Source organism: Crassostrea angulata, chromosome 3, assembly GCF_025612915.1.
Source record: "Crassostrea angulata isolate pt1a10 chromosome 3, ASM2561291v2, whole genome shotgun sequence".
NCBI classification, from domain to species: domain Eukaryota; kingdom Metazoa; phylum Mollusca; class Bivalvia; order Ostreida; family Ostreidae; genus Magallana; species Magallana angulata.
In genome coordinates, this window is record NC_069113.1 from 25,885,418 (window position 1) to 26,029,596 (window position 144,179).

The 144,179-nt window shown below is 33.2% G+C and overlaps 8 protein-coding genes, 4 long non-coding RNA genes and 2 pseudogenes across 16 annotated transcripts; 10 read left to right on the forward strand and 4 right to left on the reverse strand.

Annotated features, from left to right (window-relative positions):
• Positions 1–2,989: 2,989 nt before the first annotated feature.
• LOC128176814 (uncharacterized) lies at positions 2,990–4,438 on the reverse strand. The gene is made up of 3 exons (XM_052843362.1): positions 4,186–4,438; positions 3,773–3,968; positions 2,990–3,021 (listed from the first exon to the last, which is right to left on the reverse strand). The coding sequence occupies exons 1-3, from the start codon at positions 4,423–4,425 to the stop codon at positions 2,990–2,992; spliced, it is 468 nt and encodes a 155-aa protein (XP_052699322.1). The 5' UTR covers positions 4,426–4,438.
• Positions 4,439–6,833: 2,395 nt separating this feature from the next.
• On the forward strand, positions 6,834–9,042 carry LOC128178759 (fucolectin-5-like). Its single transcript, XM_052846075.1, has 4 exons — positions 6,834–7,179; positions 7,362–7,398; positions 7,822–8,034; positions 8,707–9,042. The coding sequence occupies exons 1-4, from the start codon at positions 6,841–6,843 to the stop codon at positions 8,928–8,930; spliced, it is 813 nt and encodes a 270-aa protein (XP_052702035.1). The 5' UTR covers positions 6,834–6,840; the 3' UTR covers positions 8,931–9,042.
• A 4,304-nt stretch (positions 9,043–13,346) lies between these two features.
• On the reverse strand, positions 13,347–20,689 carry LOC128177128 (vesicular glutamate transporter 3-like). 3 transcript variants are annotated; one of them, XM_052843694.1, is made up of 13 exons: positions 20,520–20,688; positions 20,329–20,437; positions 19,492–19,694; positions 18,118–18,260; positions 16,431–16,545; positions 16,209–16,296; positions 15,987–16,073; positions 15,533–15,672; positions 15,286–15,435; positions 15,048–15,180; positions 14,806–14,916; positions 14,551–14,672; positions 13,347–14,457 (listed from the first exon to the last, which is right to left on the reverse strand). In XM_052843694.1, the coding sequence occupies exons 3-13, from the start codon at positions 19,633–19,635 to the stop codon at positions 14,224–14,226; spliced, it is 1,467 nt and encodes a 488-aa protein (XP_052699654.1). In that variant the 5' UTR covers positions 19,636–19,694; positions 20,329–20,437; positions 20,520–20,688; the 3' UTR covers positions 13,347–14,223. The 3 variants fall into 3 exon arrangements, with proteins under 3 accessions (XP_052699654.1, XP_052699655.1, XP_052699653.1); XM_052843695.1 differs by lacking the exon at positions 20,329–20,437 and having other exon boundaries at positions 19,492–19,668; positions 20,520–20,689; XM_052843693.1 differs by lacking the exon at positions 20,329–20,437 and having other exon boundaries at positions 13,348–14,457.
• A 6,199-nt stretch (positions 20,690–26,888) lies between these two features.
• Positions 26,889–29,572, forward strand: LOC128178086 (fucolectin-1-like). Of its 2 annotated transcripts, none has more exons than XM_052845097.1 (4): positions 26,889–27,406; positions 28,409–28,445; positions 28,914–29,126; positions 29,280–29,572. In XM_052845097.1, exons 1-4 carry the CDS (start codon positions 27,083–27,085, stop codon positions 29,492–29,494), a joined length of 789 nt encoding a protein of 262 aa, XP_052701057.1. In that variant the 5' UTR covers positions 26,889–27,082; the 3' UTR covers positions 29,495–29,572. The 2 variants fall into 2 exon arrangements, with proteins under 2 accessions (XP_052701057.1, XP_052701056.1); XM_052845096.1 differs by having other exon boundaries at positions 26,894–27,427; positions 29,280–29,571.
• A 7,798-nt stretch (positions 29,573–37,370) lies between these two features.
• LOC128178607 (uncharacterized) lies at positions 37,371–37,813 on the forward strand. Its single transcript, XR_008242974.1, has 3 exons — positions 37,371–37,496; positions 37,595–37,634; positions 37,733–37,813. It is a non-coding gene; the product is annotated as an uncharacterized LOC128178607 (long non-coding RNA).
• Positions 37,814–38,032: 219 nt separating this feature from the next.
• On the forward strand, positions 38,033–39,850 carry LOC128178608 (uncharacterized). The gene is made up of 3 exons (XR_008242975.1): positions 38,033–38,109; positions 38,212–38,424; positions 39,784–39,850. It is a non-coding gene; the product is annotated as an uncharacterized LOC128178608 (long non-coding RNA).
• Positions 39,851–44,684: 4,834 nt separating this feature from the next.
• LOC128178606 (uncharacterized) lies at positions 44,685–51,299 on the forward strand. The gene is made up of 4 exons (XR_008242973.1): positions 44,685–44,873; positions 46,181–46,330; positions 48,628–48,660; positions 51,247–51,299. It is a non-coding gene; the product is annotated as an uncharacterized LOC128178606 (long non-coding RNA).
• A 12,787-nt stretch (positions 51,300–64,086) lies between these two features.
• On the forward strand, positions 64,087–82,451 carry LOC128176815 (CD109 antigen-like). Its single transcript, XM_052843363.1, has 17 exons — positions 64,087–64,170; positions 64,305–64,355; positions 65,219–65,365; positions 66,102–66,243; positions 74,345–74,521; positions 76,978–77,059; positions 77,175–77,331; positions 77,455–77,538; positions 77,626–77,806; positions 77,936–78,150; positions 78,806–78,955; positions 79,085–79,147; positions 79,254–79,366; positions 79,970–80,114; positions 80,364–80,466; positions 82,198–82,289; positions 82,377–82,451. Exons 1-17 carry the CDS (start codon positions 64,087–64,089, stop codon positions 82,386–82,388), a joined length of 1,998 nt encoding a protein of 665 aa, XP_052699323.1. The 3' UTR covers positions 82,389–82,451.
• Positions 69,153–70,304, reverse strand: LOC128178605 (uncharacterized). Of its 2 annotated transcripts, XR_008242972.1 has the most exons (3): positions 69,973–70,304; positions 69,672–69,797; positions 69,153–69,250 (listed from the first exon to the last, which is right to left on the reverse strand). It is a non-coding gene; the product is annotated as an uncharacterized LOC128178605 (long non-coding RNA). The 2 variants fall into 2 exon arrangements; XR_008242971.1 differs by lacking the exon at positions 69,973–70,304 and having other exon boundaries at positions 69,672–69,964.
• A 1,864-nt stretch (positions 82,452–84,315) lies between the features above and the next one.
• On the forward strand, positions 84,316–95,142 carry LOC128178830 (uncharacterized; annotated as a pseudogene).
• Positions 95,143–96,172: 1,030 nt separating this feature from the next.
• LOC128178172 (putative nuclease HARBI1) lies at positions 96,173–103,057 on the reverse strand. The gene is made up of 4 exons (XM_052845212.1): positions 102,842–103,057; positions 96,893–97,227; positions 96,483–96,740; positions 96,173–96,389 (listed from the first exon to the last, which is right to left on the reverse strand). Exons 1-4 carry the CDS (start codon positions 103,055–103,057, stop codon positions 96,173–96,175), a joined length of 1,026 nt encoding a protein of 341 aa, XP_052701172.1.
• A 20,677-nt stretch (positions 103,058–123,734) lies between these two features.
• LOC128175293 (uncharacterized) lies at positions 123,735–126,140 on the forward strand. Its single transcript, XM_052840809.1, has 4 exons — positions 123,735–124,079; positions 125,059–125,095; positions 125,562–125,771; positions 125,923–126,140. The coding sequence occupies exons 1-4, from the start codon at positions 123,735–123,737 to the stop codon at positions 126,138–126,140; spliced, it is 810 nt and encodes a 269-aa protein (XP_052696769.1).
• A 4,836-nt stretch (positions 126,141–130,976) lies between these two features.
• LOC128176816 (uncharacterized) lies at positions 130,977–135,339 on the forward strand. The gene is made up of 2 exons (XM_052843364.1): positions 130,977–131,271; positions 134,705–135,339. Exons 1-2 carry the CDS (start codon positions 130,977–130,979, stop codon positions 135,337–135,339), a joined length of 930 nt encoding a protein of 309 aa, XP_052699324.1.
• Positions 135,340–141,058: 5,719 nt separating this feature from the next.
• Positions 141,059–144,179, forward strand: part of LOC128176817 (fucolectin-like) — a 3,190-nt pseudogene continuing 69 nt past the window's right edge.

The window sequence follows — 144,179 nt, forward strand, 5'->3', positions numbered from 1 at the left end:
ATCCATTTTAACGTGTATACATTGGCCTTTTTACATCTCCCTTTTGCGCCTTTAAAGATAAATATGCGCGTAAATTGCGCGGGTACGGTTCGCGATAGAATTTAACTCTTTCTTATGATATTATAAAAACAGTAAAGTTTTCTTTAAGATTAAGACGTTCAGTATAATAAGATAAATAGTGCCTGTTTGAGAGGGTAAGAGTTGAAATTGACACCCATCGACAACCATTGATTTTATCGGGGTATCAATTTCGACCCTTACCCTCCCAAACAGGCAATTTTTAGTCAGACCTTTCCACATAAAAATTTTGACGAAGTAATTTTATGCAAAGTCAAAGCACAATCAAAACTTATCCAAAAAAGCAAGCCATAATTTGCAATTCACTGAGTTTGCGAGGATACACTTGTAGCTAATAAAATGTGACCTTATATTATTAAGGTAAATCATCATTGTATTATCGCCGATAATTGTAGATTAAGTATATAAACGACACTAAATTCGACTGACATTTACATGTATTATTACTCTTGTTTGAGGCCATGGCTGTGGAAAATTTTTCCTTCATCACACAGAGATGCCGGATAGATAAGTATTCGTTCGCATAAAATTTAAAGTTACAACCCATATTGACCCAGTGTTTTTCATATTGTTCATCATACATAAAAATCAGTAATTCGTATAATTATATTTGTTATTAATAAACACCATCTCTTATGTTATTCAATCTTTTGTCCATGCACTTTTAGAGACAGAGTTTGCTGATTTATTGTTGGTTTTTATGGGTTTTCCCGATTCCTTATCAATGATAATTGCAGAAACCTGTCGGCTTTATCAATAAATTACACAGTGGTCAAATATTATTACTCGTTCCCTGGAATCGGACATTCCTTGGACGGTGTTTGCAGCATTTTGCGCTTTACTCTGCAAACACGGGTTGTGTATTTTTTTTGCAATGTCGCCACTTTCATATCCCGAATGAATCACCAAAGAAAGCATCTCATTGTTTAATGTTGTGTCCTTTAAAGGACAGTTGTTTAAGGTATGAAAATAATCGTCAATTGCAAAAGAGCTCTTATAAATTGTCATCGACACCAATACGCAGCTATTCTCATAAAATGCAGATGACAATGTATGATTATCATAGATTTCAGCTGTTTACAGTACAAATACATGTTTGTATGACTTCAAACAATTGTAAACAAACTTGCCGTGTTACCTCGTGCTTTATGCTGCTTTTCTGAATTACTATTCCCGCGCACATGCGCAAAATCATCTCAAACGTCAATCGTTTATGAATATGCATAGGTAAATTGCAGAAAATCATTTACTTATTATGGATGGTACCGCGTCGATACTTTTAAAATCAAAGTACTGAAGTACTGACGGGAGTTGATTTTATCGATTATAATTTATTTTAAAATCAGCGATATGTGATTTTGCATGGCAAGTAGTATCAGTAATCGAGATATTTCTGAGAAATTGTATGGATCCAGGCAAGATTGAACTTTAGTTTTGTTCAACCAAACGCTCGACTGTCTCCATATATCTCCGACAAGCAAGAGAGGCTCTCTGTTTTGTCGAATATTAACGGAGACAGCCGAGCGTCTGGTTGAACGAGACTAGTACATTGAAGTCTGGCGTGTGAATATATACGACTTCAAAAAATATCTAAACTGTTTGTACCATTTAAAATCTTACTATTTTCATGGTATTTATAAATAGGTTTTCTTGAAAAACAATGCTTCAGAATACATTGCATCTGAATTTATCGATTATTTTCAGGAACTAAGCGTTGTCACCGATATTGATTTGTGCTTCGGTCCAAACACTGTTTCACTTTCGGTTTGCCCGAGTAAGTGCATAGGAGAGTTGATTAAAATCAACTCCCAAAAATCGCAAAAACTGTACCTTTAAAATAAGACACACTTTAATTTTTTTCTTTAAAGCCTTAGAAGACTGCTTAAATACATTTTTGTACGTTTTAATTTTAGTACCTTTACTACTTTTATAATTTAACTCAGTGCCCTTATATAATTCAATTGTATTTTATTTACGTACCATATATAGCAAACAAATGTATGGTAAAGCGTGAGCGAATATTAAAGTTAACTTGAATTTAAATATAAATTTACTTATAAAAAGTTGATAAACTTGATTAATATACCCCTTCCCTAACCACTTTTTGGGAGGTATAAGTTTAAAGTTAAGCTGTCAAAGGCAGAAAATGAATAGTGAAAATGAAGTTATGATGGAAGGTACTCAGTATAGTACGCCACAACCCCCCGTACTGATTAGGATGTTCACGATTTTAAGAAGTTGTAATTTTCTTTTTAATATTTTTTTTGATTCGTCAAGATTTTTTGGATGAGGTCCCCCTCCGGACTTTAAAAAAAATGCCACCTGCCTGTATGGTAGAAATAAACGCGCTCGTCAAATATCCCTACTGTTTTTTGCAGTATTACAGCAGCTGTTTAATTGCACAATTGTCTTTTACATTGACAATTTACATAAAAAACCGATTAAACAAGACAAAAACGTCCATTTCAACCATTTGTTTATATTGGTTACATGGCGCTATACCCGGGCTGCGTTCAAGATAGTAGCATGTACTTAGGAGTACGTAGCAACTACGCTGTTGATCGGTAAGCTAACGTGGCCAACGTAGATATTCGAAGCCTAAACAGTTTAATATGCTAAGCACCAAAATGTGCATGATGAAAAATATATTTGATCATTTTTATGTAATGTATGTTCACAGACTTGAGCTTTGAACATAACTTTTTTTTTCATTGTTAATTGTTGCTATGGTAACCAACTGGATATCATTCTTGGATGAAAGAACAAACAAATGTGCAGGAAAATTACAATTTTACTGTATTTTCAACACAAAATCCATCAATCACTGCAAATGTCATAAAGAAATTTTTGTTATTTTCAAAAACTATAATAAAAAATGTATTTATTTCAACAATTCAATTTTGATTTTTTTTTATGTTTCTAAGCAATACTGATTCTTGAAATCTGTAAATAGCCCAGTTGAGCAATTCTCAAAAATGCCTAAATTTTAATTACTTTAAAGTGGAAATTCATGAAAAGCAATCAGTGTGTATAATTTCATTGATGAATTCAGAAACTGTAACCTTAAGATATGTAAATTATCAAATAAAAATTTTGCGTTTTCGGTTTTTTGATGAAACACACTTTGGGGGAAAATGGCGTTTTTAACGTATTTCGACAATTTCTAACATTAAACATTCTGAATATAATACTCTTTCCCCTTAACAAAATTATTTCATTAATTGATAGTTCCACTATAACTTATAACATGTGTGGAAAGCATTCTAAACACCATAACATGTACAGAAGGTCAAAAGGTTAAGATAAATTATGCTTTTATTTTGCAAGTTACTCAATTTGTTTGCAAACAGCATTACACTTATAATACTCCATCTTTCAAAAAATAACGATTCAATGTTTTTATATACATGAATGTATATACATTCTCAAAGGTTCTTTTAAAGGGCATAAGACTTTCATTTGCATAATTTCAAACAGATAATATATGACTACAAAAAAGAAATTTAAACATTTGAACCTTATTTTTAAGATTGATGAAATCATGATTACCAAAAAGCAAGGAAAAACACTCATTTCTTAAAAATAAACAACATCCAAAAAGCAATTCCAAAGCAACAACTATGTAAGATGCTTTCATTGTACAATATACATGTATTTGTATACTGTGCAGAAATTAAAACAAAAACCAAAATACCTGTTCTCTCCGACAATGATGGTATGGAGAGCCATATCTGCCCACAATGGTAGCACCCAGCGTTGTCTGACCTCAGGTAAGCTTCCGTAATGTTTGGCATATGTTGTTTAATGGTTACTAGTGTATGTTCTAGTAATGAAAGAACAGCAAAGAAGTCCTGTTTCACATAATCCATTATGTGAGTAAATGTCTTGTGCTACAAGTACAAAAGAGTAAAATTGTTTAAGGTACATGGACCTATAATGTAAGACAGTTTCATTTTTTTTTCTAAACATAAACAACAAAACTTTCAAATGCCATACATATTATATACACAAGTATATCTAACACTGTAGGCAAAAAAAAACTGACAATCAATTGACAGACCTTTGCTAATTACTTAGAATAAGAGTAGTATTAATACATTAGCTTACCACCAAACTTCCATTTTGATCCTTGAAAACTGCAACACATACATGCCAGTGTACACCTTTCTGACCAAAGAAGTCTTTCATTTTCTCCCGATACATCTGTGGCAAGTACTTCATTGCCCAGTCTAGGATCACTAGGACTTCGTTGTTCTTCAGGTCATGCAGAATGTCTATTCTTCCATCATCCTGATTCACGGTTCTTACAATATGAGATCTCCAGTCTTCTACTTGGGTAATGGACATTTCTAAATCTTGCAAAAATACCTCTTGCTCTTCTGATGGAGTCTTTATGATGACCTCACGGATTTCTGTAGGACTTTTAAAAAATCCTATAGGATTGTCAATATTTCCTGTAGGAGGATCAATTCTCCTATGGGAATTATCATTTTCCGATGGGATATTAATTTTTAAAGGTAAATATCTCACCTGTTAGGTGAAACACACTAAAAACAAAAGTGGTTATATACTCTCTAGACAATGGTCTATCATTTGGTATACATGGATTTTTCCGAAAATGCATCTTAAGCGGGTGCAAAAATGCCACCTTGGCACTGGCATAATTATCCAGCACAGTGTTAGTTAAATTATAAATTGAAATAAAACTTTTATTGAAGGAAAGGGCGATTAATCTGATTCCCAAATAAGTAATCAATCAGTTGTAAACAGATTAATCTTTTACAATTAACAGATTAGAAATTCCAACACCGTTTTGCAAAATAATGATGCAAACATAATAGTTTGGACAGGTTTGTTTGTTACTGTTTACAGATGCATTTTCTGTGTAGTGAGAGAACATTCAATTTTTAATCCTAAGTATTGCAAGCATGTTAGTGATGAGTAAATTTAATTAAAAAAACTAATATAGGTCTAAATCCATTTCTGTTTCTGCATACTATTAAAAATAATCATTTTTATTTTTTTTAAAAGTGTGCCTGAAACGATGTTGTTTGTGAAGATTGTAGGGAGTTTATTACGGATGTAAAAGATATTTGTATACAGTGTACATAATATATAAGTTTATAAGTTGTTTTTCCTCCTAAATCACGGAATGTTTATTAATTTGTTAAAGTTTTCTTGAAGTCGTGCGTGAAACCATTGGCAATAAAAACATATCATGAGGGACGGCTTTATATGTATGTTATTTTTGATGAGAACAAAAAATGGAGTTTTATTACCTGCTGTAAAAGAAATTCCAAAATACACTGTATTTTCTATGATTGATTGATGAAGCAAGCCCGTGACCTTTGCAGACTTTTTATCCTACGTCGCGTAAACTATTGCTGAATTGTTCAGTTTTCTATACCTTCATAAAATATGCATCGTTTTCATATGTCCATTGACCTTGTACATGGAACAAATTCAATGAGGATTGTTGGTTTTGGAATGAATTCACGACCTTGTTGTTTTTTTTCCTTTCCACTTCATTTTTCTTAATTCATTTTTAGACAAAATTTGCATTGTTATGTGAATGCACGTGATTTCTCATCGGAGTAAAAAATTCCCATGTTTTTGTGTTTGTTGATACCGGGTAATTCTTTGTATCGTACAATGTAAAAATACCGATGACATCATATCATACGATCACGTTCAAAGACAGATAGATGGTCGTCGTAGGAAATATCTACCTCCTTTAGAAGAAAACTTTATATAAATATATAAAAATTCATGTATAGGAAAAATGTTCTAATTTTGAAGCTAAAGAAATTAGACTTGACTTTTGTTATTTATAATTATTATAGTTCATGGAAAATATATATCTTGGATAAAACTTAAAAGCGGACCTGTTTTGAGAGGTGTCTGTATCAGAGTTTTAGAGAAAGGGTTTAAATAAATATGAACAAATTCTAAGATAAAAAATATTTGATTGATAAATCGTTATTGTTATATAACAAATGCATCGATTTAAAAATTAAAAAAAGGATGGGCAAACAAGCAATACTCTTTATCCAGAAAAATTAATTGCAGGTTGAGTCTTTGTTGCATAAAACGCGCAATCGATGTATCAGCCAAATACCTGCTCACCTAGTGGGTGGCAGGTCGGTTGTTAAAATTCTGTCCCCGAGTGCTGAATGTTTTTCTATCTTAATTGTGTTTCAATTAACCATTTTATTTTGAAAATGATGGATTTTACTTATTTCCGATTTAGTGTTATGAAAAATCTTAACAACAGCGCCTTTTTTACAGCATTAATATACGTGTTTTGGAATATTTTGAAAGGGTTATTTGAATTTGGAAATTGAAGAAGTGTTAAAAAATGATGGAAAAAACCCCCAAATATCCGTATAGCATTTTTAAGGTGCATTAAAACGAAAGACCCGGTTATCCCTATTATCTCCTCATAAAGAATAGTGTGGCCATTAATTTGAATAAAGTTGGTCCTCAATGTTAAGGGATCGTTGATGCCGCCAAGTTTGGTAGAAATGCAAAAAGTTTATTACGGCAACGACAAAACCACCCACAACGACACACGTTTGGACAAATTTTGACTAGAAAAGCTCAATTGCGCAAAAAAGTACTCTCTGATCAGGTCTATTTTTATTTTTAAGGAGGGGGAAAAACCCATTCAGTATCTATAATTGATAAAACTATACAGCCAAAGGTTTTAAATAGTCTGTCACTAGATAAACCACATCTTAATGTAGACTGAGTCGTTCAGACATGAGGTTTAACTTTTCTATGACACTTGTTTCCTATACGGTGTCTGTTTTTACAGTGACCAAGCTGCAAAAATGTACAACCGTTAACTTAAACATCAAATCCGGCAGAGAACTAACTGCAGATATGGCATCACCATTATGGACGATATATGCAGCAACGTATGGGTCTGCTTTGTACCATTGTTTTCCACGTTGTGAAGAGGACGAGAGGTGCGTTGGGATAGAGTTGTGCAGGATACGACCAGATTATTCTAGATGCAGGGGATGCTGCGAATGGTTTGTCAATTGGCACAAAGGAATAGCACTGACTACTTCTGATAAATGCAGATACATAGAGCTAGTATGTATATTAGCAGTTTTTTCAAAGATAAAATATTGTTTTTTTTAACAATTTTAAATTGGAATTTTCTTACCAAATTATTATATCTATACAAATGAAGATTATTATTATTTGATGTAAGACAGATAGAATATTTATTCATTTCACTGATTTGATATTAATTTTTTATCATTATTTATTAGGACAATAGAACAAATGTCAACGAAACTGGAACCAATGGTGAATATTGTTTTTCATTTGTTTGTTTCTCAGCCTCAGTAATATTCGATTACTAATGATTTGGGTAACATTTGTTTTTGTTTGTTGACTATTTGATAAAAAAAAATATGGAGTTTACTTGTATTTAACAAAAGTTTCTTTATTTATCTTTGAATAATTGTTAACTGAATGGTAAAACTTAATAAATTTCTTCTCCTTGTCCGCAGTAAATAAAACCAACTGTTTTATTGGGTTTTTTTAAAACAACGTTTTGAAGTAAAAACGGGAAACAGGCAATAGCAATTGATATAATTACGCTTTTAATTGTAAGTGAAAAGAAAAAAGGTTACACCCAATTACATATGATATTATTAAAAAAAATACAGTTTATTTTCGCATGTCTACAAATAAAACATAGTCTGAAATAATTTTCACGTTTTACAGTGGCTTTGCATTCTTCCACAACTGCAAGTTCTGTGGCAGTTTTTGGACCAAACGTTTTGTCGCACAGAAAAGCAGTGGATGGAATTGCACTTTGCCCGCATTCCTCGTATACTTTCCATACGTACGAGGAGGTTGACCCATGGGTTAAAATTAATCTTCAAAGAATAGTAATGATTTGGAGAATAATAGTTTACAACAGACAAGACTGCTGTGGTAAGCATTATGTTTTACATTTATGTTACGGTTTTTTCTCGATACAGTGCTTGATTTTTAAATTAATCCTCCACAGGTAAAACCGGAGAGAGGGGGTTGTATTTGTGATCGCTGTTTTCAAGTCATTCTGTAGCCCTTCGTTTCCAGACTTTTTTTTACGTTATGGTCTGGCAAATTACTTCCAAACACCCTGTCTAGCTTCATATTGATAACATACACTGTCAGATAAAATATGATTAATATTTTATGTATTGTACTTTTAATCGCTGGTTATTAACAAAATTAGTATTTAAATTGACTCTTATTCCGATCGGGTTAGATAAGTGTTCCAATAAATGACAGTGATAAAAAAGAACTTCAAGTCGGACTTCTTGGTGCAGATCCTACACTGCCATTCTATCCAAAACAGCAATTGTTACTTATAGAGTTCGACTTGTGTTACTTTTTATCCATTGGTTTTACATTTTTTAAAAATATCTTTAACAAAATTTTCTCCTGACTTAAAACTACAACTGTTTCAAAATTAGGGGGACTCCGGTAAGGGACATATATTGCTTATGCAATACTCAACGCATGCTTGTAAAACAAACACTCTGTTTCGCTAAGCTACATTGTACCAATATGTGCGTTTTAAGCATAAATAGTTTGCATTACACACTTTTCATTTTACAGGCAGTCGTTTGGTAAATCTGAACGTAACTTACAGTAATGGTGGTCAGACCAACAGCTGTGGATACTATCCTGGCTCGATGGCAAAAAGTGGTGACGTCATTCTGTTTCAATGCCCACCTGACGCCAGAGGAAGCTCTGTAAAGCTGATGGTCCAGTCTCCGCCAGGAATAAAAAACTACTTCAGTCTGTGTGAAGTTGAAGTTTATCAGAAAAAGTACGATTAAAACCATGAACAAGATTAACATGTTAACAGTGTTAACAAATAATCAGTTCAAATGTTGGTGTCTATGAGTTACTGTAGTAATGCAAATCATGTAAAACAATCGAACTAACAAAGTAAAATCAAAGTACTGAAAGCCGTACTCTTTTGATGTGTCTTGAGACATATTTTGTAGTAAAGACTGGCAAATTCTCTCTCTCTCTCTCTCTCTCTCTCTCTCTCTCTCTCTCTCTCTCATGCATTTAATGTTTACAAAGCGTCAAAGAACGACTAAATTTTGTACGCGGCAATTAACAAAAAATATGGGGTTTGGAAATTATTGAGACAACACAAATAAGTCCCTTTCTAAGTGAAAATTTCGATGAAAATTGGCATAAACATTGAAAAAAGCTAATCACATATTAATTGAACAAAGTAACATTAAATAATGTTTAATATTTTGTTTACGACGGTACGTACATTAACAAGTCGGTGGTCGGGGTACCTGGTGCAGGCATAAACACGGATTAAAAATCTTGAACAACTTCTACCTAAGTGTCGGTAGACCAGCAATTGATAATAAAGGAAATCATATGATTAATGTTCATTTTTCTATCTATTGCGACTAACATTTGTGCAAGTCTTAATAATGTTCGAGTTGAAATACGGAAATAGTACGAATATATTTTAAAAGCAATTGACGAGGGTTTATTGAATTTTGACGCCAAAGTGGCGCAGTGAATGTACATTAAAATGTGAATCTTGGAAGGAAGACCTTTTCAGGCCAAACAATAATATAATATTGCTTAAACAAAAACTATAATTATAATACAATGTAAAAGGATCAAGAGTTTCATTTGATCGTTTCATGTTCCTTTTGTTTAACTATAATTTAAAAAAAGGACTAAAAGGACTACAACTTTTTACACAAAAATTGATGTCAACAGTTGTAAAATATTTGCCGAATGACTAAAAGAGGCGTTTTAAGAAAGTTGAGTTTTGGGTAGAAACAACTCGATTGTTTTTCCACAAAAAATCAGAAATGGATAGAATATGATGTCAACAGTTCAAAAATGGATAGAATTTGTAAATTTTGGTATTTTGAAAAGAAAATGAAAGTGAAAATTAGAGAATATTTCATATTTCCGTTTGTTTGCAAGGCGTTTAAAACATAGGAGCAAAGAAACGCGTGAGTTTAGGATTGATTCGGGTCCTTGGTCGTTGTCTAGTTTGCCAGCATACCAGGAATGATCTAATGATGTCATTATTTGGAAAATTTTCAAATTAATAAACGGTATTCTGGTTTACTTTTTGGTGAAACTTAAATGGTTTATCTTTTAACCTAAGGGAGGAAGAGTGAGAGTCTCAATAATTTCCAAACAGCCCTCTTTATTTGTCTATTAGAAAAAAAATCAACAGTACATTGATTTTCGAAACAAGCGTTATAAAATCAATCCCCTATTTCTTCGACGAGCAGCAAAATACCAATGCCTTTTTAGGTACTTAACGGAAATCCATGCACATTGTATGAGTTCGAAATGCATAGTTTTGTTTTTAAAACATGTTATTAATACAAGAAAACACAAAAAACCGCTCCTTAAAATAAAAAAAAGAACCAAAAAACTCATTTGACAAAACATGGCTTTGTTCAACTACTTGGTATAGCGGAAGCTTTTAATAATTTGAAACTGTTTTTCCACTTTTGAAATTGTGCTATTTATCGTAACATTGGCGATTTGCCCGCAAGCCCGGCTAAAAATGATAATTTTATCCATTCTGATTATTCACTATTAAACAAATGATTAAATGTAAAGCTAAGAGCTTTGAAGTAAATTTAGTTAACTTTATTGTTTACTAAGTATTTGAAGAAAGTAATTACATTGTATACTTATCAAATAACATTCAGATACACTACTCTAACAAGGTGAAACACTGGTAAATTAAACGATACCTATTTAGACTTTAACAAATACATATAAAACAATTTAAAAGAGCAGGTAAGCACTACTAGAAAGCCGAAATATCAGCTGCCAGACAGCCGTTCTTTATTTCTCGGCCATATAACAGATGTCCTTTATTTATTAAAATTTATTTGAAATTATAGTTAATTTTTTCATGGATTGTTTTGTGTAAAATTAAAAAAAAATTCAATCAGAATTTCTTTCAAATTCTCTTCCTCTTTTACCAATTTTGAAATGATTATATTTGTATAGATAAATGACTGTTTTCTTAATTTAGGAAATAGTGTGTAGGTTTCCCCCTCCATTTGTCTATTTAGATACTTTTTATGGGTAATGTTTGCGCCAAGTATATCTTGAATCTTTAGAAAGAATCTGCTTCGCGGATTATAAAGCGTAAATTGTCCCAATCCATGTTATACTCGTATAAGTTGGGAAGACATTGAGTTCATTTCTTAAATAACCGATTTTTATAGATAAACAATCAATGACATATGAATTTAACGATATAATAATGTTTTAATATTGAGAGTTTTGTATACAATTGTAATTTACTAAAAACATCCAGAGGATAGAGAAAGTATTTGTCAATAGACAACTAAATTACATGTTATTAAAAATACATGAAGAATAAACGAAATGGAAGTGCACTCAATTGAAGGTAACAGAATCAATTTAGTTGCACTTAATTTAATTTCTAATTTTTCAGTTTTAAATAGCGTTACTTGTCATTCATTGTTTCAAAATGCGTAATTCTTCATCCGCGGAGCACATACAAAGTATTGTGCAGGTACTCATGACAAAGAAAACACATTAACATAATAAACTGGTAATTTAAAAATGTATAATTTAACAAGAGGCCCATGGGCCACAAATCGCTCACCTGAACAATAGTCCTTGTATCATTTTATTTCGAAAGGGTTTATTATAAAGTGAACTCTGAATAAATATTGTAAAACTCATATATTTCAAGATTTTGCCATATATTAAACAATACATAAAAAAGAAGAAACAATTTTATCTTTGGCATGTTTTTATTCATAGTTATTTTACAAATCAAATGAGATTGAATTTTAAGCTCTAAAATACCCATTTGCAGTAAAAAAATACCTTTTCACTGAAAAAATTGAAAAATATCCCTTAAATAATTAAAAGATGATATTGGCATCTGTTTTGTATTTCAATCATTAAAAGCTTCTTTATCGATTCATCAAATAAAAATATTGCAGGTGTGATGAGGACATTAGGCATGTTAGATTTTGCATTCTCATCGATCATCTGTCTTATAGACTAAACTAAACTAGAGGTACTGTGAGCAAGCTCACAATTGATTCCCCCCGCTAAGAAAAAAATCATAACCCGTGTATTTTTGCTATTATAGAAAATATTGGGTGAATCAATTTCACTGTCCATCTTCTATAAATAACAACTGCTTTATTTTTGAAAACTGTTAATTTTTAGCTTCTAATATTTCCATAAATACAAGACATGACACAAACAGAATTTAGCTTTTTTGAAACAATGACCTTGAACTTTCATAATTGACCTTGGGCCAAGGTCATGACACACCCTTTAATCGTAAGCAATCTTTGTGTGAAGTAAAGACTTCCAATGTTTCCCAATAAGAAAGATATGAACCGGACACGAATTTTGCACTTTTTCTGCCAGTGACCTTGACCTTGCCCAAATGACCTTGGGTCAAGGTCATGACACACCCTAAGGTCATAAGCAATCTTTGTGTGAAGTAAGAACTTCCAATGTTTCCCCATAAGAAAGATATGGACCGGACACGAATTTTGCACTTTTTCTGTCAGTGACCTTGACCTTGCCCGAATGACCTTGGGTCAAGGTCATGACACACCCTTATGTCATAAGCAATCTTTGTGTGAAGTAAGAACTTCCAATGTTTCTCCATAAGAAAGATATGGACTGGACACGATTGCACAGACAGACGGACAGACAGACGGACAGACAGACAGACAGACAGACAGACGGACGGACAGACAAGGTGATTCCTATATACCCCCCCAAACTTTGTTAGCGGGGGGTATAAAAAAAACATGACAAGTCTATATATAGTTGATAAAGGCTATCAATGATTCCTACTTTTTTTCCATAACTATTTTTTATCTTTTGTTCCTTTATCTTCCCTAACTTTATGTTTGTGAATCAAAACTTCGTAAAAACTAAGATCCACACCTTTTTGAAGTTGTTTGAATTTATGATATTTGATCCCGATCACTTGGATCCCGATATGTGAGTAATTGATGTCGGGATCGAAATTCCAAAAAACCCAAAAAACTAATCGATAAACATACACATGTATTTCCAGATAATTTTCTATGATAAACTTATCATGGAAATTTCTATTTTCTTTATTTTTTTTGAATACTTCTTTTAATAAAAAATGATTTAAACAATTTAGAATCTGCACTATCTTAGAATGTTTGCATAGTAATCTCACAAACTGTAGCATTGTAATTCTTAAAAAGAAGAGTTTAAAAACATTTTCCCATTTTATAACTTTATGTTAAACTTTGAACATATTTTGGAGCCGTACGTAGTATTAGTCCGGGGATCACAGTTTTCACAATTTAGAATCTACACTATCTTAGGGTACTTGTATAGTAATCTCACTAATTTTAGCACTGTAGTCCTTGAGAATACATTTTTAAAAACATTCCCCCCCCCCATATATTTCTATGTTAAATTTGACTTTTTAAATCAACTTTGAACCCCTCTTGGGACCCCAATATTGACTAGGAGATAGCGATTTTTACAATTTAGAATTTTCACTATATTAACAAGCTTTGGTGTAAATATTGGCATATATGGTGCAGTGGTTCTTAAGAAGAAGATTTTTAAGACACCCACTCAATTTTCGCCGTTTCGCAATTATCTCCCTTTTAAAAAGGGTTGTGCCCTTTATTGTAACAATTTAGAATCCCCTTTCCATAAGGATGCTTTGTACCAAGTGTGGTTAAATTTGGTTCAGTGGTTCTAGAGAAGAAGTCAAAAATGTGAAAAGTTTACAGACGGACGGACGGAAGGACGACGGACAACAGGTGATCAGGAAAGCTCACTTGAACCTTTGGTTCAGGTGAGCTAAAATTGAATTCTCTCTTTCTGAAGATAATACTGAATGCCGTCAAATAACCAATATATCTGCTGTATAAAAATTTATTACAGAAATTGATATGTCCAACACATGAAAGCTGATCAAAGGGCAAATTGTGATCATTTGACCGGTACACCTGTTCCTAATCCGACATAAAAGATGTAATGAAAATTAAAATTCATCCGATAAATTTTTTGGTTAATTTAGCCCTTTTCATTGTTTTTGCTGGCATTAATTATCTATTATTTGAATATATGCAGACCGACACGCCCATTCTGTGACGATGTGTCGGGAAACGGTTCATTGGTAGATTCATAAGTTGTTTGTTTGCGTTCACTCTTTGCAGTCACTAGTTTCTCATAAGCCGGTTGAGCCCATTCCTGCTGTTTTCCCGATCCAAAAATGGCGTATATTATAACAGCAAATAGATGTACTGAGCCGGTGATAACCAAAATCTTTTGCCAAGATTCAGCATTCTGAAAATGTTTCAGTTAAAAAGAAGTCGATACCTGTTCATGAAAATCAAAAGCACAAATGGATGCATTCTTACACGACGTTGTCCCTTGTACCTTCTGTCTGAGGGCCCCTGCTATTGCAGTACTGACGATAGCCCCAAACACACCGGACGTTACCAGCCCCGCAAGAACGCTTGCGTACTGGGGAGCTAAGTCCACGGGATTTACTTTGTATCCTGTCAAGTATATAAGGAATTAATCATAGTTTATATTTTTTTCATCATTAATTTCAAAGAGAAAATTATAAATATTAGATAAAGGAATCATTTTCAAGCATCTTTCAATGAATGCATCTGTGGATACACATACCTGCAATTCCAAAACCCGCAAAACCTTCTCCTATGACCAACAAAATAGATGCTACGGTGTAACTTTTGACAAAGCCCAGAACTATGATGATTGCAGCCTCTGATCCAAACCCTTCAGAATATTTTGAAAGTATTTATTGAATGTGTGTTTTTGAGTTACTAGTAGTGTTTTTTTAAAAGATCAAATATTATACTTTAAACTTCGATCCATCAACCACTTAGATTTATATGTATCAAATTTACCAATGCAAATGGAGAGTTTCCGACCAACAGTGGTGGATATTTTCTCCTTTTTTATCAGTTCATCCATAAGGACCCCGCCAAATATAATAAACACAGCCATCAAAACTGGTGGGAAAGATGTCAAGAATCCTATCTAAAATTGCGGACGAAATTATCTTTCCTAAAGATACTAGTATGTATTTTATACAGAATCCTCTAAATGTAATACAGAAAATTCCAGCAAATAAAAAAATCAAACCGTTGCAACATTAAGTCCGAAAACGTCTGCTAAATACTGAGGTATCTCCATCACCATAGTAGCAAAAACCCAAGACCTTGTTACATTGGCTAGAAGTAATGCCCACACAGGAAGTGACGTCAATATACTCTTCCATGGTATATTTTTGGCCTGTATAGAAAATTGGTGGACAAATGTCATGAAAGAAATGAATGGAGACGAAAGAACGTACCCTTTTTAGTTGGTCATTTCATCGCGTGAAACTTACTACATCTGCAGAGGCTATTTTAATCTTTGAACCTTCCCTTTCGAAGATGGTTTGTTCCTTCTCGCTAAGATGAGGGTTTTTTTCGGGACTATCATAGACTACAGCGAACCAAACCAGGGACAATATAATTCCGAGAATGCCTGTAATTATACGGGTGTCTTAAGATGTTTGCAAAGCTAAATCGAAATATATTTGTTTATTAAGTACTTCCTAATTGGCTATTTTTAACAGTAATAATGTTGTTGTTTTTGCTTTGTTTTTTGTTTTTGTTTTTTGTTTTTGTTTTTTTTTTTTGGATAAGTGGGAATTGTATATGAATTAAAGCCTGTGTAAGACGTATATTTTATTTAAACTAAGTGGAAAAATACGTTTATCGAGGTAGATTAAGAAAAAAATATAGTGATTATGAGAATCATGGAAGTTACGGATCACGATTGAAGTTCGCAACAATTACCGTAAATGAAGAGTCCGGCGTGCCAGCTGACGTAACAGGTGGCGGCCCCCGTCACTACCGACGCCAGAGAGGTGCTCAGGTAAAGTCCTGTGAATAAAGACACAAGTGGTGCAGGTGCAGGTCATTTTAAAATCTGAAATATGTGCAAATGAAATTTTAAATCTTACTAATTATTTTGTTAACAATACTACGATATTACATTTGCATATCAAATATACGTACCTGAATATGACAATCCAACAATTCTGGCTCGCTCAGATTTCGGGGCCCAAGCCGACACAATAGAACTCATTGCTGGCTGACATACGCCCTGCAGTTGAAATAGAGGTCAATATAGCACAGAATTAAAAAGGTGATGTAATGTGGGAAAAAATTCAAATAAATATACAAATCGTTGGAGTTTTACTGGCAATACTAAAAAATGTAAATTCCATTTATACCTACCTCTACAAATCCTTGGATAAATCTGATCACAAAGACGATGATTCGGCTGTACTTCATTGTAAACGCCAAGATCACGAAACACGACCCGCTTATGAATATGGATCCGCCAAAAATTCTAAACGAAAACGAAAATCAGACTTTGAATGATGAGCAATAGTAAGACACAAACAACGACAACTACATAGAGTCAAATTAACATTTAACGACAGTTCTAAGTTTTTACCCTGATAAATGAAATAATTTGAAAATCACGATATAAAATGTTTTGAAATTTTGAAAATTTTATAACCGATGTGTCTTCTCAACAATGGCACTGATAAATTGAGACAATACCAATAAAAATCAGTTTCCCATGACGAAACTTAGAAACAAGAAATTGATATTCTGCAGCACGTGCTTCGTTTTAAAGACTACCTTTTGCAATTTATATCAGTTTGTGTTGACAATCGCAGATGTAAAGTACTTATAATAGACAGAATGGCCCCTGAGAAAGAAATCAGAGCGTTGGATTTTAAATTAAGTTTTATGAATTGCACTGATTCCTTGATCTTGCGTCAGTCAGATATACTTCAAGTTGACTGCTTAAGAGGTTCTTTCCTCTGTTTTGGGGTAACAATTTTGGATCACCTCTAGTTTATAATTCTGCATCATATATTAATTCCACCAGTAAAATATTTTACAATGCCAAATAATTTATATTGAATAGAAAATTGTATATTTACAGAGTTTAGTAAGGAACTATATTTTTGGCAAAAGGTTTTGAAGAAGAAAATGATTTTTTTAAACTCAATAATTTTAGAGCACTGTTTTTTAAGCTTCCTAATTTTCAGTGCAGATCAAACTTCCAGATAGTTCGTGCATTACGATATCTTCATGTTGTTCCAAAATAAGGTTGTTTTTGAACATTTTGTTAATATTTCTATCGCCATATTTTGGCATATTTAGCTTATAAACATAAAAGTCCAGAAAATATTGTCTCCGATTTTTTGCCTTGATTAGCTTAATATATCATGCCATATCTCAAATTTTTGAAATGTGACCCCTACTTTTTTTTTAAATTTTTACATGAAACATTAGAGTTTTGGCTATTTATATGCAGAGTTTTGGAAGTGTCTTTTATTAATTTTCAATCTAAAGTTGAAAATGATTACATGACAAATTAATTTGTCATGTAATCATTTTCAACTTTAGATTGAAAATTAATAAAAGACAGAAGTATGATATTTCTTATAATAATTTTATTTGCATTAATGTCTACTCTTGTGTTTATTATGTACATTGTAATGGCATTAGTAAAGCAAAGTTTTTTTCGATGTTGAAACACAAGACTAGTATCGTCAGTCATCCGGAAACCAATAAGGCCGAGGGCCGTGGGCAACAGTTTGCGAACCGGTCCGACAGATCAACTGTTGCCCGAGACAAAGTTAACAACAATTTTTTATACCCTAACTGATTTAATCACTCGTTTTCGCGGAATATGACGTCACCGGTCAACAGTCTTTTTTAACAGTCGGTTATAACAGTTCAAGTCCAACAGTCAAAATGCTGGACTTTCTTGTATAGATTTATATAGTAACTGTTGACAGACAGGGGTAGTACAATAGAGATATATCATTATACATGTATATGTTGAACGCAGAATCTTCTGCCATTTGTCTTGTTCAGTGGTTTTATGAACAATGCTTACTTTGTAGCAGAGAACCTGACGGCTAGGAATCCCCCTGGTAACTGTGTGATGACGTAGCCTACAAAGTAGGCCGTGTTGAAGTACTGTGATGTAGACACGCTCCAATCCAACTGTAGGTCGTAATCTGTGCCGTTTATTGTGCACTTCAACACAAAAAATAAATTTGATCATGGATTAAAACTATTTTCATCTAGATAATGGATGATTTAAGAAATGAATTTCATAACTTTCCTATTGATCGACGTATCAAATAAAAATTGACCGGAAAACTTCATCAATGCGCTACGGTCAATTTTTCCTTTGATACGTTGATCAAAAATAAAAAAATAATTTCTTAGCATTTAATAAAACATTTTCAAATCATAAAATGTGAAGTGTCATTGATCAAAAATGTAAGTGATGTAAATGAATACAAAACAACAACAGCAACAATTATATTCAAAATGGACGCGCCTTCGGCTGATGCAGAGCTATTGAGCTGAATTAATGGATTAAACACAAATAGAGAGTTAAAATCTGAACCGGATGAATAGAAAACGAAAAAGAAATACATGCGATGGCTTGTAATGTTATTCACTGTGCCGCAAGATTCGTTAAAACTGCTTTTAATGTGAGTTAGAGCGCTGGAATATGCAACTGGGCATATTAACCCATGCAAAGAGACGCGGTCGTGAACGAAAATAGTTGATATGACGACAAATAATAGACAAAGTATGTATGTGCAACTTTTGTAAATGTTGTGGTAACTAGATAGCCAGTGAGGTATTAAATGATTATATGCCGCTTGGAATATGTCGAAGGAGTTGATGCACTAACTAAACATAGCTTTGCATTACGATGCGTATTCTGATGACCGATCATGTACGTGTGTTAATTTAAAACTTATCGTAACAAAATTTTAAACAGCAGTGTTACCGTGAACGTGTACATGTATATGTATATGCCTATATGTTCATGGAATTAAAACAGCCAGCCTCTCCGTAAATGTTGATCGCCATCTAAAGCAGACGATATCGTAAGAAGACGCTTAATTTTCTGTTTAGTGAATTAAATAATGTGACTGTATTATTTTTTTTTAAGGTAAAACTTTAAATATTTTTATATTTATAAAGTTGTATTTTGTTTGCTAACAATTAAACAGATACAACTCTACATATTGTTGACAGTATTTATTTAGGAAATCCCCGTTCTATAAATAGTGTTAAATCAGAACAGATGAAAAAAGAAGATCTGGCAAAAATTTTAATGATACAGGTATCAAAGAAATTTTTCGACCAATCATAAGCGCCAATATATCATCAAATTAATTAATATTAAATGATTCTTATATCAAAATCAAGTGGCTGATTTTAAAAAAAATTTGTTGGTTCTTACCTCTTTGAACAACGTCACACCGTCGTTGTCGTTATCTTTGATGACGTAAACCATCACCATGGTGAAGACCGTCCGGAAGCCAAAAAGGACGAGGAAACCCAGGAACGACAATAAAACGACGATTGCTCTCTTTGGACATCCCATAATGCAGTGCAATGCAGTGGAGTTTCCTTTTATCTCTATCAACTGAAAATTATGATTCCCTAAAACAGATTTAGTTAAAGATGTTAAGTTTTTTTTTATTACAGAAGACATGCTGGTTATCATAACAGCCATGGAATAAAATGACAATATAATAACTAAACTGTGATTTGATAAAAAAAAAAAAAAAAATGCAACGACTAGAAAACCACAATCGCAACTTTTTCGGGCCTTTCCAGCAAGCTCGGAAAAACACCTCGAATGTATTAGCTAGGCGTCCATGACAACCCCCCTTTTTATAAAACTTGATATAAATACAACACATTTTACGATCTGTTGAGATGTGAGCTATACTTCATTAAAGTAAACGATATCCATTAAAATATAACACAGAAGCGACATACAAGACTGTCTAGCCGATACTTATTTTAATGGGAAGCGACTCCATTTTGTATAAAATTCTAACATCCGGTGATGTTAATACATTCGAGGTGTTTTTCCGAGCCTGCTGGAAAGGCCCGACATATTGCGATTTTAGAAAACCAGTCGAAAACCACCGTGAAAATCCCGTTATGACTCGACGAAGTGATTCTGTATTAGTAGGAAAGAAAGTGTGTCCAAATTTAAGGCCCTGCTCACTCTTATCTAATTTTTATTTTTGCCAATAAGTCTTCAAGAAAGGTCAGACCCACTTACCGCAATCCCACTTTAAATTTCCTTTCGACGCCTTTGGGAAAGTTCGAAATCAGTTAGCTTAAAATACTGAAATCATGCCGTCGGCGCATTCTTACTGTGAGGTGGGTTTCTGTAGCAAGAATTATAACTATATTTTTACTTTGAATAATTATATAATATGCTTCGATTATAAAAAATTAGGAAGTACATACATGAAGAAATGCTTCCGTTCTGCTCCTGAGGCAAAAACTGTATTCATGACATGGATACTGCACTGTTCATTCACTCGATGACAGAACACAGGTGCCGTGTGCAGGTCTGCATATCGGCCGGACATACTCGTTATATTAATTAGAACAAAGACGAAGCAAATTTTCAGGTTTGTTGCGCTTTCTGTGTTTGTTTGATATACATGTATATTATTGATATCATAACCTATTTTTCAAATATCAGTGAAGAAAGAAATATTATATGAACGAGGGTCTTGTTAATATGTTTATATCTGTCCATTCTACAACACACTTCGGGGTTTTTTTCCGGTGACGACATAGAAAAAAAGGAAACAATGGTCTTATTAATTAAATTGCTCACCATACTTAAAATCGTACCAGCGATTAAATGTACAATAGAGACATTCATTGAAACATAAATTCACAAAGATTATCCAAGTACAATTTCCTGCAGTGAGGTTTACTGAGTTCATTGGTTTTGGAATGAACAGTAAATGTGATAAACTTACTTTAATTTCATTTGAATGTACATCATTAGGAAAGACTATCTTCATAATAAATACTATACAAAACCAATTGTTATAAAATATAAAGAAACTATGTCTTCCAGCAACGTAAAATCAGTCGGGGGGGGGGGGGGGGGGGGGGGCTTGTACTATAATTGATCTAGTCTTCTCTCCTCGTTAAATCTTGACACTTCCTTTCCGTGTACAGTGGAGCCTCAGTTATCCGGACGCTTTCGTTCCCAAGTCTAATCGTCTGGATAGGTGAAGCGTCCGGATATCTGAAATGTATCTATTGTTGTCATGAATGATAATGTATTTGTATACAATGGCTCCCAGTGTTGATACTATTTTTTTTGCCTTTCATACCATATAGCAACACATGCTGTTAATATGTTAATATGAACGCTTTTAAAAATAAAGAACTCTGCTTTATTTTATTATTTTGTCATGAAATATTTACCGGACAACAATGATAACCGAATCTAGCTAAATTCTTTGTGTCCAAGTGTGATATGTGTGTGATACACTTTTGTTCGCAATTTTCTAATTTTTGAAAGTGGTTTTGGAAGTCAGTGTGTTTATACAAGCTACTTATGAGGGTCTAGCACGTAAAAAAAATGTGTGAAACTTAATTGACAGGGGTAATCTTTTGTAATGAGTAGGGTATCATCAAATTTTACCGTCCGGTTAAATGAAGCAAGAGTAGTAGTAAATCAGTGTTTTGTGGTAAAAACAGACCGTCCGGATCCGGAACGCGGAATTCCGGATAAATGAGACAAAATAACGTATAAAAAAATATGTTCCCAAATAAAATCGTACGTAACTGAAGGGTCCAGTTATCTGGCGTCCGGATATCTGAGGCCCTACTGTATAATTATGTGTATAAATTTACATGTAGTTCTGTTTTTTGTAAACATGTCTTTATATACTTTACATCTTTGTACACATGTTCCTTTTACGTAATTTGTTATATTTTAACATATGTTTTGTGGCTCATCTAGATGATCTGAGTATTAAATGAATATACATGTATTAAAATGAAATGAAATTACTATAAGTACTTAAAGGAACTTGGACACGATTTAAGATCAAAAATTTTAATTTTATTTTTTATGTATAAAATAGTTTACTGGTGCATTTTAAATGATTGATCAAAATATTGAAAGTTAAAGTCAAGTTCCAAGCGAGATACAGAGGTAAGAGTTTGTTGTTATGTAAACAAAGCTCAAGTCTTATAGTTGTTTACAAAATATGTAATGTAGAGATTTTTCCATTTCTTAGACAAAATGTATGGTGGCATATCTCTGCCCCTTGTGTGCAAGTTATTTTTCTATTAATTATGTCGACATGCAAGATAAAGATGTTGACATGCAAGATAGTTATGTCAACATTCAACATAACTGTATTGACATGCAAGAAAACTGCAATCAAATAAGAGTTATAAAAAATCTCAAATATCGCCAACATGTGACATCCAAGATGCTAGATACGCTACCTCTTGAAGTCAACATGCAACTTATTTATGTTAACATGCAACCTCTTTATGTCGACATGCAACTTATTTATGTCGACATGCAACTTAGTTATGTTAACATGCAAGATAAATATGTTGACATGCAACATATTTATGTCGATATGCAACTTAGTTATGTTGACATACAACTTATAAGTTGCATGTCAACATATTTATCTCGCATGTAAACATAACTAAGTTGCATGTCAATACATTTATCTCCCAAGTCAACATAACTAAGTTGCATGTTGACATTACTAAGTTGCATGTCGACATATATAAGTTGCATGTTGACATAAATAAGTTGCATGTCTGCATATTTATCTTGCATGTTAACATAAATAAGTTGCATGTCGACATGAAAAGGTAGCATCTAGCATCCTGGATGTCACAGGTGGGCGGTATTTGAGATTTTTGAGATTTTGTATAATTCTTATCTGATTGTAATTATCTTGCATGTCAACATAGTTATGTTGCATGTTAACATATTTATCTTGCATGTCAACATATTTATCTTGCATGTCGACATATTTGATAGAAAAATAAATTGCACACAAGGGGCAGAGATATGCCACCATAAAAATGACATGTAAAAACAATTTAAACTAACTCAATATCTTCATAAATACTTGTATCAACAAAAGAAAGATACTTTTGATTGAAACTTACAATTACACAACAAATATGTAAAAAATGACAATATTCAAGCTTTGTTTACAAAACAAAGCATTATGAACCCTGTGTCTTGCTTATAACTTGATAATTGGCGTTTAAATTTTGACATAGCATTAAAAACTTCTATATTTATCAGTATAAACATTGAAAATGGAAAAATGAAATTTGAAAATTTTAAGTCAAATCGTATCCAAGTCCCTTTAAAATTGTAGCCCGTTTTTTCAAAATAGGCTTTTGTACATTGTAATTTGCTATTGAAGTTTTTTGTGGATTTTGAAGCCTTTGACTAACTACACCTTAAATTTTTGTTGATAGTTGCTGGGGAAAATGAGTATACACAGGCACGTAGCATCGTATTTGAAAGGGGGAAGGAAGACTCATCCGCAATATTGACAGGCAAAAAAAATCCCCATTTATCAAACTCGAGGAGGGAACTTAGTACTTTACACTTCAATTTCGATGCAAGTTTTTTTTTATAATATATGATGCTCCCCCCAAAAAGGGTGAGGGCAAATCCATCAAAATTCAATTTTCTCAATGTAAATTTAATAGACCCCCCCCTCCCAATACATATGGGCATATCTAATACACTAATACACAGTATACAAACATGCATATTTCATATACATGTATTATTTCTTTACTAATCGTTCTTGTGTATTTAATTCATGTATTTTAACAATGATCAAAAGTATTGTTATAATTTCTTTAATTTTTATTTTCTCTTTAAAAACAAATACACTCAAATTCCATCATTCTACAAAATCAGTAAATTGGAAATTTTCAATAAGAAAAACACCCACTTCAAAGTGTAATGCATCTTATTTAATTTTGAAAGAAACCTCATACTAGATACAGAAAACTACTGAAACATTAAATATTCCAATTAATGTAATGCTCATTATGGCTTACTTAAATAGACGCTGTAACTTCATTCATATAATGAACATTCATTCATTAACCAAAAGTTAATTGAACCACGGGGCACGAATGTTACAGCACTAAAATGACGGAAACTCTGGTTTTGGTTTAACTGTCAGTTTTAACACCGATCATTGGCCACTTGAAGCAGATGTCAGCTGTGGTCACCTGCACCTTCATAGTTTATAGTTATCTCTCTGGGTGTTATATCTAATACATGTGTATAGTGTAATTACAATTTCATTCAACATTTTGTACATTTTATGTGCTGAGTTCAGCCTCCCGGTGTTTTGTCGTCGAATATAGCGTTGTGAATACACTTAAAGCCTATCCATGCGCCATGAGCACAAACATAGACGTCAACACGTGTTTTTGGGTATATTTATTATTGTAAGATTAAATAAAACTTTCAAATTTACATAACCAATTTGATATGTACCTATGAAAAATGATCATTTAATAATAAATCATAAATACTCATTAATATAAAAAGACTTTTTTCTACAAAGTTTCTGGCACTATATTTTTAGACAAGTAAGCGAACTAAATAACATGGCTGCTCCATGTAAGTTTCTTGCTGAGAGCGTATATAAAGGCTTTTAAACGACGATACACTGAAATACTTCATACAAATTTACATCAATATGAATATAATTATAAGCATTGAATGCTTATTTTTGGATATCGGTCCTAAAACAAACTAAGTAACCATACTGTCTAACGTGCGGTATTCAATTTGTCTTCACAGCCCTGGTGTGTTATAAAATGTACCTTTATTTAATGTACCTTTATCTAGTAAATGAAAGATGCCGTCAGGCTACATATTTATGAAATTCGGAATATAAATTCTTTCAATGATGCTTTATAACAATAGCTTTTTTTGATATGGTGTACCAGAGCCTAAATTTTTGGTAAATAGAATGAAAATCATGTTTTTAACTGTCAATTTCTATGTGATATGAAGGAAACAGGTAACGACTCTTGGAGTTTTGTCCATGTTTACAAAAACGGCATTAAACAAACTCTTGACCTCCCCTTTAAAACGATGTCAAATTGAACATAGGTATCGGAATTACCTTTTCCATGATTTAATTTTGAATGTCAAGAAACTGATTCATTTTCTTCATTATTCCTTCAACGCCATAAAGTACGGGAAAAAGATTTTGACAAATCAATTTTGACGTCAAAATGGTTCTTAAACAATAAAAAGCCTTCTTTGGTGATTCATGCTGGTTCTGAAAATAGCTCGACATTGCAGAAAAAAATACATGACCGGCGTTAAAATAATTTTAACCAAGTCTTCTCAAGTCTTCTTAAATGGGAATTTGAGTCTGACATCATCATGATTATTTCGTGCAGTCCGTGAGTTTTGTTATAGGTTGCTGAAGGTTTCAACCAATCGACAAACTGGTTAAAACTGGATCGTGTAGATTTCATCCCTGTCAGTTTCTACAGCGCTGTGAATTGCAATCAGTTTGCTTAAGAAATATATCAATGTAAATATTCACTCTTAAAAAGGGGTGTTACTTTAATTAGAATAACGGAATATTGAAATCGCGATCTGTGAATTCGCTTGTGTGACGCTAAATTTGTATGAAGACTGGGCCTAGTCCTACTGTTTTCCAAATAGGGTAGGACATAACAAGTATAAAATTGATAATGCATAGCAACTATTGAATATTTTCCATCATTTTGTAAAGAGGCTGGATGTTCAACAAATCTATCTACAATTTTGTGATATGATTTGTTTAGCTATGAACTATTTTATAGTAAAGAAAACATCCATATATTTAATTTTGCCTTTAAAATTCAAATATTTGCCTACATATTAATATATACATATTTTCTTCCAATAGGAGATCAATACAGTCTAAAAATGGCTACGACTATCGAACCTTCTTAAATCATGTAGCATAATTATGTAGACTTTTTATTTATAATGTTTTCGCTTTTGAAAATCTATTGTCCAAGAAAAAAACGCTATAATTGCTGTACTTAAACGTTATTTAACAATCCTTGCAAACACTGAAATACTTCAGGGTTAAATTCAGATCCTACAAATGAGTTATTCTTGAGTTTTATTTGTGCTTAAAACTCCCTTTCCATTACTGTAAAATGAAAATTCAACTGGGATAATTTAATCAAAATTTTTAAAAGACTCTTTGATTTTGATCTTCTAAAGAAAAGAATTTCTGTCACAAACAACATGTGTAAGATAGAATACATATCTGTAGGTTTTTCCCGCGCGCACTGGTTCTTTGAGCTCGCTTCGCTCGCTATAAGTGTTATTATAACAAAATTTGATACATGTTCGTATATCAGTAAAATCTTTTTAGGTTATGAAAGCTACTAGTATATGAGATAATTTGGAAGACTATTATTTAAGAACTGATTTTTTTAGATATACAAACATATTAATTTATCGATATAATAATGTTTTAATATTGAGAGTTTTACATACAATTGTGATTTACCAAAAACATCCAGACGACAGAGAAAGAATTTGTCAACAGGCAACTAAATAACAGGTAATGAAAAATTCAGAAAGAATAAACGAAAAGGAAGTGCACACAATTTAATGTAACAGAATCAATATAGTTGCACTGAATTTTGTCATGCATTGTTTCTCATAACAATTTAACTATCATATTGCGTATTTCCTTATCCAAGAAGTACAAACAGATCGAGTATTGTGCAGGTACTCATGGGAAAAGAAAACATTCACATAATAACTGGTAATTTTAAAATATTCATTATCGTAGGATAATGGCATATTTCAAAGAAAGGATAATGAAAATATTTATCTATGCATTATTTAAAGGTGAGTTACATTGTCTCATTAAAACATATTCATGAACGTGTGGTTACTGTATGTCACAACATTACAGACGACGGCAAAACCAGTAAGTTCGGTGAACATTCTGTGAAATATGCGGCTTATGTTTTTGTCTACGCTTAATTGGTATATAGGATCGACGTACTCAAAAGAAATTGAGCTACAACAATGTACAACATTGAACTTAAACATTAAAGCCAGTGTGGAACTAATTGAGGAAAAAGCGTATCCATTATGGACTAACGACTATGAAACATATGGTGCTGCGTTGTATCACTGTTTTCCGAGATGTGAAAAAGACGAGCGGTGCGTTGGGATAGAGCTTTGTAGAATACGACCTGGCAATTCTCGATGCAGAGGATGCTGTGAATGGTTTGTTAATCCCCACGAAGGAGTGCCGGCTTTGAAAACATCCGAAGTATGCAGATATATTGAGCTGGTATGTGTAGACTTGTGTCCCTGAATAAAAAAATCTTAATTATTTGCTCTGCAACTTCTTTTTTCAAATTTATAACCTTAAAATAGCCCGTTTAATTTCTTTAAAAATTACTCCTTATTAAGGTAATGGTCCATACCCCACTGATAAATAAAATGCGTGCAGAATTTTTTCAAAATTTTTTAACGTGTATCTGAGGATATGTTGTAAATACCTCAGAATTCAAACGATGCTCATTCAAAATTATGGAACATTTTCGAGATTTTTCCTTAGAAACGCTCCCTCTAGTTTATCAGGTTTCAATACACGGCTAAAAATGTTATGTCTATGGGGTTTTTGTATGGCAACAGACCCGGATGATAACGTTAATAAAGAGTGTGAGGTTTTTGAGTGACTACCGAATGGAGAAAAGATGTCAACATTCCCCATTATAAATATCCGTAAGAAATCAGTTTTGTTTACTGCGAATTTTTCCTCGTGAAAAATGATAATGTGTAAATGAAATTATCTTGGATATTTTTCAATTGCACATTTTCACATGTCTGATATTTTTTAAAATCGTCAAAATTTGCTGCATATATATCTTGGTACAGATTTAAGGTACATTTACCCACATTGTTACTTTGTTTTATCGATTTGTCTCATTAAATTCGACACACTGGCAGTATTTGACGTCAGAAAGAAAATATAATATGAGCCAGTGTATGAGTAAAGGAGTCTTGTGACATAACGTCACAATGCAGAGTAAACGTCATAGACGGATCACGAATTGCGACAGAGCACTATAAATTGTTCAAAAATGAACATGTTTACTAAAACAATAAATGAATGATGATATAAAATTTTATACTATGACAAATGTTTTATAATAAAACATTTAAAATTATAAAACAATAAATGAATGATGATATAAAATCTTATACTATGACAATTGTTTTATAATAATCGATAATGTAATCCCTGCTTTTCATTTCATTCCAATAGGACAACAAAAATTATATTGCCGAAAATGGATCTAATGGTAAATATATGTTTATCCTTTGTACATTGATTTAACTACAAAGTTTCGATAATCATTATACATAACAAAGAAAGATATTACAAATTGTTAAATCATAATGAAGAAATACTATAAAAATTTCAAAATTCTACAGAAAAAAAATCCCAAATTAGCCTATAAAAATCGCTTTTTGGCCATTCTCATCGAAAAATAAATCATTTAGTTAAATGTAACCAATTCCTTTTATCGCCACAAATACTTCAGTTTCTCTTTTACATGTAATGCATTTCATATTTTACCGTTTTCAACCATTCTTCAAGTTGAATAGCATGTGTACATGTAATATTCGAATAAGGTTTGTAGAGAACGAATTTGGTGGTACTCCTTATATTTTGACAGTATTTTTGAATGTGTATACTATAATGCACATGTTTAAGTACAATTGTATCAATTGTTTAAACTTAAAGGAAGTTTCTTTCTTCCAATAAGTGGCATTGAACGCATCCACAACAGCGAGCTCCATATACGTGTTCGATTCTACACCTTTGTCACCCTCTAAAGCTGTAGATGGTGTAACCAGTTGTCCGGGCCCGACGTATATTTTCAGTTCGACATTTGAAGCTGATCCATGGCTGGAGATAAATCTTCAAAGAGTTATAACGATATGGAGAATAATCGTTCACACAAGACAGGACTGTTGTGGTAAGGTAACTCCTGCATTTACAAAGCTTGAATGACAAGACGTGACTCAGCTTTATTTGTATAATCCCCGTGGTTGTTCTTTAAAACGAAGTTGTTAGATATATCATAATATATGCAAGAAACGCAATTTTATTGAAAACTTTTGTTTTGTAGCGGGCCGTTCGGTAAATTTTTATATCACGTACGGTGGTAACGGCCAGAACAACAGCTGTGGGTTTTTTCCTGGTCCGTTGCCAAACAGTGGAGACGTTGTGCTGTTTCAATGTCCACCGAACGCTAGGGGAAGTTCTGTAAATTTAATGATCCAATCCAAGCCAGGAGAGACCAATGTGTTAAGTGTCTGTGAAGTTGAAATTCTTACATTATAATGAAATGATGAAATATAAAAATAATAAATCCAATAATTCAAATATTAAAGTAAAATATGAATATGAATCCAGTTTGTTTTATAAATGTTCTAGCTGTTCATAAACAACAAAACTTGTTCATTTAGTCTATAGTGAAGAATTTCTCGAGGGGGGGGGGTCTCAATAACTGTATTTAAATTTTATTTTTCGTATTGATTATTTATATATAATCATCGTGAGTGTTTGATTGATTTAACCATCATTTTTTCCAAAAGAAAAGCATCAATATTGCACAAATTGAGACGGAGAACACGGCACGTGCATGTTCGTTTAAAGAATACAAAAATTATCTATGTTCCAACAAGAGACAGAAATTTATTAGGTCAGAAATCAGGTCATCATTATACTAGTGTACAAATTTTCAATTCTTAAAAAGGGCAAATACCGCAAAATTCGGTAATAAAAGTGTACTATTCAAGGGGCTTACTATTGTAGTGATTTGATCCCCCCCCCTTTGTTATTTTATTTTTAGCATATCCTTTAATGTTGCAGATGTATAATAAGTGTACATATGGAGAGGAATATTTGTACTTATAGCGGTATAGATTGATAATGAACCTTAATAACTTACTTTCGTATCATTCAATCATTGTTGACATGTGTTACATTCATACATGTGTACTTTCGTTTTTGCACTTCCGGAGTTTACCTTACTTTGTATGAAGAATTATGAAGTGTTCCGAATGTGAGTTTTATCGATTTCTCTGTTTATGCGGGAAATATAAAGTCTTTGTAAAATAGTTCGAGAGTGTATACGAGATTTTTGGGAACAAAACAAATATTTTACATGATAATGTTATGTGTTGTTTTGTTATTTTTTTTAGACGAGAATCGACGAGATTTTTATAATTGAACTCTGTATGTAGATTTTCTGTAATGATTTCTATTGATATCACGTGATTTATACAGACTCCGTGTTTTTTTGTGTAATTCTATGTTTCGCTCGTGCGATGTATGGAATTCTGTTTTTGGGGATATAAAAGCCAGAAAAAATCCGTAACTCGCTCTCTTTGGGTTTTCTCTCATTCTGGAGACGACGTAAGTCGTTGTTTTTATTTTATTATTGTTTAGGCTGCATCTTTATTTTTGAAATGGAGTTTTATTGATTTTCGTGTCAAGATTTTTTATTTACGTTTGATGAGTGAAAGGGATTCTAGTTATTTATTTAGCTAAATTTTGAGACTTTGATCAGTTTAGTTTTTAAAGAAAGTTACACGTAGATTTGGCAGATTCTATTTTATTTATTAAGTTAACTTTGTTGGGAAATCTGGATTTTTTTAAAAGGTTTACCTTATATTTCTAAAACTGTGCTACATTTTTGGGGTGATTATGGATATCTATGATGAATTTTAGTTCGTATAGTGTTTGTTGAAATTTGAACTTGATGATTGTCTCAAGTAATTTCGGCAGTTAGTAATTATTCTTAGTAGTGTTTATTTGAAGCATGGGGAACTTCTCAAGAGTGATTTTTCCTCTAGAATTTGAAGGATGATTTTCCCCTGAGAATTCATTGTATGTTTTAATTAACTTTATTGTTCACTGAATTTAACGGGTGATAACCCCATATATTCATTTTATGTAAAACTTGAAATATTGCCTATGGTGAACTATCCCAAGTTGTTCCCCTTTAATTGTGTTATATTAGCAAGTCAATCTCGTTGTTTACGCGTTTTCTTTTGTGTCGTGTTTTACGTATGAGTGAATTCCTCAGCGAGTTGTTTGCATTTAACTTGTTATATTTGTTCAAATGAATAAATTTGTTAACTTTCTGAATTTGTGGTACTGGAACAGACCAAATGACATTAAAATGGAATTGGGGTAATAAAATCACTCACATCTATAGCTTGCGTGGTCATATTAGCAAATTTCCTGTAATTCGGTTAAAACGGGAGCACTCTTCAAGAAGTTTATCAACAACCAGAATCCCATAATCTTTCCTTCCTATGTGGTCAGTCAGAGGTCGTGGGATAGAACAATTGACATTCTAAGGAAAGTAGGTTTACAAATCCGTTAACATGCTGACCAAATTAGCTAATTTCTGAATTGAATACTACTATCTATTCAAGGGCAGGTTAACATCCACGGTTCAATCGATTGACTTTCATCTTTAGTCAGAGAGCGACCCAGAACAAACCAGTGATTCTGATTTTCGATCGTAATTATTTGCCAATCTACAGTAATTGGCAATGATGCTCAATTAAAATGTTTTATTATTTTTTTCATAAATTATCACTCTTTTGAGTTTAATATAGTAGTATATTAAATATTATGTATTTGATGTTAATGATCAATGACTTTTCAATAGGTAATGATTAATCGTAAATGTAGCCTTATAATATAGCCGATGACATAAGAACCAACTCAAGCTTTAATTTTCCTTTAGAGCTTACATTTCTGTCTTCTTACTATCTGATATAATTAAAAGCATGACACAGGCTTTTCATGAAACATTAAAACCAGTTAGAAGGTACTCTGTTATCTTTCTAACATTTTTAGCTTAATATATTAACTTCAACACATTTTCTAGCTTTTACTATCTATCGAAGCTAAAAATGTATTGTATTAGTCTTAGCACAATCGGTCATTTTACTCCTAGATCAAGAGACAAAATAACATCGCGAATTTCACTGAAATGGTAACCTTCCTTAAGTTTTAAAACAGTAAGAGAAAGTCCATACTATATTTGTATTAAAATATTGTGTTGTTTGAAGCTTTTTCAGATAACCCAAGGTATACACTTTAAATGAAAATCTTTAAATGTACGCCGCAGCGATGCCGAGTACAAACCGTGTTATTAACATTCATACATGAACCTTTTTTGAATATTTAAAGGGGCATAGTCACGATTTTGGTCATATTTTATTTTTCTGTTTTAATTATTTACAATGCTTTATGAATGCATTTCTAATGATCAAATGAAATTTCGGTGCCCGTCGATGAGTTTTAAGCAATTCTTCGTCTTGTAAAACAAGGCTCGTGCCGTGTTTTTGTTTAGATAGGTTCAATATACCAGTAAAAAATCTTTTCAAGATGATTTGTCTATATTCTTATTCATTTGAAGCATAAATAAACAGTTCCTAACGATTAACACATTCATTTTCGGTTTTGGTTGCCTATTAAAAATGCATGCGCGGATCTAGAGGGGGGGTCGGGGGGGGGGGGGGGGGGTCCCGACCCCCCCTGGAAAATGAAAATTTATTAAATTTACATAGTAAAATTATCGCGAAAATATGCCTCGGACCCCCCCTGGCAAACACAATTATCCTTCGGACCCCCCCCCTGGAAAAATTTTCTGGATCCGCGCATGAAATGCCTTACTAAAGCATTTTAAACATTAAAATCGAAAAATAATTTTTGACCAAAATCGTGACCATGCCCCTTTAACGAAATTTCTAATTCCAATTCGAATTTTGATCGGGCAAATTCTGATATACCATTTAAAGTAATACAAGTTGCTGTCCTTTAAAAAATGACTACAACACGTGGACCATTTGCATGTGTTTCCAACGAAAACGTGAAAGCCTTAAGATTATCAGAGATTCCACTGACTCTAGCCTCCTGTGTTACAACGCCCTTTGAAAAATTACGCACTTTGAAAAAAAATTTCTAAGTGCGTTAATATTGGGACCAAGTCAACGCACTTTGAAAAAAAATATTTTTAAAATTTTTTTTCAAAGTGCGTTTATATCGTCGATATTAACACACTTTAAAAAAAATTGTTCAGGGTTAAGTAAAAATAATTAATACTCTTATATACGATAAATGATTGTTTTAACCTTGTGTAGCTTAATTTAAAAAAGAAGCTATTGCATTCTCAGCTAACTTGATAAACAGTTTGTAGATGAGAACTTTTTTTCTCATAAGACAATATCGACAATTTACATACAAAGAACAATTCGGGAGATTTGAATAATCCAAATATGACATAAACTTCATCGCCTAACAACTGCATTTTTCTATTTTGAGTATGCAGCAAATTTACTTCTTATCTGGTATATTGAGCTATGCAAGAACGAATGTGATTTGTATATATTAATAATGGAGATCAATATATAACATATTTCAACTGGCTTATTGCATGTGTTTGTAAACAAACATAATATGATAAAAGGATACATTAGTTATGTTCATCAAAAACAATATGATCTTTTAGAAGATCAGTACGAGAAAAAAAACACATCCTAATGCTCATTTAAAGTTTATAATAATTTAATGTTTGTTAATGTAATTTCTTTTTTATTTTGAAGTGGTTTATTTGATAAAAAAAAAACAATAACAGAATGTTATAACTCGTATAGATTCTTTAACATACCAATGGATAAATTATTGTTTGGCCAGCTCGTTTTTTCAACATCACTCTTATGTATAATTTACAACTGAGGCATATTTCTTTTTTCCGCTCTAAAGCGTTTTAGTTGCTGAATATCATATGTTTTGGAAGAAAAAATGAGGGAGGGGTCCTTCTTCCTTTAATCAAGTAAATGCATGATGCACTGGTGATTGACTGGTATCTTTGGTTAACTCCCACCCCGACCCCCACCCCACCCCCATTCTCAAATACGGTAAATTAAAGATTCATCAGTGTTAACAAATCATCATACTATCAACAAATTAGAAATTCAACTCCCGAATTTTTTTCAAAGTGCGTTAAGAGTGTCGATACTAAAAAATGTTGATGTACCATCTTAACGCACTTTGAAAAAAGTTTTCAAAGTGGGTTAACTTGGTCCAAAATTTAATGCACTTTGAAAAAAAATTTCAAAGTGCGTTGATTTGGTCCCAAATTTAACGCACTTTGAATTTTTTTTTCAAAATGCGTAATTTTTTAAAAGTGCGTTGCCACACCCCTGCTTTTAGCCACTAAACTTGTACGTTGTATTACGTATGTGTATAGCCCTGACTTTTTATCTCAGAATTTAAAGGGTTCATACTTCTAAGATAATTATGATATAATATCTATTAATGAAGTTTGCATGTATACTATCAGGCATTCGGCGAATTCTACTATTTGCGCACACATTACGATTTGCACTACTTTGTTAACTATGCAGACAGCTTAGTGTAAATTAATTTCATATTTTGATGCATTTTTCTTGAGATTTAAACTTTTATACAGTGACATAATTATTCAATCATACTTAAATGCTTAAAAAATTTTAATAGGGAAGTACTCTAGCATCGCCTACTATAAGCAGTCTAGACGGACTCCCAAAACGGAGTCAATGGAAGTGAATTTCTGCAAGCATTTTGGACTCCGTTTTGGGAGTCTACGCATGCGCACTGGTACAAAATATGGCGATTTTTCGATGAAAACATGGGGTCAACAAGAAATCGTCTTGCAAAGTGCTGCATGTGTTGGCAGACTTCTAACATGTTTTAAAAGACCCAGGATATAATTTACTATCGATCGTATTTGCACAAAATAGGGGTTTATTTGCACTTAAGAAAGTTATTTCTCTTCGAAGTTGGACGTTTGGATGATGCTTAAAAAGTGATATTTTTGTGTTTTTCACGGAATTTAATCGTTAATAAAAGGTAAATTGCATTAAATTTTACTTCTTTTGTATTGTGTTACAATTTAAAATCACCAAACATACAAATTGATAAGTGCGTAAACGAAAAAAGCTTCGATTACTAACAAAAACTGGTTGCTCTAGCGATGATTAAAAACGTCTTTTTGGTAATTAAAAAATAGGATTGGTTGTTTAGAAGCCCAGAAAATGAAACAAATTGTTACTCTAGATACAACAACTCTTTATATTGAACTGATAATTATCATCAAAACAATTATAATCGCTCGCGGCATTTTCGATGTTAGAAAACCATGTTAAATACATAATTATTCAAGATGATTGAATAATTTAGCATGAAAAAGATTAAAATGAGACTATACTTTTAACAAACAAGCGTTCAATTTATTCCAAAACAATCGCAACTTCTCGGGCCTTTCCGGCAGGCTCGGAAAAACACCTCGAATGTATTAACATCACCGGATGTAAGAATTTTATACAAAATGGAGTCGCTTCCCATTAAAATAAGTATCGGCTAGACAGTCTTGTATGTCGCTTCTGTGTTGTATTTTAGTGTATATCGTTTACTTTAATGAAGTATAGCTCACATCTCAACAGATCATGAAATGTTTTGTATTTATATCAAGTTCTATAAAAAAAAAAAAAAAGGGGGGGGGGGGTTGTCATGGATGCCTAGGTAAGACATTCGAGGTGTTTTTCCGAGCCTGCCAGAAAGGCCCGAGAAGTTGCGATTGATTCCAAAACAGTTTTAGATGTGTGTGATCGAAGTTATGGGTGAATTTTTCATTTTAAAAATTAATCTTACGTAATACAAGTAAACGGTTATGAATATATGACATTAATATGACACATAAACGTTCAGAAATGTTTTTGAAAGTTTAGAATTATTTTTTGTCGTGTTTTTGGCCAATTTTACAATTTAACTCGCACGTTGTTTACATTAGAAACGCCATTTTACCGCAATGCATGATGGAGCCAAAGACTCCGTTTTGGGAGTTAACTCCGTTTTGGGAGTCCCGTCTACACTGATAAAGGTAAAGTTAAGTTACACGTGTATTCGGAAAACAACATAACATTGCAAATTATGGTATTTGATGCATGTTGAAGTTTCGGCATAAAATTAACTTATTTCATAATACTGACAGTTCATACCACATGCCGATCATTTCTTTAAAAGAAATACTTTGTTTCTATACTGTTCATCGACAACTTTACAATTACAGCGCCTTTGAAGGAACTTGTGTGCATATGGCATGGAATCCCGATCCCGATTCAGATAAACGTGTGCTAGCCTGGTTCCCTGAGCTACCCATTACGCAAAGGAACCAGGCTAGCTCATGCGCAGGCTGAATTTTCCCCATAGCATCCGGCTTAACCTCGCTTGTATATTTTCTGCGTGGACCACGCAACAATGCTCATTGGAAGCGCGGTGCATTGTTTGACATTACATGTACTTTTGTATTAAGCCTTGTAAGTTGCCCAACTGCTTATTCGTTACAGTGATTTGATAACAGCTTTCCCTGGAATTTACCGGCCAGGATCCCCTGTTATAGTGACTTGTAACTTACTCAAATACGGACAAAAAACTGTTCATTTAGCTCTAGGAAGAAATGGAGTAAACGTACTTCAAAATTCCTCAGTTGTAACATATGGCAAGTATTAAAAATCATAGTAACGGGACACCGATATATAACTTTTATTGCGTTACGAAAGTATAATGTATAATGCAGGTTTCTCCTTTTTTTAGGAACGCCGAATCATGTGATGATAAATGTAAGTATATTAATTTATATTCTCACATTTGACGAACTGTAATGTAATAATACTTATTTATACAATTTTATTTCAATTCAGGTACCATTAAGCGTATCATCATCAGATATTACGGAGGCAAAACTCAAGTTCAGTGGGGGGTCAATTAAGTCATCTATTAAGTTTGACTCTACCACGTCCGTAGCTCTCATACAGACAGACAGAGGGATGTATGCCGAAAAAGAGGACGGTTGTTTTTTACTTTAGTACAATGAAAATTAAGAAAGTTTGATTTTTATGAATGCTAAATTTATTATGATATAATTTGATTGAACTAACATTTTTTTTTTTTTTTTTTTTTTTTACATTTTTAGTAAAATTACGAGTGGTTGTGCTCCTTCCAAGTTTAAAACCTTACACAGGGCTGTTCAACATAGAAATATTTGTACGAATGTGTTTGTTTTGTTGATTACAGTAATATTTTATACATTCCTTGCTGTCTATTCAGAATGTTGATATGAATGAACGACGGGCATTTAAATTGAATTTTTTAGGATGGTAAAAACAAGACAGTTAAGCAATGGTTAGATGTTCGAGGAAAAAAAGGAGTATACAGCAGGAATTTCCAAATACCCCAAAACTCAAATAATGGACATTGGCGTATAGTTGTTGAAATCATGGTACTAGAGGTTTTCAAAAAAATTAAATTTAATTTCTGCGTTAATATCAGTTTATTAATAAAAGTTGAATATTATACTTGTAGTTTTAATTTCTTTAGAAAAGAAAAACTGAGAAAGAATTTGAAGTCCGTAAATATGGTGAGTCTTACAATTATTTTGATTATTTACATTTTACTAGCTACTTCATTTTTCATGTTGATTGCAATGAAAAATTGAGTTCCTATTTTCCTCAACAGTGGTTCCAAAATTCAAGGTGCAAATTAACTGTCCAACCTTTTATACCAGATCAACAAGAAATCTCAGATGCAAAATTAAAGCTAGGTTTGCTCTCTCTCTCTCTCTCTCTCTCTCTCTCTCTCTCTCTCTCTCTCTCTCTCTCTCTCTCTCTCTCTCTCTCTCTCTCTCTCTCTCTCTAACAATGCAGTGCAATTGGTAACCTGACTGAAGACAAATAAAAAAGCAATTAACAGCAAGGAAATTAAACTCATGGTTTAAATTTAAACTGTCCAAACTTAGGTACTTTTTTGGAAAACCAGTTTCCGGCGTTATTCGTCTTCAGTATGTGACGAAAATTAGGAATACCAATCTTTTCTTAAGCGACGACGCTGCGGATGTAAGTAATTATTATTTATGATGATGATTTTTTCACGGGTTCTTGAGTTTATGATTTTTTAAATATAATCCAAATGGAACAAAATTGAAATGTTTCTTACAGATTACTGGAGAATTTACTAAGTCAACACCATTAAAATCGAGCACAATAATATACGAAAATGATATAGAGGTCGTTGCTAAAGTCAGCGACCCCTCAACAGGAAGCACCGTTATTAATTCCGTTATTGTTAAACTCAAACGTGATGGAAAAATGAAGTGGACTTTAGAACCAAAGCGGAACGATTTTCAACCTGGTTTGCCATTCGTAACGTTTGTAAGCAAATGATATACATGCATTATCTAGTTTTTAAATTACTTTTATTATACATATAATTTGTATAATTAAGATGATCATCTGCTATCCATTTGTCTGTCGTCGGTCGTCGTGTGTTGGTATTAATCCTTAAATAGACATGTTTAGCTTCACATCTTTGCTCCAAAATTAGTGAGTTCATCTTTATATTAAAAATTATAGTTTCCGTAAGAAAAATTCCTACAAGTATGGGGCATATCATTATCTACACTATCATCAACAACATTTCCTTCTGTGTACCATCAAACTTTTTTCCACATTGTCATTTTACACTCCTTATTAACCTGATAACATAACCATGATCATTAACCGATATCACTACACCACATCAACCAAAATGTCACGAATTGTGCGATCTTTGTAATACTGTTCGAAATGCGAATACGACAGTATCTATTTAGCTATTATAATACAGCCATTCTCACGACAGACCCATTCCCTTGCTTCACAAATAGCAAACTTCAACCAAAGGAATCAAATGAAATAAAAAAAAAATATATTATTTGGATAGGAAACTATAATTTTCTTTATTCCAATAAAAGTCATGCACCTTTCCAGATGGGGAGAGGAAACAAATAAATCTTCTCTAGAATCAATCAAATAGCTATAGTTTTATAATTGTCAACGATTGCTAAAACTTCCAAAAATATTGCACATTAAAATGGGTTGAAACCATGATTCCCGAGGACAGGGTCCTTATGGTGGATTAAACGACATTTTAAGAATTAATATGAAACACATTCGAACAATATAAAATTTATGAAAATGGAAGCAATGTAGGTGGTTTAGATTGTATTAGCATGATTCTATAAATGGGGATATACATCTGATATGAACATGTAGAATTATTAAATAAATCGATCAAGAAAAAGAAATCGTGATACATTTCAGCATTGAATGCTTATTTTTGGATGTCGTCGGTCCTAAAACACACCAAGCGGTGCAGACAGATTTAATACCGCGCGTTAGTTAAAAATCGATGGTTTAAAAAGATAGACAATTTAATGTGTTGGTAAAATTCAACTTTCTTTTTTTTTAAGCAGGTATGTAATTTTGTAAAATGATAAATGGGACCCGAGAAAGGATTACATATTTAAGTTTTACAAAAAGTGTAATGGAGAATTTTTTACAAGTACAATACGATACTTAAGATATAAAAAATCAAAAATCTTTTTGACTAAAAATCAAAGTCTTACAATACAAATGATAAACAAAAAAGGAAATACAAAAAAAATACACTAAAAAAGAAATAACGTTTATTAATGCGAGCCATGTGGCCCACGGGCCTCTTTGTTATCTTTATCATCATCATCATTCCAGCTCAAGTTTCAGAACTTAAAAACGTCTACAATGCCTGTAAAAGTCAAAATTATCGAAAAGAAACTAAAGACCTGCCACCATGTGTATGAATACGTCATTTTTACCAATCAATGGATATCCACGTCGTTAAATGTCGATAACCAAGGCTATGGGAAATTATCTCTGACACCTTCGAACTATGCCTCTGAACTGAATATAATGGTAAGTACTTATCCGTAAAAATAATTGTTTATGTACATCAGCAAGTTAGACAAAAGAAAAATGTCGTAGCATAGTTATATGTACCAACTACAATGTAGATATAATTGGATCGTGTAGATATCAGCCCTGTCAGTTTCAATAGTGTTATGAATCACAATCAATTTTCTTAAGAAATAGAGGGGAAAGTACCCAGTAGATGTAAATATCGTTAAAAGATGTCATATCTAATACTGGAAGGTTGATAATGCGTAAGTTACACAAGGTGTCCAAGTAGCACAGTGCTCATCACCGCAACGACCCAAGTTCGATCTCCATATGGACAGTGGTTGTATGTGAAAGGGTATGATGGTCGCCTGCTTGGACACGTGGTTTAGCTCTAAGTATCCCGGCTTCTTCCGACATCAATTACTCACCCCCTCCCCCAACCTCGCGCTGACACTCGTGCCACCGAGAGATATTAATATAAGTTGTAAAACTAAATTTTAAATAAAACTATTTGTATTTCGCATTCTATCGTAAATTAACAGCTGTATTAAGAACACGGACTGCATGGAGTGACGCCAGAAATAACTTACAAATGGTTGAGGTATAAAATTATTATCTATAAATGGAAGAATTTGCTTTGTGAAACGTACACAACAAATATCAATAATTAACGTACATTTTATTAACTCATTGACAATTATATGTAACAGGGATATTTGGAGAGAGAGAGAGAGAGAGAGAGAGAGAGAGAGAGAGAGAGAGACAGAGAGAGAGGTTTATACGTACAATGAGAGTAGCGATCCTTGTATTTTTCAACATAGTAAATGCTCTCTACTTTCATACCGACAAAATTCACCGAAAGTCTTAGACAATAAAGGTTACAAAAACATATTTCTTATTATTAAGGTTATAGATCTATTTCGATTGAATTTAAATCGTTCCAAGTATTCACGTTGAAATGAAGTAGATTTCGCGACTGTAAGTGATAAAGCCTTTATTCAAGTTTCATTATCTGATAAGTTTTCAGGTAAGAATATCAACGATATATGAATTAGAATTTGTTAAAGAAAATGTGTGGGTTTTTTTTCTTTTTAGACCTATCATGGCGCTGACAAGGCATCGGAAACATTGTATGCTTCCAGAAGAAACAGAGGACTTGTTATACTTCCTAGGAATCCTTATAGTGTGGTAATTTCCTTTATATATATATATATATATATATATATATATATATATATATATATATATATATATATATATATATATATATATATATATATATATATATATATAATGCTGCATTAAACAGCACTTTTGCGATATTGAAAGACCATATTATTTTAAATCATAATAAGTCATCAAATAGAACTTTCTGAAAAAATGTAACAGATTATTAATTGGAATTAAATAAGAACTAGGTGTTCAATATAAGAAGAAACAGTAATTTGTTGACCATCCAGCCTTATTGAGAATACCATAATCGATTGAAATTTAAAAATATTCTTTAATATTTCAGATTGGGGATGTTGCTAGTTTTGATATTACTACGAAGAAACGAATTACAGGCCCTCTCTGGTATATTGTAAGTAATGCAACTGGCAGTGGTAGTTAGTTGATTAAGTAAATACTTAGTAAAGAGGCTACATTACTTACTAGGATAATAATAGAATGTACCTTAACCACAATTGGCACGTACAGGAGCAGAAGCGACAAAATATTCGTGCGAACGAAAAAATTGAATATGGTCCGTAAACTGTTGCCAAAATAATTGCATATGAAAAAGTAGTCGTACGAAACTCGCACGATTCAAAGCAACCGTTGTGCGATGTAAACGTATTGACACTTGCGATGTTTCTTGCGTCTATATGCAACTGTTGTACAATAAACGCGAGTGATGTAAGATATTACGATAAGATCGCACGAAAGACCAGATGATCGGACGATTGAACGTGCGCCAATACGATAGGATGAGCGGCTTTCGTCCGATCATGCGTTTCATCGCACTAATGATCATACGAGTCAGAGGGGGTATAAACCGGTATAAACCGCCCGATTGTGAAGCTCTTCAGTAGAAATATTAAAGTGTAAGAAAAGATAACGCCAAAGAAGATTTACAAAAGCAACAGTCAAAATCAAGGTCAATTGTGGCCTGAAACCGATATGCTTATACAGTGTATACTTTACAAGGAACACTCACCCCGATTCGGCGACTTGGCGAATTTCAATGTCTCATATTATCTCTCTTTTACCACAATATTATTGGGACGAATTCAAGACGAGGCAAAACCATATTTAGAAGCGAAAATAACATGGGCCAAAAATAGCCCTGTATCCAGTTTATACCTAGTGGCGGCAAAGCATGGAATCTGAAACCGATAAATCTTGCAATGATAGTAAAACGTTGCAAGTATACATGAGACACGTTGAGCAACAGTCTCATGGTCGCAAAAACAGCTGCGATTTATCATTGAATTGACATTACACAAATACCAGCTGGAACTGGTTCTCTGTATGAATTCAAAATTGAAATACGGCTTTTTTTGTTTGGGTTTTTTTTGGGGGGGGGGGGGGAGAGGCATTTTCAGAGAAATTGTATGGATTATTTTTACTGTTTGAATTCACTGATAATCAGAGCATAATAGAAATATATTTTTTTTTAAACCGTCAAGAAAAGTCAGGTTTCATACTGAGTCAATGGGCTTGTACATGTAGAAAAGAATATGTGTATTTACCACTCGCTGTTGATATATTGATATAATGCAATTTGTATTGATTCTACTCTGAAATATAACTCATTATCTCCTGTAGATTTTAAAAGGAATTTTTCCATTATTTCATTTATCAAAAGCTATGCGCATGTGCTAACCTTTATTAGGGCTACACCATGTCCCATGATCTTTTTATAAGCACCAACTAGGGATCATGCTGACCGACCGCTCATATCTTAAAAAATAGCAAGATCAAGGTACATGTAACCTTTGTATTTACCAAAAGTTGTAGAGTTATTGAATGGAGAAAACAAAACAAAATGCTATTTTTTTTACAATATCCGTGAGGTTTACTAAATTTTTGATGACGGAAAGTCAGTAACATCTAAATCACGTTCTAGAATTTCCACGGCGAAACTCAAACTGGCTCTTTCACAAAACGCACATCTTTCACTCAAACGTTCATTTAACCAAATCAAAGAATTATAATATCTCACACCGGTGACTCTTTGATGGGAGAAATGAGTGAGACGTACATTAATTTTAAAGCTATACACGCAATATAGAAACACAAATTGTTTTGCTTTTAATAAAAATGATGAAAGCTGAAAAAAATGTCGAGTCATATGAAATAACACTTTCCACCAAGTATTGCAAAATAAATCATTCGACATGTATTAACAAAAAAATTAGTTTCAGAATCCGATGCCTTTTTATGAATATGGATGAAGAAAGAGCGAAATCAAACTTATTGCGCATGTCTGTGGGAAATCGAGTGGTTGCAATTGTTATTGTTTGCTTAATGACATTTGTTAGGATTGTGTATAATTATACTTAACAATTGTTGATTTGAAATATAAATATGTATTATTTAAGCATTGAATGCTTATTTCTGGATGTCGTCGGTCCTATAATACACTAAGGCAGTGCAGTCTAGTTGCTTATAGTTACATACATTTATTGATGTTTTTTTGCATGAAGTATTCGTGCTTCCGCGACTCAATACATAGTGCCAGAATTCTGTTGAGAAAAATCTTTTTTTTATTAACGAATAGATATGATTTAACGATTATTTTTCATAAGTACATGTCAAATTAGTTATATGACTTTGAACGTATATTTTTTTTTTACTATAATAAATATATTCAAAACGCGCGATGACGTTCATATTTGTGTTCATGCGCCGTAATTAAGTAATAATACATGTATTTGTACAGAAACTGAACGTCGAATATTTCCAGAGCAAACATATAAGAAAATATTCACCGAAGGTTAATTTCTAGGTCTTGTACGGTTTTCATTCAAGATACCTTTTCTCTTGCCTGTTTTAAATAGAATAACACCCGCACAAACTAGAAACATGTTCCAGGAAAGTACATACATGTAAGACCCTTATAGATCACCCACTTCGTTTCTGTCTTGATTTCTTCGTTCTCGTACGCGTAAATAGGATCAATTTACGCTTTACAAAATATTACCCATTCTCATTTAAAACAATATAGCATATGTTAACCCTCCACCCTTAAGTTAGTATACTGCGCTTTGATCGTCTTTCATAACTGACGAAATTTTAGTGGGTATAGCTCAAAGCTTATGAAAAGAAACAGCTCCTTTTCCTCTTTATCTTTGTTTACTGTCCCCGGGGATGTAAAAAAAACTAAATAAACAAAATTTATAATTCGAGAACAAATATGTCATGTTGGAAATTTTCATGATTTTCATAATTTCAGTGTGACATATATTACAAACTCCTCTCTTCAAAACAATTAAAATATAATTACATGGCCGCATGCAATATCATGCATTTTCATGCAACAAGTTTTAATTGTTTAAATTTTGTATTTGAATAAACTTTAAGATATTAACATTTTATTCACAACTGCCATTTGAAAAAGTAGCAATATGGTTAGATTAGCGCTTTTTAGTACTCTCAGTACTCTGATTATGAGTTTTCTTTACTTTACATTCTAACAATGGAACAAGCACCAATGTCTATTAAAGATTTCGTCAAGAGGAACAGAACTCAAGCATGGACGCTTTGGCCAAGGCACACATTCAAAATTTACATGTTCGTTCAACATTGAGCCAAATTTCTATCCTGGAATTCAATTACTTATTTACCATGCAACTCAAAATGGGAAATTTAGTGAAGATTCAATATTTATACCAGTAAAAGGAAATCCGACGAATAATTTTGTAAGTTTTTTTTTATTCATTGGTTAAATTTTTTAATGTTTCTAATTTGGAGTCAAATTTTTACTGCATGGGGATTTTTTGTGGAAATTGATTCGTTTTTAGCTCACCTGACCTCAAGCTTAAGTGAGATTTTCTGATCAGTTTTTTACAGTGTTTGTCTGTCTGTCAGTCCGTCTGTCCGTAACCTTTTCAATTTTTAAAAAAGAAATTCTCCGTAACAATCGGGCCAATTTCAATCGAAATTGACACAAATCTTTATCGAGTATAGGGAATAAAAGTTTATTTTAATTAAAGGCAACCCTTCATTTAAAAGGTAGTTATTAAGAATAGTTGAAAAATGTTGCTAGTGTTTTTAAAAGAAATATTTTTCTCGAAAGGCCATTTGGCCAAAAAGCTGATGCTAAAACTTGTATGGGAGCATCCTCAGGTAGGGTAAATTAATTTTTTTTCAAATCACGAACCACGGAGGTAGGGTTTTGGGCCTTAATGGTGGGGAGGGGAGAAGAGCAGAATTTTGAATAGGCATATATAAAGAACAGTCTTTAAAAATCGTCTTTTCACAAACCATTTGGCCAGAAAAGCTGTAACGTGTGAAAAAATCCTTAGGTAGTGTAGATGCAATTTTTTTCAATGATCCTAGGGTTTGGGGGCACACTCGGGGGCGAATTTTTTTTACCAAAGAATATATTATATAGGGAAATTTTTAAAATCCTAAGCTTCTTCTAAAAAATCAATGGGCCAAAAATACTGTAACTTATGAGACACATGTAGCATTTTCAGTTAGTGTAAATTCAAGTTTGTTCAAATCATGACCCCGGCGGTAGGGATTGGCCACATTGGGGGGGGGGGGGGTTGAATAGTTACAGAGAAATATGTAAAGAAATATCTTTAAAAAATTTAAAAAAAAAAATGTGCTTATAAAAGTTATAATTATAGTGAAAACATCCTTAGATTGTGTACATTAAAATAATTTAAAGTCAAGGTCTTAGGGGGTAGGATGCAACGCTCAATTTGTGATATGACTCTAAAATCATCCTGTTACAAAAGGGGCTCAAAGTTTAACATACACGTACGAATATCAAGAAAAAAAATATTTATACCATACCTATTGTACTTCATTGTCCAGATTTTTGGAATTTCGGGAGAAAAATATAAATGTACATTTATACATTATCCATTCTACTACGATGTACATTGTCCAGATATTTTGTATATGACTCAATAAAGCTGATTTTATGATCGCTATTGTTGCTCAGGTGAGCGATGTGGCCTATGGGCCTCTTGTTTGTTTGTTTTTTTAAAAAAAGGTTAGCATATCGACACATCAAAGGTCATGCAATCCAGGTGAGACTTTGAGATTTACAGTAAACTCGACAAGGAATTCCGTTGTCTATCTTTTAACTATCGATGAAGGAATTCATAGATCACAACATGGATTCGACATAAACATTGATGATGTGAGTTTGCGACTTTTTCTTTAAATTTTGTTTAATTGAACATTTTGATATTGTGTTGGATTTTTGGCCATTATTATATCATTATATATTGCTAGAAAACATTTTTAGTTAGTAATTATGTTTATTGTAGACTAATACAAATATTATACATTTTAAGACAACGGTTTAGTGGATTATACACATGCTCTGGAGTGCAGCTGATATAAACAATTTTAAAAATGTTTATCCAAGCATTTAAGCAATCCATGAGCCAAACAACAAAATCTTAATTTTATCACCATTTCATTGCCGAATGGACATTTACAATATTTGAGTGGTCTTAACCTTGAGAGATGCAGACCTCATGTTTCATCTTTAGAACTTAATTACTTAATAGCAATGCTACAATACTCCAAACTCAATGACTCTTGTAGGGAATAAACAGATCCCAGTTTTGTTTAAATTGTTTCATTAGTATTTGTGACATCAATTTTTGTTAAACATACAAATTCGTGAACACGCAAACCTCTACGAATTTAACTTGTTATAATTTTTCTTACTTTGATTTACATTTAGTTTAATTTGTGGTTCCACTCAACAGTGCGATCCAAGAAAATTGGTGCTCAACGATTAAAATTGAACACCGTTCGTAAATAGGCATCGTCACCTAGACTAGAAACCGGTATACAAACCCTTCGATTTCGTTATACCCGATTCCACATCTGAAACTCGTGGCAAACGTGTAGTATTTCTTTCGTGATCTTTGGAATTCATGCATTTATTTTCTTATTTTTATGCATATTCTGTTTGTAAATAATGCATAGACCTGTTTTTTTTATATTAGTATTCTTCATGCTTAAAAGAAATGCATTAAATTTGATAATTTCATCGCAACCGAGTAACACGGTGAGAAAAGGTGTACGTCCAGACACATCCCTGCGAATGTGTTCAGAATGTTTTCTTTATCGTTGCTAAGTATGTGCTAAATCCAGAGGTGTTCGAATGAAAGTTCACGAGACTTCACCGAGATTTGTTCAGTTCCTGTGAAATTTCGAGCGGAAGTATAAGTGTTCGGATAATATTCTCAAAATACGTAAGTACTGGTCGTTTTTCATATCGTATCCTACTTTGGTTTATGTCAAAATTCTTTTAAGATGTATGTCTTATTTCATCATTTAGCGGTTTTTTTATATTAAACGATAATATCTAGAACAGAGTTATCGTTATTGTTCAACCAAGTTTTGAGTGGTTGAAAATATAAAAATTGCGTGGCTAAATAAAATCATATCCATGTTTAATGCTTGTGGTGTGCAATAACATGTTTTTAAAAGAAATAATAGGTGTCTGTTTGGCATAAAAACTTCAGTATATCGAGCCATTTCCAAGGAACATTCTGCATAAAATAGTATAGTCTGCTTCACTATTGATGCTATTACTAGGTCAGGCGCGGATCGAAAACTAATCCCCCGGGGGGGGGATCTCTACTTAGCATGTTACATGTAATTGTTGCAACTGCAGACAAAAACTATTTTTTGTATTTTCACATTTATTTCTAGAACACATTTTATCCACCAATTAATGAAGATAAAGTTTAAAATCAATAAACCTCAAGATTTTATATTTGACTACTAAAGTACCTAGATTCTATGAAATAGACTCAAACACGAGGCACGATTTTTACTGCGAAACTGAAATGGTCAAATAAAACCACGTGGTCTAAAATTTAAATGACAATAACTTTAATAACTTCTTCAACGAAATACTTTTAACTGCTAAGAGGTCTGTGGCTTATATAGGGGTTGCAGAGATATCGGTGATAAAGAGAAATATCGTGGACAGTGCGGTGTTCAGCTTTAATGCGAAAAAAACTATTGTGTCAAAGGCAAAACATAGATGCCAAGCCATGAAGTATTAATGAATTTTGATATGAAAATAAAAACATTACACCTGAAATTTTTAAGTATATGGATTGGCAAAGAATGTGCTTTACTTTTACAAAGTTAAAAATTTAAACACTAGAAAAGATGATTAGCAGAAATTTTATTACTTTATTTATGTAATAATAAGTAATGATGGAAATATATCACAAGGGTTTGTAAAGTGCAGTCAGATCTGAAAACGACAGTATCCAACCAGCAATGATTAACTGTCAAAATTGTGCCATACACAATCCTGCACCAGTTACTAGGAGTAGTCATGATAAAGATAGAAACAAAGTTTTTTTTATGACATTGTTTTGTATCTTGTTGTGATAAATTTAAAATAAATACCAATTATACAATTCATAATATCATATATGCAACTGTTTTACATTACAGATAAATGCCGCGCTTACAGGCATTGTAAGTCAGGTATGGGAATTTCTTCTTATTTTCAATTTTTTGACATAAAAACAAAACTCTTCAATGTGTAACCACATTACATTTTATACATAAGGATTTTTATGCATTTCTACAAAAGAGATAAATTTTGAATGGTTAATATATTAGATAAAGTGATATATGAATAGTGATCAATTTGAAAATATGATGAAATTTCGAATTTTTAAACTTTGCTTGGCACATGCAAAATTTAGAATTTGCCTCATACATGTATCCGATAGAGTGTAAAGGAAATAGCAATCTTGTGGAACCCGAAAATAAAAAAAAATTATATGAAATTGTTCTCAAAATGGTTGTTAATAATTACATAATAATAATGTACTATAATTTTTTAAAAACACAGTGTACTGATATAGAATATGTCGATATTGCCTATATGTTCACAGAATGAACTACCTGTAAAATTAACAAAAAAATACTTAATATTTCATATGCATTTCCGTTTACAAAACTGTTGATTCATCTCCGGTTTTAACTCATCTGAGCTCAATTAAGCTTTTCTGGCCACTCATTTTGTCTTGCTGCTCGTTTTTTCTACTTGGTTTGAACATAATTTACTGGTTATGGAGTTGTAAGATGAACATTTTTGCTTCTGCAGCATATAGAACAATATTCTCCATTTGAGAGCTATTGATAAAAGACCCTAATTTGATAGACCAGTCCCTTTTGATTGTACCGATGAATGTATATGATGTTAAAGAATAATATAATTCTTCTTACAATTCACCCCTGCGAATGTGTTCGGAATGTTTTCTTTATCGTTGCTAAGTAAGTAATAAATCCAGAGGTGCTCGAATGAAAGTTCACGAGACTTCACCGATATTTGTTCACTTCCTGTGAAATTTCGAGCGGAAGTATAAGTGTTCGGATAATATTCTCAAAATACGTAAGTACTGGTCGTTTTTCATATCACATCCTACTATGATTTATGTTAAAACAGGAAAAGCTTTCAAGATGTATGTCTTATTTTACCATCTAGCAGTTATTTATATTAAACGATAATATTCAGAACAGAGTTATCGTTCGTGTTCAAACACGTGTAGAGTGGTTGAAAATATAACCATTGGGTTGCTTGATAAAATCATAGCCATGTTTGATGCTTGTGGTGTGCAATACCATGTTTTAAAAAAAAATAATGGGTGTCTGTTTTGCATTAAAACTTAGTATATCGAGCCATTTTCAAGGAACATTCTGCATAAAATGGTATAGTCTGTTTCACTATTGATGTTATTACTAGGTCAGGCGCGGATCGAAAATTAATCCCATCCTCAGGAGGGATCTCTTTTAAACATGTTAGTTGTTGCAACAGCAGACAAAAACTAATTTTTGTATAGTCACATTTATTTCTAGAACACATTTTATTCACCAATTAATGAAGATAAAGTTTAAAATCAATAAACCTCTAGATTTTATATTTGACTACTATATTAAGAACCTAGATACATGTACTGTGAAATAGACTTTATACACGAGGTACGATTTTTACTGCGAAACTGAAAGGGTCAAATAAAACCACGTGGTCTAAAATTTGAATGACAATAACATTCGCAGGGGTGAATTGATAAGGTCTTCTGTTCCAGGAAGAGTCCGTCTGTAAAGATGTTTCCGTATTGTTCTTTTTCTTGAATCACTGGGTCTGTAGGTCAGTTTAAACATTTAGGAAAAAGAGTAATATTATTAATTTTTTAGTTTAGAGCTATGCTCCAAATTTAGTAACGTCTCCTTTGCAAAGACCTTAATATTGTTTATTTTTTTTTTCATTTTTATGTATAAAGTAATATTGATTACTCTGCTATTATCTAGTTAAAATTTTATATATATATATATATATATATATATATATATATATATATATATATATATATATATATATATATATATATATATATATATATATATATATTGCATTTTATTGATGCAGAAAGAATATTAAAATGGCATTGCTTTGTTGTTTTAATTTTATCTTTGTCACATATCTTAAAAATCAATACAAAACCAACTACATTTTATTTTTTACCATGTTTCATTCTTGTAAAACAGATAAGGGGATATTGCAATTACAGTTCAAAAGGGAATGTTAAAGATATCATAGCGTTAAAAATGTTTTTTGATCGGCACTTACATTCTGTATATATACACACAATATTGTGTTGTGCATTATGGTCTTTTAAAGACTTTAACAATTATCTATAAATCTGTTTTTCTATCTCATATAGAACCAGCATAAATGATATGTTTGATGTACTTCGACCCAAATTTTTCATGTTGGGTATGTAGGTATCTATTTTGGGGGGGGGGGGGGTAATTTCTTTGATAATCTGATAATCCAACTATTTGTTTTCTATACTGAGAAAGCTAAACAAATTCAATATATATTGACACAAAAACATAATCAAATGTGTTTTTAATGTGACATGGACAATCAGTTAAAAAAATCAAATTCAAAATGCTGAACAAATTTTTTGGGTGGAGTCAATTATGATGGATGTGTCGGAGTACATCAATAGGTATTTATTTTGTATAAAACTTCATGGAAGATTCCATTTTCAATTTCAGTTCCAGAACATTAAAATGTTGGGAGGAATTTCTACACTAACGGAAACCTCAGGTTATCCAACTTCTTGCAAAGGTAAATATATTGTAACAATTGTTTCCCTAAATACACTAAAATGAAGTACAGTAAAATTCATAATAAATGTGTTTAAAAATATTCCAAGGTAGCATATTTGCAACTGCCTAATATAATTTTCGTAAAATTCCATTTCTACAAATTATCAAACTTTGTCTTGAGAGTAGATAACTTTTTAAGTGTGTCTAAAAGTTTCGTGTGTCAAAAAATTGATATTCAATGGGAAGATCATTCCTATGGAAGAAACAATTTTTTTTTCAGGACAATTTTCAGAAATCGCGTAGGATATTCTTCGTAGGATTTTCTTTATTATAGAATTAAAAATATAAAAAATTATTATCCGGTACAGTGTAAAATATAGAATATTTCACAGAAGACATGGTTTTACTGCTCTTAATAAATTCAGCTGTAGTTGACCATTTATGAACAACATAAAAGTTAAAGGATTTAGTTAACCATAATAACAACTTTATATCAAGATTAGAAATTGTTTAAGCTATCCAATTTTCGTCTTTTTTTTTAAAAATTAAGATCGAAAAAAATAAAACAATTGCATTTGGTGCCGTATACTTAGTAATACACGTCAAATGAAAGCAATTCCTTGACGTTGAGATGACAATTAGCTGACATGAAATAGCTGATATAGTAAAAGTTTACTACAAAAAGAAATTGATTGTTATACCGACATTTTAAGAAAGTAAACAAAGAATAACTTAAGCACCCACATGAACAACAAATCCACCATAAACGTGAATTGTTTATAAATATGCATTAGAAATTCTCGATTTTTTCGTACAGTAAAAAAGCTCCACCCCCGTTAAAACCAATAAATGATTTGTTGCTTTTGTTACAAGGTTATCATTCTGACAAGCGGTCTGGGTTTAATAACATTGAAAAAAAATAAACAATTATGTCACGGGAACGTTGACTATAACAGCACAAAATGGTTTATGTCAAATTTTATTTAAAATATTCAATCCGGATTCAACATTTATTTGAATGTACTTCAAAGATGTTATGCCAGTTTTTTGGTAAATAATAACTACCTTGAATCAAGTATCTTTAATAAGACATGAGATTTCATTACTTTCTGTACATTTTCAAGAATATAAATTGCTTAGAAAAATATACCGACCCTATGGTCAGCAAAACAAAATTGTTCGAAATTCGTAAAATTATATTGTACTCAACAAGTAATGTTTTATAAATAATAATAGTATATTTTGAGAATATATTTGAGTTCATTTAGTGTAACCGAAATCATTTTAAAAACTTATGATTTTATTAATTTCGTTGTTTGATAAATTATGATTTAGATTTATGCGCCGATGTACCATGCAAAAATGGAGGAACCTGTTCTATGAAATCCGACAGTAGATACACATGTCTGTGTCCACCCCGCTACAGTGGAGATCGGTGCGGAAAACATAAAAAAATAAAATATGCTTTACAAAAACAAGGATGGATTTGGGGAGGGTCGAAATATAAAATTGTATCAAGTGTTGGAACATCTCCAAGTACCGAGAGTTGGAATACTGTTTCAGTAAATCATGTACAACCTTCTTTCCCTCCCGCTCGGTTTCCACTATATGAGCAAAATAAACAGCACCAGAAGAAAACACCAAGCATTGCAAAGGTGGAACCTATAAGACGCAATTTTCCTCGTACATGGATTTGGGAAGAAATACATATGAGGTTTGAAATATTATTCAAATAGCATACATCAAGAACAACCGATCAATTTAAAAAAACTGTGTAATTCTTATTATAAGACAATTCTCAAAGATCTCAAACTGTTGATGTTTCATATGTTTTAAACATTTTTATTCTGATTTTGTTTTTTACAAAGAAAAAAAAACCTTGCAACGATGTTTCAGATAACCGGGTTTTGAATATTGCAACCTTTACAAAGATTAGTCTTTAAATACTAATTAATACAAGAGTTATTTCGAAATAAGCGTCTGAAATTTTAATCCACGGCCAGTATATGGGCAAACTCACTAGATTATCTTCGTTCTCAAGTCAATGAACGCGTTTACAGCCGAAGCCATTATGAATCCTGTATCTCTCACTATAATAATTTAATAGCACAAAGTGAGAAATAATATGCTTAAAGGGGCATGGTCACGATTTTTGTCAAATTCTATTTTTCTATTTTGATTATTTACAGTGCTTTCGAAATGTATTTCTAATGATCAATTGAAATTTGAGAGTCATTCGTGGAGTTAAAAGCAAGATACAGGGCTGACAATTTTTTGTCATGTAAACCAGGCTCGTGACCTGTTTTTGTTTACATAGGTTCAGTATACCAGTTAAATAAAATTTTAAACCTGATTTGTCTATCTTTTTATTTATTCTAAGCATAATTAAACAGTTCCTAACGTTTAACACATTCATTTTAGGTCTAAAACTGGAATTTTCACTTCAACATTCAAAATGTAAACAAACAAATTTCGGTTGCCTATTAAGAATGCTTTACTGAAGCATTGTAAATATTAAAATCGGAAAAATAATTTTTGACCAAAATCGTGACAATGCCCCATTAATATGGGGTTATTTTGTACTTGTCAATAAAAGTTTATTGGAAATTGTAACGAGTGTGGCCTATTTATGTACACTTAATCCACTTTTAATTAAAAGTGTTGGTTGTTTGTTCTTTAAGCAAAAAAATTAACACAAATTTAGTTTCTGACAGAGCAGTGTTTCAACGTGTTAGTAACACAAAAACAAAACAAAAACTGGGCGGAAGTAATATTATAATTTGCTCAATGGAGAAAAGTATTAATTGGGTTCTTACTTAAAAAGTTAATAGTTAATGTTTTCCCCTTAAAAATCTTTAGTATGACATCTTGAGTAATTAAAACTGTTAAAACGATCTTTTCTGTAGCATAGCAATGCGTTATATTAAAAAAATTGAGACCGAGCTCTTCCTTGTGGTCCTCAGAAATATATATCGTGATCAATATGGCTTCTGCCTTAAGAAGATATTGATCCAATCGCGGCTGTTAGTTGTACGCAGTAACTCTGCTTTAACTCTGTCATATGTCATGGACGTTCAAGCTAACGACTGTCATTGAATTTTCACGTGCACACAAAAACAGATAGCCTACTCCTACACCGGGACCTTTTGGTTTTGTAGAACGTTTTCTATAGAACGTTGACCATACTTTTTCACGATTCAAAGAGTGAATTGATATTATTATTATGATCCATAAGTTTTCAATGATATTTTATGCCAATCTCTTTTAAGAATCTATAATATCTAAAGGATAGTCGCATGGTATGTATTTAAGGATTTTCTTTTTGTTATAAAATTTAAAAATAAGTATTGAAATTCAAAGTCGAATGAAAACTAATTATACTTGAAAAAAGGAAGTCATGAAACACATAATTAATGTGGATATTATTCAATATTATAGAGATTAGAATTTCAAACGTGAACTTGAACGTGTGGTTATATAACGTACCAGTACATGTTATGATTACAATGCTTTGGTAAAGTATTTCTAATAGGCATCCTAAATTTTGTTTACATTTTTAATATTGAAGTGAAAATTCCAGTTTTAGACCTAAGATGAATGTGTCGAACGTTAGGGACTGTTTATTTACATGTATGCTTAAATGAATAAGAAGATAAACAAATGAGCTTGAAAAAGGTTTTTACTGGTATATTGAACCTATGTCAATAAAAAGAGGACACGAGCCTTGTTTATATGAGCCCTGTATCTTGCTTATAACTCTACCACTAACTCTTGAATTTCATATGATCATTAGAAATACATTCCAAAAGCATTGCAAATAATAACAACAGAAAAATAGAATTTGACTAAATTGTGATCATGCCTCTTTTAATCTCATCCTCTCTAATAGGAAGACTAACTACATGTATAAATAACTTATCCCCACTGTAAATTGTTTTTGTTGTTTTTATTACTTGAAATCACTAGATATAACCTGAAACATTTTAATTTACAAAATTATTAACAAAAACATCTCTATTATTATTTAAATAAGCCCTATAAATACAACATGTATCAAACGTGCTTATCATACAGCCATTCTCCAGAAATGGTTCCAAATATGGGATTGCTTTCAGTGAAAAATGAACTTTTGATATTCGTGTTTTAATTGTAATAATATTGAAGTACAACTATTCGCCGATATAAATATGAAATTTGACTCACCAAAATTTCTTCGTTTACGAAATATTTGATTTTGAAGACCATATTAAAAACCCTGTTACGGAAGTCAGAAGTGAATTAATGCAACTAATCCTCGGCCTGTACAATAACAGTAAACTTCACTAGCCACTTTGTTTGATATCATATTGAATACGAATGACATATTTGACAGAATCATGAAGAATTTAAATTTAAGGGGAACATATTTTCAAAAATATCTTTATTTTAAGAAAATTTTTATTTTCAACAATAAAAAAGAAAATAATGCATCATCTTTCATTCAAGTTCAAATGTAAACTAGGAACAATTTCATATGTTCAATGATTTTAATTAAAATATTGAAACAACAGAACATTAATATAGAGATGTTGAGAAACTGTACATCACAAATTGATGTCAGAGGGATTTTTAAAGATAATGGCCCAAAGTTACGGAAGTTAGCAAATTACCTTTTTCTTGGAGAATATTTTTTCCAATACATTTTACAACCAAATATTAGCGAATAAAAATCAAAAACAGGTTATTCATTGTAGAAAATACATTTTTAACTTAATAAGCACGCTTTTTAACAAATTTCTTTCCTCTAATTAGTATGTAATCAACATTACATTGATTTTAAAATGTTGACATGAAATATCGGTTTTAAATATTGAAATACCTAATTGTATTAAAATTGCATGCTCTGATGGATGTACCAAACACAATTATGAAATATACCGGTAAAAAGTCAAACATATAAATCAGTTGTCTTTTTATATTTGATAAAAAGCTTGGATGGTTCGTTACGGATGTCAGAGATTATCATTTCACAAATATCTACTCCTATGATGTTTTAAATAGTCATGAAATTTATTGGTTATATCTTCCTAAACTTCCTTTTTTATGTGGAGGAACTGGGGTCTTATCCCCATTAAAATATGGGTTGACTGAATCCACATCTCACCTTTTTCGGATTTTCACTTATGTTTCTCCATGTTTGCCTGCTTTGCATTAATGTATATACGCATATAATGTATTAATGCATATATATACATATGTATATGCATTGTTACTAATAAGTCAACTAAATAAGGTCTGTTTTTCGCAAGTATATATAAACTCTAATAGTTTAAGTTTCGGGTATTAGTTCTTAAAAAAACTGACATCCGTAACTAATCATGTTTAGAAAAAAAAATCATGAACAGAGTATTTATCAAATATTCTGATCCGGGAATAATACCATTTCGATATAAACATGCATGCATATTAATACAACCTTGAAAAGCCAAATATATTTTGGTCACCTGATATTTTTTTTTATTAAATCACATGTTGTAGAAAACAATAAGCTTGATGCACTATATTTCAATACAGTAAACTTTAAATAGCATATTATGCTAATATTACATGAAAAATGACCACTTTGTTGATTTTAAAACATAAGAATAGATTATCTGTCGTGGAAAATATACATAAGAAGCACTGGAATGAACAGATGCCAAATCTGTTTTTCCCCTGATATCCGTAACGCTGCAGCAAATATTTAAAAAATATTGTCAAATGATAAATTGTCTTAGGTGAATTGGTTTTAATCTGCAACTGATATATCTCTTGCAAATAAAAATAAACTAAAACAGATAAATCCACACATAATGATTCATATTTTTTCGATAGTTTAGCACACTCTCATCATATTTTTCTCAAAAATGCACTTTGTATCAAAATATTAATTGCTTCAGTTAAGAATATCAACATTCCTATACTTTCTTAACTCATGTTCTGTTTCGCTGAACAATCCAAATTATTATCGATGGAAAACCGAGCCCTATATCACTGATTGAAAATACTGTTACGGATGTCATACGTTACGCCGGTCAGGGGTTTTAGTAAATTTTCCTCTCACTGTACCATGCTATTACATTATTTTTCTACAGATGATGATAGATAGCTTTGGAACACTGTGTTCTCGAAAGGCATCATGAATAAGTTTTTCAAATGCCATGAATTTAGTTGAAAATTGCGTTACGGAAGTCAGGCTTTGAAATGCGTCAAACTCAATTTTCAATTATATAATCGATGATTTAAAAAACGCATAGATTTTCGACTGTAAATTGTATATATTTTTCTTTTAATATGCCTATGACATTCAATTACTATAATATCAATAGATATTGTTTTGAATATCATCGCTTACTTTTAAGTCAAACACGTGTTACGGAAATCAGGACGGTTTCAGCGACAATATATAAATCGGGGGGAAAAAAGAAAGAAAAGATTGTTATCAACAGGTGTTTACTGACAAAACACGCTATGTGATGCTGAAATAAAAAATGAGTTTTAATTGTCTCTTTCATCACCGTAATGCTATTTAGTATTGCAGTAAAATTGAAATATTCACGTGCGACATGCTGAAAAATACACAAACCGATTTTTTATTGAAATAATTTGACATTTATGACACTTCAAATGCATATTGTTTGGTATCAAAATTTGTAATTTTTACTGTAGATATCTCCTGAGAAAAGTATCAGCCAAATACATTAAACGGCAAATAATAATTTTGTGATGAATGCTGGCGACAACATTATATCATAATTGGAACCATTTCTGGAGAATGGCTGATAACTTATGAACCTATTTCCGTCACTCATATGTCCTATGATATGCCATGGAATGAAGACACATTAACTATATCATTAAAACTCAATTTGTACATATATCTAGGACAAGTTATAATAAGTAAAAATGGTGTATACAGTTGAAATGGTATTTGATGTAATCGAAATGAAATGATCGCCAGAATAAAAAATGGGTCCTTGTAACAACAATCACAATGACCTTTTCAGAATGTATTGATCTGTCCTGGCATATTTCAAATATTTCATATCATTAATGAGTTCTAAATAGCGACACATCGTATATATCTATATACTCTCTATATGGCAAAATTACGGCAGGAACAAGTTGACGTTATAATCAAGTGTAGTGAAGAAACGCTATTGCCGACCGAAAAAATGTATTAACAACCTTAATCAATCAAAGTACTGATAGTACTGAAAGACGGGGTCTTGAAAGTTTGAATTTGTAAATGTCCACGTTTTCCTCGAATATGTTCCAAAAATTATGAGTTTGAATTAGTTGTTTCAATCTAGTATATTAAAATTCGGCTTTTTGCCTGATACTTTGTCTAAATTTACTAAATCCCGGCCGGGGCTGTTCTTCATAATTGTAGAAAAATGACACAACGGTATTTTATGTAAAATAAGACCCCAAGGAAAAATTTTTTAAACCTACAACTAACCGGTAAAATTAAAACAACTATATTAAGGTAGATAATTTAAATCATTAGATTTGTTTAATTTTGTGATCCAAGGGAAATTCCACAAGTCGGACAGTATCTGTTATACAAGGTTTATGAAAACTCCAAAAACTCTCAAACTGCTGAATTACCGAACAAAGTTAACATTTGGATACCGATAACAAACACAGGCACCTGACGTTAGAAATATTTCTTTTTACAATAAGATTATTCCAAGTACTATAACAATAAAAAAGTTCGTCACGGTAACCATTTTGATTTTTTAGACGGACTTATCCGTCACGATTTTCTTGCAGCGATTCATATAAAATAAATAGGTAAAAATAAATTCGTTCGCCACTTACTACTTTTTTGCGTAAACTCGTGCATCATCTACACGAATTACAATACAACCGTTCCTTTCATTCAAAACCATGCTCCGAATTCAGTCAACTGCTTTTCAAATCGATAAAACTAGAAAATGGAGACCAAAAGTGAATGAATCACGTCATATTTTGGGGTAGACCTTTCATGATTGGCTGTTATATTTGTCGTTAAAAATAAAGCAAAGAATAATAAAGACATTAACTGATAAATGTATAGAGATAAGTCAGTTAAAGGACTGGTTAGAAAAAAAAATAAGAAAAATCTCCAGATCAGTTTCTTAGTGTTAATAAAGGAGAGTTGGTTTCATGTGTTGGAAAAAATATACATATGGTAGTAATATGTTTTACTGACAACTGATAAAGCAATAATTATTGTATGATAATTGTAAATTGTTAATTTTAGCTATTAATTCAGAATTATTTGATTTTAAAATTTCTAATATATGCAAAAATAACGCTTTTAACAGCAAAATTAACAAATGTTGTATGACATTGTCATTTCAGGGATCTGTGTCCTTTCAATACACTCTCGTCTATTAAGCGCACATTTCCATGCGTGTCTTGGAAAAAATGAACTTAATTTCGAAAGCGATTTAATTTCAATTTTTCCGAATTGCTACAATAAAGGATTTGTAAATCAGATTTTAAAACTACGATAAAAACTTGTAGTTTTTAATCTTCTTAAAATTGAGATAAGTACTATTTATTTACATGTACTACCACACGGTAAATTAAAAATTTAAAACATAACTCTGAATTCATAGGTCTGATATTGATGCGAGATATTTACCGATGGGAGAAAGGTCAGCTGAGTTTCTGATGAGAGACATTAAGATATTGATAAAGAATTCTTTTAAATCATGAATATGACTGGTTTTGTCCGTTATATAGTATAGAAAAAAGTGTAAACTTATGTCTCATAACATTAAGAAAAATTAAATGATTATATATTCCAACTAAGCCGGACAACATGAACATTAACTTGGTTCTTTAATCGATAAGAATGGATATATTATTTGATATTTTGGTCACCCAAAATGATTGATCTACTGTGAGTATATAGATTTTGCTTACAATGCATTGTTCAAAATTTAAATTCAGTTTAATTAACTAAAGAGTCAATGAACGAGAAGGCAAATTCATGTTTTTATTTTCTATGTACAAAATTCCTTTAGAGGTGAACAGCAATCATACTGCAAGTAGAATCGAAGCCAATGAAACACCTATTTAATGTGTAAGCCATCTTTGTATAGCCCGTCCAGATTTTAACCTCGGCTCGCGCATGAAGTTCGGTATTTTTCAGGTGATAGATTTTTAAAGCTATACACGCTATAATTTGCGTCAATTTTGAATGACAGTGAAAACGCATGTGTTTGTCAACTTATAAAAGTTATCCTTAATCTGTAAATTACAAGGGTGAATTCCATCTCGTTACAAAGATATAGATTTTTAATTGTTTATTTTCCTGCCAGGAAAATATACCTTTTCATGAATATTGATGAAGGAAGAGCAAACCGACCTCATTGCGCATGTCCGCGGAGAACTAGGTGGTCGTTATTGTTTGCCTAATTAAATATCCAACTTGATTTTTAATATGCTTAACAGTTGTTAATTTGAAATACATACATGTATAATGAGTAAAATACGCTTGCCATTCACGATACCCTTACTTCTGCATTAACACTTATAGGATCTATAAATAGCACATAGGGGAAAAACACAGGTCTACGTCATTTCTTTAAAGGAAGTATTCATATCTACTCACAGGCTTGTATTTTTTTCTTTTGTTTGTACTCGTATATCGGACAAATTTATGCTTTACTGAAAATATCCTTTCCTTTGTGAAACTATCACAATTATGAAGATGTTGACCCTTCACCAGTTTTGGTATGATAGGCTAAATTTAGCTGTCGATATCACGTGATAGATTGATATTCACGAGGAGGCATTACTTTCCTGGCAGGAAAATAAATATTTTTTATTGTTTAATATTTGATATATTTGTTACGTTATCGAATTGAGCATTATAATTAACAGAATAAAGGTAACTTTTATTACTAATCAAACACATACATTTTCCCCTTTATTCAAAATTGACGCAAATTATAGCGTGTATAGCTTTAAAGCTGCTTGGTCCGATTTCTTTGTTATTATAGTATCAAATAATTTTCAATGCAAACCATTTATCTTATAAAGTTATGAACTTTCTGCTATTTACACAAGCAGAATCGGTCTTCTTTCAAAGTTAGAGATATTCAAAATAAATAAAAATAATTTCTCTTTTGGCAAACGAAAAAACAAACCAAAATGCATCATGGGATGTTTAGAAAAGGGAACTGTTTGGTTTCGTCCCCCGAGTGATTAGGGTTATTCAACCCGCATGCTATACATCGATTGTAAAGAAAGCAAACTTCAGAAATATTAGCGAACAAAACGTACACAGGTTTATTTGTAATTTGTCTGAACATTACGACCTTTATTTATAGCGATGTCAAAGTCGTAATACAACCATACCCGTCTTGACGTCACGGGTGAATTTTAATATGAGGCGAAATAATGCGATACCATATTTATGTCGTTTGTTTTGTTAACAAATTTTGTACATAATTTTTTTAATTGAAATTTGGCTTAATTGACTAGGAAAACTACTGCAATGTCTATATTTATACTTATAGTTAGCATAACCATCGTTTAAAACGTGTACAAAATTTGATATAAAATCGGACCAAGCAGCTTCAAAATAAAGTTCACAACTTTTCAAAAATGGCACGTTGCGTTTGGGAACTTTACTTTCGATTCAACCTTCAACCTTTTCTATTGATTAATGAGCTCGTCTACCAACTGAATCGTCGACAGCGTTGTTGCTTCAGTTACGTAACTCATTCAACAAATCACAACAACTACTGAACCCGAGCAAGAATATTTTGATCAATAAAGCTATTTGTTTATTTTCTTTATAGAATTTGGTGTATACATAGATGACTTTAAACGATTTAATGCGTGTTTTTATAATATATATTTACTGAAATGCATGAAAAGCTAAGTTTCTGCACTATTTTCTTACGCGTAGACTCAATTCATGTGTTCTACGTGTGCCTTCCGGTTTGAGACTTTGGCCGACAGTAAACCAATAGACGGGGTCACGTGACCCCGTCTAAAAATGCATTAGGTAAGAAATGTTTCATCTTGACCTCTCTAAAAATGACTGACCACCAAAAAAAAATATCGAATGGGCCCGAATGTCAGAAATAATGATATTTTAGTGCACCCGTGAAAAAGTTTTAGCTGATTTTACGCAATTAATGGTGTATAAAATGAACAAGGTGTAATTTTGTTATGTTTTAACACATTCTTAAATTTAACCCTTGTTTAATTGTTGACATTTGATTGAAACATTTTTAAAAGCAAAAAAATGACGTCATAAATTCAAACGGCGAGGAGTTTCCCGAAAGTGACAGAGTTAGGGTTGTGACGGAGTTAGGGGATATGCGATATATCTATATTTTTTGATACTGTCAATTTTACAGAGTGTTATCCGATTTTCCGGATCACCACACTTGGGATTTTCGATATCGTATCTTTAGTGTGTTTTGAAAGACTTCGATTCAAAATAGGTTTGTTATATAAGTAAACGTTATACAGTTGATTTTCAAAAGATAGTATTGTAATTACAACTTTTAAATGGACAAGGGTATTATGATTAATTTATCTTTATAACAGTCACTTGATCCAGGAGCCCCAGTTGCCAGGCGCTGATCATTAGATCAAAGGAGATGCGAAGCATCGAGTATGATCTGATGGTCCGCGCCTTGCAACGAGACGTGCTCCGACCCATTGGATCAATTACTGCTATAATAATATGTTTTACATTTTTCACATGTTTATCTCAACATACGGTGGATATCTTATACGTAATAAATTTCTGATATTACACTGTGTATCATAACGCAATGTGACGTCATATTAAAACATTAAGTAGGTTGACGTAGAATGAAAAAGTACAAAATAATTTAATTGAAAAGTGTAAAGATGTACATGTAAAGCATTTAATGCCATTTTATTTATTTTTTTATGAATTGATAAAAAATATGGTCGAAAATAAAATTTTTGTTTGTTAATCTTCAAGGAACCTTTTTGCATGCGTAAAGTTGTTGACGTCATACTGTAAATGGGTTGTGCGGCTAACAATTATATTTTTTACGGAAAAGATTAAGGTTTAACAAAATACGCAGTAAATCATGTGATACAAAGAATCTCTCGTAATTTGCGATGGTATATGATTTTAATCCAACTCGTTGTGTGTTTTCTATATCCCCTCGTTGGATGAAAATCATATATCATCGCAAATCACGACAGGTCCTATATGTATTTAATTACAAAATTAAATGCTTTCAAATTGAAAATCTGACAGTGAATAATTTTTCCATAATGAAAACTATACATATAATCTTCATCAGTCGGGTCAAAACTAAAAAAAAACCCGCACTGCCCTCTATATTTTGACTGTTTAAAATGTAGTTGCGAATTTATCTACTTTGCATACTGGGATTTTTTATGAGCTTAATAATATTTATAATATAGTAAAATATTTTAGGTTTATGATACTTATTGATAAATTATTTGTTTAATAAATAAAAAAAACATTCCTCGATTTAATTTATTCATTGAGGATTAAAACTGACGTCCTTCACGAAAAAGGTGCCTGATACTTTAACAACCTGGATAACTACTGCTTTTTGTGTGCATGATGACAAAGGATTCGGTATTTCACAAGGAAATAATCCATTAAAGGTATACACATGTATGATATAAAAAAATCACTGAGACTGTATCCAGCGTTTCCATTGTTATCTAAACTATACAATATACAAGCAATCTCATTTTACTTTTTAGATACAAGTGTTCCAGTCGTTTTTTGTCAAAATGAAACCTCCTTCAAATGTAGTTGCAGGAAACAGTGTGGCAATCCAAATTTCCTTGTTTAATTATCATCCTACTGCTAAGATGGTAAATCTCTCTCTCTCTCTTTCTCTCTCTCTCTCTCTCTCTCTCTCTCTCTCTCTCTCTCTCTCTCTTCTCAAAATTACTCCTTTACATAACTTTATATATAAACATTAGCACAATTTATATATCTGTTTTAGGTTGTTCTGTACGTCTGGTTTCAAGATTTTGTCGGGGGCTCTTTTGTAAAGGTAAGAATTTTTTGTAACATGCAAATGCATACATGCATTAAATGATTTATACCCACTGACAAACTTGTTACAGTTACGGTAAAAATAAAGAAAAGAGGAACCTTCTCTCAATGATCTGGTCTATGTGATAACGTCTGTCATTTTCAAAGAGGCTTACAAAGGAGGCGGAGCTGTCACCATTATTATATTTTTTAAATGACGTAAGATCTTAAATATGTCTACTTACTCAAATGTTTGAACAAAAGTGTGAAAGAAGATCAGATGAAAAAATACTCTGGAAATTTTTTTATTAAAAAATAATAGTGGGTTCTTATCAGGAGATATCACTGATAAGAAAAGATACCATTTCACAATTTTTGGTGTTCGTAAGAGTCACACAAGCTTACAAATATCCTACATTCATTAACAAAACTTAAATATGAATATAAGTCCAAATTGTCGCTTTTGTAAAAAAGTAAAACTCAAACTTTTGAGTATAGCAAAATTGCCGTGTTTCATGTTACCATTAAACTTTATATAAATGTGAATATTTCATCAAATTTTTTTTAAAATATATAATCATTAGTTTATATTAAAAAAAACTATGTTTACACGTGATTAATTCAATGCATGTTTATTTACAATTCAGAATTATTTAAGTGTTTACAAAACATTAACAACAACTGTCAATAATATTTTTATATATACAGTCCATATATTCAATACAGATAATTTATTTTGAAAAATCTATTGGTTTTGAAAAATTACAAGAAGGAAAACAGTCTATTAATTGATTGATAATATTATAAATATCTTAAGGTTAGGGGCTCCCCGAGGATTTCTCTCCCTTGACGAACAATTCATTCTGTGGTTTTTCCTTATAGGTCAACGGACGTAACTCCACACTAAAAATGCAAGTCATCGATACAAATTTGGAAAAGTATGGATTCTACAATATTACCGTTGCTGTGTACGATTTATTGGCTGGATATAAAATATTAGACAGTGCTGAGATACCAATTTTTGTCAAGGTAAAAAACCTTTTTCTTATTAAGTAAAATGACAATCAGGAATTTTTATGCACTATTTGATTTTGTGTTGACCAACAAAAAAAAATTACTCACTGTCTGAGGGCATGGCTAAAAAAGATGCGATAATAACATCGGACCTACACGAATTCAACGCCAAGATTGAATTTTCAATGGCTACCTAAAATCAAATATCGTACAGGTACAATTACTATATCAACCTCAATTAAGGAAATGAAATTTGACAATGGGAAAAATTAAATTATGTGAGCACACACATGTAATAACTCTAAAAACTCATGGTAAGTTCTTGATTAAGACTTTACTAGTCGAAGAAAATCATCCCTTGTGGCAATGGAATACAAGTGTCGGTACAATATCAACTTATCATTTCGTTAATATGAATTTAACGTCGAAAATACGATTCTAAGCCCCTGATACGTTTGACCTTTATATCGTACAAATCTTCCTACATTGCTAATTCAAAGTATCAAAGCCCCAGGTGTACAACAAGATTACAACGTTCCAAAAATAATTTCGTAAATGGAAGATCATCATGGATTAAGGAGACCATTAATATTTATAAGTATATATAAGTAACCTACACAAGATTACTTTACAAAAATATGCTCAGTAATGAATAAATAACAATGTATGCAGGTATTTGCGTATCACAATTGTCTGTTGGTTCAATGTGAGTTCATATACTTTTGAATGTTATTTTTGGCTTGGTTTACAGGCCCCAGGTGTACAACAAGATTACAACGTTCCAAAAATAATTTCGTTAAATGGAAGATCATCATGGATTAAGGAGACCATTAATATTTCATTGCCAAGTACAGCTTTGCCGAAAACCAAGTTTCTTTTCATTACTATAACGGGTAAATCATGTTTAAAATTTATTGAAACAATATGATCAAGGACACACATTATTTATGAAACGTCATAGCAAGTACAAGTCAGGGAAAATGTGGAGAACCCCTAACAGGCTTAGTAAAATATCGAAATGATCAGTATTTTCTCATTTCATTATTATCATTTATTTTACTGTGTTATTGAAGTTTAATACATATAAATTATATTACTAATTTAATGTTTATTTCTTTTGGATAATTTAGAATTAAGGACTATTGGGTCGGTCAGTCACAGGTACAGTGATATATAAACGTCAGACTCACACTTTCAATAAGCTGCAAAATGTAGCGCTATCCCAATTTTTTGGAGAGGGTTACAACTCCATAGGATCTCCGTAGTGGTGTCAATGAATACTCGTTCCCGCAACGATTTTTGATCAGATCATTTAACAATGACAGTAACATTTGCATTCCCTTTTTGAACATAAATAACGCGGCAAAAATCAGTTTCACATTCACTTTGAATAGTTTTTAGTTCAATGCTGTTTTAGTGATATAACGATATAAGACCTCTTCTTTACACCGATATTCACGTTATCAAACCGATCTAAACTTAAAGGGACATAATCACGATTTTGATCAAAATTATTTTTCCGTTTTTAATGTTAAAAATGCTTCAGTAAGGCATTTCTGATGATCAACTGAAGTTTGATCGTCGTTGAGTTATAAGCGAGAAATGGAGCTTACAATTCTTTGTCATATAAACAAAGTTAATGTCATGCTTTTGTTTACGTTTTGGATGTTGAATTAAGAAATCCAGTTTAAGACATAAAATAGATGTGATGAACGCTTACAACTATTCATTTATGCTTTAAAATTAGAAGGGAGAAAAAACCGCTTAAAAAAGAACTTTAACAATATTGAACAATGTAAACAAAAACAGGACACGAGCCTTGTTTACATAACAACGAATTGAGAGCTCTGTACTTGCTTATAACGCTTCGACTAATACTCAACATTTTGGTTGTTCATCAGGAAAGCAATTCAAAAGCATTGTAAACAATAAAATTAGAAAAATAAAATTTGACCAAAATCGTGACCATGCCCCTTGAAAACGTAAATCCCATAAAATCACACGAGAACTACCTTGACTGCTGAAGAAGACGACTGGTAAATATTCTGGTGTTTATTATATCTGGTTTTGATTTATAGACAGTTATTTTGTTCAACCTGCACTAAAATCATTTAATCTAAAGGAGATCTAGCATTTAAACGATCTTTTCAAACCGAAGTCGGACAGATTAGAATGATAATTTTCATAATTACGGAGATCCTATGGGATTGTAGCTCGCTCCTGAAAAAAGTCAGACACCTATGTAAAATAAATCGGAGAGGACTGTAATATTATTGCTAGCTTTAAATGGATGAAATTCTATTTTTACAAGACAACTTGTAACGTCTACATGTACTTACAAATGTTCTAAGCAGTGCAGTTACATATAATTTAACTTCAATTATTAAATATTGTTTTCTTTTTATGTCGATACATCTTCCTTATATGGTTTTCAATGTTTTATTAAGAACCATCATCTGACATTTAAAGAAAATCTTTTGATGTACAGGTTTTAGCTCAGCTAAAAAGGTCTTAGTGAACTTTTCTGATCACATGTTGTCCATCGTCCGTCCGTCTGTCTGTTCGTCCGTCCATCCCTCCGTCTTGGTACATGGTACAATGGTAATGAATTATTTTATACTTTCTAATAATGGATGAAAACATTTGAAAAGGAAGATAATCACAAAACAGTAAAAATAGGGTGTACATGTATGTCTGAAAATCCTTCCTCTCAAGAATCCTTGCACCATAGACATTAGTATTTATGCCAAAGCTTAAATATATAGTAACAAGAGATCCACAGACCTGATGGTTACCTGAATATCGTAGATGGGCCTGTCCTGCAGTCTCATGTTTGCGTCTTAAAACTTCTTTTGGAATCCAAGACTTCATTTTGAAGTCCAAAACTTTTCTAACCGTTACCCCCGCTTTTATTAATTCTTGTTTTAAACATTAATTCTTAAAGGGGGAAACAAGAGAATCTCGGATTTTCATACCCCAGCACCAGGTGTCAAAATTATTAACATTTTGTTAAAAAAAGACCTAAAGGCTTTTAATCACATTTTTATAATATTCACAGTTTCGTTGATAATGCACACAAGCATTTACAATGCACATAAAATCAAGAAGACTTCCACAAATAGAAAAATTTAGGAAGAGGTTTTGATATACATGTAATAACAATGCAATTAGTTTAACTCCCGCGACTGTGAAAAAACAAAAGAAAAAAATATTTAAGTTTAAGATTTAATATATTTTCACAATATGGCCATATTGGGCCGTCTAGAACCTACACTGACCCAGGGGCCACACAATTTATGTAGAAGGCTTCTTTGACATTATAACCATGAATTTAGTTATTCTTAACAACATGTAGAGACGGGAACAATTCTTAAGATTTAATACATTTTGATATATGCATTAAATCGGGATTTTTTAATTATATTAAAAAAATTAATACGTTTTACTCTATGGCACATAAGGACCTAAACCCCTGACCCAAGTTTTCTGCTAATGTTTGCCTTTCCTTCAAGCATTTCGGCTTTTTAATTTCAATTCCACTTTTTATTCCCTTGAGGTGGATCTCTACACCAAATAAGTGTAGGAGATTTTTGTTGCATGCATTTGTTACCAATACTAGGCACAGTATTCAACAATAATATACCTCAAAATACAATACACTATTTTCTAGAGAATTTTTAAAATATCAGTCTGGTTCCAGATAACCCCTTATTAATCTAATTTTTAAACATTCCTGTTTTAAAATTCTTATGAAATTGAAATGTTATTAAGTTTAGAAATGAAAAAAAAAAAATCATGAATGAAGTTTGTATGATTTTTATTGGAATCCACATAAATATGAAACTAAAATATAAAAAAAATTCTTTTAAGGCAAACTGCTGGACAAAATCCCACAAAAACCTGAAAATATAAACAATAATTGTTGGTGAATGGGATGAAGAAAAGAAATTGAATGAAATTGAAAAAATAAAGGAAATACTTAATTATTGCAAAAATCTTGGTATGAAAGATCCTGTTTAAGAGTTGTCTTTCTTTATTTTACATGGTCTCAAATATCTTGGGATCAATTTTTTAATTAATAAAAATCACGAAGAAAAATAAAAAAAAAGGAACAAGTTTATGCTAAATATGTAGATATAAGATAAGTAGTGCTTATGATAATGTTTGAAGCTGAAAAATCATATTATTGATGAATGCATTTATATATATATTTAACTCTTCAGAACAAAATATTAGTAGTTAATTATATTATAAATTGCCTTTTACTTTTTTATATACAATAGCAATTATAAACAACAACCATACGCATATTAATACATACATTAGATGTCCATAGTGATACACATGCATGTGTGGAAATGAAAAACATGCTCCTTTTCAGAATTCTGTCTTTCCCTCATTTGGCTTGCAAATCCGGGCTTCCACTGCTATTGCTACCTAGTTGTATCTATTTTAATCAAAATACATTAGTTTAATGTCAAAGTTTCAGTGAAAGTCTTTTACTGCAAATGTTTTTTTTTAATTTGGGAAGTTAGGATCAATTCAAGAGATCGTACTACGGTACTTTTGTTTTATATTCATCATACATATATAGTTTAAATGAAAATTTGACATCTGCTTACCTATATCAATAATCCGCCACATATGTATGATCGTCTGTTGCAGATGACATGACAAAAATGTGTTGCCAATAGCAGCAGAGCAGGGAAACGGTATATTACTTAGATTCCACGTTTTCCGTACAAAACAGCTGATAATCAATGTTAGTTAAAAGCTTTAAACAGGAAGAAAATTGACATATTTTCTAAGCGTTTTGGTGATTTCATTCCTATCTCACCTCCTTAGTTAGAAGAGTTCAATTAAACGGTGTATAGCTATTTTGTACCACGACATAATGTTATCAATCCGGAACACAATGGCGTTTCGAACGGAAGTCAGACATGTTTTGACGATGTAGTCTTCCACCTTAAACTTAAACTAGGCATTGACTCGATTGATATAGCAGGGGTATGTGTTTACTTAGGTTTTTCGTAGATTTTAGGCAACATCTTCCTTTTAAAAGATTGTTTTCTATATGAGCGCATAAATGATTCAAATTCAAATTGTCGTATATATGGTAAAAAAAAAACAGTTATATTAATCATTCACATCCATGAAACAAGTCGATACAGCCATGCGTCCGTATGTTGTTTTTTTTATTTAAAAAGTGAGAAACCTTGTATGCTTATTCTATTAAAAAAGGTAGTTTGTTTACGAATTTCAACTCGTTTAGACCTCAAGAATAACAAAGCCCCGAACACGTGACTGAAATTCTTAATTTCGCATAGGTGTGCTCAAAGCGTGATTGTGAATTAATTTCAGGTACGAGGTACTCGTGTCATTCAATCAAACGCCCCTTTTAATATAATAATGCATACTTTTCGCACGCTTGATTGACGCTCCACCTTCTAATACAAATATTATGTTCTTATTCGTTTCACTCAAACATTTATAAACACAAACTCTTGAGTAAGATGTGAAGCGCTCTGAAAGTGCAGTTTTAGTTAATTCGAAGATAAAGGAGATAAGAAAACGCTAATTATAAATGCCAAGATTTTTTGTGACTGAAAGTTTTTCAGAAAAATTTTCTTTGACATGGCCATCTTTTGCCCTATCCGACCGCGACTGCCCATTGCAGAAGTAGCACCACCCGATTTTATACTATGTACACCAAATTTTGACTCGTCTTAACCAATCTTTTTAAGGGCGTCCAATGTTATCTTCCTTTCTATTGTATATGAAATCGGACGATTATCCGTTCTAAGTCTATCAGAATTAGATTTTTTTTTACAAAAAGACACCGATCTAAACAAGTGTTGAGAAGAACACATTGCAGCATTTGACAATCTTAAGAACTTTTCTAATATATTTACAGGACATGTGTCACAGAATGTTCTAGCTATACAAACGTTTTGACCAGTTCTATACACATCTGTCTTGCTTTTAACAATGTTAATTTCCACGCAATTATCCTGTAAACAAATATCTAAATAAAGAATATTTACTAGTTCTGAGAATCTCAGGAATCCAGCAAAACCTAAAAACACACACACAGCGTTCTCAAATTATACAAATTGTCATCCTTTCAAAATGTAGACACCAGGGCCTTCCAATGTTCTGGCGCAATACGTTCTTTTTTGGTACCAGGTTTTGATGTTTCTCTAAGTGCCCCCCCCCCCCTCCATAATAATTTTAACGAGGACAGAATCAAATGGATCTACATAGCCTGCTAGGCTATATACCCAGCTAATAGCATGCGCAGCTGAATGAATTTTTCCCGATGATTTGTATTGCTTTGCAAAATGAATGATATACAATGCAACGTTGGTTTTCGAAGCAGGAGAGGAGTAATCACAGCTAGGGTTAGAACTGTTACACCATTTGCAAAAGGTGTTAAAATCGTACATGTACTGTTTTGCTGTATTGTCGGCCTTAGATGTTTTACAATATCGAGGTAGTTCTGATGCGAGTTCCTCAAGACGACGATCTTTACTTTCGTTGTTAATGCCTATCCATTTGCCCACTGTAAATACATCTGAAAAATGTGTTTGTTCTAACAACATATCAATATCCTCTTCATTTCAAATTACACTATATATGGTGTATCAAGACCTTCATTATCTGCAATACACCCTCTGATGTACCAGGACCATTATTCAACTGCAATACATCAACCGTTCATATTCGCCACATATAAGGAAGTACCATTATTAATATCATGTCATTTGCAATACACCTTCATTCATAACAAATTAGTAGCATCCAATCGTGCCACAAGTATTCCAGAACCGAAAAATACAGAACCAAATACGCAGTTTTTGTTCTGACCTTGAATGATTATCTCCTTTGTATCTTTAAATAATAATACGTCTTTCACATCAGTTTTATGATATAATTTTTCATCAAATAACATTGCCAAAAAAAAGCACACGGTCAGTTTAGTAAGAGACTATTAAATGAATGGGAGGAACTAGCCATTTATTCCCCCACCCAATTTTTTGTAAAACAGTCTACAGCCTCTGATTCACAATTCCAGAATTTGTAACCAAGCAATTTACGATTATTGAAATTTGCAAATATGTCTGCAGTTAATGATCCGAACATAGAACTTACAAAATCAAAAAAGTCTACAATAATTCCCAATCATCATGATTTTACTAAGAAAATCTGCTTGATCATTTTCTGAACTCGGAATCCACTGAACATCAAGTGAAATTTTGCTATCGGCGCACATTTTGAAAATATTATATGCTATAACTTGTAAATGGTGCTTCATGATACCAGAGTGTACTATTTTCTCACAACTTTGGTTATCAGTAAACCACTTCGCTGTCATTTCTTGTAATTCATTCTTAATAGATGTCAACGCCAATTGTATACCCTTCAACTCTCTCCGTGTCGAACTCATATTTTTCTTATCATCTTTCCACATGAGATGGAACACCTTAGAATTAACTTCAAAAGTATATGCACTTGATGCTGAGTTGCTTGCATCTGAATAAATGATTACATTTTTTCTTTTAACAGAATGTAGAAATCTTGTATTTTTACAAGGAATACATTTTATCCAGCTTTGAGCTGACCTGATAAATTTTAAAATTGTGTCTGAAAAACGCCCGTGACGAGCTTCAACCACGTCCGCAATATCCAGTGGAGGGTTTCCAACAGCTTCTTTTTGAGTTTGGTTGATTTCGCCTTTTTCTAATAGAGAAATTTCTTCGCCAGAGTCGTTCATGACAAAACGTGTCTTGACTGCACGAAAAAGAACCTTCGAATGGTTTTTATTTTACTAATACACAATAATTTTCACGGTCATTCATAGCCCGTACTATGAATACCTAGGTGACAATAATAACAACCAATAGATGTAAAGAATAAACAAACACTACCACATGTTTCAGTAACATTAATAAATACATATAGTGACCTACATAGCCTTTACAGCGAAGTCGTGATTTCGCATTGAAACATACTATTTTATTTATTTTATTTTGAACACTGTTCGTTATCACAACATGTCATGTTTTAGAAGACAAAAATGTTTTAAATTTTTATATGCCAATAAAAGGCTGCTTCAATTCACTTAATTGGGCTGGTAATGGTGTTAAAATGATTATCAGTGTCATGTAAAGTAGCGACATCTAAAGTAAATTGTTTGAGGAATTTTTAGGAATAATATATTTGTACAGAATGTGTTCGGACATAAGATGAATCAGTCCAAAACTAGAGCAAATTTTGGTGCGACGTACGAGACTATAGCTCCAAGATCGTCCATTCGATTTTTTTTTCAGACCGGGAGCCATAAACTTGCAGCTTAAGAAATATAATGCTACAACTTGAGAGATTACTATGCAAGCCTTCTCAGATTGAGTAAATTTTAACTTGTAAAACCCGTGGCTCACGGACCAATACTAAGGCCCAGTATAGATTCTAAGGAAATTGTGTTAAAATCCTCTTCTCAAGAAGCTACATTGCTACATTTAGTTATTTTACTATTTAAGCATCCTCGTATCTTCATATCCTCAAATCTAGGTCATAATGACCTTCTTCTACTTTTTATAATTATTTATAGTTCATTTTACAGTTTCTCTAATACGTTGAGACCTAGGATAATAAGAATGGTCAGTTGATGCATCTTAGATCTTACCAATGGCATTTGATTTTCAAAAACGATGCTTCTTTTTTAGTTTGTTTGTATAAATGTCAAGTCTTGGAATAAATGAAATATTTTGTGAGTTTTACATTATTAACAAGTTTCACATTTAAAATTTTCGAAAGGGGTTACGAGAACTGTAGTTCAGGTGAGCGATGTGGCCCCTGGGCCTCTTGTTAAAAAGATTAATATGGTTTTCGATTATAGTTTCACATTAATGCTACTGTGTATTTATGGGTATAATTATATATGTTTAATATAAAAAAAACCTTAGGGTACTTATTTTTAATCGTATTTTTCAGGAGATATTCTGGCACCAAGTATTAATGGACTCGATCATTTAATACGTTCCCCCTGTGGGTGTGGCGAGCAGACAATGATGTTTCTAGCACCAAATATTTACGTTATACATTATCTCAAAAGTACAAAACAGTTATCAACGGACATGAAAAGGAAAGCAGTTACAAATATCAATAGTGGTACTTACTTTTTTTTCTTTGTGATGAGATAACAACAATTTTGGATGGCATTTGCAATTGGTTCACCGGTTTACCCCCAAAGATCACAAATATTTTCAAATTTCATAACTTCATTATTAATATACCGATATAGAATTAAAACACATTTTTTAGCTTCCGTTACCCACTTCATATGAAACATTTTTAATCGATTTAATAGTAATGGTATATATAAGTTCCCGTTCAATCACTTTGTTGTTCATTTTTTTTAATCCTCAGAGATAACTTTTTTTTTTAATTACACGTTTTCAGACAAATAATTTTTTATGACAATGGAATTTTGAATGTGTCATCTTTCTTGTCTGGTTGAAAAATACGGCTGTGAAAAATTTACGCTGCATCTTTTGAATTGTAAATGACATGAAAACATCCATTCGTTGATGAAAATTTGCAAGGTGTTCCGAGAACTAGATTTGAAAAAAAATGTTCGATTTTTCCAATATAAATATCTACGAAAACAATATAATTTTAAAACCCGACAATTTCTCCGGATTATGATAATAAAATGGGACATGTCAAAGAGGATGTCTTGGACAACTATTGCTCCGCATGGTTTTAATTGATTTTAAGCCAAGCATATAGAAAAACTGCTTAAAGTCTGTCCCAAGATATTAAAGCTGCATATTTCAACGATGTTTAATGAAAATACTCATATCTGTGATTATTTTGGCAAGAGTTTACGAATATTTTGTCGCTTCTGTTCGTGTGCCCTTTGTGAAAGGGACTTAAAGAACAGATACTGCGACCTTGATATTCCGAAATAATAAGTAGAATCGTTTAATCATTTGTAATATTAACAAGATTATTTCCAAATACTGACCGAGATCTTATTTTGCTTTATACATCTGTTAACTTACTTAAAGACTCATATTTTTCCTCCATGATTAAATGAAAATGTGTGAACTTAACTCCAATACTCAGTTTTTTTTTTATTTTGAAACACATCATGTTATACCTTTCATCAACAAATGCATCGATTGATATGTAACATAATTTTTTTATGTCTGTGCTATTTAATATTTGTCGGGCTTAATTCGGAGCTACCTTATATGACAAATGAGGGTACTTGATTTGTAGACTAATTTCATAGAATTTCGTTGATGAGATGACACTTATTACTTATGTTATTTAAACAGCAGTTGGAGTGGAGATAATGGAGGTAAATAGATTATGTTGACCGAAAAATAATATCTACAAAACGTTTCGATGGGTTTACTCTGTCTTCAAAAGCATTTTCTTTTCAAAGAGTCCGAACTTTGGAAGATTTTTCTAAATTTAACTAAAGAATGGCATAACTGTTAAAATCACTTGAAATGTTACCAGATTAAGAAAACATGCAAATATGATGCTTATCACCCCCGTGCAAAACTGTAGATGTATGGAGGAGCTTACAACAAACAACCGTCTTTACATGAATTGTTGCTTGGGTTTTATACAATACTCATGAATTTCTTTCACTGTACTTGACCGGTCTCCTTCTTTTGATGCCGCGACGTGTGTCCGTTTAATCCGAGTCACACCCAGCCAGACATGTGCAATGTACAACTGCCTGTTGTGAAAAGGATTTAACGGATATAATTGATTTTTATCCGCTCATTCACTTTCATATGCTAGACAGGTACGCGACAGTAAGATTTCCATTCGAAAACTGTTTCCTTAGTTTCTAACGTATTAACGTCAATTGCATTTGTTTATCCAGTTCTTGCTTGTGACTAATAGTAAAATCTGATTATATATATATATATATATATATATATATATATATATATATATATATATATATATATATATATATATATATATATACAAACATTGCAAAAACTTTCATATGACCACATACTAGTACTTGTCCAAAGTGATGAATTTAGATATATAAAGCTCAGACAAAATTCACCTTATTGGAGCTCCACGTCCGCACGTTTGAACCCACGTTTGGACCTTCGGAATATACTCTCCTAACAGAGAGCAGCCAGCACTCTAACCACTCGGCTATTTATGGAAGACTTAAATCTTCCTTTCGACAAAGGACGGAACTTAGCGCGCTGGTCACTCACTACACGGTCTTTAAGATTGACTTGGAATGTAGACAAACGGCATTCTGAGAGGATCGTCACGAACCACATTTCATGAATACATACATACCGGTGATGGCTGCCCACTGCTAGAGTAGTAGTTTCCAAAGGTCGTGAGTTCAAACTTGGTCGGATGTGGAGCTCCACTAAGGTGAATTTTCTGTGTTTTATATATCTATTATTTTCTTCTGGTATATGTTAAATCTGAGAGTAATTGCAATGTTTGTTTGTTTTTTTTTAGAATGCTGTATAAATTTGGGAAATTTATAGTTGTTTATCCGTCCTTGAACGTATTGAATGTTGGAATAATATATATGATAAGAATCCTTTCATATCCTTTTTCAGGCGTTGACAGAGAACTCCGTTGGCGCAGACATGATGGTTCATTCAGTATATGGGGAAACCGTGACAGACATGGGAGTACTTGGTGAATTAAAATATTATCTGTCATTCATGTAAAATTGCCGAAGTTCACAATAGTTTATCGGTTCATGTTTACATTCCATTTGTCGGTTTTATATATTCGAAAAATATTTCACTAGGCTGACATCGTTCGTTTTGATGTGCTTCCACCAAGCTGATGATTTTATACCAGTAGAGAAAGGAATCTTTGTTAAAGGTTTAAACTGGTTATTACGGCAACAAAACACAGATGGCTCATTTGCTGAAAATGGACGAGTTATTCAATACCAAATGCAGGTACATGTAACAAGAGTTCTAATAATATAAATAAAATGTCCACATAGGTAAACTCTTAAATTGTATGTAAGACAATGTTTTAGTATCTAGTTGTGCATAGTAACAGAATATATTTATTTTCAGGGAGGTGTTAGAGCATCTCGAGTTACAATGACTGCTTATGTTCTCTTGACATTGTTAGAGTTCAAAGATTTTTCGGAATTTAAGGTAAAGAAAGAAAATACCTTTGACCCCTGATAAACACAGAAGGCTTCATATTCAGTTTGATTTTATATCTTTATCCTTCCCAATTAGACAAAAATAGCTACTGCAAAAACTAAGGCGATGCAGTTTATAACAAGATCAAGCAATATAAATGGATTGCGAGGGAGTAAACATGGAATGGCTCTAACCAGCTATGTGTTACAAAAAGCTGGTTACTCTGATAAAGCAAAACTTGTGTACGCCGGTTTAAAAACACAAGCAAATTTCCAAGGTATGTTATTTTTCGTGTGCCTTTATAACAACGTAGCTTTTAGTTATATTTTGATATTTGGAATGTGAAATGAATCTGCAAGAATTTGAATTTTCAAATACCCAAACTCGAAAACTTTTTTTGATTTAGGCAAATATTTGTTTTGGCAAAACAACGGCAATCGGGTATACAAACAAAAACTGAGCTGGCAGTCTCCAAATCCGAGAGCAAGACCAATTGATATAGAAACGTCAGCGTATGCATTACTGTATCTTGCCGAAAAGAAGGACATGTCACAGGGCATAAAAATAGTGAACTGGCTTGTCTCCCAACGGAATCCCCAAGGAGGTTACTCATCAACACAGGTACAATTGAACGCACAAGATGTGCATAAACAGTTAGTTCTTATCAGTTTTAAAATCATTACATAATCTCCTGAATCTTGTACATTTGAACATTATTTTACTTAGAAGTTGATATTTATTAATCGGAAAATTGCAAATTTAACAATACAGAAAGTTTGCTTCTTATCATACGTGAAGGGCAAAAAACAACGTTCCTTTACTGATTTGTTCATTACTAGACATACTTTTTATAGGGTTTAATAATGCTGATATATTTACATGAGGGTTATTTTGAAAATAAATTATAGAAATATGAATAACAACCATTGTTATACCCTTGTAAAATAGTTATTATATAACTATTTACTAAAAAAAAAAGTCAAGCATTTTGACTGTTGGACTGGAACTGTTGGATTGGAACTGTTAAAATCGACTGTTGACCGGTGACGTCACATTCCTTGAAAAAGTGTTATTGATTAGAAGGGGTATAACAAAACTGTTGTTTACTGTGTCTCGGGCAACAGTTGACTTGTCGGACCGGCTCGCAAACTGTTGCCCGCGGCCTTTGGCCTTGGGAAACAGTCTGAGGGCCGGTCCAACAGATCAACAGTTGCCCTCTACCCCAGTCAACAACTGTATACTATTATGTTTTTGTTAATTTCTCATATTTATACAGGACACAGTTGTATCCCTCCATGCACTCGCCAAATTTTCTAGCTTGCTTCAACAATCGAGCGTAGATGCTGAGGTAAAAGTGAAAACTGACTTCAAAGAAAAAACGGTACATGTAAACAGGAAAAATAGGCTACTTGTTCAAAGAATTGAGGTAAGGTCCTCCAAACCGTAAAATTAGTAAATATGAATAATAAATGATTATACATTTTCATATAATAAGATAAAATTCAGTATGATAAACTAATAAAAATAATATGGTCTGTATGCAATTATTTTCTAGTTAGACAAAAGAACGAAACATGTGGAGATAAAAGTAAAGGGGAAAGGACTCGTTTTGGTTGATGTAAGCGACATTTTCTAGCTTCGATTGATTAAAATGAATTCAAATAAAATACTTTATTTTAAAATGTCATTATATCAAGCACTTATCTTTTTTACATGCATTTCAGACTACTGTGAAATATAATGTCATGAAAAGCGGGGATTCAACATTTGAAATCAATACAACAATATCGTCATCTAAGCAAACATTTGACAAAATCACAGTTAATGTTTGTATAAGGTAAAAAATCAAAGATGAAAAATATACATCATCGGGTATATTTAGAGTAATAATTTCTTTACATTTCGTATAATAAAGGGACACTTAACATACAGAGGTGGAGAGTGGTGTCCACTTTTTGATTTGGGTGAATGACTAAACTTGAACTTGGCAGCAGAGTGATGCAGTGTTTATTTCTATTGAAAAATTAACGTTCTTACAGAAAATTATATTTATATTCTGAGGGTGGAGGGGTATGATATATAAAAGATAATTAAAGATAAGGATTTCTTTTGTAGTCAATTCCAAAACAGTTAATATCCCATTATCTTCTAGTTAATTTGTGCTATCTATAAGTCTTAATTTGACTTTTAACATTATCGCTCTGTGTAGGAAATATCTAAAAGCTTTTTGTTTTGTTACTTTATATACATCTGTATCTATTCATATAATTGATTGTATCTTGAAACGCGTTGTTCATTACTTTGAACTAACTCATTTTAACTTATTCTTGAAAATTAAATCGATAGAGGAGTGGTTTATGAAAACGTGGCCAAAGTGTTGACAGTTGATTTCCTATTAGAAAATACTTGTTTTTTCAGCAAGATATTGTTTTTTTTTAAGGAGAAAAGATAACAAAGACAATGGGATGGTGCTTGCTGAAGTTGGACTTCCGTGTGGATTTAAAGGGGACCTATCTAAAACTAACGCACGGGGGCTCGATCATAAAGAGGCAATGTCGGATAAACTTGTGTTGTATTTTAAAAATGTACGTAAGAAAATGTTGTTCTGTAAGTGAGCTTTAATTGCAGCTTAAAAACTTTTTGACAATATTGTATGATAATCGTTTAGCTAATAAAAAATCATTTATGTGTATCATAATACTACTCATAAAGGTACATGCAGATTAAGATTTTCTGTAGGTTCACTGATAGAAACCAATATGTTTAAATTTAGATATCATATACATGTACATGTGATATGACATTCTTTACACGATTTTAATAACAACACACAGCTGAGGAGGAACTGGGTGTGTTTTGACGTGACAGGTAACCGCGTGGACAAGGTCACTGAGTCACAGGGAGTACCCATCATTGTGTACGACTATTACGAGCCAGGTAAAATAATTAACCTATTGATCTGGGTCGATTGTACATTGATTATTGGCCCAGTGCCATATATACTATCGGAAAAAAGAAACTGTGCGTTATTTAATATATGAAAAAATATTTAAAAATTACAACGAACAAATTTTATTTTTGTAATACTGTTAACACATGTATTCGTAACAACATTTCATAGCACATTAATGTCAACGTCGAATAACGTCAATTTCAGCACACTCGAAAGGCACTGTTATTTGAAATTAAATTAACAAAATTAATAACGCGTGTGACCACCATTTGCGTTCACGCATGCTTGACAGCGACGCCTCATTAATGCCACTAAAGTGTTCAGATCTAGAAATGCTTGAGGGATGTTGTTACAGATGTTGGTTCAAGCATGGCCTAAATCAGCCAATGTCACTGGCTGATTTGGTAAACGACGTAAACGTCTTTCCATTTCATCCCAGACGTGCTCGATCGGCGACAAATCGGGGGAAACAGCTGGCCAAGGCAAGACATCGACATTCTTTTGAACAAACAAGTCCATGACTACACGTGCAACGTGTGGCCTTGCGTTGTCTTGCTGCAGAGTGATGTGATTTTGATGTCTCTGTATGAAGGGTATCACATGACGCTGAATAATTTCATCTCGATAGCGTACGCCGGTGAGATTTCCATTGACAATCTGTAGAGGGGTCCTTCCACTTGCTGATATTCCACCCCACACCATAACGCTACCTCCACCAAATTGTCGACTTTGCACAACACAAGCGTCCTGGTAACGCTCCCCAACGCGACAATACACCCTACAACGGCCATCACTGCTATCCAAATAAAATCTAGATTCACCAGTGAAGAGAATATTGGCCCAGTCCTGTATTCTGAATCGCAGATGTCGTGTGCACCACCCTAGTCTGCCAATACGATGACGTTGAAGCTGTACTGGGCGCACTGCTGGACGTCTTGGTCTGATGTTTTGCTCGCGCAGGCGATTACGCACAGTTCTTCGACTAATTGGTCGAAGCACTGGATGTGACGTCACACGAGGTCGCCCAGAGCGCAGTCGATCCTGAGTGTTGCCAGATTGTTGAAAACGTCTCCATATAATGACTGGATGGTGTTCCAATGAACTCCAAAGTGTCTTGCTACAGTATTTTGCGCCATTCCAGCTTGCAGCATCCCAACAGCACGATTACGTTGGTTTTCGTTGAGTCGTGGCATGACAGGGGTAAATTTTATCGAAACTAAAGTGATTTCCTTAACAAAAAAAGTTAAAAACAAATCCTTCACAGTTCTTATTTCAAACAGTATTGGCCCATAAAACTCGTGCGTACAATTTTTCAATAAACAACAGGTGCTCACTAACCATGAAAAAGTCCGTGCACCCGGACGGTTACCATCCGATATTGTCAAAAACATTACCATTATCGATTGTTTAAATTTTTTAAATACAAACAATAGATATCGAAAAATGACACTAAATTTTATAATGCACAGTTTCTTTTTCCGCTAGTATATAGTGTATCTAGGTATTTGTCGCTTTTATTGTGATCATTTTCATGTCAAAAAAAGAGAAAGAAAGAAATACTAAAAAACCGATATGGGTTAGTGTGCGAAAAAAGCTATTAAATTTGCACAATATGACGAACTGAAATAAAAACAATAAAACACTACCATACATTTGTTATTTAATCAGAGTTGAGGACATTATATATTCATAAATTAAATTTTGTACTTAAATAGAGAACTACGGTATTGCAAGCTACCTGACAGGAAAACTGCAGGAGATGAACATCTGTCAGATCTGTCCAGAGTGCAACATTTGCAAAGAAATTGTGAGAACATTATATTTTATGTTCTTTTCAATTGCGTTTTATTTGAAGAACATTGAATGATTTAGCATTAATTGCTTAATATTTCAGGTCCTTGGCTAAAGCCGAAGTTGGACATGTTTGAATATAAAGGCAGACTTTAATAAAATAAGTAATCATACTCAGTGCTTGGTTTTGGGGTGTTTTTTTTACTTTTGCAAACATAGAACATACCGTACTGATGTACATTTTTACGAATTTATAGACAAACTCACTGTTTAAAATTTGTATGTGTTATTTTGAACAAATTAGAATACGTGTAAAAGATGGAAATTAATCAGAATTATTTATTTTAAGGCAATTTCATTTGCAAAAAATTACCGATACAATGTTTAACCAGCACAACCCGTACATCAGAACAACACGTACATATCTTTATAAAGATCTACCGAATAAACTAATATAATAAAATATTTTGGATTTAATATTTCAGGGACCGGATTTGTAAACATGATATAAAGTGCCGTCAGAATCTCTTTTCACAGCATCGAAAACAGAAATATAGAAATCTAATACAGAATAGAAAGATCAATTGTTTTGGGACGCCGTTACACTACATTGAAAATGTTATTAATATTGATCCTGACTATAAAATACTTCAAGTGTCCTTATCCCGTCGTGCAACTTGATGCGAGGGGGATATAGCATCGCTGCTCTGTGTGTGTGTGTGTGTGTGTGTGTGTGTGTGTTCAGCTTGGAAGCAAGTTTAAAAAAAAACACTTGCACGGATATTTTGCAAACTTCATACACTTATTTGGCATAGTAAAAGGACAAACCCTCTTAATTTTCAAGTCAATTAGTTGAGTACTAAAATAACAAAATTTTAAACAGAAATTCAATTTACGACTTAACTACTTCCGCTACACTTCTGTGAAACCAAAGTAAAAGTAAGCAGTACAAATCAACAACTTGATATTTTTTGGATTTAGATCTAGTACGGGTAAAAAAAAAGTATAATTCGTAGTAATGGAGGGTTAGTAAATATTGTCTCCTCATTTACATTTGCATAACTATATATTCCTAAATAAAGGATCCCCCACACAATATAACTCGTGCCGCTTAGCGGTCCCCTTGTTTATTTTATTTGCGTCATTGATGAAATGTACAGAACTTTACGTTACAAATTTGATTTGTAGTGTTATCATAGACAAAGACCCCCTGGACATTCTAAATATACTGAATTACAAGTAAACTAAAATGAGTAGCTAACATAACTCTGTCAAGAAATTTTTGAAGGCTTGTTGTTGGCTACGATAAACTGATTGAGACCGTGCGTGGCCTTTGGCTATGCTACTTTGAAATTCCATACATGTATGCAATTGAGGATCTTGATCCTGATTTTAATTTCATTTCAGTATTCAGATGAAATGATGGTTTTTTTTTATATTTCTAACTTATTAATATATATTCTAGTATTTTAAACAAATAATAACACTTAAAATTCATCACCACAAGCCTATTTTATTATCTTACTCCTTGTTTTTTAATCATCTTCCACCCACCCCCAAAATAAGGCTGCACTCTCAACCCCGAGTGGTATAACATGATTAGACCTATGGTATTATCCATCTTTAGGTAGGGCGATGTTTTCTGGGGGTTGTTGATTGGGTACGAACAGTCAGCACCGAAAAACCCAGTATCACACAATCACTTTCCTGAAAATACACACAGAAAATGACCCCCTCGCGCTAACATCCGTGCCAACGAGAGATATTAATATAAGTTGTAGAACTTGCTTATCAATTGTTTTAAAATAAATAAAGTTCAGGGTCGAGTTTTACTAAAGGTCGTAAATTTTGCCGTAGACGTAGACGTAAACGTAGACTTTACGTCCGAATGTACGTGTGCGTAGATTGCGTTTTACTAAAGGTCGTAACTACACACGTAAAGGTAGATACACACGTAGACTTTGTCGTAGTTTAGTCTGGAACTCTTTCGAAGGAGGTACAAAAACTATCCTAACAACGAATGCTACGCATGCGTATTGCATACTTTCGCTTAGCCCATTATCGTCTGCTAGATCTATAATGACAGATAAAAAGCCACGAAAACCAAATTGGTCGGAGGGAGAAATGTGTGTCTTAGCTGACGCGTGTCTGTCATTTAACCAAATCATCTGGGGTAAATTTTCGCCATCCTTGACCTCGGAGATGAAGAAAAAGGCGTGGGAAACCATCACCGATAAGTAAGTTTACTTCAGTATTTAAGCTAATGGCAGATTGTTAATATTTATGAATATCAAAAGAAATTATCTCCAAATATATCATACGAATTTTGTAAACATTAAGCTCACCTTCTTCTTCTTCCAGTACAGAGTCGGACTCTTCTTGAGTGTATAGGTGACTCTTGCTCGTACAATCATGAGGTCTTCCCTCCTCACTTAATAAAAAAAACTATTTACAAGAAAGTTATTTACAAATAAAACTATGAACATCTGGGGTCAAGGAGTTCTAGATGTGTGAAGCTCCTGTCAAGGCCTCTGGCAGGATGGTAAGGCTGGCCTTGAACTCTTCTAGTGTAGCTGCTGTTGTGGCTTTTTCCGGTAGAGTCTTTTCGAGTGCGCTGTTGGTATATGCGGTGGCCTCATCTGGTCCTGGAATCTCCGGGTTTGTAGTAATTAGAGGGGTCGATATCCACCAATCTATTGCGTATCTTGTATGCCATGGTGAGTCGGTCTTTGCAGCGGCGATCTTTAAGAGGCTCCCATTTTAGTCTATTCATTAAGGAGCTGACACAGCCTGGGGATACGTCTTGGTATTCGTTGTACACGAACCTAGCTGCCCTTCTCTGTACTTGTTCTAAGTCTTTTTCAAGGTTATCTTGATAAGGGTCCCATACAGTGGAGGCGTATTCCAGGGTTGGTCTGACCATGGGGATGTAGGCGTTGGCTTTGACTTCTGGTTTACACCGTCCTAGGTTCCTTCTCAGAGAGCCTAGTGTCCTTGATGCTTTGCCTACTGTCTGGTTGATATGTGTCTTCCACTGTAGATCATGGTTTATGGTTACTCCCAGGTATTTCCCATGCTCGACTGCATCTAGTGTGTGGCCATGTAGTTGATAGTTCCTTATCAGTGGGTTTCTTTTGTTGGTGATCCGTATCACGATGCACTTCTCAGGATGGAAATTCATCTGCCATCGTGATTCCCACTCTTGGAGTTTGTTAAGGTCGTCTTGAAGTGTCTCGGTATCCTTCACCTTCTTTATTTTCCTATAAACTAGGCATTCGTCTGCAAATAACCTTGCCTCAGAAGATGTTGATTGTGGCAGGTCATTAATGTAAGCCAGAAATAATAGGGGTCCGATGACTGTTCCCTGAGGCACCCCTGAGATGACGTCTAGGGGGCCGGACTTATGCCCTTCAAGCAATACGGATTGTGTTCTCTTGCTAAGGAAGTCTTGTATCCATTTGAGTGTTTCTCCACGTATTCCGTAATGGTCCATTTTTTGGAGGAGTCTCTTGTGGGGCACTTTGTCAAAGGCTTTGGAGAAATCGAGCAAGATGATGTCTGTCTGTTCTCCTTGGTCTAAATTCTTGCCAATTTCGTCTAGTGTTATCAGTAGTTGTGTTTCACAAGATCTTTTGGATCTGAAACCATGTTGATGGTCACAAAGGATCTGGTGGCGGTCAAAGTGATCCATGATGGTGCTGTGAACAATATGTTCCAATAGTTTGCAGCAGATTGAAGTCAAGGAGACTGGCCGATAATTAGAAGCTTTGTGTTTTTCTCCTTTTTTGAAGACTGGGACAATGTTGGCAGCTCGCCAGTCGTCAGGAATGGCTCCAGCGTCCAAAGATTTCTGGTAAATTATGGTCAGATATGGTGATATGTGATCAGCTGCTTCTTTGAGTATATAGGCTGGAATTTCATCAGGCCCAGTGGCTTTGAATGGTCTTAGTCCACGGAGTAGCTTGTAAACTCCCGCCTGGCTGACTCTGATGTTGTCCATAGTTTGGAATGGACTTGGTCCCATATGTGACATGTTATGTATGTCTTCTTTGGTGTAGACAGATTAAAACTGCTGGTTTAAAATTGAGGCTTTAGTTGGTGTATCGCTGTGAAGAAGTCCATCTTTGTCTTTGAGTGTAACAATGCCTGTGGATTCTTGTTTCCTGCTCTTAATGTAGGACCAAAATCGTTTCGGTTGCTCCTTGTGGTCTGTGCTTATGATGTCTTCCATGTATTTCCCATGAGCAATCCTAGATTCTTTCTGTAGCTTTGCCTTGAGAAATTTGTATCGCTTCCAATCTTTGGTGTTTTTAGATCTTTTAGCTTTGGAGTATGCAGGCTGTTTGCTGTTGCTAGTTTTACGTAACTGTGTGTTCATCCAAGGGTGGCTGTATCTCTCCTTGGTCTGTTTAGTTGGTACGTGTGTGGTCATTGCTTTCGTGATGATGCTCTTGAATTTGTTCCACATTGCGTTGATATTACTGAAGTTGGTGGTCTGAAATTCAGTGAAGTTATCAGTGAGGCTTTTGTTAATTCCCTCCATATTGGCTTTTTTCCACAGATTGATGGTTCTACTAGTAGGTTTAGGTCTTATTGCTTTAGCTGCTAGGTCTAATAGTACGATGTCGTGGTCACTGTTTCCGATTGGAGGAAGTGTCTTACATCTCTCAAGTTGACCTGGATGGGATGTAAACATAAGGTCCAAGGTGTTCTCGCCTCTTGTTGGTTTGTTCACTAATTGTTGGACGCTCAGGTCTGCGGTCATCCTAATGAACGCTTGGTTGACCTGTGCTGGTATTTGATTGCTGTGGGTATCATATGAGGTCCAATCAATGTCCGGAAGATTGAAGTTACCTCCCAGTAGGAAAATGTTGTTCTTATTTTTCTCTCGCAGGTTTTTTTATTTCTGCCACTGCTGTATCTATATATTCTAGGTCTTGTTTATTTGGTGGTCTATAAAAACAGTTGAGTGATATTGGTTTCCTAGGTCCTATTTTGATGTTTCCTGAAATTAGTTCTGTTTTGTCGCTGCAAAAACTCTGTGTGAGGCCAAGGTCATGTCGTGCTGCTATGATCACTCCTCCATGCGGGTCTCCTTTTCTATCCCTACGAATGATGTTAAAACCTAGGGAATCTGGGAAGATCTCCTTGCTATGAATCTTGTCAGATAGCCAACTTTCAGTTCCAAGTATGACGTCTGGTCTTGTAGATTCCAATAAAACTTGCAGGTCGTTACGTTTGTTTTTAATACTCTGAAAATTGATCATGAGTATTCTGAGTGAACTCTGCTGACGTTTTGTTGGTGAGGCCTTTGGTTTGTTTGGCTTTGGTGATGATGCAGCTTGTGGATGACCAGGGCTAGACATCAGAGAATCCGACGCGCTAGCATAACTCTGGTTTGATGATAATACCGAGTATGTGTTACTGTCGGCCGAGTCTAGTAGGTCGTAAAGTACAGTTGAGTAGTTGCATGTGTTACATACTACACAATGCCAGGACACAGATGTGTTTGCTAGATCTGCATATTCTAGTGTGTCTATTCCAGTGCAGGTGGCATGGTACCAGTGGTCGCATTCGTCACATGCAAGGGCTCTTTGACCCCATTTACATGCTTTGCTACAGATAGCACATGGGTACTTTGGTGTTCGAGGACCAGGGTTCTGTTCGACTCCTGCTAATACTAGTAGTAGTGATCGGAAGTATGTAGTATCATTATTAACATTGGGTTTGGAGTTCTTATTGGCCCATACGTACAGACAAGTATATTTGTTGTTTGATAGTTCAGTTATGTCCGCCAATGTCAATGAGTAATCCCGTGAAGGGTAAGTGGGTGGGTGTTTTTGCCACTGATTTGTGTTGTGTGTGTATCTTACCAGCCCTATTGTAACACATATAATCCAAAGGGTATGCATCCTCTAATGTTGTTTACATTTGACCGGAAATGGCTTCGTTGTGATGAGCCGCTTACGTCCTCGATCCCAGGAAAAATTTGAAAATGATCAGTTTTTAGCAAAGTCTAAATGTAATGACACAATAAGTGATGGAAGTGTTCCTCAGGATGATCTTTCAATGTTTCTGATGTTTTCAGAGCTATCCCAAGATGTATTTTAACAAAATTTTAGAAAAGTATAGGGTATTCCAGGAAAGGCGTCTTGATTTTACGAGCATGCGCATGACACCTATGTGTATATTCTTTTAAAAATACAGCATATTGATGGAAAGTTTAATTTATCTAAAACACAGAATTTCTAAATAATATTTCGATCGAAAATAAGATTATGATAGGTCATATATGTCGATTCCTTCTTTTGTTATACTTCCCAAATTTTCGGAACATTGGCGCAACTGAATCTCGTACATGTATTAGCCGGTGATTAGTCCTACCAATTGTAAGAATGGCTGCAGATTGTCAGATATAGGTTGCACTACAGTATTAAATTGTACTATATATTCTTACCAAAATTGCACAACTTTTGATACAGATTAAAAATTCAAAACGAACTTCTGGAAAAAATCCTCTTGACATTTTTTTAAACAACGCTTCATTTACAATTTTCTAGCAAAATACACACGTGCATCCAGCAAGGCGTGAGACTTTGTTTACCTCGAAGTTACACATGTGCTTGAAAATCAAGCCCGGGCCTTTTCACCCCCCTCCGGAAACAACACGCATCAAAAATTCAAATGACCTCGCATTATTACAAAAATGGGATAGTTAGACCTCTTACACATTGTTTTTCAGCTCATAAAAAAAATCAGCTCCTGTCGCGTGCGGAAACGCCCCGAATTCAAAGGAAAATTCGGGAATTATTTTGGCTCAGCCATGTTTTGACGTGAACCTTTAGTGAAATACTGTTATGACACCTGCAATATAACTCATTTTTTGTTATCGCAAAATCAACATTAATAAATTGATTGATACTCATTGTGTTGTGTGACTAAAAAAAAATATGAAGATATCTACTCATTTCAGAAAGTTATGAGCGATTTTTTAACACCACGGTGTACACGGTGGCCACTGATTTATGAAAATGTGATCAAAGTTATACTGTATGCATTTACACGGTGTTTTGATATTCAGTGATTTTTTGGTTTTAAATTGACAAGTGATGTATGAAAATGTATAAAATGACGCAAATTAATTAATATCATGTGGACCCTAGAAATTATGTCAGCAAAAAATTCAATGACCCTGCCTCTGGGGGGTGGGGTAGAGAAAACGTCATTATTTCATACAATTTATGAAAATGATGAGAACCTTTGTCCAAAACAGCATGGTCTTGTTCTAATCTAACTAACATGAGTGATACATCTCAGCTGTTTTCCGCTTTCGTACCAATATTTCTCAATTTTGGACATAAATTGAGCATTTCTTACTGTAACACAAGGGCCTAAACAACCGATTTTATTTGAAATTCACACCCCGTAGAAGATTTTGTTGTTTACGACGATGAATACTACATCGTATTTGATCTGCTGAAAATTTTCCGGGCAGTTTAGACGGTCCGATCTATTATAAATGGGTCATTGTTTTGAGGCAGTAGAACATTTCAGAGGAAATGTGGGCTAATTTTGTATGCATCATTAAAAACAAAATAAGCGTGCTGCTGGCTACAAAACCCCATTGTTTGTCATTTTTCGTCTAAACATGCTGATTTAATACCTAAAACACAGGTAAAACAATTTTCAACATAGCAAACCCGTTTTCCTGCATCGTACACGCCGTTTATTTCATTAGCAGCCATTCTCCAGAAATGGTTCCAAATATGGGATTGCTTTCAGTGAAAAATGAACTTTTGATATTCGTGTTTTAATTGTAATAATATTGAAGTACAACTATTCGCCGATATAAATATGAAATTTGACTCACCAAAATTTCTTCGTTTACGAAATATTTGATTTTGAAGACCATATTAAAAACCCTGTTACGGAAGTCAGAAGTGAATTAATGCAACTAATCCTCGGCCTGTACAATAACAGTAAACTTCACTAGCCACTTTGTTTGATATCATATTGAATACGAATGACATATTTGACAGAATCATGAAGAATTTAAATTTAAGGGGAACATATTTTCAAAAATATCTTTATTTTAAGAAAATTTTTATTTTCAACAATAAAAAAGAAAATAATGCATCATCTTTCATTCAAGTTCAAATGTAAACTAGGAACAATTTCATATGTTCAATGATTTTAATTAAAATATTGAAACAACAGAACATTAATATAGAGATGTTGAGAAACTGTACATCACAAATTGATGTCAGAGGGATTTTTAAAGATAATGGCCCAAAGTTACGGAAGTTAGCAAATTACCTTTTTCTTGGAGAATATTTTTTCCAATACATTTTACAACCAAATATTAGCGAATAAAAATCAAAAACAGGTTATTCATTGTAGAAAATACATTTTTAACTTAATAAGCACGCTTTTTAACAAATTTCTTTCCTCTAATTAGTATGTAATCAACATTACATTGATTTTAAAATGTTGACATGAAATATCGGTTTTAAATATTGAAATACCTAATTGTATTAAAATTGCATGCTCTGATGGATGTACCAAACACAATTATGAAATATACCGGTAAAAAGTCAAACATATAAATCAGTTGTCTTTTTATATTTGATAAAAAGCTTGGATGGTTCGTTACGGATGTCAGAGATTATCATTTCACAAATATCTACTCCTATGATGTTTTAAATAGTCATGAAATTTATTGGTTATATCTTCCTAAACTTCCTTTTTTATGTGGAGGAACTGGGGTCTTATCCCCATTAAAATATGGGTTGACTGAATCCACATCTCACCTTTTTCGGATTTTCACTTATGTTTCTCCATGTTTGCCTGCTTTGCATTAATGTATATACGCATATAATGTATTAATGCATATATATACATATGTATATGCATTGTTACTAATAAGTCAACTAAATAAGGTCTGTTTTTCGCAAGTATATATAAACTCTAATAGTTTAAGTTTCGGGTATTAGTTCTTAAAAAACTGACATCCGTAACTAATCATGTTTAGAAAAAAAAATCATGAACAGAGTATTTATCAAATATTCTGATCCGGGAATAATACCATTTCGATATAAACATGCATGCATATTAATACAACCTTGAAAAGCCAAATATATTTTGGTCACCTGATATTTTTTTTTATTAAATCACATGTTGTAGAAAACAATAAGCTTGATGCACTATATTTCAATACAGTAAACTTTAAATAGCATATTATGCTAATATTACATGAAAAATGACCACTTTGTTGATTTTAAAACATAAGAATAGATTATCTGTCGTGGAAAATATACATAAGAAGCACTGGAATGAACAGATGCCAAATCTGTTTTTCCCCTGATATCCGTAACGCTGCAGCAAATATTTAAAAAATATTGTCAAATGATAAATTGTCTTAGGTGAATTGGTTTTAATCTGCAACTGATATATCTCTTGCAAATAAAAATAAACTAAAACAGATAAATCCACACATAATGATTCATATTTTTTCGATAGTTTAGCACACTCTCATCATATTTTTCTCAAAAATGCACTTTGTATCAAAATATTAATTGCTTCAGTTAAGAATATCAACATTCCTATACTTTCTTAACTCATGTTCTGTTTCGCTGAACAATCCAAATTATTATCGATGGAAAACCGAGCCCTATATCACTGATTGAAAATACTGTTACGGATGTCATACGTTACGCCGGTCAGGGGTTTTAGTAAATTTTCCTCTCACTGTACCATGCTATTACATTATTTTTCTACAGATGATGATAGATAGCTTTGGAACACTGTGTTCTCGAAAGGCATCATGAATAAGTTTTTCAAATGCCATGAATTTAGTTGAAAATTGCGTTACGGAAGTCAGGCTTTGAAATGCGTCAAACTCAATTTTCAATTATATAATCGATGATTTAAAAAACGCATAGATTTTCGACTGTAAATTGTATATATTTTTCTTTTAATATGCCTATGACATTCAATTACTATAATATCAATAGATATTGTTTTGAATATCATCGCTTACTTTTAAGTCAAACACGTGTTACGGAAATCAGGACGGTTTCAGCGACAATATATAAATCGGGGGGAAAAAAGAAAGAAAAGATTGTTATCAACAGGTGTTTACTGACAAAACACGCTATGTGATGCTGAAATAAAAAATGAGTTTTAATTGTCTCTTTCATCACCGTAATGCTATTTAGTATTGCAGTAAAATTGAAATATTCACGTGCGACATGCTGAAAAATACACAAACCGATTTTTTATTGAAATAATTTGACATTTATGACACTTCAAATGCATATTGTTTGGTATCAAAATTTGTAATTTTTACTGTAGATATCTCCTGAGAAAAGTATCAGCCAAATACATTAAACGGCAAATAATAATTTTGTGATGAATGCTGGCGACAACATTATATCATAATTGGAACCATTTCTGGAGAATGGCTGTAGGTCGATGTCATAATCAGATAATAGAAAAACGTGGTAAGTGTTCTGTAAAAGTGTGTACAAATTCGATATATGGTTTGAGCTTGATATATGGTATTATGATTAGAGAAAATATTTTAAAACTGCTGGACATCGTATTCTGGTGCGTTTGACATGTTTACTCTAGGGTTGTACGTGTCGGAGACAAATAACGTTAACAATATTTATGTCTCTGGTCGTGTAGTGGATCTATAACATCGTATTTTGTTTTTAAAATGCTTTTAGAGTAAATTCAGTTGCAATAGACTCGATGAAACCAAAAAGAGATTCCAGGATGCCCAGTCTGCCATTAAGAAGAAGGAGGCTTTCAGAAAGAGGGAAACTAACAAAACAGGAGGTGGACCCCCGCCTGAGGTGAATTTCAAGCCATGGGAATTGACAGTGAGTAAATAAATTCATGATTCTTTTATTACTTAGTTTACACTTGAAAATACGTACACTTTATCATTTCTTTGTTTAAATGTACATACATGCATTTATTTCTATTTATAAGATATAGAATATTTTAAATATTACAAACAATAGATGAACTGGAAAAAATGCACATGATGTACATCATAACTCCCTCCCATCATCTATTTTTATTTAATAAAGAAAAAAAAACCAATTTGTTTATAATTGAGAATGGCAGTTGATTGATTTACAATTTCAAATTGTCTTCCCCTAGATTCTTAGTACCATTCCATCGGTGGCAATTCATGGTCTCGATGGGGGCGCTGATACAGGGACAGATTTGGACAGAGGTATTTTAAAGATTTTTTTTTTGGGGGGGGGGGGATTTAAACAATAATAATTGAAAAAGTATGCATTTGGTAATTGTAAACAGAAGAAAATTTAATGTACATGTAGACTTAGCATGAATTTATTTTTTTATAACATGATAATACAATGTATCAACAATTATTTAGTCATTATAAATACATTTAGATTTTTTTCCTAATATTAAGGTAACAGGACAGATTCAAGTACATGTATGACAATTTCTGAAGGTATCCAAACCCCTGTGGCAATGGGAGATACATGTAGCTGGACTTTGTCATCAGATCAGGTCACAGGTATGCATGCATTTTTTCATAAGCATACAAATATATGGCGATGAAAGAGTTTCAATTCCGTTGAATAGACAAAATGGTTATCACAATGCTCAACTCCACCTAAAATAGGAAACTCTTTTATTCTCAAAAGTACAGAGTGACATGCATTTATAAATAGGGTATAATTGAGAGAGAGAGAGAGAGAGAGAGAGAGAGAGAGAGAGCGAGAGAGAGCATGCATCACAAAGCCAGTCATGATGACCTTCTATAATAATACATTTTTTTCTTTTCTTGATTTTTAATACTTGACGTCTTTTATTTTTTAAAATTGTTCATTGATAATTTGTTATATCTAAAACTTTTACAGATTGTATAGTAGACATTATACCTGAGAATGAATGTTCGGAGCCACCCTCTCCATCTCCATCTTGTACCCTTACATGTACATGTAGGTATATGATTTATGATTTTTAAAGCCAAATAATTTTTTTTTATCTTAGGTCCGAATAAAAAGTATTCCTGTTTCCTGTCACTGAACTGACCATAATAGATTTATTTTGTTGAAAAATAAATTTATTTTTCATATAAAATAAAGTAGATGTCAATTTAGATAATTCAAAAACAAATTTTTAATTGTTGATTTTAATTTAATTTAATTTTTGTCATATGGAGATAGTTGTTTTTGAACAATTTTTAATAAGTTAAGCTTCAGGTTTGAAAAATAAAATAGAATTCTCTCCCCTCCTTCCTGGGTCTAAAGACCTCATGGAACAATAATTCCAAACAAACATTTTTCTTTAAGGATGGCTTGATTTATGGAGAGTTATTGGTTGTTTTATATTAGCAAATAAGAACAAGAATAGGAGCAGTTTGGGACTCAAACAGAAAGCTGGAGATTATGGTAAAACTTTTAACCTGTTGTTAACATCACCAGAAATACTTTGTTTACCTACTGCTATTTTTTATCTACCTTATGGTACATTAATGTACCCAGAATGATGTGGGTTAGAATATATGAAACAAATAATAAATCTTTTTTAAAGCAAAGTCTCAAGTTTTATGCAAACAATATCTTTAGTCTTATTCATTCTGTCTTTTTAAAACATATGTAATGACACAGTATAAAAAAAATAGATATATATTCATAAATGTTCATTATTTTATTATTATAGAGAATGGAATGAAAGAAATTATTGCAATGAAAAAGAAACGCTTAGAACTGGAGGAACGAAAAGTGAAAGCCCTTGAGAGAATTGCCAGTGCTTTGGAGGGACATCAGGGACAGTCATGCACAGAAATCTCTGTTTCTCCTATCATCAAATTTAATTAGAATCCTGCAGCGATTTCTTGTCTTTTTTTCTTCATTTACCACCGATTAATTATGATATCAAAAAGTGTGTTGTCGGCTAAATATCTGAGTAACATTTATTTGCTTGTCTCTCAATATATATTTTGTGGAGTAGTAGATTGCTATTGATATTGTCATATGAGGCAGTTATTGGTTGTTAATTGAAGTAATTCAACTTTGACCATTTTATGTAATATCAATAAATTAATTATTTATAATGATATATATGAATCAATATTGATTAAATTCACCTTATGAGAAAGACAACAAACATGTTATATTGAAAATGTTTGATTTTGCAAAGACGTTATTATATATCATATGTTATATTACTTATATAATTTACTGGGAACTGGTAATTATTTTGGTCTATAGAAATCTGTTTGTAGTAAGGAATATATATTATTTATATACCGGTTAATATATATTTAATTGATATTATAATTTTGATATTAATTCATACAGTAAAAATGTATAAGTTCATTTATTATGTAATCTTGTCAAAACTCTCTCTCTCTCATTATATTTAAGCCACCAAAATATTAAATTATATTTTTTTATCACATTTTGTTACATTTCTATCCTTTAATAGTTCATTCTAGGCTGTTGAATTTTATTCCATCGGTTTTAGCTTTATTTGCATTTTGGTTGAGGAATTGAATTGAATTACTGTTACATATGAAAAAGATTGGAAATAGAGAGTGGAAAGTTAATGCTGTAGTGTGTATTGCCTATATATTAAAAAATCCAGGTAACCTCAGAGTTGTCGGTATCATCAAATTATGACTGCTACATTACTTAGGCGTCGGAACCGGGGGGGGGGGGGGGCTAGATTATCATAGTTTTGGGAATGTTTTTTTTTTCTTGTAAAGATGTTTTAGGATTAGTCTAGCCCCCCCCCCCCCCCCACTTTCAATTTGCTTCCGACGCCACTGCATTATAAGGTTTCAAACAACAACAAACTCATGTATTCTTATAGGATGATATATCTTTTTTATTGTTGGCATCACTCCTAGAATCTGGAAGCCAACTGCTGCCTCAGCTTTCTTGCTCTAAGTGGGGCTGCTCCCTGGTATACTGCGTTGTTGTGCTGGTTGGCTACAGCACCACCATTACGCAAAGGTACTCTCTCGTTGATGGCCTTGTTGTGCAACTTCATACATGTCTCTACAACTAGAGCACATTTCTCTGGTTTAAAAGGAAGGTATCCTCCACTGCTGTGTAAACACCTATATACAAAGATTGGATCCATTAGTGAACAGTATTCATCAGTAGTTTAATACAGTGAAGATCATAAAATTATGTGCAAATGATTGACATACCTAAACCTTGCCTTTAGAACACCAAATGTACGCTCCACCACATTCCTGGTTTTGCAGTGGGCGGCATTATAACGTTCTTCAGCAGGCGTTGAAGGGTTGGTGAAAGGAGTCATCAGGTAATCCTTCAGAGGACACCCAGAATCCCCTAAAAGCCATCCTCCTCCAGGCAACGTCTCCAAGATACCAGGAATGCTCGAATGTTGGAAAACATAAGCATCATGGGTGCTCCCTGGAAATCGGCAGTTGATATTAATGAACCTTCAAAAAGAAAATAATGCATATAAATTATGCTGGCATAGTGATAAATGGCATGTAGTTATAGGGCAAATTGATTTATTCTTTTATTATTATAAACATGCTCCAAATCAAGAAAAGACTTCATACTGAAACTGCATTAAGCCAGTATGTACCTCATGTTCGCATCTACAACTCCTTGAACATTCAAGGCATGGAAGTTCTTGCGACAGACATAAACAGGCTCATCCTCCCCGTTCATGCCCCGAATAGGAATAAGCGTGCCATCTATGGCACCCACAACATTAGGAAAATGTGCAATGGCATAAAATCCTTCCTTCATTTTCAAAAGAGTTTGGGCATCTGTTGGGAAGTCTATGTGTAGAAACGCATTCAGTGCTCGGCACACTCTTGGTAAAAACACGCAGACTGAAGACTTGGATATACCGTGGATATCTCCCACTTCCGAAAAAAAGTCCGCTTTCGCCATAAAGCGCAAGGTGCACAACACCTGGAACAACAGAATTACATTATTATTATAAATTGTGTATACAGAAAAAAAAATGGTTTTTTGAAGTAAAGTTGTGTGTTAGATTTAATTACTGTAATACATATGATATTGAAACAATCTGTCACTTTTTCAATACCCGTTTGGAATGGCATTCCCAAAATTTATTGATATGATAGACAAAAAACTTGGGGACAGAGGGTGATTGTCAATTTCATACACGGACCCACATTTCTAAATGGGGGTGGGGAGTGAAAGTTTTAATTCCAATTATGAAAATCGATCGATAAACTGGTTAGAACTGGATAATTTAGATTTAGTTCTGCCATTTTCTATACAGCTGTGAATAACAATTAATTTTCGTAAAAAATATAGGGAATCTCACATGTACTTATGCGTGTTTTGTTTTGTTTGTTTGTTTTTCTTTTCAATTATTTGAAAAATCCACATGTACTAGTTCTCGCAAACTTTGATAACTATCCCTTATTTCCTCTATTTCTTACGGAAAGTTATAGTTAATTCAGAAACAGACTGAAATCTACACGAACCGTTTATCGATTGGTCAAAATCTACAGACCTTAGAAAAATCACGGACTGCACGAAATAATATTGATATGTCAGACACATTCTCACGGGATACGCTTTGGCTATTTCTTTTAGCTAACTTAACAGTAATTTAGTGAATTTTCAGGGTAGCGATCATTGCAGAAAAAAAATTTAACATGATAACCGCGTTAGCGGGTTAGGTTTTTTTTTTTTGCAATGTCGCTACCTTTATATCCCAAATGAATCACCAGAGAAAGTATTTTATTGTTTAAATATACCCCCACTTTTGAAAAATATCTCTCGAATCCATCCCCGAAAAAAATCCGGGACTTGCGTGTTTTCTTGTAAAAAAAACCCCCCAAAAAACCCATTTTAGACGAGTATTGATTATCCATCCCCATTTTGTATTAGAATTTTGTTTCTATCACTTTAAAAATATGTTTTTGTTTTCATGCATCTTTAATAATGAAAAATAGGTTGATAATCAAAAGTTAAATAGACATATTAAATTAAACGACTATTTAAAGTGTCTCTGTTAATTTTTTTTTTACAATTTTGTTGAAATAATTATTTCCCCGCCATAACTTGTTATACGTATTGAAGGTTTATGTTACTTCGAAACTTATTAAGAGGGAATGTCGCAAATCATCAAGCTTGGCTATGAAACTTGAAAAAATTTTCCCCCCGTTTTTCTATTCTAAATTGACCATCTTAATTGTACTAATCGTTTATTTTGGATATGAATAATTTAAAATCACCTTTATTAATGATTTCAGAAGTTTCCATGGAAACGGCTTATAATACCAAAATAAACTCATTTTGTATGATTTTCATGTATATTTTATTGGCATTTTCTACTGTTAAACACATTTCAATTTATAAGTAGACTAATGTTGCATAAACAAAGTTTCTAAACTAACATACTTTAGAAAAAATAGTTTTGGTAATTGGGTTGCTATGGTAACCAATATTTGAGAAATTTTTGAAAATAACCAAATTCTAAAATAGCCCTCTAACATAAAATTGAATATTTCAACTCTGCAACAAAATAGGCAAAAATTGTATGTTGCATACAAATGACCAAGAGCATCTTTATCAAAATCATAAATAAAATAGAGAAGCCTTTTTATTAAAATATCGGGAAGATTGTGTTAAAAAATCACATTTTTTCTTAATTTTCATTTTTTCAAATTTTGAATGGAAGAGCTAAATTCATTTGCAGAATGATCTTTTTAGAGGAATAGACATAAAAAAAAAGAAAATAACTTGCATAAAAAAGACAATATAGATGAAAAAGTCCTTAGCAACCAGTTTTACACCATAGCAACCCCCCCCCCCTTTTCAATAAAAATGTAAAAAATTGTTTTTTGTTGCATTCAAACTTTTTACAACAAAAAGAAACATGATAAATGATTTAATTGAAAATAATTTCTCCCTAGCAACCATCCATACAGTTGTATGCCTTAGCAACCAAATCAGTTCCTTAACAACTATATGAAAAAGGAATAGTCAATTCGGCACTTGGTCGACCTGGTTTAAAGCCCGCCCCAGGAATACTTATTTTGGTAGACTGATAAATATGTCTCAAATCTGGTCAATGTACATGTAGAGCGTGGGTATTAAGACAGGGGACAGCACTCATCAGTCATTTAGCACCATAATTATCATTATGTTTCGAAAGTAAAAGATGCAATAAGGGTCTTCGTTTGTTTCCCTTTTTTTTTGAGTTGTTACTGTACATGTATATTTCATTATTTATAGTCATAGATATATATATATATATATATATATATATATATATATATATATATATATATATATATATATATATATATATATATATATATATATATATACATGTATATTTCAATTTGACTTTAACTATGGACGCCAAACTGACCAAATATTAATTTGACATGCATGCATGTTGATTTTTTTTACTTCATGGTTTCAGAATCTAATTCATTCTAGGTAATATTTCGAAAAGTGTACCCCAAACGCTGTAATTGGTTTAAAACGTGATAAACAATAAAAATGCAACCAATGACGTAACATTCATGACATTATTTTTATTTTGGTGTACGAACAATGAGTCCTTTAGATTCTGAAAAGGCCAATTCCAAACGAAGACTTGCAAAATTTCAAATTCCAAATTTGAACCTAATATACTGCCACTTGAGCTGATTAGGGACTGTTTCCATGAAAATAGTTCTTTACCAGTGGGGGATCCAGAACTTTTCATAAGGGGGGCTGCTCCAATCATGCTTCAGTGATTCCCCATATAATTAACCAAATTTCTTCCCTTCAAAGGGGGGGGGGGCCCAGAACCCCAGCCCCCCTTTTAAGCTCACCTGAGCCAAAGGCTCAAGTGAGCTTTTCTGATCACAATTTGTCCGTTGTCTGTCGTTGTCATTGTTAACTTTTCACATTTTCATCTTCTTCTCAAGAACCACTGGGCAGATTTCAACCAAATTTGGCACAAAGCATCACTAGGTGAAGGGGATTCAAGTTTGTTCAAATGAAGTGCCACGCCATCTTTAAAGGGGAGATAATTGAGAATGATTGAAAATTTGTTGGTATTTTTCAAAAATCTTCTCAAAAACTATTCGGCCTGAAAAGCTTAAACTTGTGTGGAGGCATCATCAGGTAGTGTAGATTCAAATTTGTTCAAATCATGGTCCCCGGGGTAGGGTGGGGCCACAATTGGGGGATCAAGTTGTACATAGGAATATATAGAGAAAATCTTTAAAAATCTTCTTCTCAAAAACTAGGAAAGCTCAAATTTGAGTGGAAGCATCCTCAGATAGAGTAGATTCAAATTTATTCAAATCATGGTCCCCGGGGGTAGGGTTGGGCCACAATTGGGGGATCAAGTTTTACATAGGAATATATAGAGAAAATCTTTAAAAATCTTCTGGGAAAGTTTTCGGTCCAAAACTCAGTACTTAGTGTGAAAGCACAGGTTATGCAGATTTATGTTTGATGAAACCATGATTCCCTAGAGAAAAGTGGGGGCACGAAATGGGAGGGGGGTATATAGGAATAGAGAAAAATCTTCTTACAGTTACAACAATAAAAGGGGCTTGGTATTTACCAAAAAATAAGAGGTGGATAAAATTGGCAGATTTTCAATTCTTTTTAGCAAGATCTACTGTATTCAGTTGTCAGGATATTTCGATACTGTAATGCTAATTTGATCAGAATTAAGGCATTTGTTGTTCAGGTGAGCGATGTGGCCCCTGGGCCTCTTGTTGAACCCACTATGTTTACTTTCTATTCTTTCATTGAACTGTGTTGTATTTTCAGTGTTTTCATATCATTTATAGATGCATACTGACATACATATATTGTCATGCCATTATAAGTATTTGTCACTTGAGATTTTCTCTATATATTTCATACAAATTAAACTACATTTTTACAAAATATTTTGGTGCCATTTGGACCAATTGTGGTTTGATTATGTACAAGCAATGTGTTACCAACAGATGCAGGCTTGTCACAGGTTTATTTGGTTATTAGATATAGGAAGATGTGGTGCTAGTGCCAATGAGACAACTTACAAGTAATCCTTGAATACTGGGAAAAAGAGCACTCCATCTATAACATCATGAAAACGCTAAAACAACATCAAAGAAGATACTGCATATCATTGATTTGTTGACAAGTGTCTTCTGCTACTGGAAGTTGACATGTACTATCTTTTGTGCACTTACTATTAAAGAGCTCACTCAAGGGAGATAATTCTATGGCACAATTTTGAAGAAAAATTGAGAAAGTTCATGCAGAGAATCACTGTCACCGTGGCCTCTGTCCAAAGGCTTCTCAATATTTCTTTTGATTTATATTGTTTAGGTGTGGCACTTTCTGGATATGTTCTGTTTGATCAATTATGTTGTTGCAGATTTAAGAAAAATAGCATTGAAATTGGGGAAAATTGAGACAAAAAAATTCGTTATTATAGCGTTTGAAACTGATAGTCAATAAAAAAAAATATGGGAAAAATTGTGAAAATTAATGAATTGAGGCAAACAGTTGTATATCTATTGATTTTTTCATACTTTTCATTATACAACATCTTAAATTTGAGAAAATTTCACATTTCACCAAATTTCAACCCCCCTTTTTTCCCTATTGGTTACCATGGGAATGGAGCGCAATATTGCAAAAAAAAAATGGTCTGATACATTAGCATTGTTTTGCTTGACCCACAACTGGAGTAAAAATTGGTTTTTCAAAAAATGTAGTTTCAATTAATTTTAGGGATGAAGCTTGATGGTTCGTGGCATTCCCTCTTAATATGGTAAGTCATTTGTTACCTGTAATTTGTAAATATACTTGTAAATAATTGTATTTGAATGCCAAATTTTGATAATAAATTAAGTAGGTTCAGTAAAGATCACTTTTTAAATTGAATTCAAGTTATGTGTGTACAAGTATTAAAGTTGTTGTGTTGTATAACAAAGTGAATGCTCTAGCTATCAACAAGAAAACAGCTTGATTTTATTTTCTCCTTAATTGTAAGCAACATAAAGGCACTTTTTTCCTTTGAATTGATTTCATGGGGATACCAAAAGTGATACATTTACAGTCCCCTGCCGAAAAACGGGCGCCCCCTCTGACTTCAAATCATGGATCCGCCTCCCTGACTTCTGCCGGAAATTTGATTCCTGACATTATGATTATTTAAAAAAACCATAGGTTTTATTTTTCAGACTGATCGTGTTTTGTTTTTATGGTTTATATCTAGATATATTTCAATTTAATGCAAAGGGATACATTGATGCTAAAAGAAACTCTCTCTCTCTCTCTCTCTCTCTCTCTCTCTCTCTCTCTCTCTCTCTCTCTCTCTCTCTGTGTGCTATAGTATATCTCTTTCATATCACCATACAGTTCATGTTTGGTCACTCAATAATGTTACTATTGCCAGCTTGGAAAAAGTATATGCTTAAATATCTCAATTTGCAAGTTTCAGAGAACGAATAATTTCATAAACGGGTGCACAACTTTGTTAGGGAGCTCTCCAAAGGGAGACGACAATTCATCAACCTTCGTTTTGTTTACATTATACCTGCAGTTGTGTGGGAATAGAGTAGGATCTATTCGTTGCCGGTCTACATGTGGCATCAACAGCATCAACAGCATCAATAAGTTCTAAAAGAACTCTCCTCGGAAATCTATACCGTGAGATCAAATCCACGTCATCCAGAGAGTCTAGCGGCTGACTCCTATCGCGGAAAACCCTTTCTCTTCTAAGTGCGCGTTGCAACAGTAGGTACGTCGCCATTTTTTATCACGCTACGTACGTTCCTACGTCTGCTGCACGTCACCCGTAGATTTTGACGTAAATCTACGCCAAAACGTAAGATACGACCTTTAGAAAACGCAAAATCAGCCTAAGTTACGTCTACGTCTACGTTTACGTCTAGGTTTTGAGTTACGACCTTTAGTAAAACTGGCTCCAGTTTTAGAAAATGACTCAAAATTCGAATTATAGTGCAGTGAATTATACTTATAATGTACGTTTAATTTGCATATATATATATATATATATATATATATATATATATATATATATATATATATATATATATATATATATATATATATCTTTTCTAATTAATATGTGGTCTTCAACAACCCAAATGTTACAATGTATTAACTGTGGTCAAATATAAACAATACTTTTTGAGTTTATGCAAAACTGTACAACGGGTCCCAAATCAATGACGTCATTCGACACTCACAAATTATTATACTTTCATTACTTTTCAGGGAAAAAAATGTTTAAAAAACCACTAAAAAAAATAGTTCTAAGCTCAAATGACTCAAATCCAGGCCCCAAGGTTATAAAACTTTTTCCATACTCATACTCCAATTCGTACTCCGTACTCCGAGTATGTGCTCCACTGAGTACAACTCCAAAAACCGAGGTTATAAAAGTTTTTGAGTACGTTCTCCGCTGAGTACTATGCTCCAAAAGCCGATGAATAAAATTTTACGTTTCTGGGATAAGACAGAGCACGATGAATAATGTAAATAGTCCTGGCATGTATGCAAACTGTACATGTAACACATTACTTACATGTACATATGCCCTTTTTCATCTGCAATCATGGAGATGTGTCTGCCTCTTTAACTGTTGAGCAACAAAGACAATAAATCCAATGTTATTGGTAAAATTATCAACAAATTGTGTTTATGTCAAATGTTTTTGGAAATGAGGGTAGGGAGCGTAGATATAAACAACTTTTAAAAGACCGAGGTAATTAACGGTAAGTAAATCTCTCTCTCTCTCTCTCTCTCTCTCTCTCACATAATTTCTAGCTTCTATCATGCATGTTATAATTAATTAAAGTGTTATCATTTTTTTTACATAAACAAGCTTTTATTTAACTATTCATTTATTCATTTATCATTCATACTTTATTTCCCGCATATGAGGATTATTTCAGAACATACAATTATGCATACATGCAACACATATAATTATAAGACAAAGCATAATTATTTACATATATACACAAAAAAGGAGGGGAGGTCCTGCAAGGGGGGAGGGGGCACGCACAAATATATGTTATGCCGCTAACATTTGGTTATGCTGAGCTTTGAGGGTCCGATTATAGCGTGCGGCAGTGTCTAACACCAAATTTTATTTTCAAATAATCCTTTGTGGAAAGACACAAATATAAGACTTTAGACTATGGGGTCGCCGGGACCCACCGCGTTATATTCAAGCGTTTGTAATCAAATATTAACACAAATAATGCAATTCACTTTACGTTTACTTAGACATGTCTATGTTTCGATGTTTTAATTTGAAATAAATTATAAAGATCATGAGGTAGGTGATGTTCCGTGTGATCAAAATGACTTTAATATTTGGAAAATAAAATACTAGTAGATTGTTCGATACCCTACCTTCCGGCAGTAAAATCAAAGTAAAAGTTTAGGCCTATATTAGACAAAGAACACATCTAGATCTCTACAGCTAGTATATAAGGCCACATAGGAAGCCAAATATGTACGTCATAATTTAAAAGTATTGCCAATCCAAAACTTAAAAATTTGAAATCTTATCTTTTAAGTTTACATCTAATGTGTTTTAATTATTTAATGCAGATTCTTGATTACTTTCTATATTTCCAAGTAATATTGCCTTTTGTTAACTTTCAGAATAGGTTTTTTTGTTGTTTTTTTTTACGGTCTTGATATTTCGAGATAAAAAGAAATGAACCTTGTTCAAAATTACTCTAAATTTCACAGCGTTTTTGACACTACAGAAAAAGGCGATTTTTAAAAGCCAATATTTTCCACATGCAGACAGTAGCTGTTCTATGAAAATAAAAAAACAATCGTATAGATAAACCACAGGAAGAAGGACTCGAACCCCCTGACTGTAACTTAATCGGTTTAAAATCAAGTTCAATGGGACAATGTAAATTGATGAAGTTTTAAAAAAGATTACTATGTCAGCTCATAATATAATAATAATAATGGAAGAGTCGTTAAAACACTAGTTAGTATAACCATTTACTTAAAGTTGGGTATAATGCATGTGAGTGACTGGTCATATTTGAACACAAGGACAGCGTAACTAAAATGGGCTTTCTATGTACGTTACACCATTGAACACACTGGTTTCCTTCATATTACACCATTGAAATCAGTCTAATGTAGAGAAATCCCCCAAGAAGATAATTAAGACTCGCAAGTTGTACATTTTCTTTGCCATAAGGAATATGATTTAACTTTATTTTGACAATTTTAGGGGGCGCCGGGTGCGCCCTCATTGAATCCGCCACTGATTTAAAGTTTATTCTATAAAATGTTTCCATTTCCAAGGTTTGTGGAATGCAACATAAATGATAAATGGTGAATAAGTAAGTAATAGAAAGTGTTATACTTTTATGCATCCGCCATCCTTTGTAATGTTTAGAACTAATCTACATTCTCACTGTAATCTAGGAAGGGGCCCCGCAAGTGCATCCGATTAAAATTGATTAATAACGATACATGTACATTGATTTTTTGGTTTTAAATGATGGGGGGTATGGGTCGTATTTGACTAAAAACAGAATTCTTAAAAAGTCGAGCTATTAAATGAAATTATTTTGTACTAAGATTTACATGTATAAGTACATTAATTTATAAAGCAAAATATCTCTAAAAATTTGATAATCTGGGTTGAGCTCGCCCTTTCTCTTAAATTCACCTTCATTATATCTATAGATATGTCATTGATAAAATGGTAAAAACTTTCCATTTTAATTCATATACATGTAATTATGATTAAATTTTAGCGTATAATACAGCAACATTACAATTTGAACAATATTATATGTTTGCACCTCATTTTATTTAGATTAAATGTCTTGAGTACGACTTTGAGAAAGCTCCAAAGCTTACTCAGAAAATCTTGTACATTTGAGGATAAGAATGTAAACATGATTTCTTAAATTGGATTGTTTTTTCCCGAAACTGGCCAAAACTGTTGCCAAAAGATATATAAAGTAATAAATATGAAGTCCTACATGTCATTTTCTTTGAAAAGTATGCATACAAAAACAGAGCAATGCCTTTTTAATCACTTAGAACAGCTGTCGAACTGCGCAGCCACAGACTTATTTTGAAGATTCAAAAAACCTGAAAAAAAAAGAATAATCTTAATCTGGTTTTTTTTTTTCATGTTATTTATTTTTTAAACTGTTGACACAAGGTGTTAATAAATATTTTATACCAGTACACTGAGTTTGTCATTGAGATAAATTTAATCATGTGATAATATTTTTCATTTAAAATTAATCCGTTATACTATAACACTGAGCCTTTCAAAATCGGATGTCCACCAATGAACACGTACAGACATATGTACAGCAGACCTTTCTCACCTCCTCCACCCTACCAAGACCACCGTAAAACTGGTTGTCCCATCAGCTCCTCTAGCATCCGGGCCAAATTCGATGAGACCAAATCCAATCACAGACTTAATTTTGACATTGTCAGTGTTGACTCACAAAGAAAGAATTTTTAATGAAAACATATTTAAGTGTTTTTGACAAGAAATATTCGAAATTTTGGAAGCAATTTGTTTTTTATGGAACTTTACCTGAACTTGTAATTTCATGTTTAATAAGTGTTACATGTTTCATGTTTTGTTTTTAATAGTGTTGTTTGTTAGCAAAAGAGTTGATGTCGTCGGTTATTAAACAGTTGGACATTTTTTTCCATTGTTTATCAATAATAATTTAAAAGTTTTTTTAATTTTTTTATACTATGCATACAGATAGACAGAACACAACTTTCTTATATACTCCCACACACAGCGACTTTTTATAGGGTATTGAAATAAACATAATTATATACATACACACTGTACGCATATTCTCAAGAAAAAGAAGAAAATTACATCCTTTGTTATTATGTACAAAGAGATTACCATCTCTTTTTTAAAAACATTTTTAAACATGATTCATTTTGTCAAGCTTCACTGTCTGATTAATGACTGCCTGTTTCACTGTCTGATTAATGACGATGATATATCCTTAATCTTTTTTAAGTGTTTATAAATATTTGTTATTTATTAACTTTACCATTTTGCTTGTTTTTACAATAAACGTTTGAATTAAAATACCAACAATTTATCATTGAATGACAGAATACACTTCAACGCAGCCTAGACGCTGACAAACAGTAACAAGAAACAAGTTTAGTGCAGTTTGTTTCATATTTAAAATAGCTGCTTTTATTCATTAAGAAAACACCGTTGATACACGTGTTTTAGACTAAGAAAGACAACAACAGGAAGTAAGGGCTTTATCGCCCTCATGGCTTATATTTCTCTGTCCAAGCCCGTCGTCAAGAGGGGAAGGGGGTGTATTCCCTTTAGATTTACATGTATTACAGTAAATTTTTCATTAGCTATGTCTTTATTAATCAAGACAAATTCATGAAATAACGATGCAAAAACAAAAAAATAACTCACAGCATAGTGTTGCACATTTTATTCAAAGTTAAATATTAAAAAAACAATTCACAGATAGCGCCTAAGACTAATATACGTATCGTAGCAAGGAGAGGTAATCTACGCAACGATTGTGTGTTAGAGCAATAGCGCTTCTTTAAAATATCGATCAACAATTAAATCGTAGAAATAACTGTGTTTATCAATGTTCTTGAACATCTCGCTAACAGTGTGGATTTTTATAAAGTGAATCTCACAGAAAGTTTACAAAATTCCAGTAAAATGACTTGATTCTTTACGAAGTTTCTTAGGATTCGACAATTTTCAGTTTTTAAAAACAACGTTTCCTTTTCGTAATACCAGTAGCAGAAACACTGGAGCTGGTTTAGTCCCGTTGCATTATTCTACTTTTCGCCCCAATTCTCTTGTTGTAACATCTATACATGTATATTCATTCTGTCATTGGTTTTATCTCTTCGTTGAGACTGTTTACGACTAGGCTCTTTACTATTTCTCCTTTCCCTTTGTACTTTTTATCACATATACATGTACAGTATGCAGGCATTAAGTCTCTAATTCTCTGAAATGTTTGTCGGACTTTGAAACGTTTTTTGAATCCTGATCCAGTATATGTTTCGTTACTTCCTTACATCATCGTACTGACTAAAGAAATTAAGACAATTACCGAAATTTTTAGAAATGTCTAAATATGTTTTCTTGAATTGTTTTTATGTTGCTTAAAGGGGCATGGTCACGATTTTGGTCAATATTATTTTTCCGATTTTAATAGTTACATTGCTTTAGAAAGGCATTTTTAATAAGCAACTGAAATTTGAGTGCCATTTGTTTAGTTGTATGTGAGTTACAGAGCTTGAATTTCTTTGCTATGTAAACAAGGCGTTTGTTTACATTTTGAATGTTGAAATAAAAATTTCTGTTTTAAACCTAAAACGAATGTGTAAACCGTAAGGAAATTTTCATCTATGCTTAAAATAAATAAAAAAAGATGGACAAGTAAGCTTAAAAAAGATTTTTTACTGACATTTTGAACCTATGTAAACAAAAACAGGGCACGAGCCTTGTTTACATGACAAAGAATTGTGAGCCTTGGATCTTGCTTATAACTCCACGAATGACTCGCAAATTTTATTTGATCATTAGAAATGCATTTCTAAAGTATTGTAAATAATAAAAACATGAAAATAGAATTTGACCAAAATCGTGACCATGCCCCTTTAAAATGCGAACTTTTCTCCTCATAAAATGTAATGGCATCAAGTAAGCTTTCAGTAAATTATATGGACACATGGTCGCATTCCTTTTGAATGAATAAAAAGCCTTCTTTACGAAAGCCGAGAAGGATCATTCGAGATTCGAGATTCGAAATACGAGATTCGAAATACGAAATTCGAAATTCGAAATTCGAGATTCAATATCTAAATTAACCAATCAAATCAAGGATCTAAAAATATGTATCCTAGCGACATCAAACTGTTCTAAATAAAAATCATACTTACATGCTCTTATATACCAATAAATGCTATGTTCACTTCTCCCTACCTAACTAAATAATTATTTGTATTTACTTTTACACAGAATATCTAAGTAGACTAGTAATAATGCAGTGTGCTTCGCGGATCTAAGTGATTTTGTTTGCCCTGGTGCATTTCCACCTGATGCGTTTGAACCTTTAAGGTATTTCACCACCAGTTATAGTTTAAAACCCGGGTTTATTCACCCCTTTTGTGTAAAAATGCGGTTATGGTAGAGAACTTTATAAGCGTAGCTAATTTTTTCTGTAGGGGATCCTAGGCCAATTTTAAAAAATTTTACTATGTAAATTTAATAAGCTCCAATTTTCCCGAGGAGGGGGTCCAGATCCCCTGACCCCCTCCTTTCTAGATCCCCGCATGAAGATTAGTACATGTATCTAAATAATCTAAATATAAATAATCTGTCCTGTTTCACTAATAAATATAAGCATTACTTATCGTTTTTATGTATGCATACAGTGATACACTAGTACTATGATTATAAACAAATCATTGAGATATTATCACATCATACGGAATTATTGATAAATACATTTTTTTTCCTTTTCCTCAATAAACAACTTATTATGAGTCTTACTTTTGGAATTGTTTTCAATATAGAAGGATACCTACTCTCTACAATTAAAGGTAGGGATGATAGGGTGCCAATTTGTTCACATTGCCGATTTCTTGTGCAGAGAACAGTAAAACCTTTTATTTGATTGTGCATGAATATTTCAAAATTGATTGTTGTACATATATTTTGTTATAATTCATTCATTCATATATCAACAAGAAAGAATAAAAGCATATGTTTCACAGGCAAAGTTAAGTTTCTCTGTAGTTTCCTACCCCCCCCCCCCCCCTCGCACTAAAATTGACAATAATTACATATAAGTCATATAAATGTTTACTTTTTTTGTAAGTAAATCTCTAAAGATGTAAATAAGCACTGCAAACAAAGATGTGTGTATTTAATATACTACTACATTACACTTAGCCAGATAAAATGTAATCAGGATGAAGCTACAAGGGGTGAGTGGTGCAAATTTACCAATTTGTCGCCATACACACAGAACACCAAATAAAGAAACTGTGAGTGGTGTGTGGAATGCATAAAAGATAGCGGCAAATTATCTCAAATAATCAGTGCAAAAACCAACAAATAGGCTGTTATTCGTTACATATCCTGCAAAAACATTGATAAAAAATGTTATCGTCCCATAACATAGCCGATTAAGTTAATGTGTACATATGGTCAACGTACATGTAATTCTAATGTCCATGGAGGCGGACGTATCAGGCGGGGATCCAGAAAATTAAATTTCAAAAATGATCGGTTGAATTACATTAAATGCTTTGAAAATTGTTTTAAACTATCGCACGGGTCAAGATGCGTGATAGAGGCTATGTAGAGTGTAATTGGAAACTTTCATTTTATATCAATATGTAGTATTACCTATTATAGCAAATGAGAGTATAGCACAACTGCCACAAGCAATACATGTCCTTTACCGGCACCACCTCCCTCCCCATGAGAAAATGAAACAATTGTCGTTTTATTTGCTAAAATGTGTGTGGTTCAAGATTTTTCTAAAGGACATACCCGATTAGAATTGAAAAAGAGTCGTACGTTTAAAACTAATTTTGTCAAAATTTTTAGATTCATTTGGTTATATTTTGGTCCATTTGGGTAAACATATGCACCAGCGCAGCTCTAATTTATTTATAATCAGGCCATAAATTCAAAATATTTTTAAAAACTAATAGCTTTAAATCCAGTAGATAAAAAAAGGAAAGCAAGTCGAACTCGATGAGTGCTAATACCTGTGTTGAATGAATGGTACAGTAGGATATGCGCAAAAAAGTCCCGTCTACTCTTTCCTACCCTATAATTATTGGAATATTAAATCTGATTATAAGAGTCAAATTAAAAATCAAGTACGGATATGTACCTGTTTATCAAAAGTAAAACTACTCATTATTTATCTACAGTGCATCGTTACATGGAGCTTCACAGAAAGTTTTATATTAATTTGCCGAGCCAAATAAAAAAAACCTGGAAAACGAAGAGAAAACAAAGTGGGGACAGAATAACTGACAAATTAATTAGGACTATATAGCCCCCCCCCCCCCCCCTCTTGAAATGTATATACTGAAAACAGATTATTGGCGTACAACATCCGCACACAATTTAAAGAAAATTTCATGTTTTTTTTTATTATTTTCGCTAGCTAATGTAAGACATCACAAATACCCCAAACCCCCTCACGGAAAAGGAAATGCTAGGTGATGAGAGAGAGAGAGAGAGAGAGAGAGAGAGAGAGAGAGAGAGAGAGAGAGACAGAGAGAGACAGAGAGAAAGAGAGAGAGAGAGAGAGAGAGAGAGAGAGAGAGAGACAGAGAGAGTCGATGTAAATCACAGGTGCGCTAACACCGTTAAAATTAAAGCTTGCTAGTTGGTCTGCCCTACCCTAGCTACCTCCTCTCTTTTTCTCGTTTTAGAGGCTTAATTTTTGTCTTTGAGGTTGTAAATCATTATATCTTCTATGGTTTTAAACTTTATCATAACCTATATTTTGACATGTCGATTATTTCATTGAGTTTTGTTTCATAGCTAAAACATTTAGATTAAACAGATCTTTCTCCGCGAGCCGATTTTTACACAGTTGGGGCGAATACACTTCGGGTTAAAATTGTTCGGGGGGAAAATACATACAGGGCAAACAAAACCACTTAGATTCGCAAAGCCAACAGTGTTATTTCTAATTTAATTGTTTACACTGTGTGGGGTTAATTCATCAATGTTAATTTAACCATTTTATAACCACTATATAAGAGCTATTAAGACATGTATTTGTAGGAAAGAGCATGTACGAATGATCTTTATTAAGAACAGTTTGATGTTGCTAGGATACAGGTTTCAGATCCATGATTTGATTGGTTAATTTAGATATTGAATCTCGAATTTCGAATCTCGAATCTCGTATTTCGAATCTCGTATTTCGAATCTCGAATCTCGAATGATCCTTCTCGGCTTTCGTACTTCTTTGATGATTCATACTGGGTCTGAAAAAAGCTCCACATTGCAAAAAAAAATTCACGACCTGCGTAAAAATAATATTAGCCAAAATCACATTGTAGAAAAAAATACATGACCCGCGTTAAAATTATTTTAGCCAAGTCTTCTTAAATGGGAATTTGAGTCTGACATCATCATGATTATTTCGTGCAGTTCGTGAGTTTTGTTATAGGTTGCTGAAGGTTATTACCAATCGACAAACTGGTTAAAACTGGATCGTGTAGATTTCAGCCCTGTCAGTTTCTTAAGAAAAGTTGCTTAAGAAATATATTCATGTAAATATTTACTATTAAAAAGGGGTGTTACTGTTAGAATAACGGAATATTGAAATTCGTGATCTGTAAATTCGCTTGTGTGACGCTAAATTTGCATGAAGACTGGGCCTAGTCCTGCTGTATTCCAAAATAGGCTAGGACGTAACAGGTATAAAATTGTTAATGCATAGCAACTATTGAATATTTTCCATCATTTTTAAGGAGGCTGGATGGTCAACAAATTAGACATCAGATCTACATACAAATTTTGTGATATGATTTGTTTAGCTTTTATGAACTATTTTATAGTAAAGAAAACATATATATATTTTGCCTTTAAAATTCAAATATTTGCCTACATTTTAATATACAGATTTTCTTCCAATAGGAGATCAATACAGTCTAAAAATGGCTAAGACTATCGAACCTTGTCCAAGAAAACCGCTATTGCTGTACTTAAACGTTATAATATAATTTAATAATCCTTGCAAACACTTAAATACGTCAGGGTTATATTCAGATCCTACAAATGAGTTATTCTTGAGTGTTATGTGTGCTTAAAAGTCCCTTTCCATTACTGTAAAATGAAAATTTAACTGTGAAAATTTAATCAAATTTGTAAAAAGACTACGCCCTCATTGATTTTAATGTTCTAAAGGAAAGAATTTCTGTCACACACAACATTTGTAAGATAGAATACAACTTTAATCACAATAATAAATCAAAATACATGTAACATGTACAGGAACATGCTTACATTCATTAACATCCGTAAAAAAAGTATATTTATCTAGAATCTAAATAATTATTATTGCCAAGATATATTTAATTTGTTTTGCTTGTGGCATGGTCCTTTCAAACATTTCTTTGCTGATCACGGGTCCGTCGGAGATATGTGTCATCTCATTTAGATACAGTTTCAGTATCTGTTACCGAGGAATCAATTTTGTTGGATCATTGTTAACTGCATGTTTTATTTTTACATGTATGTTGATATACATTGGTTCGTGTCCATGAAACCGATGAGTAATGAGCAACAAATAATAATTATTTGAAAAATATGAATTACAATTGTTTAAATGTTCTACAATTACATATTACAACTTAGGAGGTGGGATAAATATTTCTTTTCCCGACGATATCTCCAAACGCCTACCTAGTATGTAGGTTTTTTTGTAAAACAGTTATGATAAGATCTTGTGACAAATTTTGTTCTAAAGGCACAATTATCAATGTAATAATACAGATTTGTGAAATCGGCAACGAGTTATCATTTATCCTTCAGCTTGTACTGATCGTCTTTATTTTATATATCAATAGTCAACGATGTTCTAATGAATGTTTATTTTAGAGTAGAGAGAGGACACCAATTAACACCCTTCATAATTTTTCAGATTTTTAAATCTTCAAATAATGTCTGAGCTGCGCAGTTCGACAGCTGTCCTGGGTGATTAAAAAGGCATTGTCCTCTTCTTGTAGGCATACTTTTCAAACAAAATGACATGTAGGACTTAATATTTATTAAGGTCTTCCGTTTCCAACGGAAGACCTTATTGTTATTGCTTTGATTCTTTTCCTCTATTATTATTAAGGTCTTCCGTTGGAAACGGAAGACCTTATTGTTTTTGCTTTGTTTCTTTTCCTCTATTATTAAGGTCTTCCGTTTCCAACGGAAGACCTTATTGTTATTGCTTTGTTTCTTTTCCCCTATTATTATTATGTTTTTTTCTTTGACGTTTTCTCAAAAAGGCTTTAGCCGATTTTCATGAAACTTTCAGATCTCACTGATCACAAAATTTGTAAGAAATTTATCGATCAAATTTTTGGTCGTCACTTCCGGTCCCGAGATATTAAAGATTTTATGTTTTTACTTGTTCACGCGTTTTCTCAAAAAGTATCAAAGATAAAACTTTCAAATTTTCAGTGGTGGTAGAGAGTCGTTAGCCGCAGTGTCTCTCACATATCCAAACGTCCGCCGTCACTTCCGGTTGTCACCGGAAGGAAATGAAAAACCTTAATTTTTTAATTTTTTGGATTTGAATTTTTTTTATTTTTTCATTCGATAGAGACGCTCTCAAAACTTCAGAATATGAAATTTGTTTTAAAATCGATCCACGCATTCTTCAGATTTTGGACTCCAAAGTTCTGAAGCGAGGGTCCGCGTAGCTCAGTCGTTAGAGTGGTGGACTTGTGCCAAGGCGACCCGGGTTCAGTCCCTGAGTGCCGAATTTTTTTTCTCTGTTATTTCAGTTTTGATTAATGGTTTTATCTTTAAAATGATGAATTTGAATGTTTTCCGTTTTATTTTTGTCATAGATAAAAAAAATAGCGGCTTTTTTTCAGTACAAATATAGAGCAAATTCTGTCAGCAGCTCTCTAAATTCCGACGCTCGTCGCATTGCCGACATCAAAGACATGCCGCCGAAGTGCCCCTGCAGTTCGACCGCATTAGTGTTCGTTGGGTCGCTTTGCCGGCATCAAAGAAATGCCGCCATCTCAACTGTATGCACACAACATTTAGCAATGCACCCACGTTATTCTACTCGGCTTAAAAAGGAGGACTGCTTAGTATTTAATCCCATATATAGATGCACACATGCATGTATACATGCGTTTATTGACATAGTTTGCTTATATATTGATTTCCTGAACATTATAAAACACTATGTAATCTCTCTCTCTCTCTCTCTCTCTCTCTCTCTCTCTCTCTCTCTCTCAAGTACAAATGTTTTACCATTTGAATAAGAACTAGTACAGGTAACATGCAGTGAATTGGATAGAAGCTAAATGTACATTGGCGTCCAAAAATTATACATATTTTTATCAAGTTACGGGATAATGTCTATGGATTCAAATAATTTGAAATTCATTGTTTAATGATTGTCTTCTTACTGATTGAAAGTCAACCCTAAAAAGTCATTTATATTAAAGATGGTGTACTTTTTCCTTTTTTTGTGCATGTCTACATACTAATACAAATCTGTTGCCTGTCGGGATTAAGAAAAACCTCCGAAGTTTATACACGTAACTATACAAACAAACGGGTGACTGCGACAAGGTTTAAAAACGGACCACCCGTTTATGAGTATTTGAGCCGAAGAATATATAGATGTAAAAAAAAAATCAACAGTTACATCTTTCAAACAACGCTTATACATTGTTCTAACATATGTATTTTATTTAGAAATTGTGTAATATGTGATATTTAGAATTTAATATTCTACGTTTAATATAGAAGTCACCGACCGACCCCCCCCCCTCCCAATTCATAAAATCATTTAGTTTTTCTGGCCCGATTTTACTTGATCTTTGATCTTGGGCCTTTAATTTCAACTAAATACCATTCTAGATTACTGTACTAATTACCAGACCAATTAGTTCATTAATAACAGAGTTATGAAGGTTTTGGCATTTGAGTTTCAATTGTCGTGTTTGACATGTACTTTAAAAAAAGTTCTAACTCCCAAGCCCTTCACTCAATCCTAATGAAAATTCGTGAAAATGGACCTCGGACCCCATTCTGTTTGTCTGTGAAATATGCAGCGGATTGAACAATTAAGACTAAATTCCTGAATTAAACGGCGCTTAATGCCTATACGTGGAAATTAAATTTACACAGTACACCCACCGACCCCCCCCCCTTTTCGTTTTCACAAAATCATTTAGTTTTTCTGGCCTGATTTTACTGGATCTGTCATCTTGAACCTTTTTTTTCAACCTACTTCAAGTCTAGATTACTGTACTAATGACCAGACCTATTCGTTCATTTTTAAGAAAGATATGAATTTTTTGGCATTCGAGTTTTGATTGGCTTGCTGGACATGTACTGTAGAAAAAAATTCTAACTCCCGAGCCCCTTACTCAATCCTAATGAAATTTTGTGTACATGTACCTCGGACCCAATTCTTATCTTCTGCCAAATATGCAGCGGATTGAACAATTAAGAAGAAATTCCTGAGATCAAACGGCGACTATAGCCTGTACGGGGACTTAAAATTTACACAGTACAAGGGATGTAAGCAGCCGCGTATTATTTCTGTTGCATGTATATTTCTTGGTTTCTGTTTAGTCTGTATCTACGATAGCGTGTGAACTACTTATGAATGTTAGAACTGTGGAAATTACTGTCATCAAATTGTTACTGATTTCGTTATTTCTACATTTATAAAGATTTTATCAATCCTGCTGAAATAAAACAGTCAAACATAATAGTAAACGACACGAAAAAACATTCTCAACACTGAAATACATGGGTAAAATGCATCAGTCATTGTTTAAGGACCTCCCCTAATTGTTGTTAACCGAATCCGAGATCCACACCTCAAAATTCTATTTTCGATTTATTAAGACGAAAATCAAGCTCGGGTCTTTTTACCCCCCTCCGGACACAAACACGCATCAATATTTCAAATGACCTCGCACTGTTACCAAACCTGAATAGTCAGACATCTTACACGTTGTTTTTCATCTCATACAAAAACTCAGCTCCTCTGCCGGGCGGAAACGCCCCAAATTCAAAGACAAATTCGGGAATTATTTAGCGTCAGCCATGTTTTGAGACACCTGCAAAGGCTGTGTGTTCTATTCTCGCCGGAGCCAAGATTTGTTCTTTCTCTATTTCTTTCTCTCCTTTTTATTTAATTTTCTAACTAAAATATTCAACATAAAAGGGTTGTTGGATTGTAGTACAAGTTGAAAACCACTCTTCAATTTAGATTTAGACAAAAACAGTCTTTTATTATTAGGGTCTTCCGTCTTCAGCGGAAGACCCTTCTATTCATATTGTTATTAGGGTCTTCCGTTTACAAAGGCCTACCCTCTTTTTTTTCTTCGGTTTCTTTTTATTACAGGTCATTAGACCTGTTATTAGGTCAAAAGACTTCTTATTTAATATGAAATAAAATGGGGCTGGTCCTTTAAATAAGGGATCCAACGGGGTGTATAATCCTTCATCCATCGCTCTTTTAGATCACATCTGCATTTCCTGATATGATTTGTTGATGAAGATAAAAAGCAAGGTCATTTCCTCTTCTAAAAATCGGACGGAAGAACTCCTCGTTGCTCGCAACGAGATCATGTCTAGTTATTATTATTATTTTTTTTTTTCTGTCACGTTTACTCAAAAACGCTTCAGCTGATTTTCATGAAACTTTCAGATCTTATTCATGACAAAATTTGTAAGAAAATTACACGTCATTTTTTTAGTCGTCACTTCCGGTACCGAGATATTAAAAATTTTATGTTTTTGCTTGTTCACGATTTTTCTCAAAAAGTATTCAAGATAGGACTTTGAAATTTTCAGAGAAGGTAGACAGTAAACAGCCGTAGTGCCCTTCGCATATCCGAACGTCCGCCGTCACTTCCGGTTGTCACCGGAAGGAAATGAAAAACCTTAATTTTTTAATTTTTTGGATTTGAATTTTTTTTATTTTTTCATTCGATAGAGACGCTCTCAAAACTTCTGAATATGAAATTTGTTTTAAAATCGATCCACGCATTCTTCAGATTTTGGACTCCAAAGTTCTGAAGCGAGGGTCCGCGTAGCTCAGTCGTTAGAGTGGTGGACTTGTGCCAAGGCGACCCGGGTTCAGTCCCTGAGTGCCGAATTTTTTTTCTCTGTTATTTCAGTTTTGATTAATGGTTTTATCTTTAAAATGATGAATTTGAATGTTTTCCGTTTTATTTTTGTCATAAATAAAAAGAAAACAGCGGCATTGTTATCAGGACAAATATCTAGCTCTTTTCTGTCAGCAGCTCTCTAAATTCCGACGCTCTTTGCATCGCCGACATCAAAGACATGCCGCCGAAGTGCCCATGCAGTTCGACCGCATTAGAGTTCGCTGGGTCGCTTTGCCGGCATCAAAGAAATGCCGCAATCTCAATGACTGTATGCTCGCAACATTTAGCACTGCACCCACGTTATTCTACTCGGCTTAAAAAGGAGGACTGCTTAGTATTGTATTTAATCCCATATATAGATACACACATGCATGCATACATGCGTTTATTGACCTAGGTTGCTTATATATTGATTTCCTGAACATTATAAAACACTGTAATCTCTCTCTCTCTCTCTCTCTCTCTCTCTCTCTCTCTCTCTCTCTCTCTCTCTCTCTCTCTCTCTCTCTAAAGTACAAATGTTTTAGCATTTGAATAAGAACTAGTACAGGTAACACGGAGTAAAGTGGATAGAAGCTAAATGTACATTGGCGTCCAAAAAAAATGACATATGTTATATCAAGTTACGGGATAATGTCTATGGATTCAAATAATTTTGAATGCATTGTTTAATGATTGTCTTCTTACTGATTGGAAGTCAACGCTAAAAAGTCATTGTTATGAAAGATGGTATACTGTTTTCCTTATTTTTGTGCATGTCTATATACTGATACAAATCTGTTGCCTGTCGGGATTAAGAAAAACCTCCGAAGTTTATACACGTAATACATGGGTAAAATGCATCAGTCATTGTTTTAGGACTTCCCCTAATTGTTGTTAACCGAATCCGAGATCCACACCTCAAAATTTTATTTTCGAATTTATTTAAGACGAAAATCAAGCTTGGGTCTTTTCACCCCCCTCCAGACACAAACACGCATCAATATTTTAAATGACCTCGGACTGTTACCAAACCTGAATAGTCAGACATCTTACACGTTGTTGTTCATCTTATACAAAAATTCAGCCCCTCTCCCGGGCGAAAACGTCCCAAATTCAAAGACAAATACGGGAATTATTTTGCGTCAGCCATGTTTTGAGACACCTGCAAAGGCTGTGTGTTCTAATCTCCCCGGAGCCAAGATTTGTTCTTTCTGTCTATTTCTTTCTCTCCTTTTTATTTAATTTTCTAACTAAAATATTCAACATAAAAGGGTTGTTGGACTGTAGTACAAGTTGAAAAACACTCATCAATTAAGATTTAGACAAAAACAGTCTTTTATTATTAGGGTCTTCGTCTTCAGCGGACGACCTTTTTATTCTTATTGTTATTAGGGTCTTCCGTTTACAAAGGCAGACCCTCTTTTTTTTCTTCGGTTTCTTTTTATTACAGGTCATTAGACCTGTTATAAGGTCAAAAGACCTAATTTGATATGAAATAAAATGGGGCTGGTCCTTTAAATTAGGGATCCAACGGGGTGTATAATCCTTCATCCATCGCTCTTTTAGATCACATCTGCATTTCCTGATATGTTTCGTTGATGAAGATAAAAGGCAAGGTCATTCCTCTTCTAAAAATCGGACGGAAGACCTCCTCGTTTCTCGCAACGAGATCGTGTCTAGTTATTATTCTTTTTTTTTTCTCCCACGTTTTCTCAAATATGCTTCAGCCGATTTTGATGAATCTTTCAGATCTTACTCAGGACAAAATTTGTAAAAAAATTACACGAGATTTTTTTGGTCGTCACTTCCGGTACCGAGTTATTAAAGATTTTATGTTTTTGCTTGTTCACGATTTTTCTAAAAAAGTATTCAAGAAAGGACTTTCAAATTTTCAGAAAAGGTAGAGAGTGAACGGCCGCAGTGCCCTTTGCATATCCGAACGCCCGCTGTCACTTCCGGTCGTCACCGGAAGGAAATGAAAAACCTTAATTTTTTAATTTTTTGGATTTGAGTTTTTTTATTTTTTCATTCGATGGAGACGCTCTCAAAACTTCTGAATATGAAATTCCTTTTAAAATCGATCCACGCATTCTTCAGATTTTGGACTCCAAAGTTCTGAAGCGAGGGTCCGCGTAGCTCAGTCGTTAGAGTGGTGGACTTGTGCCCAGGCGACCCGGGTTCAGTCCCTGAGTGCCGAATCTTTTTTCTCCCTTATTTGTGTTTTGATTAATGATTTTATCATTGAAATGATGGATTTGAATGTTTTTCGTTTTATTTTTGTCATAAATAAAAAAAAAAATATCGGCTTTTTCAGTACAAATATAGAGCTCTTTTCTGTCAGCAGCTCTCTAAATTCCGACGCTCGTCGCATCGCCGACGTCAAAGACATGCCGCCGAAGTGCCCTGCAGTTCGACCGCATTAGAGTTCGCTGGGTCGCTTTGTCGGCATCAAAGAAATGCCGCCATCTCAATGACTGTATGCACACAACATTTAGCAATGCACCCACGTTATTCTACTCGGCCAAAAAAGGAGGACTGCTTAGTATTTAATCCCATATATAGATACACACATGCATGTATACATGCGTTTATTTACATAGGTTGCTTATATATTGATTTCCTGAACATTATAAAACACTATGTAATCTCTCTCTCTCTCTCTCTCTCTCTCTCTCTCTCTCTCTCTCTCTCTCTCTAACCCTGACGACTGGGTGACTGCGATACGGTGTGAAAACTGAACCTTTATTTTCAACCTAGTTCAATTCTAGATTACTGTTTTCTAATGACCAGACCTATTCGTTCATTTTCAAGAGAGTAATGAATTTTTGGGCATTCGAGTTTTGATTGGCGTGCTTGACATGTACTGTAGAAAAAAATTCTAACTCCCGAGCCCCTTTCTCAATCCTAATGAAATTTCGTGTAAATGTACCTCGGACCCCATTCTTATTGTCTGCCAAATATGCAGCGGATTGAACAATTAAGAAGAAATTCCTGAGATCAAACGGCGAGTATAGCCTGTACGGGGACTTAAAATTTACACAGTACAAGGGATGTAAGCAGCCGCGTAATATTTCTGTTGCATGTATATTTCTTGTTTTCCGTTTAGTCTGTATCTACGATAGCGTGTGAACTACATTTGTACTTATGAATGTTAGAACTGTGGAAATTACTGTCATCAAATTTTTACCGAATAAATTAACGTGTTACTGATTTCGTTATTTCTACATTTATAAAGATTTTATCAATCCTGCTGAAATAAAACAGTCAAACATAATAGTAAACGACACGAAAAAAAATTCTCAACACTGAAATTCATGGGTAAAATGCATCAGTCATTGTTTAAGGACTTGCCCTACTTGTTGTTAGCCGAATCCGAGATCCACACCTCAAAATTCTATTTTCGATTTATTTACGACGAAAATCAAGCTCGGGTCTTTTCACCCGGGGGCCCCCTCCAGACACACACACGCATCAATATTTCAAAAGACCTCGCACTGTTACCAAACCTGAATAGTCTGACATCTTACACGTTGTTTTTCATCTCATACAAAAACTCAGCTCCTCTCCCGGGCGGAAACGCCCCAAATTCAAAGACAAATTCGGGAATTATTTCGCGTCAGCCATGTTTTGAGACACCTGCAAATGCTTTGTGTTCTAAACTCGCCGGAGCCGAGATTTGTTCTTTCTCTCTATTTCTTTCTTTCCTTTTTATTTAATTTTCTAACTAAAATATTCAACATAAAAGGGTTTTTGGACTGTAGTACAAGTTGAGAAACACTCTTCAATTAAGATTTAGACAAAAACAGTCTTTTAATTATTAGGGTCTTCCGTCTTCAGCGGAAGACCCTTCTATTCTTATTGCTATTCGGGTCTTCCGTTTACAAAGGAAGACCCTCTTTTTTTCTTCGGTTTCTTTTTATTACAGGTCATTAGACCTGTTATTAGGGCAAAATACCTCTTATCTAATATGAAATAAAATGGGGCTGGTCCTTCAAATTAGGGATCCAACGGGGTGTATAATTCTTCATCCATCGCTCTTTTAGATCACATCTGCATTTCCTGATATGTTTCGTTGATGAAGATAAAAGGGAAGGTCATTTCCTCTTCTAAAAATCGGACGGAAGACCTCCTCGTTGCTCGCAACGAGATCGTGTCTAGTTGCTTTTATATTTTTGGCAACATTTTTGGCCAGTTTTGTGCTGAAACAAGCCAGTTCAAAAAATGTTTACATTCTTATCCTCAATTGTACAAGATGGCCACACGTCCCCCTTAAATGTTAGTCATTTTTGGCATAGCACAACGGGTGAAAACATTATAGAGAGAGCATTAGAGCATCATGGAACGTAGACAAAAAAAATTGATAAATCTGTAGGTTAGCTTGTTCTTTTTCCCGCGCGCACTGGTTCTTTGAGCTCGCTTCGCTTGCTATAAGTATTATTACAAAATTTGACACATGTTCGTATATCACTAAAATCTTTTAGGGTTATGAAAAGCTACTAGTATATGAGATAGTTTGGTAGATTATTATTTAAGAAATGATTTTATAGATATACAATCATATGAATTTAACGATATAATAATGTTTTAATATTGAAAGTATTACACTACAGCCAACGCGGATCCCGTATTTTCCCGCGACACCGTGATGGTGTTTTAATCCGTTCCGCGATACACCGTCGCGGTATTGTCATCGCGGTGATCGCGGGGCCACGATTTTACCGCGATGGTGTAAGACACCGTAACACGCGTGTTATCTGTATCAGGGATTAAACCAAGAAGGAGAAAACAAGCGCTCTTTTAATTATTGTTAGAATTTATATATAAATATCATTAGAAGAAAAATTCATTATTTTCTTTGAATTGTTTTTAACAAAAACTTCTAGAAAACTATTGCTGTGGTGTGGCCAAGGTGAGAAGCTGTACCGCGAGGATGCACGGTTTTACCTGAGTTACCTGTGCTAAACCGCGATAAATTTCACACCACGAGGACTCGCGGTAAATACGCAAACTGCGTTGGCCGTAGTGTACATACAATTGTGATTTACTAAAACATCCAGACGACAGAGAAAGGATTTGTCAACAGGCAACTAAATTAGAGGTTATTAAAAATTCAGAAAGAATAAACATAATGGAAGTGCACACAGTTAAAGGTAACAGAATCAATTAAGTTGCACTAAATTTAATTTTTTAATTTTTCAATTTTAAATAGCGTTACGTGTCATGCATTGTTTCTCATAACAATTTAATTATCATATTGCGTTTTTCCTTATCCAAGAAGCACAAAACAGAGTATTGTGCAGGTTCTCATGGGAAAAGAAAACACATTCTCATAATTAACTGGTAATTTAAAAACATTTATTATCGTAGGATAATGGCATTTTTCAATGAAAGGATAATGAAATTATATATCTATGCATTATTTAAAGGTGGGTTACATTGTCTCCTTAAAACATATGAACGTGTGGTTACTGTACGTCACAACATTACAAACGACGGTAAAGCAAGTAAGTTTAGTGAACATTTTGTGAAATATGCGGCTTATGTTTTATTTTATACTTAATTGGTATATAGGAACGAAGTACTCAAAAGAAATTGAGCTACAACAATGTACAACATTGAACTTAAACATCAAAGCCAGTGTGGAACTAATTGAGGAAAGAGCGTATCCATTATGGACTAACGACTATGAAACATATGGTGCTGCGTTGTATCACTGTTTTTCGAGATGCGAAAAAGACGAGCGGTGCGTTGGGATAGAGCTTTGTAGAATACGACCTGGCAATTCTCGATGCAGAGGATGCTGTGAATGGTTTGTTAATCCCCACGAAGGAGTGCCGGCTTTGAAAACATCCGAAGTATGCAGATATATTGAGCTGGTATGTGTAGACTTGTGTCCCGGAATTAAAAATTCTTAATTATTTGCCCTGCAACTTCTTTTTTCAAATTAATATCCTTAAAATAGCCTGTTTAATTTCTTAAAAATTACTCCTTAATCAGGTAATGGTCCATACCCCACTAGATAAATAAAATGCGTGCAGAATTTTTTCAAATTTTTTTAACGTGTATCTGAGGATATGTTGTAAATACCTCAGAATTCAAACGATGCTCATTCAAAATTATGGAACATTTCCAAGATTTTTCCTTAGAAACGCTCCCTCTAGTTTATAAGGTTTCAATACACGGCTAAAAATGTTATGTCTATGGGGATTTTGTATGGCAACAGACCCGGATGATAACATTAAAAAAGAGTGTGAGGTTTCTGAGTGACTACCGAATGGAAAAAAGATGTCAACATTCCCTATTATAAATATCCGTAAGAAATCAGTTTTGTAACTGCGAATTTTTCCGCGTGAAAAATGATAATGTGTAAATGAAATTATCTTGGATATTTTTCAATTACACATTTTCACATGTCTGATATTTTTTAAAATCGTCAAAATTTGCTGCATATATATCTTAGTACAGATTTAAGGTACATTTAACCACATTGTTACTTTGTTTTATCGATTTGTCTCATTAAATTCGACACACTGGCAGTATTTGACGTCAGAAAGAAAATATAATAAGAGCGAGTGTATGAGTAAAGGAGTCTTGTGACATAACGCCACAATGCAGAGTAAACGTCATAGACGGGTCACGAATTGCGACAGAGCACTATAAATTGTTCAAAAATGAACATGTTTACTAAAACAATAAATGAATGATGATGTAAGATTTTATACTATGACAAATGTTTATAATAAAACATTTAAAATTATAAAACAATAAATGAATGATGATATAAAATTTTATACTATGACAAATGTTTTATAATAATCGATAATGTAATCCCTGCTTTTCATTTCATTCCAATAGGACAACAAAAATTATATTGCCGAAAATGGATCTAATGGTAAATATATGTTTATCCTTTGTAAATTGATTTAACTACAAAGTTTCGATAATCATTATACATAACAAAGAAAGATATTACAAACTGTTAAATCATAATGAAGAAATACTATAAAAAAATTCAAAATTCTACAGAAAAAAATCCCAAATTAGCCTATAAAAATCGCTTTTTGGCCAATCTCATCGAAAAATAAATCATTTAATTAAATGTAAGCAATTCCTTTTATCCCCACAAATACTTCAGTTTCTCTTTCACATGTAATGCATTTCATATTTTACCGTTTTCAACCATTCTTCAAGTTGAGTAGCATATGTAATATAACAATTCGAATAAGGTTTATAGAGAACGAATTTGGTGGTACTCCTTATATTTTGACAGTATTTTTGAAAATGTATACTATTGCACATGTATAAGTACAATTGTATCAATTGTTGAAACTTAAAGGAAGTTTCTTTCTTCCGATCAGTGGCATTGCACGCATCCACTACAGCGAGCTCCATATATATGTTGTCTTCACCTTTGTCATCCTCTAAAGCTGTAGATGGTGTAACCAGTTGTCCGGACCCGACGTATATTTTCAGTTCGACATTTGAAGCTGATCCATGGCTGGAGATAAATCTTCAAAGAGTTATAACGATATGGAGAATAATCGTTCACACAAGACAGGACTGTTGTGGTAAGGTAACTCCTGCATTTACAAAGCTTGAATGACAAGACGCGACTCAGCTTTATTTGTACAATCCCCGTGATTGTTCTTGAAAACGAAGTTGTTTTATATCATAATATATGCAAGAAACGCAATGTTATTGAAAACTTTTGTTTTGCAGCGGACCGTTCGGTAAATTTTTATATCACGTACGGTGGTAACGGCCAGACCAACAGCTGTGGGTTTTTTCCTGGTCCGTTGCCAAACACTGGAGACGTTTTGCTGTTTCAATGTCCACCGAACGCTAGGGGGAGTTCTGTAAAATTAATGATCCATTCCAAACCAGGAGAGATAAATATTTTAAGTCTCTGTGAATTTGAAATTCTTCAGAAAGTGTAACGTGCAAAATTTTAAATAGAAAATTAAAATTTCGTACTTTTTTCACGTTTCAGAGTAATACACGATTAAATATAATTCGTTTTTGTATTTTTTCGTACTAATAATGTTTTTTTTTCTTTTGGTTTTTTTTGTGCTTTTTGAAATCAATATGCCGATTTTATTCTGCTGAACAACCATATCAACGTTTTGCACATTTGTAAACAAATGTAGTATATACTTGATACATTAAAAGTTTAAAATCAAAGATGTATTTTTAGCACTAGGTGTGAGTCTGGGGGAATTACACATTGTTAAGTGTGATCTTGCCTGAAGTTAACAGTCGATTGATTACCTTAGAGCGATCGGCCGCATTGTCAACACCTTCTTTAAGAATGTGAACTAAAACTGTTTATAATGTAGTTGTTTTTTTTTTTTAGTTTCTTTTGTAGTAACGCTGCCTAGATTTTGTTTTCTCTGATTTTACCCCTGTAATTTCCTGAAGTAGGGACTGGTTGTCTCGAAAATTTGACAATATCTATTGTATGTATCGTATGCCATTTTTAGTGCTTTATATATATATATATATATATATATATATATATATATATATATATATATATATATATATATATATATATATATATATATATATTAATTATGCATTAAATGCGTATTACAATCATTAAACGGGGAAGTATCTTTTTTTTTCATTTATAAGGCTACACTTAGAAAGGCTCATTATGACAAATTAATAATAATCCACAGCTGAAAGGTGAAAGTTCAATTTCTCCATACAAAGTTCAATTTCTTCATGCAAAGACCTGTTAATTGATGTTTTATTTTATACCGAATTTTTAACAAATAAATGAAAGATACGCTTATAAAAGAATTGTTCAAGTCTAAAAATTCTAATGCATCACGTATATATAAAAAAGTTACAGTCAGAAAGTTTGAAGCACAATAGTATTCTGCTTTTAGTGTGATAAAGTTTACATAGTTTAAAATACATAATTGTAATGAAATAAAAAGATTAGTTTGCAACTTTTTTTACGATGTGTGATATTTGTTCGACTAGATTGCACCTTTGAAGGCACGACCATGTTAAGGGCATCTTTTTAAATTAAAGATATTTTATTTCAAAAGAGTATCTATTAAACTCGTTTAAGTCTAAATAATGCATTTCAATCCAATTGAATATCATTAAATCTATTAAAATCTTATCAAACGTACATTATGAAAAGAAAATCATGCAAAATTTAAACCGGATTTAGCTCACCTGAGCTGAAAGCTCAAGTGAGCTTTTCTGATCGCATTTTATCTGTCGTCTGTCTGTCTGTCTGTAAACTTTTCACATTTTCAACATCTTCTCAAGAACCACTGGACCAGTTTCAACCAAACTTGGCACAAAGCATCCTTAGGCTTGGGGTTTCAAAATTTTAAAAATTAAGGACCACGCCCTTTTACAAGGGGAGATAATTAGGAATTATTGAAAATTTTCGAGAATTTTTCAAAAATCTTCTTGGCCAGGAAAGCTGAAACTTATGTGGAAGCATCCTCAGGTAGTGTAGATTCAAAGTTGTGAAAATCATGACCTCCGAGGGTAGGGTGGGGCCACAATGGGGGTCGAATTTTAACATACGGGTATATATAGAGTAAAGCTTTAAAAATGTTCTTCTCAGAAACTGTTAAGCCAGGAAAGCTGAAACTTATGGTAGTGTAGATTCAAAGTTGTGAAAAGCATGACCCCCAGGGGCAGGATGGGGCCACAATGGAGACCGACTTTTTACATAGGAATATTTAGAGTTAATCTTCAAAATCCGTAACTTCAGATAGTATAGATTTAAATTTGTTTAATCAAAATCTTTAGGAGTAGGATGGGGCCACATTGGGGATCCAGTTGTACAAAGGAAAACATTTTAATTATTCACAAGAACTGAAATATTGTTATATACAATGTATACTTTTTTGTATATTTTTGTATATTGCTGATTCTTTAAAATCGTTTAAACTTTGGCCCCCGGACGATCATTGGGCCTCACAAGGGATTCAGAGTTTGATGTAGGTTTATATCCTGCATATAAACAATTGTTTAAGGTCTTTTGAGAACTGCAATGCTGAATGTGATATGACTATAAAACCATCAGGTTAGAAAAGGGACTTGATTATAAATATAAGAATATTCAGAGGGAAACTGTTTTTTTATACAGAATCTACATTCTACATTTCATATATTGTATTATACCACTTTGTCCAGATATTTTGTATTATGACTCCAAGAAGCTGATTTTATCATGCCTATTGTTGCTCAGGTGAGCGATGTGGCCCATGGGCCTCTTGTTAATTTGTAGAACTTCTTTGATCAAATATTTTGTAAACTTTCCAATATCCCTATTATGCATATGTCAACATGTAGTTGATATTGTTTAAAGTTTAAAATACATTTCAATAGCATGCAAAACATACCGGGCACGTTTGACTGAAGCAGGTGAACTCCTTTTTCTATAACAATAGCAAAATGTGATCATAAAAGCTGACTTGATCATTCACCACAGATTCCTTTTAACTATTCCCATTACCTGGCAATTACTATATCGGATCGTGCACTCACATAACTTCCAAATCTTTACCAAGAAATGGGGAATAACTCATGTTATATAATCTCATTATACAATGCTCAACACATCTATAAGAGGATAGAATTCCCGACATGAGAGGCAAAACAACCATTATGATTTTGATAAGAATTTAAATATCTAGTTAAATAATTCTATTTAACGATGTGCGATCATGATTTCTTTTTCTACAAAAGAGGATGAGAATGATTTTGTTTTGTAATTTAAGCTAAAATTATCCAAAGTCGTTATTCAACAGGAAGCTGCTGTATGTGTGGTACACATATGACACACTGAAACAAAGAATGTGTTAAAATTTTAAGAATTAATAAGTGCTGATACAAATGCGACAGAAATTTACAAAAACTGAGAGACAAGAGTACAACAATATACATAAATACCCCCACTTGCTTCAGATAGGGTTATCATAAATATACGTATCGTACTATTCATGTTTTCAAGAATCTAAAAAGGCAAATTGAAATTGGGTTTGCTCTTTAAACTGTAATATCTCGTCCGTACCACTTAAGCTTGCTATAGTAGCAAGGGTGGGTTTCGAATAAAGGACCCCTTCGATATTCTTGGAAAATTCAGAGTTGCTGTACCTTAAGGCTTATGAAAGTTGCTAAAATTCATGAATTGAATTTTAATGAATATCATTAGCTAGAGGGATGTCTTCTGTTGAAATTGGAATTCAATAAATAGGCCTCTAATTTTAAGTACATGAGAATAAGAAGTAAAATGCACAACTTGTAGCTATGACTGTTGTGTTAACTACACAGTGAAATTGCAAGTTACAGATGGGAGGAAAAACAACACAAAAAGAAAGTGGATGGAACATAGTAAACTATACACTTGTAAGTTTCTGACATGTGAAGGTGTAACACACATATTGTACGGAATGTCAATCCCTTAAAGGGAATTAGCAGGTGAAGGTCTAAGAAGCTGAAAAAAAACCATGAAAAATGGGCAAAAATCTCAGAAAACCAGTATTTAAGAATGTGCACACGTTCTAACTAGCAATTTTCATCAGAAATTGGTGTTTGGCAATATATGGAGTGAATTATAGGTATGTTTGCTGAATGGGAACTGAAGAAATTCCAGAAATTTTTGACTTTTTAATAAATAAACCGGTTATAAATTTTGGTTTGTCGTAAAGTTTCACAAGAACGACTCTTTTTGTGATCAAGTAATAAGAAAGGGAAAGAGATTTATCGTCAAATATTAGTCGTTCTAAAGATATCCTTGAGCAATTTGCTGCAGATGAATTGCTCCAAATGAATTGATGTCTGATTTGAGTGAATATACAAATGAGATGTATTTTAATAATTATAAGAAACTTAATTTCAAGGGAATGTCCCTGAACCTTTTCAAAGTTAAAAATAACACTTCCTAAATCAACACACAGTCATTGTCAACGGTTGTTCACAAATGTGTGTTCGATTTAAGTTATGCAATTCAACGCACAATTAGAGCATAGCGATTGTTAAGAGAGACGAATATATTAAATGTCTCTATAGATTAAATGCACACTGTTTGCAACATTATGCCGCGTAAAAGGAAGTGCTTTGTTAAACGACGAAATTTCAAGTTTATCGCTCTGTTCAATTACTTACAAATGCGTATTTAAAAAAAAAAGTAAACATATGGGAGAAAAATAATTTTTAACATTACAGACGGAATATACCAGTTTTGTAGGGGCACATAAAAAGGCATGTTTGCAGGTATAAAAAAGTACAGATTTAAGTTTTAAGGCAACTTTTAACCCAAGAAAGTGCAATAGTTTTTTCGAGATTGAAGTTGTCTCTATAGAATTGTTTTCTTGTTAAAGGGTGCATTGAAAATATTTCACTATGGTTTACCTTTGCCTTGTTATAAGTATTTTTGCAATTGTTGGTTGTGAGTGCCTTGCTATCGCGAATATTTCTCGCCGCGAAACAGTCCTTCTCGTATGGTTGTTATAACAACACAGGTATGGATAAGGCTTGGTCGCGAACATAAGTCGTCGCGAACCAGTTCATCAGTTATTAATCGCTAAATAAAGTCGCCGCGAATAATAGGATTTCACCATTTAAGGTTAAATCCATTTATCAAAGTGAACGGACAATATTTTTCCTTTTTTATAAAATTTCGTAATTTGAGCTTTAATGACTTTGCGCGCGAAAATTAGTGAGAACATCATGAATTGCGGACGTCATTATAGTACGCATTTACATCATCAGTCAAAGCAGAAGATTTTAACGAAATGCCGAAGAGGAAAACACAGAGCAGCGAGAGCCAACCCTATCAACCTCGGAAACGAGCAGGGAAGCAACTGCCTCTCCTAGAGCCTCCTTCAGCCCCTTCGACTACTGATTATCCTGAAGTTCAGATGAATCTGGCACCTGAACTGCCCCAGTCCATCCCTGGTCCTTCTTACACACTTGGTGCACAGGAAACTCCCCCTGTGGAGCCGCTACCTCCTCACCAACTGCAAGACCTGGCGGAGCGGATATCCACCATCTTAAAAGACAGAGGGAGTCCTCAGTCGCAGGAAGAAGGTACATCTCAGTCTGGTTCTGAACTTTCGAATGCACGTGTAGCCAGTTACGATAATGAACTGGGACATAATGTACCCAACAATGTCAAAATTAAAATTGGTAATGGTGAATATGTTAATTTGGCATCTTTGATTAACAATAGAACCGAAACTGACCCAAATGATGATACAAAGTATTTCTCACTTCAAAATGGCAGCTTGGCTCTATCTGCTAAATCCAAATTAAGACCCATCACTGATATTCAGGTCTGGACGGATGCTTTCCTTGTTTATGCATCTATCTTTGCTTTGGCTCATCCCACAGAAACTTCAGGCCTGTTTAAATATATTCACACAATACGGCTTGGGGCAAATCGGGTCAATGGTTTGGGGTGGCGCGATTATGACATCCAATTCAGACTTAAGAAAGAGTGCAATCCTTCAATGTCATTTGCTATAGTGGATCAGGAGCTATGGCTGCTTTACATGTACAACAGCGCACCTTCCCCACAGCATATGGTAAACCAACCCCAGCCTCTGAAATGCTATAATTTTAATTACAGGGGCGCATGTTCAAGGCAAAACTGTCTTTATAGCCATTTGTGTATATTATGCTCACAGCCCCACCCATACACAATGTGTAGAAACACTACTCGAAATTCCTTGAATTTTAGATCTGGAAACTTCCAATCAACCTGGCGTCCTCAGTCAACAGTTAAACCAGCCACAAACAGTAACAGAATCCCCCTTCCCTTGCATGCTAGACGTCAGTAATGTTGCTTGCACTCCCATTAAAGTCCCAGCATTATCCAAATATTTGGCAAAATACCCTATTAAGGAAAATGCCCTCGAATTACTAGAGGGGTTTCAATTTGGTTTTAAATTATGTTATGAAGGTCCTAGACGGCCATACAACTGTAACAACCTTAAGTCTCTAAAGTTACTTACCACAGAAGCCATACAATTGGTTAACAAAGAAATAAATATGGGCAGGGTTGCTGGACCTTTCCCTTACTCCCCACTTCATAACCTTAGACTTTCCCCGATAGGTATGGTGCCAAAGAAGGATGGTACTTTCCGCCTAATTCATCATTTGTCTCACCCAGCTGGTGATAGTGTGAATGATTATATTGATCACAAGTATTGTTCAGTTAGATATACCACATTTGAAGAAGCCCTTGAAATGTTAGAAAAGTTAGGTTCAGGTGCGTTAATGGCTCGTTTGGACGTCAAGAGTGCTTTTCGCTTACTTCCGGTTCATCCATCTGATTTTCAGCTGCTGGGTTACAAGATAAATGATTACATTTATATTGACAAGTGTATGCCATTTGGGTGTTCAGTAAGTTGTGCTAAATTTGAAAAGTTTGCCTCCTTTCTGGAATGGGTATTAAAAACTCTGTGTCAATCTTATAACGTAGTGCACTACCTTGATGATTTTCTACTAGCTGGTCTTCCTGGGACTCAGGAATGCCATTATCTAGTGTCAAAATTTACCAGTGTTTGTGATGAATTAGGGGTTCCACTAGCCCTTGACAAAACCTTGGGTCCTACAACAAAATTAGTGTTTTTAGGACTCGAAATCGATACAGTTGCAGAGACGGTTAGTATTCCCTTAGACAAATTGGGTCAATTACGTCATCAACTGAACTATTTTCTTTACCGTAAAAAGGTGACCCTTAGTGAAATCCAGTCACTAACTGGTCTACTTAATTTCTGCATTAGAGCTATTCCAGCAGGCCGAGCATTCGTAAGGCGCTTGTATGATGCCACAACCGGCCTTAGCAAGTCTTATCACAAACGTAGAGTTTCTTTGGAAATGAAGCAAGATATACAAATGTGGCTTGTGTTCCTGGAGTCATTTAATGGTATAAATTCTTATAAGCAGGTAGACTGGGCCAATGATTTTCAGTTAGAATTATTCACAGACAGTGCTGGTTCTGAAAACCTAGGTTGTGGGGCTATTTTTGGAACTCATTGGGCCTTTTTAACATGGCCTGAATCCTGGAAAGGGGCATGCATATTTAGGGACATCACATTTTTAGAATTGGTTCCCATAGCAATGGCATTCTCTATTTGGGGTAAGGAGCTGGTGGGAAAAAGAGTAATTCTTCACACATATAATAAAGCGCTTGTTACCATTTTAAATACTAAAACATCCAAATCACCCAGAGTCATGATTCTCTTAAGATTGTTAGTCCTGAAGGGACTTGTGCATAATATTCAATTTAAAGGGCAGCATATTATAGGAGTTCAAAACGTTAAAGCTGATTCTCTCTCTCGTCTGCAGTGGAACAGATTCAGACATGTCTTTCCAGAAGCCGACCAGCTCCCATCGACTGTTCCAGACTCATTCCTCAGACTCATCTACAATATCGAGCACAAGTATTGCTAAGTTGTTCTTTGTCTGAAAACACAAAGAAATTATACATGACAGCAGTTCATCAGTTTAATTTATTTTGCCATGTTTATGAACGTAATCAAACTTGGCCACCAAACCCTAATGACTTGATCCATTTTGTAGCGTATCTCTCATTTAAACAATTCTCATCAAGCACAGTCAAAGCATATATTGCAGGAATATCATATTTTTGCAGAATCCGGGGTTTTCTGGATACAACAAAATCATTTATATTACAAAAGGTATTGGTCGGATTTAGTCGTATGAACACAAGAGTTGACAATCGCAAACCAATAACCATCAGCATCCTTCAAGGTCTAATTTCTATTCTTCCTCAGGTTTGCCTATCAAACTATGAATCTATTTTATTCAGTGCACTTTTTTGCACAGCATTTTTTGGATATTTTAGAATAGGGGAGCTAGTACAGGATTCAAAAGTAAAACCAGGTCATGCAATACAAGTAGGCGATGTTCGGTTATCAACCAGCAATTCAGTCATTATAACCTTAAGACACTCCAAAACTGATCAAGAGGGAAAGGGTGCCACAATCACTTTAGTGCCCGCTAGCCCAATCTGCCCTATCCAACATCTAAATAAATATGCAACTTTAAGACCAAATTCCCCCGGAGCCTTTTTCATTCATTTGTCTGGCTATCCAGTGACCAGATATCAAGCAGAATCGGTATTTAACAAGGCTATTAGAATGCTAGGTTTGGACACCAAAATGTATAAGACCCATTCATTCCGCATCGGTGCAGCTTCCAACGCATGGGCTAGTGGAATGAGTCAAATGGATATTGCGGGCAATGGGCGTTGGAAATCTCGTTGCATGTATAGGTACATCAGAAGCTAAGCATTTTGCTAGCATTTATATTGTGCATTTAAGGTGTTATACAATTTAGTTTGTTATTGTCACGCTGCCCTGTTTTTATTTATTTCACAACAGGGTTACAATGGTAGCTCTGTATGTCATATCTAGACATAAACTAACATACTATTGTGGAATACGTAATATGTGTGTATATATTTCCCGTTCAATTAATTTTGTATTTGTAGATACTAGAATTTGGATTGTGGGTTCGTCCATTATTAAGAGAGCCTTTTGTCAGACAAGGCATTCAATATTTCAAACTCACCTCGAGCTAGAAAGGCATCGGGCAACAATTTTCTGGCAGGGTAAGGGTGGAATGAAATGGGGGGAAATTCTGCCGAAAATCAAGTGTTTACTAAAAGTAGAGGACCCACCCAATTTCCTCGTATTGCACTGTGGGGGCAATAACATACCGGGTGATAAAGGTGAGAAGTCTGTTGATTTAAGACTAAAAATCAACAACACCTTGGTCAGTTTGGCCAAGCTGTTGCCCGACACTGTTTTGGTTTGGTCACAGATACTCCCCCGCCAGCACTGGCGAGGCGGTGTTGACCAAGAAGCAATGGATATGGTCAAAAAACGGTTAAACAGTTTTGTTGCAACCGCCTTAATCCGCACAGGGGGGAAATATATTCGATATCCAGAAATTCAGATTGATTGTCCGCACTTGTTTGCCCCTGACGGAGTTCATCTCTCTGAACTTGGTAACCAATTTTTCTTGTACCGCCTCCAACAAGCTTTGCAGACTTTTATTACAAAACCCACTGAAAAAGTGTCACCAAAATTGGGAGAGTTTGGGCCATGGCTGTGCTATGACTAGTTAACGGGTCATAGTCTCAGTCACAAATTTGTAGTGGCTGCATTGATTATATTATTGCTCCTGACTTATTTGCACTTATATACCCAGTCAGTTTGATATTGGCAGACAATGATCTTGCCTATGATGCACTTCTGTTATGTATCTGAAAGTGATCAATATTTGATCACTAGTTAACCTTTTGCTGATTACCTTTTTATTTTTATCTAAATTTCATTTTTCTGTGGCGATGGGGGCGCTTATTTATTTATTTATTTTTTTACTACTGGTGGCGCAGACTATGCCATAGCATTTGGCATAGTCTCGTGGCAGCTTTTAGGCTTACCAGTAGTATCATTGGACTTGGTTATAACTAATATGTGCTTATCTTGACAGTATGTAATTGTGAACATCTGTTCCCAGGGTTCACCATTTTTGCATTTTTAGGGATGCCATACAAGGCTATATATTGATGCCTCGGCTCCCTCACTTAAACGGCCATGGCCCATTCAGCCAATAAAAAGAATTCAGTATGAACTAGCTAATTCTTCCTTTTTTATTATTTATTGGGTATACTGGCACTCCCTTATTTTAACTTTCATCTTTGATAATAGTTGGTTTACAGTATTTGTTTTTTCTGCAATATCGCGATCTTTATATTCCACATGAATCACCAAAGAAAATTTTTTATTGTTTAAATAAACATCTAGTCAAATAGTTCTTATGAAGTATTTGCAGTCATGACTTTTTAAACAAAGGGGGATGAGAATGATTCGTTGTTTACTTTTGAAATCTTAAATCGATATCATAAAGATTGTTGCATACTGGTTCTTGTTGATGTCAAAGTACCAACAAATAGCATGGCATGATGGGTCCCGCTTTTCTTTATAACATATTGTACTTCATATCATAAACAATATTTTAAAAACACTATTGCCGTTGCAATCACGACAAATTGTGTAGAATGTGGAAACGTTCGGATCAAATCAAGCCTCTTCACATTTTGATCAACATTACGCATTACTATAATCAAAACAGCTGATTCTGATTAAAACCTTTTTATTAAGTCAAATATAAATACATGTTTTTCAGTATTTGTTTCACCATATTGTATATGTTGAAAATTTAAGTTAAGCTAAAAAACCGAAGTCGTTATTCAACAGGACCTTGCTGTCTGATTGGTACAAAAATGAATCCCACCATATAACACGCTGAAACAAAGAATGTGTTAAACTTTTAAGTATGAACAAGTGCTGAGACAAATGCAACAGAAATTTGACAGAGAAACAGACAAACAAGAGTACAACAGTATAACCCCGCTTGTCAGATCGGGGTTATAATAAAATGACGGATCTTACTACTGTATACAGGGTTATTATCGCCCCATGTAATTTTTCGCCCATCTTCACTTGCAAACAGTTTTGTTTCGTCTTGAATTCGCTATGACAGTTGTGTTTAAAGAAAGATCATATGAGAGATTGGAATTCGCCATGTCTTAAATTTGTCCGCTGGCAACAAGGCCAACAGGAACGAAAAAAAAAACGTGGGCGAATGAATCTTAGTATACAGAATTCATGTTTTCAAAACTCTCTAGAGGCCATTTGAAAGTAAAAATTGGATTTTTTCCTTTAAACGGTAACACGGCAAACATCATTATCTCGTTCGCACCACTATAGTTTGATATAATAAGAGTTAGTGTCTCGTAAGCACGATTCGATACTTTCTACGACACTGTTAGAAGACGTAAATTGTTTTGGTTTTAACTAGTGCAATCTAAATTCTATAAATCACAGTATTTCTCAAATTAAAATAAACTGTTCATTAAGATAAGAGCAAAATACGAAGCTTCACAAAGTCACTATTCCAATAATACGATAGTGACATGGTACTTTCGGGTTCTCTATATTCAGGGAATCAATAACATTATGTTGCAAGTTGTGTTTTCTTAAGTTATATGTTTCTTTTTGTGCAGTGCAAAAATAAAATAAAATATCCTTTCCGTGTACAATGGAGTCTCAGTTATCCGGACGCTTTCGTTCCCAAGTCCAATCGTCTGGACATATGAAGCGTCCGGATATCTGAAATGTGTCTACTGTTGTCATGAATGATAATGTATTTGTATACAATGGCTCCCAGTGTTGATACTAGTTTTTTCTTGCCTTTTATACCATATAGCAACACATGCTAGAGTTGTCTGTTGATATGAACGCTTTTAGATATAAAGAACTCTGCTTTATTTTATTATTTTGTCATGAAATATTAACCGGACAACAATGATAATCGAATCTAGCTAGTGTTATATGTGTGTGATACACTGTTGTTCGCAATTTTCCAATTTTTGAAAGTGATTTGGCAAGTCAGTGTGTTTATACAAGCTACTTATGAGGGTCTAGCACGTAAAAAAAGGTGTGAAACTTAATTGACAGGGGTTATCTTTTGTAATGAGAAGGATATCATCAAATTTTACCGTCCGGTTAAATGAAACAAGATTAGTAGTAAATCTGATCAGTGTTTTGTGTTAAGAAAAAGACTGTCCGGATCCGGACCGCGGAATTCCGGATAAATGAGACAAAATAACGTACGAAAAAATATGTTCCCAAATAAAATCGTCCGTAACTGAAGGGTCCGGTTATCTGGCGTCCGGATATCTGAGGCCCCACTGTATGTGTATAAATGTAGTTCTGTATTTTGTAAACATGTCTTTATATACTTTATTTTAACATAATAATTATATGTTTTGCGGCTCATCTAGATGATCAGAGTATTAAATGAATATACATGTATTGATATGAAATGACATGATTTGAGATTAAAAATTTTATTTTTATTTTTTATGTATAAAATAGTTTACTGGTGCATTTTAATTGATTGATCAAAATATTGAAAGTTTAAGTTAAGTTCAAAGCGAGATACAGAGGTAAGAGTTTGTTGTTATGTAAACAAAGCTCGAGTCTTATAGTTGTTTACAAAATATGTAATGTAATGTACATGTAATTTAAACTGTCATTTTGTTTGAAAACTATGCATACAAGAACAGGGCAGTGCTTTTTTAGTCACTCAGAGCAGCTGTCGAACTGCGCAGCTACAGACTAATTTTGAAGATTTAAAAATCTGACAAAATATGATGGGGCTTCATTGGTGTCCTCCCTCTCTACAACCATTTGTTGAGAAAAAATCCAAGCTTGTTTATTTAAGTTGTAACTTTGTCTCAAAGTAAGGTACCTTATTCTTAAACAGGTCGGGTACACTACCTTATATGGATAGCATTATTTAACACGTGACAGTATTTTCGGCAAACACATTCTTCAATCCAGTGAATGAGTTGCAATGCATGACGGTCTACAATGTGTTTACGATTCAACAAACATACGTGGTTTTTGTCTGTTTTATTCACAATATTTAATTGCTTGCCGGAATGTTTGCACATCTTGATTTTTACTTTAGAAGGCAAAAAAGGAAAGATTACGCACCATTAACTTTGTTCCATGCTCACATTGAAAAATACTGTTGTTTTCAATAATCAATTGTTGCTTCAAAAATGATCATATCAAACGACTGACAAACATACGCATACAAGTACAAACAGATTTTGATAAGAAAAAAACAGCAAAATTGTGTATTGGTGGCTTTATAATTGTGCACTAGAAATAAATACAACTAACTGTATATTTTTTAACATACGTGAATAGCCACGTTAGTAGAAATGCACAAATATACGTCAAACTCAGAAGCGCAAGCTATGCAGCATATAGTATTTTGTCCGTTAAGCATTCTGATGAATGTCCCTGAAGAAAATATCAACTTGCATTCTACTAATGTTGTCCCAAATATGGGTATCACGTGACAAAATGGTACTCACTGCTTCTAATTCAATAGGACGTACCTCTCTTTTGAACATTAACAATGGGGTATTTAAATAGGTTGATATAAGTCCACATATGCAATATTTTTTAAATGTGAGCATAGAAATTGAAGTTCAGACATAACTATTCATATTAATTTCATAAATTCTGAAAAATCATTCAAAATGAGTTTCCACAGGAAAATTCAAAATGGTATATATTTTCAATATGATTTGCATACACTGAAACTTGCAGTAGCCCACAATGCCTTGCAACTCATTCAATTGATTGGTTAGTCGATAAAAGTAAACAGATGGCTAATTACGTATGCAAATTTATGCCGACGTCACAAAATATAGTGGTCTCGACCTGTTAAAATTGGTCTCAAAAAACCACAAGATATATTTGTCTGTGTCTATGGAGGTACATCGCAGAAATATTTTTATTGAAAATGCATACTTTTTTAATTTAAGATAATCACTTTTTTAGACCCATATCCCCCTTCTAAAAAGAATTTACCTTAATTTATACTTATAGAACTAAAAATAAGTCCATTAAACAAACATGGAACAGGTATAGAGATATATATCAAATTCAAAACGGATTGTTTTGAATTGACATTTACATATAAATTATTTGTTTCTATGAAAATATAACGCCAATGTCTCTCCATAGACACAAGAGCTCTAAGTATAGACTGGATTTTCTTGTTCTAAAAATAGATCCTATGCTAACTGATAAAAACAGGGCATCCTGTTTTGAGGCAAAGTTACAACTTTTAAAATGAGCAAAATTCAAACTTTTTCTCAACAAATGGTTGTAGAGGAGACACAAATGAACCCCCTTCATAATTTTTCAGATTTTTAAATCTTCAAAATATGTCTGAGCTGCGCAGTTCCACAGCTGTACTGGGTGATTAAAAAGGCATTGTCCTGTTCTTGTAGGCATACTTTTCAAACAAAATGACATGTAGGACTTAATATTTATTGCTTATATATTTTTTGGCAACATTTTTGGCCAGTTTTGGGCTGGAACAAGCCAGTTCAAAAAATGTTTACATTCTTATTCTCAATTGTACAAGATGGCCACACATCCCCCTTAAATGTTCGTCATTTTGGCATAGCACTACGGGTGAAAACATCATAGAGAGAGCATTAGAGCATAATGTAACGTAGACAAAAAAATTTGTTGATGAATCTGTAGGTTTAGCTTGTTCTTTTTCCCGCGCGCACTGGTTCTTTGAGCTCGCTTCGCTCGCTATAAGTGTTATTACAAAATTTGATACATGTTCGTTTATCAGTAAAATCTTTTGGAGTTATGTAAAGCTAATAGTATATGAGATAATTTGGTAGACCATTAATTAAGAACTTATTTTTAAAAATATACAATCATGAATTTAACGATATAATAATGTTTTAATATTGAAAGTTTAACATACAATTGTGATTTACTAAAACATCCAAACGACAGAGAAAGGAATTGTCAACAGGCAACATAATTAGAGGTTATTAAAAATTCAGATCGAATAAACGAAATGGAAGTGCACACAGTTTAAGGTAACAGAATCAACTTAGTTGCACTGAATTTAATTTTTAATTTTTCAATTTTAAATAGCTTTACTTGTCATGCATTGTTTCTGATTACAATTTAATTATCATATTGGGTAATTCTTTATCCAAGAAGCACAAACAGAGTATTGTGCAGGTTCTCATGGGAAAAGAAAACATTCTCATAATTAACTGGTAATTTGAAAATATTCATTATCGTAGGATAATGGCATATTTCAAAGAAAGGATAATGAAAATATATGTCTATGCATCATTTAAAGATGGGTTACATTGTCTCCTTAAAACTTATGAACGTGTGGTTACTGTATTTCACAACATTACAGACGACGGCAAAACTAGTAAATTCGGTGAACATTTTGTGAAATATGCGGCTTATGTTTTTGTTTACGCTTAATTGGTATATAGGATCGACGTACTTAAAAGAAATTGAGCTACAACAATGTACAACATTGAACTTAAATATCAAAGCCAGTGTGGAACTAATTGAGGAAAGAGCGTATCCATTATGGACTAACGACTATGAAACATATGGTGCTGCGTTGCATCACTGTTTTTCGAGATGCGAAAAAGACGAGCGGTGCGTTGGGATAGAGCTTTGTAGAATACGACCTGGCAATTCTCAATGCAGAGGATGTTGTGAATGGTTTGTTAATCCCCACGAAGGAGTGCCGGCTTTGAAAACATCCGAAGTATGCAGATATATTGAGCTGGTATGTGTAGACTTGTGTCCCTGAATAAAAAATTTTTAATTATTTGCTCTGCAACTTCTTTTTTTTTTTAATTTATATCCCTAAAATAGCCCGTTTAATTTCTTTAAAAAATTACTCCTAATTAATACTATAAAATCGTGGAAGTCTTTTAAACTTATTCGAGGACTTTCCAATTTGACTGTCATGATTCAACATTTTAATTAAACGTATTTTATTCTCTATTTCAAGATATTCTCAATTCACATTTTGCTTCGTTATTCAATATTTGTAAATACCTTAGAGTTCAAACGATGCTCTTTAAAAATTATGAAAAATTTCAGAGATTTCTCTTAAGAAACGCTCCCTCTAGCTTATCAGGTTTCAATACACGGCTAAAAATGTTATGTCTATGGGGATTTTTTTTATGGCAACAGACCCGCATGATAACGTTAAAAACTGTGCGATGTTTTCGGAGTGACTTCCAAATGGAGAAAAGATGTCAAATATTCGTAAGAAATCAGTTTTTGTTACTGTGAATTTTCCGCGTGAAAAATGATAATGTGTGAATGAAATTATCTTGGATATTTTCCCTTTCATCTTTTTCAATTGCACATTTTCACATGTCTGATATTTTTTAAAATCGTCAAAATTTGTTGCATATACATGTATATCTTGGTACAGATTTAAGGTATATTTACCCACATTGCTTTGTTTTATCGATTTGTCTCATTAAATTCGACACACTTAGAGTATTTGACGTCAGAATCAAAAATATTATATGAGCCAGTGTATTTGAGTAAAAGAGTCTTGTGACATAACGTCACAATGCAGAGTAAACGCAATAGACGGATCACGAATTGCTTCAGAGCACTAAATTGTTCAAAAATGAACATGTTTACTAAAACAATAAATGAATGAAGATATAAAATTTTATACTATGACAAATGTTTTATAATAATCGCAAATGTAATCCTTGCTTTTCATTTCATTCCAATAGGACAACAAAATTTATACTGCCGAAAATGGATCTAATGGTAAATATAATTATGTTTATCCTTTGTAGATTGATTTAACTACACAGTTTCGATAATCGTTATACATAACAAAGAAAGATAATACAAATTGTTGAATCAGAATGAAGAAACACTATAAAAATTTCAAAATTCTACAGAAAAAAATTCCAAATTAGCCTATAAAAATCGCTTTTTGGCCAATCTCATCGAAAAATAAATCACTTCGTTAAATGTAACCAATTCCTTTTATCGCCACAAATACTTCAGTTTCTCTTTTACATGTAATGCAATTAATATTTTACCGTTTGCAACCATTCTACAAGTTGAGTAGCATGTGTACATGTTATATAACAATTCGAATAAGGTTTATAGAGAACGAATTTGGTGGTAGTCCTTATATTTTGACAGTATTTTTGAACATGTATACTATAATGCACATGTTTAAGTACAATTGTAAGACCGCAGAACATTAACTGGCAAAATTAGACATCTACAGCGTATGTCAATTTCACTTGTTGCAGTCAAACTATTTGAAATGGGCGGGAACAAATTGACACGGACGTCTGAGAAAACATTGAATTGAAACTGTACATGTAGTTATAGGAAATGTATTTTCAGTCCACCTCGGCAGTTCTAACTTGCTATATACATGCTAATTAAAGCGATCGAAAAACATTATATTTAGTATCAGCAAAGTGATTGAAATTTTTTTTATTTTACCAATAAGTATATAATCGGCAAATATGAGAAGATCTCAATTCGGGAGAGATAATACGCAAGGCAAGGCATTGTCCGATGACTTCAGAGAATCAGTCGTCACAAGTCTGATATCAAGTGGGATTTATTCACAGAGAAGAACAATCAAAGTTCCCATAATATTAAAATTATATCCAATAATAGAATATATAAAATTTTTCATATAAGAAATCATCGGACAATGCTTTGCCCTGCGTATGATATCTCCGAATTGTTATCTTTTCATATTTGCTGATTATATACTTATTGATGATATAAAAAGTTTTTCAACCGCTTTTCTGATACTAATTTTAAAAATTTTTTTCGATCGCCTTATATTAGTATGCAAGTTAGAAATGCTGAATCAGAGGAGGATGTGTCCATTTCAAATGTTTTGACTGTAACAAGTGAAACTGACGTAAGCTGTATATTTCCAATCTTGCCAGTTAATGTTCTGCGGTCTTATCAATTGTTGAAACTTAAAGGAAGTTTCTTTCTTCCAATCAGTGGCATTGCACGCATCCACAACAGCGAGCTCCATAGACATATTCTATTCTACACCTTTGTCATCCTCTAAAGCTGTAGATGGTCTAACCAGTTGTCCGGACCCGACGTATATTTTCAGCTCGATATTTAAAGCTGATCCATGGCTGGAGATAAATCTTTAAAGAGTTATAACGATATGGAGAATAATCGTTCACACAAGACAGGATTGTTGTGGTAAGGTAACTCCTGCATTTACAAAGCTTGAATGACAAGACGTGACTCAGCTTTATTTGTACAATACCCGTGATTGTTCTTGAAAACGAAGTTGTTTTATATTATAATATGTGCAAGAAACGCAATTGTATTGAAAACTTTTGTTTTGCAGCGGACCGTTTGGTGAATTTTTATATCACGTACGGTGGTAACGGCCAGACCAACAGCTGTGGGTTTTTTCCTGGTCAGTTGCCAAACACTGGAGACATTGTGCTGTTTCAATGTCCACCGAACGCTAGGGGGAGTTCTGTAAATTTA

Bases quoted from the DNA above. Each gene is read 5' to 3' on its own strand.
- LOC128176814 (XM_052843362.1), bottom strand. From the start codon at position 4,425: ATGTCCATTACCCAAGTAGAAGACTGGAGATCTCATATTGTAAGAACC. The intron at 3,969-4,185 runs GTAAGCTAATGT...TTGTACTTGTAG, and splicing joins ATCAAAATGGAAGTTTGGTG to CACAAGACATTTACTCACAT. The intron at 3,022-3,772 runs GTATTTTGGTTT...GGCTATTTACAG, and splicing joins ATCATTGTCGGAGAGAACAG to ATTTCAAGAATCAGTATTGC.
- LOC128178759 (XM_052846075.1), top strand. From the start codon at position 6,841: ATGAGGTTTAACTTTTCTATGACACTTGTTTCCTATACGGTGTCTGTT. The intron at 7,399-7,821 runs GTGAATATTGTT...CACGTTTTACAG, and splicing joins CAACGAAACTGGAACCAATG to TGGCTTTGCATTCTTCCACA. The intron at 8,035-8,706 runs GTAAGCATTATG...TTCATTTTACAG, and splicing joins CAACAGACAAGACTGCTGTG to GCAGTCGTTTGGTAAATCTG.
- LOC128177128 (XM_052843695.1), bottom strand. From the start codon at position 19,635: ATGGGATGTCCAAAGAGAGCAATCGTCGTTTTATTGTCGTTCCTGGGT. The intron at 15,436-15,532 runs GTAAGTTTCACG...TTTTCTATACAG, and splicing joins AAATAGCCTCTGCAGATGTA to GCCAAAAATATACCATGGAA. The intron at 14,917-15,047 runs GTAAATTTGATA...AATATTCTGAAG, and splicing joins GAAACTCTCCATTTGCATTG to GGTTTGGATCAGAGGCTGCA.
- LOC128178086 (XM_052845096.1), top strand. From the start codon at position 27,083: ATGCGGCTTATGTTTTTGTCTACGCTTAATTGGTATATAGGATCGACG. The intron at 27,428-28,408 runs GTATGTGTAGAC...TCATTCCAATAG, and splicing joins TATGCAGATATATTGAGCTG to GACAACAAAAATTATATTGC. The intron at 29,127-29,279 runs GTAAGGTAACTC...TTTGTTTTGTAG, and splicing joins CACAAGACAGGACTGTTGTG to CGGGCCGTTCGGTAAATTTT.
- LOC128176815 (XM_052843363.1), top strand. From the start codon at position 64,087: ATGAAACCTCCTTCAAATGTAGTTGCAGGAAACAGTGTGGCAATCCAA. The intron at 78,956-79,084 runs GTAAGGTCCTCC...ATTATTTTCTAG, and splicing joins TACTTGTTCAAAGAATTGAG to TTAGACAAAAGAACGAAACA. The intron at 79,367-79,969 runs GTAAAAAATCAA...TTTTTTTTTAAG, and splicing joins ACAGTTAATGTTTGTATAAG to GAGAAAAGATAACAAAGACA.
- LOC128178172 (XM_052845212.1), bottom strand. From the start codon at position 103,057: ATGGCGACGTACCTACTGTTGCAACGCGCACTTAGAAGAGAAAGGGTT. The intron at 96,741-96,892 runs GTACATACTGGC...TTCTTTTTGAAG, and splicing joins GTTGTAGATGCGAACATGAG to GTTCATTAATATCAACTGCC. The intron at 96,390-96,482 runs GTATGTCAATCA...CTTTGTATATAG, and splicing joins GTTCTAAAGGCAAGGTTTAG to GTGTTTACACAGCAGTGGAG.
- LOC128175293 (XM_052840809.1), top strand. From the start codon at position 123,735: ATGCGGCTTATGTTTTATTTTATACTTAATTGGTATATAGGAACGAAG. The intron at 125,096-125,561 runs GTAAATATATGT...TCTTCCGATCAG, and splicing joins TGCCGAAAATGGATCTAATG to TGGCATTGCACGCATCCACT. The intron at 125,772-125,922 runs GTAAGGTAACTC...TTTGTTTTGCAG, and splicing joins CACAAGACAGGACTGTTGTG to CGGACCGTTCGGTAAATTTT.
- LOC128176816 (XM_052843364.1), top strand. From the start codon at position 130,977: ATGCCGAAGAGGAAAACACAGAGCAGCGAGAGCCAACCCTATCAACCT. The intron at 131,272-134,704 runs GTACATCTCAGT...TTGTATTTGTAG, and splicing joins TCCTCAGTCGCAGGAAGAAG to ATACTAGAATTTGGATTGTG.